At 48.2% G+C, this 143,691-nt stretch overlaps 1 protein-coding gene, 1 long non-coding RNA gene and 1 other non-coding gene across 3 annotated transcripts in view; all 3 read right to left on the bottom strand.

Moving 5' to 3' along the window:
- LOC111775310 (uncharacterized) overlaps positions 1-1,939 on the bottom strand; it is a 4,696-nt gene extending 2,757 nt beyond the window's left edge. Inside the window, exon 1 of the long non-coding RNA XR_002810860.2 lies at positions 1,577-1,939. This is a non-coding gene — a long non-coding RNA (uncharacterized lncRNA). The remainder of the gene's footprint in view (positions 1-1,576) is intronic.
- Positions 1,940-45,288: 43,349 nt separating this feature from the next.
- ST8SIA2 (ST8 alpha-N-acetyl-neuraminide alpha-2,8-sialyltransferase 2) lies at positions 45,289-112,804 on the bottom strand. The gene is made up of 6 exons (XM_023650757.2): positions 112,513-112,804; positions 80,775-80,837; positions 76,851-76,979; positions 72,444-72,701; positions 65,934-66,227; positions 45,289-49,905 (listed from the first exon to the last, which is right to left on the bottom strand). The coding sequence occupies exons 1-6, from the start codon at positions 112,608-112,610 to the stop codon at positions 49,620-49,622; spliced, it is 1,128 nt and encodes a 375-aa protein (XP_023506525.1). The 5' UTR covers positions 112,611-112,804; the 3' UTR covers positions 45,289-49,619.
- Positions 92,291-92,420, bottom strand: LOC111769777 (small nucleolar RNA U109). The gene has a single exon (XR_002802599.1). It is a non-coding gene; the product is annotated as a small nucleolar RNA U109 (small nucleolar RNA).
- Positions 112,805-143,691: the final 30,887 nt, after the last annotated feature.

The raw sequence follows: 143,691 nt of genomic DNA, 5'->3' as shown, positions 1-143,691 counted from the left end.
CTAAAGCTGCGCTGTCCAATATGGCTTGTAAAATTTAAATTAATTAAAGTTAAATAAAATTAAAAAGCCAGTTCCTCAATCGCACCAGCCACATCTCCAGTTCTCGGGAGCCACATGTGTCCATTGGCAGCCACGTTGGAGAGCGCAGAACATTTCCATCACGGCAGGAAATTCTACTGGACAGCACTGCTCCAGACTGTGTTGGTGCTGGGGAGTCCTTTTGTGGCTCCCTGCATCGATTGAATTTGGGTCTTATGAACTGATGGGCCAGCAAGGCTGAGAGGTTAAGGCATGCCTAGTCATATCTCAAATCCTGAATATATCCAGAATTCAATTACTCTTACCACCTGCAACCTGGTCTCGTTACTGTCAGCTCTCATTTGGATTTACTGCAACGGCCTTCTAACTCCTCTCCCAGCATCCCTCCTGGGTTCCCACGATCTCTTTCCCACATAACAGCTGGAGTGATCCTGCTCAGAACCTTCCAGTGGCTTTGTGTCTCCCTCAGAGTAAAAGCCGGTGTCCTTACCACGATCTCCAACATTTCATATTCCCCTCCATGCTTTCCTGACACTTGTCACTACCCATGTACCCACTTACTTATTAGTGCTGTTTATTTTCGAATTCCTCCACTAGAAGGTAAGCTCATTGGGCAGGTTTTGGTCTGTTTTCTTCACTACTGCACCCAGTGCTTGGAACAGGGCCTGGCAGACAGTAGGGGTTCAACAAATACTTGTGGAATCAGTGAATGTTCTTTCCAATTCAAGTGCCCACTGGATGAATGAGGGAAATGGAGAAGCATGGGTTTTAGAATGAGCCAGACTCTGTCTCACTCTAGACGTGAGATTTTAGGCAAGTGACTGACTTTCTTTAAGTGTGTTTCCTTATCTGTAAAACAAAAATTCTAATTCCTGCCAGCAAGGATTGGCCTTAGGTTTAACCAGGACGTTCCCAGCACAGAGTCTGAGCACAATGATGTTATTCCAGGGGCTGTGAAATTCGGCCCAGGGCTCTTTCTTATTCTCCAGTATCTACATGAAAACCATGATAATCTTTCTTTCACTCTACATTTTTAAATGTTGTGCTTTTATTTTAATAATAGAAACAATATACATAATTTTTGGAAAATCTGGATGGTGGTCTTATAACTGAGTTTGGCTGTGAGATCTCAGAGCTCATCTTACGATGGTTTTGAGATGTGCAAACCAGCAATCGATGCTGATATTCATGAGCGGCAGTTCCACAGAAATTCAAACAGAGAAAAGCAGTGGGAGAATCAAGTCATGTCGTATAACATGGGGTGGCAGAGACTGCTGAACTCAGAAAGAAGCCGCACTGTAGTGGATAAACTTAGATTCACATTCCAAAAGGGAATTTAGTTCAGCAAAATAATATAGTCTATATGGTTTATCACTGTGAGTTAATGTTATTTTGAACTTTGTTTTTATAGTTATGTAAGAGCCCTGTGCTTACACAGTTTATACTTGGTTTTATGTTTGCACATATTTAGGAGCGTAGCAGAGTTCCACCAGGAAAATAGAAACCACTCTACATATTTGAAACAAATTCAACTTACCAGAGGGAAGTGGTTTACACAGGGGTGGAGCTGCTGAGACCCAACAGGGTGGTGACGCGTGCGCCCTGGAACCTGGGAACGGCAGGAAGCCCCCACCCGTAGGCTGGAGGGACACAAGGTGGTGGTTTCGGGGCCCAGGGATGGGGCCACCAGGTGGAAGCTGAGATGACGAAGGGCCCGTCTGGGGGAGCTGGAGCCTGGCAGGCGAGGCGGCTGTTTCCAGAGAAGCTGCCCGAGGCCGACAGAGATGGGGAGAAATACTCTGGCTTCTCCCTGCCCTCTTCTCTCCGCTTCTTCAATAACGCTTCCCATTGGCTGAGGCCAGGAGAAGTCAGCGGCCCTGGGAGACGGGGAAACACATCCTCCGGGGACCAGCCCCTCTCCACTGCGGGCATGCGCGCGCATGCGCACACGCACACGCTGACAATACAGAGCAGAGCAGGCCAAGCGGGAAGCAATCCTCCGAGGGCAAACTCACCAAAGACCAACACGTTGTAACGAGACAGACGTGCGTTTGGTTCCCCTCCATCCACATTCTTCCTTTCCACCTGAAGTGGCAGCTAGGTTGGCTGGAGGGGCTCCGTGCACCTCCGGCTCCAGGGGTGGGCCCTGATTGCTTTCATGTCTCAACCAAGCAGGGTAACCCGACTGCCCTTGCTGTAGCGAGTGATCACACAAGGGATGGCCTCAGATGACCAGCTCCAGACGTTCCTCGGGCCTCGGGGGCTGGTTCAGGGCTAGTCAACAGGCTCTGTCTCCTGCGTAGGAACAAAGGAAGCTCCTAACCCCCAAGTGTTCCTAGCGGCCGGCTGTGGCAGGGTCAGGACAATCCTGGAGGGAGAGGCACAGTGCTGAGTCACACGCACGCACACACACTCACACACACACACAAAAGCCCAGCCAGAGACTGACTGCTCAATCCTGGTAGTCATTACACCCCAGGGTTCTTCCCTTTTGTTTGATCCAGATTAGTCCCCTTTCTTGTTCAAGCCAGTTTTAATTGGCTTTTCTGTTGCAACTAACACAATAATAACAATAATTTAAGACAACACTGGGAGTCCAAAAGAAAAAATTGTGTCAATGAAGGTACACACATTATTCAAATTTGAGAAACACTAGCCACTCCCCCACAGCCCCACCCCCTCCGTTTCCCCACTGAAGATGAACGCAAGCACCGCAGGAAGTATCGAGCATGCGGGGGCACGGAAGCCTCCGGAGGCCCAGCTGAGAGCGTGTGAGGCTTCTGCAGCTCCGCGACTCACCCCTGCTTTGGAGCCAGGAGAAGGAGCAGACGCATGCTTGGGGAAGTGAGGATCTTCCGAAAAGCTGTGGGTGCACTGAGCCCAGAGCGTGGACAGGCAGGGCTCTGTGATGTGGGCACAACTGGGGCCAAAGCAGGAGGAAGAGGGGTCGCTGCCATTGTGTCATCATGCTCTCTTTAGGGGGAAAAAGTCAATTGCTTAGAACTTTAATAGATTAAGAAATTGCCTGTTGGGCCGGCCTGGTAGCGTAGCGGTTAAAGTTGGTGCTCTCTGTTCCAGTGGCCCGGGGTTTGAGGGTTTGGATCCCAGGCACATACCTACACACCGCTCATCAAGCCACGCTGTGACAGGTGTCCCACATGTAAAATAGAGGAAGATTGGCACAGATGTTAGATCAGGGCCAGTCTTCCTCACCAAAAAAAGAAAAAAAAAATTGCCTCATTTAAAAGGGGCAATAGTTAGAATTTAAATCTATTGATAGGAATGTCTGATCTGAATTTCCTAAAAGGAAAGTCCTGTTGAAATGACTCCCTCCCTGCAAGAGAGGCAATGGGGCCTGTAATTCCTGTGAAAGCCCCTAGGCTCAGGGCAAGGCTAGGGAAGGCATGTGGGTTTAAGATTTTGAAGCTTCTTCCCTCTGCTGGATTTTGATGGGATAGATTTCTGAACTCCCCTGAAGATTCGGAATAGAGTCCTTTGGGTTTCTGCAGACTGATCTTGAAATAGGAGACTTGATCAGCCAGAGTCCTGTCTCCAGAGGTCAGCGTGGGGCAGGGGGTCTGGAGCGTGCCTTCTCCGCTCCCTCTGGTCCCCTGAGGCTTGTCTGCTAGCGGGAGGAGAGGAAGTGGATTAGAGTTCACTGCTTCACACTGCCCAGGCTGGACCACCGCAGAGTTGCCATTTTTGTCATCTGTCCGCGGTAGCTTGTGGGGGGCCATTTGGCTTTAACTTGGGTCCTCTCTGAATAGTAGGCCCAAGTGTGTCCCTCTCTTTCCTGGTCTGGGTTGCTGTGGGTTTTCTCTGGAGCAGACCAAAGTCTGGCAGGGCAGGAGGAGGGGGTCTGGCAATTCCTTGGGGGGTAGCAGGCCTTCCAGGCAGGGTCTTCAGGAGACACCCACTCCGTTTAACCTTTAGTCTTCATCTTGGGGACCTGGGGTCTCCTGGGCTTTAGGGTAGCATTTATGCCTTGATTTGCCAAAGCAGCTACACTGGGCAGTTTTGCATTTGGAGCTGTCTCCGAAATCACCATCACCCCCAACATCTGACTTTCATTCTTCACAGGGCAGCCTGCGCCCTGCATCCACTGAGTGCAGTATCGACTAAAGCTGGTTTTCTTCTTTCTTTCTGGTGGAGGTGGGGACAGCCAGGGGACATGACTTGAGCAAAGTTGATGGGACATTCAAGCAGCAAGTTTTTCAGTCTCTTCTTTGGCTCCACGTCTGAGTTCCCGATACATTCCCCTGGTGTTTTTGCTTGGATCCTCAAACACTTTCTAGTCCGTCTTGAGCACGGAGTCACGCTCAGGTCTGAGGCTCAGGAGAAAAATCATTGCCTATGTGAAGGGTTCTTCCGACTTCAGAGGTCAGGGGCTGCTCTGTCTTCTGAGTTCATCCAGACTGACCACGGCGCTCCCATCACCCTGAATGAGGTTTTGGACTGACCGTGAGGTCCGGCAGTGGGTCATGAAGTTGGGATGGCCAATGCTTGAGTTTCACTGTTGGCACTGGAGACAAGAGCCTTAGTGGTGCTCTGCCGCCACATGGGGAGTTGCAGGCTTTCCTCCCTGCTGTGTGGTTGGTTTAGGAAAACTGTGCGGTGCGTGAATATTTCAGAACTCTCAATCTGGGATTCTTTTCCCTCCGTATATGTCCTCTTTACTCTCTCCGGCGTTGGGGTGACCAGGCCTTTCGGGGAAGGCAAAGACAGGGTTTAAAGCCAAACAGAGGGGAGTTTCCTGGACTTTAGTCTCCAAAGGGTTATGCCCCAAGGGGAATGGGGGACAGAATGTTTGGGGGGGAGCATGGGAAAGAGAGCAGGGCTTCTGCTTCGTCCAGAGCACATGTGTTTGGTCTGGCAGGAAGAGGCGAGATGAAGGGAATATAGACTGCGTGGAGGGCCCTACCCCCTGCCCTCACTCCCCTTGGGAGGCAGCAAGACCCAGAGGGGGCACGGCTGCATGCAATCCACGCAGATGGGGAGCTCTATGGGGATTGCCATGCTCCACGGGGACAGGGAGGAGCAGAGTGGTTCCAGGGTACCCAAACACGGCACAGAAGGGGCAGAGTAAGTTGCAGGGCACCAGCAAGAGAGTGTCTCCTTGAGGACGTGCATGGACAGTTGCCTGGGAGATAGGCAAAAGGAGGTACAGATCAGTGGATGTCTGCAGGGACAAATGACTTGGGTCCATAGAGGGGACTTTTATCCCTGTCTCCCTGTCTCATCACCCACCTACCAGGTGCCTTGCACAGGAGCCCCACAGTGTTGACTCTGCTCTGGCCCAGGCTGGGGATGCCCTCAGATCACGTTACATTTGTGCTTCTCAGCTGCTAGCACATTCTGTGTGGTTGTGTGAACTACATAAACATGCCTCTTCTAGGAGGTCAAATGTCAAAATGGGACTTCCCCAGCCTGACTCAGCCCTACACCAGGGTGCATGGTGTAGCTCGTGGGGCGCAGGCTGATTTCCACCCCACTGAAGCCTGCAGCTGTGCAGTGCTTAACCTGTGCGACCGAGTGTGCAGGCCCAGTGTGGTGGAGCTTCCGACCTCCCCTGGGTGACTTTGATCACCACTATGTAGAAACGAGCATGTCTCACACCCTACATAAGGGATGAGGGAGTCAGTGGTGTTGGGCAATCCCCGGGACTGGAAACCAGAAGATTCAGCCCTGGAAGTGCCGTTTATTCTCAGGGTGGCTAGAGGCGAGCATTCAGCCTTGGAACCTCAGTCTCCTCGTCTGTGAAATGGAGATGGGGCTCCTCTCTTCCTTGCGCTGCCACAGTTTGGCTTAAATGCAGAGACATCCACGAGCCTGCTTTGGGCCGTGAACCATGGCCGAGCTGCTCAAGTTCACGGAGCTGCCATCCTTTGTGAGCCAGGGGTGAAGGTCAGGAGCCACGGAATCTGTTTTGATGGCAGACTGTGAGACTGGAGCTGGGGAGAAAGAGCAGGAGGAGAGACCGGGGAGTGGGGTGACCTAGAGTGACCTGTGTGACAACTGCCAGGCATTCTTCAGGGCACTGTGAGCAGGAGGTAAGTTTCTGCTGGGGCAGAGGAAGTCTGGAGGCCACTGCTACGTGGACATTAGTATAAAGGGGCCCTATTTGTGCTGGGTGACATGTCATAGGTGACTGCAGCATTGTCGGGGGAGGCCAGGAACCTGATGGTAGCAGTCTGGGTCCGGCGAGGAGAGCAGCACACAGCAGGTTAAACAGGGAAGGTGAATACAGAGGATGATTAACTACGATAACGTATGAAAGAAGAGCTGTAAGGTGTCAGGAAACTACGTGGATCCTTAGGGCTGAGGAAGTCTACCCAAGGAAGGATGAAGCGGGAAGGGGTTCTGATCTTGGTGGAGGGGGGTTTGGCCACTGGGTAGCAGAGAGGTCTACTGGTTCAGCCTGGCTGGTGTGGGTCTGCAGCAGCTGGACAAGCCACAGGCCATTCTTAGGCATGCAGCTGTCACCAACCAACAGCCAGGTGTGCAGGGGGAGACCAGGAACCTTTAGAGCACGTGACCCGCCCATGCATGGGCCCTGGGTTCCATGTCGAGAGGGCTGCAGAAGGGTTATTGCTGGGCCAAGGCTGCAAGGGCCCAGACGGACTGTGTTCTGAGCCATGGCGGGTGAGTAGTTCTGGGGGAGGGGCAGGTTCTTGGATGCCCTCACACCACCTCTGAGTGCCGCCAGAAACCGCAGGGCATCCCCTCCTGCAATGACTCTCCAGCGCCCCCTGCTGAGAGAATTCATATCACATTTACCATAACGGAGCTGGGGCACCTGGCTGCCCTCCCAGACTGAGGTCCACGGGTCCATAAGGATTGGAGAGGCAGTATATAGTTGTTGGGAGGGGAGGCAGACTTAAATGATGGAATTAGGGATGATTTGTACTTTTTTTTTACAGTCTAAATAAAAAATAACAAGCTATCTCTTTCAGGTTAGAATTTATTTCTGTAAAATTCTGTGAGTAATTTTAGAAAAAATAAAAACCTAACATCATGTATGTAAACATACACATATATACATATGTGAATTGACCAGAAAAAGCATTTACATTTACAACATAGGTTAAGGGAGAAAACCAGGCCACAGAACATTGTGATCCCAATTTTGTTAAAAATAAGTCTTTATTGGGGCTGGCCCCGTGGCCGAGTGGTTAAGTTCGCGCACTCCGCAGCAGGCGGCCCAGTGTTTCGTTAGTTCGAATCCCGGGCGCGGACATGGCACTGCTCATCAGACCACGCTGAGGCAGCGTCCCACATGCCACAACTAGAAGAACCCACACCGAAAAATACACAACTATGTACCCGGGGGCTTTGGGGAGAAAAAGGAAAAAATAAAATCTTTAAAAAAAAAAAAAAAAAAAAAAAAAAATAAGTCTTTATTAGTATATATGCATAGAAAAATAACTGGAAAGATAACCAAAGAAATGATAGCATGGTTTTTCTCTAGTGCTGTTATGGATAATTTTTGTTTTTCTTTTAGCTCATCTATGTTTTTCAATTTTCCACAATGAACTTGAATTAAAAATAAAAAAAGAGGGGCTGCCCGGTGGCATAGCAGCTAAGTTTGCACGTTCTGCTGGGCAGCCCGGGGTTCGCCGGTTCGGATCCTGGGTGCGGACCTATGCGCTGCTTGTCAAGCCATGCTGTGGTAGGCATCCTACGTATAAAGTAGAGGAAGATGGGCACAGATGTTAGCTCAGGGCCAGTCTTCCTCAGCAAAAAGAGGAGGATTGGCGGCAGATGTTAGCTCAGGGCTAATCTTCCTCAAAAAAATAAATAAAAAAAATTAAAGAAGAAAGATAGGAAGGAAGGAAGACAGAGAGAGAGAGGTGGGGGAGGGGGAGGGAGGGAGGGATGAAGAACCAGAAAGCAAGCAAGAGAAGAACCCTGAGCTCACTGGACAGGGAAGTACGAAGAGTGGAGGTATCCAGAACAGGGGGTGTCCAGCCCAATCTTAGTTGTTCTATCCTTGCTTTCTTTCCCTGGTGGAGTAGAGGTGACATGATCTCCTTGTTAGGCCCTGTCATCTGTGCCCACAGAGGCACCTTCTGGCCCTCATGTTACTTGCAGGGAAAGCTGTGGCCTTGGACTTGCCTAGGGCTGGAAGCCCTATGGGCGGGGCTATCCTTCCAACCTCCCAGGTCGGCAACTGGGTGGAGAGGAGGATGCTGGAGCTCCATCTCTTTGGCCCGGCAAAGAGGTTACACTTTATTAGACACAAACCCAGATAAAACGCTCAACCTGGGGAAAGATTTTCTATTTAGAGCTGGGAAACTAGGCCACCTCTAAGAGCAGTGACCTACATTTCTTGCTATAGAAATTGAAGCTGAAATATTGTTACTGATGCATGGGGGTGCTGCAACTCCGTCGGAGGGCGGGGAGAAGGAGGGGAGGAAGAAAGGGAGGGAGGGAATTTTAAAGAGCTTCCGTATTTGAAATGTTTTTTAACTGAGCTAACAATATTTAATAACGGAAGAAAAATGAGCACGCCAGCTGTGTGTTTGTTTTCCTGGGAGGGCAATGTTTGCTAACTGGTGGCTCCTTCGGCAGGTAAAACATCCATTTCCACTCTGAGGCCTGTTAGAAAAATGACAGCTTCCCCGGGCGCCTGCCAGACGCCCACAAACACGAGTCTTGGTGTCTCATGTTGGCCGCCAGCCGTCTGCCTTTTGTTATAGACTTCTGAGAAAATGTTTGCTTGATCTCATTGATCCGGGCTCTTTACCGCGGACCCTGTGGAGCGTCTAAGGTTAATAGGTTCTTCGGGCCTGAGTTCCTATGAGTCTTGGTGGTGGGGGTGAATGGTTGTCCAGACGAAGAAAAATAAAATGACAGCCCTATACACTGGTTATTATCTGTAGCTGCCTCACTGTGGAGTCTGGAGGGTCAGGGCCGACATTCGGATGGTAGCAAATAGACGGAAAACACCCAGGCCTGCGGTGGTTCTCTCCATGTCAATTCATACTGGGGTCTCTGTGATTATTAAAATGCGGAGACAAAGTTCACTGAATTCATATCTGTGGTAGATATATAGATATTTCTCATATTCCCCAATACGTACTTGCCCCCTAATTCTGGTTCACTGACCATTGCCGTTTTCCGTGTCAGGGCTTCGAGTCGTTGTAATGGAGCAGAAGTAACTTGACGGGCAGAAGCGTCTAAATGCTGATGGTCAGGCCTCCCTTCCCTGCTGAGGCAAACCAAGCAGCCTCGTGTAGAGATCAGATCAATCTGGGTCCCAAAAAATGCCTCCTCCTTTTTTTGGCTAGAGGCCACATGACATTTGGAAATACAGGGTTGCCTTCTAACAGTGGGGAAACCACTGCTGACCCCTGAGATCCAGAACAGAACGATGGAAAGCAGCTGTGATGTCACCAGCTGTGCCTAGAACGCCCTACCTCTGGACTCCCTGCGAGGCCATCAGCACCTTTATCTGAATCTCGTGCTACCTGCACCAATAGCACACTGCCTGATAGTAAGAATTCACACGACAATTAAGCAACATTTGTTGTACCTAGTCGTATGTGCTGGGAACTTTTCATAGATTATCTCATTTAAATCCCAACAGCAACGCTATGAGACAGGTATTGTTATTATTTCCATTTTATGGATGGGGAAACCAAAGTACAGAGAGGTTAAGTAACATACCCAAGGGCACACAGTAAATATAACAGAGGCAGGATTTGAACTCAGAGCCATGTGCTTAACCCACATGCTAGGCTGACTCTTGGCTGAGTGGGCATCTAAGAATCTTTCCTCTTTCTCTCCTTAGAAAGCCCTATTCTACCGCCTACTCTGCCAATTCTTCCCGCACTGGAAAGGGTAATTCCACTGGGTAGGGACCCTCAGCTTTTAGGACCTTGGGCACAGAACAGATATTTCCTCCCTGGAAAGAGGAACATTCAGAATGCCTTGCTTCTTTTGGAGCGCTGGGTTGAGAAGGATCCTTAAGCTCTGATCGGCTAGTCATGTCTGCAGAGGGCTTGGGCAGGATGAGAGGTATTGTGTGTGCTATGTGTTTGTCATTCGTGCTGTGGTGAATAACAGGACATTAAACCCAGCAGAGAAAAGGACTTTATTGCTAGATTGGGTGGTGGTGGAGGGTGCTACTTTTAAGTTAATTTTGCCTTGGATCTCACCCTGTGGGGTGAAAAAGAGAATGTGTGTTTGGTAGGTATGATATAAATGGCAAGGAGGGAGCGCCTGTGTGAGATGCTTTTCTGTGTCTCTCACCATCCTGAGATGGTGGGACAGAGCAGTGGGGCAGGGCAGCTATAGGCTGAGCATCAGCTTTATAACTTGGCCCAAATCAAAGGGCTACAGACTGATGATGATTTTGATTTAATGGGATTTTATTATCTACTATCTATCTCTATAAATGTTATCTCTTGATGAAGTCATTCTGTATGCAGAGGTTTAAAAGAAAAACTGATAAATAGCTCAGCCCAGCTGTCGCATTTCTATTTCCTCTCCTCTCCTGCCTGTCTTACTGCTCCTGGTTCCTACCAGCACCTTCCTTGATACTGTCCTGTTTTACGAGTCCCGGTCATTGGGTTATCGGCTCCTTTGTTCCCCGGGAAACTGAGCCTCTGGCTCTGGTTGTCGCTGGAGGAATAGCTCCTTGAGAAGCTAGTTTGGGGAAACTCCAAGCATGTGGCCCTGTTCAGTGCCCCGGAAGTGTGTTTTGTGATGGGGTGGTGGGCTGGGGTCGCTGTCGGGGGCCACAACCCTGAGGTTGGTGGTTCTCCCAAGCTTCACAAAATTAGACTCCTAATGACTTAAAGCTGCCCCCCTTTTGTTACCAGCAGGTTCCAGCCTACTTGTCAAAGAAGCACACAGCACGTCCCCAAGGCTTGGCCGGGCCTCTACATTTTTATAAAGCTCCACCCTGTCTATGTCCTTCTTCGGCTCCCTTTCTGCTCAAGGATCTTGGCAAAATTGTGAACTCACAGATGCCTTTCTTTGCAGCCTTTCTTGCTGTGTCCCATTACTCTCTGTGCAAACTCTGTAGACGTCTTCCGGGAGAAGGTTCCCATTTCCGAGCACCTCCCATGAGTGAGGCCTGCCGGGCGACGCATATTCTGTTAACACTTAGTTGAATTATCTCAGTAGATCGCTATGCTGTTTTGAAGAAGAGGAAACTGAGGTTCAGGGAGGTCAAGTAACATCACCAGTTTCCTCCATGATGAGGACATGGTTTCAGCTCTGGTCTGAAGCCTGATCTGGGGAGTGTCCTGTCACGGGCTGCCTCCCATCCTGCCCCGACCCCTGCTTTCTCCTCCTGCCCCTACAGCATCTGCTTCCAGCAGCCTCTGTTTTCCTAGCCATTATCTTTTGTTCCCACTCATTTTCTATCCCATTATCTTCCTCTATGGCAGAATACTGCCTCTTTAAAATACAAATCCCATCACATTTCCCCTTGGCATGAAGTTACTCCTGCTTCCCCGTTGCTCTCTGGACAGAGTCCACGCATGGCCTCCCAGCCTCATCTGGCCTCACTTTCCTGCCACTGCATTCTCTGCTCCTCTCCCACCCACCAATCACGCTCACCCCTGTGCTCCGCACAGAATTGTCGGCAGCACCTAGAACTCCCCAGACTCGCTTTTGCCATCATTCCTCTGCCCGTGATCTTCTCTTCCACCTAAAATGAGGCAGTTTCTGCCCATCCTTGGAGATTCAGCTGAGGAGTCACTCCTCCCGGAAGCCAGCTGCCCTGGCCCATTCTGTTCAGGACCCCTTACAGCAGGACAGCCAGGCCCCTGCCCCGGGTTCAGCGCTCCTCCTCCAGCTGGGCCCTGCCCACCTAGCACCTGTGCCCCTCATCCAGACCACACCCTGGGTCTCAGGACCCAGAATATTCTGCCCAGAGGGCCCCAGCCTGCTCCCAGGGGTCAGAGGGACCGCCAAGGGGAGTCCACCTTTAGGGAGAGGAGTGTCATGAGAACTTCCACTTACAGACTGGGTCGGACACGAATGTGCATGGGAGGCCTTTGTGTGTCCCATGAAGCCAGGATGGGAAGAGAAAAAGTGTAAGCTGGGGCTGGGAGCCCCCTCTCCTGGGCGCTGCAAACACTGCTCATGGCCCGCACCTGCCACTGTGCTCCCTTTTCTTATTCTTTCTTTTTTTTATTGTGGTGAAAAATACACACCATAAATTTACCTTCTTAACTCTTTCTTGTTTTTTTTAGTAAGAAAGGGATGCTAACACTCGAGGTGGAGTTCTTTAATGCAAGCTGCACTTGAGGAATCCTTGAGACCAGACCTGAGCAGCAAAGGCCAAGTTGTTTGGCTTTGATTGAGAAAGAGTTAAGTGTTGGCTGGGAGGCCAGTTCTGGGCAGGTGGATGAGTGGGGTTGGTCAGAACGCAAGGTCAAAAGACAGTGCCTTTGAATTGTCAGCACCTTGAAAAGAGACTGGTAAGTCGGGGTTCAGAAAGGGTCGTGATGAGGGCCAGATCCTTGCTGGGGCCCTGTTGCTGAGCACTAGGCCAGGAAAATCACCTCCTTAGCTGCCTTTCTCACCTCCCAGGCCTGACGGGTAGATCCCTAGTCAATACTCTTCAAGAGACAGTGACAAGCTGGAGATTTCAGGAGTAAGGCCAACAGGGCTCTGGGCGTGCGCCGTAGAAGGAGCTGGAGGTGTTTGCTCTGAGGAGAAGGCTCAGGGGGCCAAGGTAATTGTCTTCAAATCAATGTTATATATAATTCATACGGTTAAAAACTATGTCAATAACTGGAGAAGGAGCCCACGATGCACTGTGAATTGAAAGAAGCTCATGGATGAACAGTGTGGTTAGTGTATGCTCATATTTTGTTGAAAATGTTAACAAAGATATATACATATGCACGCATGTGTGTTCATACAGATGTAAATGTGTTGGATATAATGTTTCAGTCGTAGGGCAGTTTGTAAAACTCAGTTTTTCAGTTTACAAAAATGAATTTTCTTTCATCTCTACCTCCAAACTCAGCTTAGGAGGAGTCCCCACTTCTATGAGGGTAGAAAACCTGTAAACTCGCCACCGCAGGGCACTTATTCATTTCTGGCCTGAACTTTGATCTTTCGGGGGAGATGTCAGTTAATTGAAGGTTGTCACCTTGACTCTCCATGAGGTGGCCTGTGGACATCCTGGTGGCAGGAGTGGGCTGCATGTCTGGTCAAGGAGTTTCTCTGCTAGCTCTGTCCTGGGCCTCCTGCTGCTGGGCTGGGAGGGGAGGCGCCCACCCTCTTGGTCCAAATGGGCCTGGCCATGGTGCCTGTCTCTGTGTGCTGGTCTCTCTAGGCAGAGCACATAGGTTTCCTTGGGCTGCATTGGCTTCACGCTGGTTTCCTGTTGCAGGTGCCTCTCAGACCTGCAGCCTCGGCTCCATTTGGCCTATCACTGTGCTGTATGTGGCACTAGTAGCTGGCTCCCATCTCCCAGCTAACCATTGACCCACTGGGGATGACCAAGAGATGCTGGATCCCTTTCCATGGCCATTGCCCCTCAGATGATAGATGGTTATTGATGATGATAGAGATGGAGTAAGTAATCTACCCTCTCATTCTTACTGGTCATGGGACCCTGCAGTTCAGTGCTTTGCCTTCAGAAATATGAAATCAAGGGGAAGACACAACCCTCTATATTCAGTCACCCCTAATCTCAAGAGAGGGTCTTCTGAGTCATCACTCCAGCAGGGGGAGGGGCATATGGCTTGTACCTTTCTTTTTCCAATTGACGACTCCGTGTTCCCCCACCCTCCTCCAACATCACTGTATATGCTGTATTGCACTGTATGACTTTATCACAATACATTCAAGGACACGTAGGTTGTTTCTTTTTTTTCCCTAATACAAACACTGTTTCTTGAACATTCTTGTACATGTCTCTTGGAGCACAGATGCAAGAGTTTCTCTAGGGTTGCTGTATAATAAAGAATTTGATCTTTGTCCCTAGTTCCTGGCACACAGCTTCAAAAATGCTTAGAAATTCTTGAGTGATAGGAGTGTCTTTGTTGTGCTAATAAGGTGACTCATGGTGGGTCCCCAGATAGCTTCAAGATGGGGGCTGAGAAAACCTGCAAACTTGAAACAGAAGAAGCAAGCATTAGAGAGTTGGGACTTTCAGCCCCCTGACCTCTGGAGATTGAATTCAGTCACATGGCCATGATGTAATCATTCATGCCTATGTACTGAGACTCCAATAAAAACTCTGGACACCAAAGCTCAGTGGAGCTTCCTGGTTGTGGAGCACGTTGATGTGCAGGGAGTGTGCTGTGCCTCGACTCTATGTGGAGTGGTATAGAAGCTCTGAGTCTGGGGCCCTCCCAGACCTTGCCGTTAGCCTGTGGGGTCCACACTAACTCTGGGTGGTTAGCATCAGAAGTGTATTGCAGCACACCCAATTTGGGGGTGAAACAGCACAAGAGTATACACCTAGGAGTGGAACTGCTGCCAAGTCGTTTTCCAAAGTGTTTGAGCAGCTCACACCACCCTCAGTGCAGCATGAGTGTTCTAATTACACAAGACACAGTGACTCCTCACTCTACACAAGTGCTGGACTTTCTGAGTTATGCCAATGTGGTGGGAGTCAATGCTTTCTTATTGGGATTTTAATTTGCATTTCCCTTTTTCCCAAAGAGATAAAACATCTTTTCATGTAGTTATTGGCCATTCAGTTTCCCTCTTTTATAAAGTTCCTGTTTATCAGTTTTGCTCATTTTTTTCCTGTTGAAATCAATAGGATCAAATCTATTATCTTTTTTTGATTATGTATGTATGATATTAATTTCTGCCTTGACTTTCCACTTGCATTTTGATATCTTTTGAAGAATTTTGATATAGTAGTGTTTGTTAACCTTTTTCTTTGTAGTTTGTGTTTTCTAGGTCTGGTATAAGAAGTAAATCTTGACTCTCAAAGTCTTATTTTGTATTGTGTTCTTAGCTCAAAATTTTGATTTTCACATTGAAGTGTTTGATGTACTTGGAATTTATTTTTGTATGTGATGTGAGGTAAGGGCCCAATTTTATTTGTTTCTACATAAATAACCAATTATCGCAGCACCAGTTATTGGCTAGTCTTCTTTTGCTCCTGAGATGCCAGCTCTGTTATAAACCAGTTTTCCGTATATAAGAAGATTGATTTCCTGCCCTCTATAACATTTTTCTGGTCTGTTTGTTCATTTTGTGCCAATGCTATGCTGCCTTCGTTGCTCTTTCTGGTATCTGCTGAGACAAATGACTCCAACTCATTCTAATGTCTTGAATATTCTTGGCCTTTTGTTCTTCCATATATGTATGTATTGGAGTCAGCCTAGCAAGTTCTATTAAAATAAAAACTCTCAGAATTTTGATTATAATTTTATTAAATCCAAAGTTTAATTTGGAGATAATTGACCATTATATGATCTTAAGTCTCTTGATCCATCTACGTAGGTATTCTTTAATAAATTTTGATATAGGTCTTGCACAATTTTAATTAAATTTATTCTTAGATACTGGCTATATGGTGATACGTGCAGTTATAAATTGTGTACTGTTCTAAATTGCATCTTTTAAAATTACATTTTGAACAGTTTTTTGCTAGAAAATGGAAACGAAAAGTATTTTTATATTTTGGTTTCAAATCTGGCAACCTTCTTAAACTCTCTTATTAGTTCTAATTATCGGTAGATGCTTTTGCGCTTTCTATGTACTTAATAGGATAATCTGCAAACAATAGCTTTGTTTCTTCCTTTGCAATCTTTATTTATTTTCTTTCTTGATGGAAAATTTTGTTCTTTTTATTATTCTGTTTTTTTCTTTAGGCCTCAAGAGCAGAGGGTCAAGTTAATTATGCTTCTCAGTTCATAGTGTATTATCATAATTGATTCATGCAAGGCACCTCTCTTGCGTCATTTATTTATTCCCCCTTTCTAACACTCTCCCCTCCCACTACCCTCCCCATACTCCACAGTCAACCACTCCAACATGTTTAATGTATGCATTTTCCTTTGTATGCGTTCTTGGAAGATAGATATTATTGTTTTGTAGGAATAGATTTTTAATTTACACAAATGTGTTGTGTTATATAGATCATTCTGCTTCTTTCTTCTTATATTCAACAATATATGAATACTTAATCCATGGTTTTTAACGACTTCATAGTAAATCTATTGTATTTTACCTCTTCATTCTCTCAGTAATGACCCAGAAAATCTCTTTGCCACACAAACGGAGCTACAACAAACATCTCCTTTTAGATCCCCTTATAGACCTGCCTAAGAGTGTGGTTGGAATCTATCATTGGGAATGGAATTGTGGGTCATAGGGAAGCATATTCTTAATTTGATGAAATGGTCCCCATGGCACTTCAGAACAGCTCTTGCCAACAGTACCTGGTGTTTCTGTGTCTCTACATCTCCTCCAACCCTTGGCATTAGCCGTCTTCCTACTTTTTGCCAATCTACTTAGTCATTTTTAGATACACTTGCTCCTTACTCAACTCTCCTTTGCTTTTAAAAAGCACAGTAAACTTACTTTATATTCTGTGTCTGATAATCCCAGTATCTACCATGTTTTCAGGTCTCCTTCTACTGTTTTTTCAGCTGGCCCTGGTTTATGATTTCTTGTTGTTGACCGTGAGTTTATATTACCTGGAACTTTCTCTGAGGCAGTACTTCGAGGGCTGGGTTGAAGATGACTCCTTCAGAGGGGAAGGTGTTGCTCACTGTCAGATGTCTGGGGAATTACCTGCTCAGGACTATTTGAACTAAATTCTCACCTTGAGCTTTTTCAAATCAACCAAGTAGTTTGAATTCAGCGTGTGAACTTGCATGAGTCTGACTTGAGATTAAAACTCTCAGGGGAATTTTTTTTTCTCCTCTACTCACCACAAAGGTTTGAGACAGGTCATTTTCCTTGCAGTCCTTGAAGGGCTGGGTTTATTTCTAGATCACTCTTACACTGAGGGATAGCATTTAGGGTCTCAGCTTTTTATTGGGGTCTACCGTTACATGCTCTCCTTGGAGGGGGCTCTGGGCTTTGCTTTGCCAGCAGAAAAGCCAGGAATGAAATGGAAGTGGGCAGGCAACCAACCCTCTCCACCATGAACACTATCTTAAATGAAAATCACATTAAAGTAATGAATGTAAACACACCTCAAAGTGAGGAAAAGTGAGGGCAAAGGAGTAGAAACAAAACCCCTATAGGTTTGCCTGAAGACATGGAGTGAATTGTCTCTAAGGCCTTACACATTTCTTCCTGCATTAAGATTCACACATCATTTTCTCATTCTAGAAATGTTCCTTGAGTTCTTTGCAGTGTGCTGGTTGAGGTCAACTGGCAAAGCATTTAATTCTTTTCCTTTTTTTTTTTTTTAATATCACTAGTGTATGATAGAAATAATATGGTGGAAATTAACACACTCCAACTCAGATGTGAAAAAGCATCTGGGAGTGTCAGTTATTGCCAATACTGGCAGTGATCGAGGACTCTTTCACCATAGCAATGCTCCATAAGCATTCTTGTATTTTTTTTCTTTCTTTTTGTCTGATGAACTTGTTAGGATAAATTACTAGAAGCAGAATTGCAGGGTCAAACACATACTGATTTTAAATTTGGAGAAGTATTACCTAATTATTCTTCAATTACTCTCCTTTTTCTTTTTTTTTGAGGAAGATTAGCCCTGAGCTAACTGCTGCCAATCCTCCTTTTTTCGCTGAGGAAGACTGGCCCTGAGCTAATATCCATGCCCGTCTTCCTCTACTTTATATGTGGAACGCATACCACAGCATGGTGTGCCAAGTGGTGCCACGTCTGCACCCGGGATCCGAACCGGCGAACCCGGGGCCACCAAAGCCGAACATGCGCGTTTTACCACTATGCCACCAGGCCAGCCCCTCTTTACTCTCTTATCAGCAGACTGTGAGAGTTCTTTTTCCTCCATATTCTAGTCAACACTGGGTATAATTTTTTTTTTAAGTTTTTCTCCCCAAAGCCCCCCAGTAGATAGTTGTATATATTCTTCATTGTGGGTCCTTCTAGTTGTGGCATATGGGACGCTGCCTCAGCGTGGTTTGATGAGCAGTGCCATGTCCATGCCCAGGATTCAAACCAACAAAACACTGGGCTGCCTGCAGCGGAGAGTGTGAACTTAACCACTCGGCCACGGGGCCAGCCCCAACACTGGGTATAATTTAAAAAAAAAAAATTTATGCAGTCTTTTGTAGTCTTATAACAGTTCTCATAAGTTAGTTTTTTTTTTTTTAGGGTGAGGAAGATTGGCCCTGAGCTAACATCTGTTGCCAGTCTTCCTGTTTTTGCTTGAGGAAGATGGTCCCTGAGCTAACTTCCATGCCAGTCTTCCTCTACTTTGTACATGGGATGCTGCCAAAGTGGTGTGATGAGCAGTGTATAGGTTCGTGCCCAGGATCTGAACCTGTGAACCCCCGGCTACCCAAGTGGAGCACGTGAACTTAACCACTATGCCACTGGGCTGGCCCCTCTCATAAGTTCTAACTCTCATCTACAAATATCCAATAAAATTTAATGTTCAAACTTGTACTGGGCCAGTTTTTCTTCTTTCGAATGCTTTCTCTATTCTCTCCATCTTTTCAAGATGGCGTTTGCATGTAGGTGTAGGTGTATGCGATTTCATGCAGTGGGGAGGGTGGCTGGTTCTGCCCTCCTCTGGATTCTTGACAGCTCCCCTGCAGAGGATCTTTGTCCTGCCTGCTTAGTAGGTATCTGACTGGCATCTGCTACTTTCCTCTGTTGAAGGTGGGGCCCAGTGCTACCCCTACCCCCATTGGCCAGGCCCCACCTAGGCTCTTGTTGGCCTTGCAGATCTTGAGTCCCGCCATATTTTCCATCTGGCCACTGGCTCGGGCCGTCCCTTCTGCAACCTCTGCCTTCCGTGGGCTCCCTTGCCCCTCACCACGGTAGTGTCACTGCAGGCCTGCTGAGTCGCAGCATTCCACTACTTCCTGCATTCCCAGCGGTGAGCCAGTGTGAGGATTCCGACTGCTCTCTCACTATGGAAACATCCTCAAAGCGTCCCAACTTACATATGCCGAGGCAAGGCAGATAAACTGCCCAGCTCAGCAAACGGTAGGTGTACAAAAGACCTCTGCTTTCCTTCCCTTCTCTTTCTGCAGTAGGCAATCACATGTGTGGCTCTGATCCTCTCACTAACCCAACATGCTAGAATAGTGGATTAAAGAAGAAAAGGAAATAGTTCCACTGCTCAGAGATGACCACTCCTCTCATTGTGATAGATATCCACCTCCAGACTTTCTTCTGTGAATATCCATATGTGTCAGGGCTGGGGCAGGGGGATCCTCCTTTCTCCTGTCTTCATGTTTCCAAGTGGTAGGACCTCCGTCAGAGCATCACTCTAGCCTTTCTCTAATGCCTCACTCAATCCTCTGAAGAGGAGGGGCTTGGAGAAGAGGCTGGACCTGAGAAGCTCAGCATCTCTACCTCCCCGAGATGTGCAGAGAGCCCCCACTCTACCTTGGGGCTCCCTGCTGTATTTTACAGGGACAGATCTGGTCCTGTTGAGGGGGCCTGTTTTGCCCAGTGTTACCTGTGATCAAGTAGGCAAGTTGTGGGATTCTGTAGTGGGAAGCCCATAGTGAGCATTTCTCTTTCTTTCTCTCTTTCTCCCTCTCTCTCATATATTGTTTAATCCTCTGTGGATGGTCATTAAGTTGTTCCCATGTTTTCCCATTAAAACATAGGCTTTGTAAACATTCTTGTACATATTTCTTCCCTGCTTGTCTGATGAACTCATTATGATCTATTTCTAGAAGCAGAATTGCAGGGTCAAATGGATGCTGATTTTAAATTTGGAGAGGTATTATCGAATTTTTCCTCAGTTCCTCTTTTATCAGCAGAATGTGGGAGTTCCTTTCCCTCCATACCCTCTGGCCAACCCTGGCTATAATTAATTTTTTAAAAAAATTTGCTCATCTGCTAGCTGAAATATTGTTTTAATTTCCGTTCGTTTTATTACTAGCGAGCTCGAACATCTTTTTCAATTTGTTTTTCTCCTTTAATTTGCTGGTGCATGTTCTTTGCAAATTTTTCCATTAGGGTGGTTTTTTGTTTTCTTCCTCTTCTTTGATTTGTAAGTTATTTTTGTGTTAGGGATCTTAATCCTTTGTTGATGGCAGATTAAAGTAGTGGTTGAGAGCTTGGGTTTTCCAGATATGACTTTGGGCTAAGCTACTTAGACTCTGTTGTCACTTCTTCCTCTCTAGATTAGTTCATATCTCACAGGTATGAAATATCACTCTTTTCCTCTCACACCACCCACCTCAACCACACCCCGCCAGGGATGCGGGGAGAGGCAGGATTGGATGTCTTTACATAATGGTGACGTATCCAGAGAAGGCAGGCATCATAAAGAGAAGAACCAGGAGACATTTTGGAGGACGAATGTAGACAGAGATGATTGAGGGCAGCTGTTGCAGTCTGTGGGATGTGGGGAAGATGGATGGGCCAAACATTTTTTTAAAGGACGTTTTTCTGAGTGTTGTAACCTTTCCTTTGTAGCCTCTGATCCCCTCCCTCCGAGCTATTTATTAAATAAAATTCCTTTTCTGAGCTTTGATTCAGAACTGTATTTCTTTAGTACTTATCTCTGTGTGACATTGGATTTAGAAAGAGCGAGAAGGCTCACTTGACCAGGGTATTAACTGGGATGGGGCACGTGAGGTGCATTTTGCAAATATTTTCCCTAATCTATTATGAGTCTTTGTACTAAGTTTAGGACATTTTGCCATAAAGGAAAAGATTGTTTTAATTTTAAATATCTTAAAGTAATATACCCTAGGCTTGTGTCAGTGGTGATGTATTTGTCTGTAGATAACAGAGAGCAGATGAAACTGATATGAAATGTATTGGCTCCTGTAAAAGGAAGCCTAGCAGCGGAGGGGTCTCGGATCAAGCACTCAGACTTTTCCATCTTTCGGCTCCACCTTTCAGAGTATCAGTGAATTTTAAGGCTGCCTTCTCTTTTTTTTTAAAAAAAATTATTTTATTGAGGTCGTATTGGCTTATAACATTGTGTAAATTTCTGGTGTACATTATTACATATCAGTTTCTGTACAGACTGCATCGTATTCACCGCCAATTGTCTAGTTTTTCTCTGTCACCATACATATGTACCATATGTGCCCTTTATCCCTTTCTGCCTCCTTCACCCCCTTCCCTTCTGGTAACCACTAATCTGTTCTCCTATCCTTGTGTTTGTTTATCTTCTACATATGAGTGAAATCATACGGTGTTTGTCTTTCTCTGTCTGGCTTATTTAACTTAGCCTAATACCCTCAACGTCCAACCATGTTGTTGCAAATTGCACGATTTTGTCTTTTTTATGGCTGAGTAGTATTCCATTGTATATATATATACACCAAATCTTCTTTATCCATTCACTCGTTGACGGGTACTTGGGTTGCTTCCAGGTCTTGGTTATTGTGAATAATGCTGTGATGAATATACGGATGTAGAAATCTCTTTGCATTGTTGATTTCATGTTCCTTGGATAAATATCCAGTAGTGGGATAGGTGGATCCTATACTAGAAATAGTGGATTTCTATTTTTTAATTTTTTGAGAAACCTCCATACTGTTTTCCATAGTGGCTGCGCCAGTTTGCATTCCCACCAGCATTGTATGAGGGTTCCCTTTTCTCCACATCCTCTCCGACATTTGTTATTTCTTGTCCTGTCAATTATAAGGCTGATTTCTCTTGTTATAGGACACCTGCCGGAAACAGTCAAGGCTTCATCCTCCCCTTGCTCATGTTTAGGGGGAAAGAGGAGAGAAAGTCTGGCTTGCTCCGAAGGGGCTTTCTCTTAAGAGGAGGAAATTTTCTTCCAAAAAATCCCCATCAAACATCTCACCATAGCTCAGAAAGTGTAGGCGCCCTATCTCTGAAGCCATCACTGGCAAAAAGGAGGGGTGATATGCACTTGGCTTAAATCAGAGGTTCTCAAAGTGTGGTTTCCAAATAACCACTATCAGCCCTTCTTTGAAATGAAAATTCTCAGGGCCCCACTCTAGATGTAATGAGTCAGAAACTCTGATTTAATAAACCCTCCAGCTGCTTCTGATGCTGCTCAAGTTGGAGACCCACTGGCTCAGAGCCCACCGCTGGAGCTGAGTTGGTTTATGCCCCTTGATCGCACGAGGTAGTTAAGGGAGGATGGACTCCTGAGCAAAGCTGAGGTTCTGTGAGGGAGGAAGGGAGAAATGGATGCTGGGAAGGTACCAACAGTGTCTGCTACACGGGACAAATGGTCCATAATTCAAAGCCCAGGTGACCTTTTAAATCTAATTTTTTAAATTATAAAATTAATATATGCACATAGTAAAATTTTCTAATTGTGGATAGTTATAGGTGAGCACAAGATGCTCATGCTTCTGTACTTGCTTTTCTCATCCCGTGTATCAGGGAGATGGTTTTATGTCTGCACCCATAAATCTCCTTCATTCTTTCGAAAAGCTGTATAGCAAATCATTTCATGAATGGTCCATAGTTTATTCCATCGGTCTCCTACTGATGGACCTTTAAGTTGCTGCTAATCTTTTGCTAAGATAAACAATGGTACATGAACATTTTTGTTCACATATCTTTGCATGAGAGCAGATATGAACAAGCGGAATTTCCAGCTCAAAGGGAGGTCCATTTTAAATTTTGATAGGTGTTTGCAAATTGTCCCTCACTGGAGTGGCACCAATTTAAGCTCCTACCAACAATGTAGGAGACCCATACCTTGTCAACTCTGCGTGTTACCACACTTCTAGATTTTTGCTTATCTGATAAGCAAAAATATTATTACTTGAATGTATGTCTTGTTATTTATCATTTAAATTGGCATTTACTGATTTATGAGAAAGATTGGGTTACTTTTTCACTTTTTCTTACATTTAAAATTCATTTCTATCTCTTTTCCAAAGGGCCAGCCACACAGACATTCATATTTATGGAGTTTCCTCAAAGGTTTCTGGCTTCAGCGTCACACCAAGAAAGGCTTTCTCAATGCCAAGATTTTAAAGTAACGTTCTAATAGAAAAGGCATTAAATAAAGTGTCTCTGGAGTGATAAAGAAGGTCAGTGCGGTTCCATTTGCAAAAATTTGGCTTGTTCAGAACTTTCCAGGGATGCACGTCTTGGGCACAGAGTGGCTCAGGTGTGTTCCTTTACCATCCTGATGCCTGGTTGCGACGGTTGTTACCCTTCCATTGAACAATTAGGAATCGTGGCAAGTCAGAGCTCCCGGTGGAGACCTGAGCTCTCTGTCTGTAGGATGAGGTGTTTGCAGCTCCAGGCTGTAGGGCTCCGGGGGAACCCCCGCAGGATGCCCCCTCTCTCCCTGCTGTTGTTTGCCTCCTGTTCCTAGCACCTAGTCCATCCTCTGTAGGTAGCTTTCAAATACCAGCTCCTCTGGGTCTTGTTAAAATACTTTATCAATGCCCATCCTTCTCGGCAGGGGTGACCTTTAACTCAGCTTTGCTGTCACCACCTGACTTGGATAACCTCCGCCGGAAGGTTGCCATGGCGATCCTGCATTCAGCTCAACCAAATCTGGCTTCTGTATCTTATTAAATGTTCCCTAAAAAGGAAATCACACAGAGACACGGAAGATGAGGGTCATTCACATGGAGCTAGAATGTTCTCTCGCCCCCTCTGCTCCCCGTTTACCAGCCCCTCCACCCCCGCCATGAGTTCAGTCATTGCCCCTCTTCTCCTTTTCCTAATCCCAGATGTCATGGTAAGTGCTTACATTTTAGGGGGCGAAAGGGTGGGGGATGGTTATGGCAAATGTCAATTTGCCTTTCAAAAGACATTTTTACAGCTCAAATCTAACACTACTGGCAAATGTCAGAAGTGGAGCTATAATGAGTTCGTGTTAGAGACACTAATTGGACGGATATTCTTTTCTTTTTTGCTTTTCTTTTTTTTTTTTTATCTTGGGGACCCTGTTTTCCTGGGGACTCTGTTTTCGCAGTGACTCTCATTAAATCTGAAGAGATAATCCCCTTTAAACGACCAACTCCATGCTCCTTGTTCTGGGAGAGGAGCTGGAATGCACAATTGCTGCTGGGGACTTTCAAGAGGTTGTTTTGTATTCATCCCAAGGTTAAAAGAAGCGGGGAGAAGGCAAGAAATATGTGACACACACAGGTCCGCGGGAGGATGGATCAGGCTCTCAATCCTCTGCTAAGAGTCAGTCTGGCAAAAGGGATGACTGGGCATCAAGGAAGATAAAGGCCGCTCTTAGAAAGGGCATGTGCCACCTTCAGTCTCTGAGTCCCTCTTCCTTTAGAAGCAGAGGCCCCATGTCCGCTCCAAGAGGAGGGGAGGCCTGACCCTCTGGCCAGCACACAGAGAAGAGGGGTGGGGGTGCTGGGCAGGCAGAAGAGAGGGCTCTGCTGGGTGGGACTGGGGTCCTCGCCTCCTTCTGAAAGGTCTTTCCCGCTGCTTTCGTCTGCTCAGGCTGCCATAACAACGTATCACCGACTGGGCGGCTGAAACAACAGGTGTTTATTTCCTCTCAGATCCGGAGTCTGGAGGTTTGGGATCAAGATGTGGGCAGAGTTGATTTCTTCTGAGGCCCCTCTCCTTGGCTTGCAGATGGCTGGCTTCCTCCTGTGTCCTCATGGTTTCCCCTCTGTGAGTCTCTATGTTCTAATCTCCTCTTCTTATAAAGATACTAGTCATAATGGACTAAGGCCCAACCGAATCACCCATTTTAGCTTGACCACTTCTTTAAAGGCCCTGCCTCCAAATACAGTCACATTCTGAGGTCCCGGGGCTTGCAACTTCAACATAGGAATTTTGCTGGGACCCAATCCAGCCCGTAATAGCCATCTCCTCCTGACCAGCCCTCTCTTCTGGGCCACTCTTGCTCCCACGCTGTGTTTGGGGGAGAACAGCCAGCATTCTGCTCTAGAAGTATGTCTCAGACGCAGGCCACCAGAAGTGTCTGGAACTTCATTTTTACTAGACGTCAGTTGCGGTTATGATGGAATGCCAATAAAATCTGATGTTTAAATAATACAATAATTTGTGGTTAAAACATAATGAAATATAATGTTCCACTGAAATAATTAAAGTTGCAGGTTAGGTCGCTCCTTAGAGTCCCTCACACCTCTCCTTCTGCTCTTTTGCTATACTCTGTGGAGCCCTAATTAATATATTGCTTGTAGAATTATTAATTTATTATTTATTCATTACCAGTAATGGAGGCTCCATCTGAGCAAGAGCCACCACTGTATTTTTCACCTTGCACAGGGCCTAGGACGTGGTGTGTGCTTAAAAATAAACAGCGAGTAAATGAATTTATATGCATTCTCATTTCTCCCTCTATTAGAAAATCAATGACGGCTGTATCAGATGCTTTTCTGGCAAGGCAGTGTCCAGCTCCCATACACATCTGGAAAATCCACCCACAAGTGCTGGAGGGGGGCCCTCCGCTAGCGAGGGTACCCCTCCTCCAGCTGTCTGCCATGGACCCAGCTTTAAACACTGGTTCTTCCCTTTATTTTCTAAGAGACGAACACAAACATCAATCTGTTTAAAAAACTTTGCCAAGGCTGGAAGGAATTACATTAAAGAAAATAAAACCTTCAGACCTGCCCTGGGGTTCCACTTCCTTCCCAGCGCATCCCCCCTGAGGTCTGGCATGGCTCCGGCCTCTGCCCCCTCTCCCCTCCCCACAGCAAGCTTTTGGCTCTTCTGAGGCCTCTCCTTCCAGCTGAGTCTGTCTGGTGTTCTCATCGCCTCACCCTACTCCCACCTCAGTTCTAGAGGCCCTGGCCTCCCACGTCTGGCCAGGTCAGAGCTAGTGAAAATTAGCTAGTGTCAGAATCCTCTTTGGAGAGATATCCACCAGCTCCTGCAAGATCTCCTCTTACGTTATCAAACCTGGAGATCCACCTCCCAACCGTCACATCTGCCTCTGGCTTGTTCATCAGGCTCAGGACACCCCTTTTCAGGACACTTGAACGGGGACTTGCATCTGCACCTGTAAAAGCACCGCCAGAGTGGTCTTTCCCTGCCCCAAAGAAAACCTGAAGCTTTGGCCCCAAAGCCACTAGAAATGAATGCTCCAGGCTTTGGCTTCTAGCTATCCGAGCATCAGAAATATTGGGGTCAGTGTCAGAGACCCTTGTATTACAGATCCCTTTACACATAAACTAGGAACAAGGTGACACTCTAAGACACTAAGGGACAGTGGGTTGGCCTGGAAAGGCTCAGCTTATAGCAAAAGGCAGCAAGGTTGCCCACTGAAGAGCGGCTGGCACAGACTTAGTCCCCTGATGCTTACATGGGTGACTCAGAACATGTTCCCTGTGCAGAGTGAAGCCTGTTAGGTGAAGTGGAGTGGGAAGAGAGGGTCCCAGAGCCGGCCCCAGGTGGTTGTTACTCCTCCCACCTCCTCTCTTCACTCCACAAATATGGGACAAAATCAGGGCCCACTGGGTCAGGTCATAAAGACAGGGCCTCCGTGGGGACAGGGGCAGTCGAGGCCTCTGCCCTCCTTGGAGGAGGGGAGGGAGCCTTGGAGAACCCCTCCTCTAGGTCTGCCTGCCCAGGAAGAAGGGTGAGGAAGTGGGCTGGGGGTTGTGATGATGGAATTAGCTGAATTCTCCGCATTGTTGGCTCTGCCTGTGTGGCCAACACTGTGCTAAGGATTGTACCCAAATGTTCTCGTTCAACTCTTATAGGCACCTGTGGGTTTACAAACAGATAAATGGGAGCTTCCAGGAGGCCCAGATCACACTGCTAGGTTGAGTCATGGCAAGAATATGAACCGAGACTGCCTAACTTCAAAACTTGTCCTGTCAAGGACCCTGGCCCATGGGTTCACTCACCACACCCTTCTCTAGTGGGAAGGGAGAGAGCTCTCCTGTGCCATTTTGAAAAGCTCACACCTGAGACATGAAAATTGAAAAATAAAAAGGCTTCCTTGCAATAGCAGCCATAACCTCAACTCCCTGAGTTGCTGGGAGGCCCCAGGGGTCTCCGGGCTCCCATCCTGAGCACATGGTGTTTGTGGCATGAGGTGAAGGAAGGTACCAGCTGCAAGGATTCCAAGTTCCTTAGGAGCTCGCTGCACAAATGGCCAGGAGCTCTGGGGAAGGCCAGTCCCCTCTGCATGGGGGACATTCTTTCCAAAAATACCCCACTGCCATTCTGGCTCATATCCTGCTTTCCAGGGAGCGGGTCCCGGGTCATCCCCTCTGTGACCACAGGCTGCCTTATCTCCAACCCTCTCAAGCCTGGATCTCCTTCTAAAGAGGGTGGAAGACAACGCACACCCCAGGGTGCTGCTCGGTGGTCACCTGGGGGGTTGTGTCATATTTTTAAAAGATGTTAACTGTTTTTGTCCCTCCATAATTCCCATCTTTGCCTCCCCTACTCCACTGCAATTATCCTGCATCCCACAGCAACAAGTCTTGTCAAACTCAACAAAACCAATGAGCAGCGAAGCCCACCTGGGCCCACTGCCTGTGGGGTCCCACAGGCAACTGGGCTTCAGCAAAGGTGAGAAGTCCAGGCAGTGACTGTGTTTAGGGAGACACCAAGGGTAGAATCTGGAAGCTGGGTGACCACCCCCAGCCCCACCAGCCCCACCCCGAGGCCCAAAAGAGCAGAATCGTTCCTGGACCTTCCAACAAGCATAGAGGCAGTGGACAGCTGGCCCCAAGGGCATTCAGGAAAGAGGCATGAAGGGGGTGCTGGTAGCTGCCTGAGTTGACAGTTGCTATAGGACCAGATGGCAACCCTACCCCATGCCGTGGCACTACCTAAGTCCCCAGGATTTAGGTGCACTCCCAGGTGATGAGAAAATTCTGAATTGCCTGAGTTAGAGTTTGCCCCAGGCCTATGGAGTGATGGCTCAAAATAGAAATAAACTTGAGTTATGGAAAAATGAGGTGAGTTTTATTACTTGCACACTAACTGGGGACTACAATTCATGTCTGCAACACATGTTGCAAGATTTAAAGGCCTTTTCTTCAGGTGGCAGATCTCTGGGCTTGTTTACAGATTGGATGTTGGAGAAGGAGGGTGGGACGGTCCTGAATTAGGGAGCAGGGGAACACACACTTGTAGGGACAGGCACAGAGTGGGGGCCGGGAGGGGGCATGTGGTGGGGGGATGTTATTTGACTTCTTTGTTCCAGGGAAGCAGGTAAGGAGGAAGGGGCTGATGTCTTGGCTTAATGGAAATTATCCAGGACATGGGCTCCATGACGAATTTGCTTTTAGAAGCAAGAGATGGCTCCGAGACTGAGCAGCCAGGCCCACTTCCCCAGCCTGAGCTCAGCTCAGCTCAGCATCTCCTCCTTCATATCGCTTCTTTACTTTTACAACCATCCCCAGGAAACTCGCCTACGTGGGCACTCGCTGGGTCAGCCGCTGACAAATCATTCTCGGTGAAGAACTCTGGTGGGTGTGCTCTGTGATAGGGAAACCTGCAATAAATTGTGCTAAACCTCATGGTGGGTGTCAAAATAAAGAAAGAGAAGGAAAAAAAAACAGCTTCCATGATTTTACAGCAAAGAAAGTCCCTGATCCACCTTTTTAAGAAACCCACATTATTTTTAGAATAAATTCTTTTAGGATGGACCCTGGAGAACTAAAACCATCTTCTTTTAATTTCCTTGTACCTTCACCCCCATCTTGAAAGGACTAGAAGGAACATAACAAACAGATGCAGCGGCTTCCATGACCCCCGCAAATCAAGCCATAAACAAGGCACGGCCGCCTTGCACGCACTGCGCGGCCTGCTGCAAAAACAAGACCGCTCTTGGCCAAAGGACTCCAATAACACTCTCTTGGAAATGACTCAGGCGGGGGCTCCCTTGAACTCCACCTTCTGTGATCATCTAGGATGGCATAATTCATTTGGTGTGTGCAATTATGAAAATGGCCCCTGTTAACAACAAGCCAGGTTGCCTTCCACAACAACTCTGCTTCCTAGCAAGAAGGTGAGGGATGTATCCATGACTCCGAGTCTGCCAGGACCCTTAAGGTAGAAGGTGAAAAATGGGTCTAAAACCGTGGATTTTCAATGGTGATGCTTGGAACCTTTAAATTCCGTAGACTCTTCAGGAGCAGAAGGAAGGCATGAGCCTCCTACTCTCTCTTCAGATGGAGGGGTTCTGTTTGTCACTTTCATTTGGCGGAAAAAAGGTCTATGTTGCTGAAATAGGTTTGAAAACCATGTGACTAAGACAGCTGAGATTGGACCATAAAGCACAAAGCCTTCACTCTCTAGGGAGAGATGGGTTGTGTGGGGCTTCTGGTGAACTTTGGCCTTGATCAAGAGTGTCTTGACCTGAGTCATATAACAGCATTGAGGAAGCCAGTCCTGTCCAGGTGGGAATGATGCCCTCAAGGTTGCGTGCAGCCTTCTGCCCTGTCCTGCCTTGACTAAGTGGGACTGGGCTGTCCCACTGAGAGATGCAGCAGCTCAAGTGGGTGTTCATAGGGTCAGCAGTGCCACCTCATCCTGTTTAACCTCAGCTTTGGCTTTAGGGCAAGACCACCAGTGTTCTTGGTCGGCCATTCGCAAGGTCTGTAACCTTGGCAACTTACTCTTTGAACATCAGCCTCTTCATCTGAAAAGTGGGGAGGACAGAGCCTACGTCATGAAGTTATTGCAAGAACGGAATCAGATTATTCACATGTCATGTGTGTCATGATGCCTGGCACAGAGCAGGCATTATTCCCATCATCATGATCATGATCATCATCATCTTGGGAGTGGACTGACTTGTAATTCAGTGACTGAGCAGTGCTTGGGTTGCATTTGAGCCCTTTGGGACATTCCAGTGACAAGTGTGACATGGAGGCACACTGCAATCACTCAGGGATAAACTCCAAGTTCTCTCCCTCTGCATTCAGGTAGGGCAAGGTCTGCCGCTCACTGGGTCTGCTGATGACGAGTTGTCCTTGGAGATTTACTGGAGGGGCACGAACAAGAGGACTCTGTTAGGTAGTTTTTAAAAGAGCATCTTCATGAATTCTCCCTCCCAACCTGGTCTTGGGGAGCTGAAGCAGGATCCGCTGTGCCTAGTGTTGTGAACTTTATGAAATCTGGCCTATAATGGAAGCCAATGTGCTTCATGGATTTCCTGGGGGGAAATGGCACAAAATAACTTAACAGAGAGTGGCTTGAGAGAAGGAGAAAAGGCACTTTGTTCCTTCAAGGAGAATGTTGAATACTCAGTCCAAACACCCCCGTAACTAATTCATTACTTTACACCGAGCAGACATATTTTAAATTAGGCGGAATACAAATGCGTCTTGTTTTGTGCCATTAATTTCAATGGTTTTACACAATATTTGAATCACTGGCTTTTCTTCTCCTTTGGAGGCAGACCAAATCAGGCTGAATCTACTTGCATTAAAAGCCATTCATGGGACCCAGCCAGCCCCATCTTGCAGATGGAACACCATATGTTTTGGCTTGCCCCCCCACATGGAATAGTAATATGCAATCCAAGAATAGAATGCACTGTTCCTCTATGTCTGCATTTCCGGTCACCTCAAACCCACAAGCACTTATCATTCTGGACAGAGTTAGGTAAGTTCATCTGGAAAAGATTCAGAAAGATGCTGAGAGTCTGGAGGGATGGTTTTGTTTCCTCTGGCCCCTTCCAGACTCAAGACCTCACATGCAATCAGCTCCAAGAGTTTAGTGCAACCATAATATGGCACTTGGAAGTATTCCATTTTCACTTTTCCAGGAATATGTTAGGCCTTTTAACTTGAAAGCATAACATTTGACTTTTCGTTAAGGTCAGGAGTCTCTAGAAAGAATGAGTTAAGTGAAAAGCACTTGAATTTAATTTGATGCTTCTTGGGGGGATGTCAGGATGGAAGAGCAGCAGTACTGTGGCTCAGGTCAGACTGGTAAATAGGGCATCTGGATCAGATCTACAACTAGAATGAGCCTGGAGTGTTTGGGGAGACGTGATGGGACGGAGGGACCAAAGGTAAGTAAGTGAGAAGAACTCATTTTCCCATTTATCCAGGGTGGGGTGGTTGAAAGAACACTGAACTGGGAGTCTGGTCTTTTCTCTGCTGTTGACTAGCTTTGTGACCTTGAACAAGTGCTAGGACAATGTTCCTCATTTATAAAATAAGGGACGTAGGCAGAACTGGCAATAGCCAATAGAGTTCATCTCTCATGCCAGCTGGCATTCATGGGCACTGGCTGTGGCTGGGCTTAGCGGGCAGGGCAGTGAGATGAATTAGATGTTTGCCGTGAGCCCACGATCTGAGAGTGAGCAAGCTTACCACTTATTTGATTCGGACTCGAAGGTCTCCAAGGTCCCTTCCAGCAATAATGTTTTGCAATTTTGCTTTAGCAACTGACCTTAAGAAGCCTGGGCACCATTTGGAAACCATTTAGTGATTAAAGAAGGACACTTTAGCTTCCAAATCATTCTCTAGCTCCAGGAGAGCCACTGTACACACCCCCATGTCCAGCTGCCCTTTGCTGTGAGGTTTTACTTCCTGGCTAGGGAACAGTTCTAGCCACAGACCATTTGATGTCATGGAAACGCAGATGCAGCTAATCTGGAATTCTGATTTTAATGAGATTGTAAACCAGAAGGAAGGGGAAGATGACAGAATTTCATCTTGTTTCAGATTGCCAAGTTGTGCCCCACATCTTCTTGCAGTTCTTTAAGTTTCAGTCGACCATAATCATGGCCCTTGAGTTACCAAATGTCTATTTTCTGGGTCCTTAGAAATGGAGCCTTTAGAAACCCAGGCCTCTGAGATTGCCGCACCCTGTAGGATGAGCTTTCAAACAAGCTGCCTGAACTGTTACCCATAACAGCATATTAAAATGGGACTTCCAGTCTCTCTTTTAGCTATGACGCCAAAGGCCAAGAACAAAACAGAAGCAGCCAAGCACCCTCACATTCCAAAGCCAGGAGCCAGACATGTATGTAGGACTTGCAAAAAGGGTGACCTGAAACCAGTGTCCTGACCCTTAGCCCATCACCTGTCTCAAGGGGATAAGACCATTGAAACTGGCAATCAGAAAGAGAGGACATTTTAGAGGAGAGTTGTTAGTATGTGATGTGACCCACTCTGTACCCCAATCCACACACCGTAGGGGAGAGGAGGCAGAAGAAGTGAGGGAAGCCATCTGGAGGATCACCTGGAAAGCTATTCTTCCCAGGAACTGGGGGACACAGGGGACTGTGGCCTGACACACATCACTTACATAACTCAGTTAGAGATTAAGGCACCAGAGCTGGGAAGACCAGGCTGCCGGGAGGCAACGTAGTGAATTTCCCATGAGTCAAATGGACGTGAGGAGGAGGTTGTACCCGGAGATTTCTTGAAAGAGACTTCGACCAAGAGGTGCAATTTGAAGGGTGATGGAACAATGTCTGGTGATCCTTGAGAGCTCAGACTTTAGCACTGTGCACCAAAATGGTGTTTGAAAAGTGTGTGTGTGTGTATGGCTTTGTGTTAGTTGGGAGAGACTAGACATGTTTTGAAATGAATAATCTCCAGTTCTCAGTGGCTTAACACGGTAAAGGTTAATTTCTCACACAACATTTTCAGTGAAGGTTCCTAGAGGACTCCGCTCCACACTCAGAGAGCCAGGCTGGTGGGGGTCCCATCATTCTGTAGTTGTTTCATCTGGATCGTGTAGTCTCTTTGGGCACCTCAGTAGGGGAATAGACAGCCAGATAGTTGTGTGCTGGTTCTTACGCGTTTTATTCCAGAAGTACTGTGCCCCTTCTGCATATGGCCAATTGGCCAGATCTAGTTGCAGTTAGGCCCTGCCTAACTGAAAGTGGGTTGGGAAGTGTGGAAGAGCAGATGGAATGCTTGTTGACCATTGCTGCCTTTGCCACAGGCCTTTTGACCATGGGCTTCAGAGTACGGTGATCTGGCTGGCCCCTGGTGTCACTATCTTTATGCTTTTTGTCTTGAGGTTGTCAGATTCTAAAGGAAGTCTCTCCTAATCTCTTACATAGAGAATGAGTCCTAGTAACCAATGCTCTGGAAGGAAGAAGGCTGGACTGGGGGGGGGGGGGGGCGAGCGGGTGTCTCAGCATTCAGTACACTTGAAGTCACTCAGTCCCTCTGTCTTGTCCCTGTGCCTGCTGTCCACAGTTCCTTGGTTTTGTCCTCTCCAGGGTTGGGTGTGTGAGGACCCATCACCCAGTTTCCAGAGAGGAGAGGAAATCAGAAGGTCTAAGCACTTCTTTAAAGTCCTCTAACCAATTTTCCTGCTTTTTGCCTCATCTTCATTCCCACATTCACAGGCACCTGGTGCCACCTTTCCTGCTGCCAGCTTACAACATAGCCAAGTCAGTTCTCATTCATCCATCTGCTTTTCATCCTCCAAATTTCTCATTTTCTCCCCATTCTTTACGTGCCGGAGGACTTGTGTCCCTCTGCCTCATTTTAATAGGGTTTCTGAAGGACGTAGAGGTAAATGGGTGCTTTCACTCCCCATCTTTACGCAGAAGACCTGTTCTCACAAATTTTAGAAAACTCCCTTTCTTGGATGACTGTGCCTAGAATCTCGCATACATCTTATCATTTCAAGTTGTTTTCATTGGAACTTGGGAGAGCTCTGTCCCACTGTCATTCAAGAGGCAAAAAAGGGCGTTTTTACTCACTCTGTTTTCCTCCTCTTTAGCAAGGGTGATAAGTAGATTTCTTAACTTTGGAGCATTTTTTTGGTGACAGACCATTGTTAATTCAAGGAAGCTTGGTAGAGGAAGACCGTTGAGTGTGGAAGGGGAGTTTTATTTCTCATCGGCCAGAACACAAATTCATCTCCCAAATTTGCCCCCAAGACCTAAAACTGTTGTGCTGTGACTCTGGGACCATAAACCTTCAGAGTGTGAAAGAGTAGCATATTGTGGTTTTGTCATGGACTTTTTCAACTTAGAAGAGGCGTAGTGTCTCTTAGTGTTTTAAGAGTTTATTTAATGGTTTCTTTAAAGCTTGATGAGAGACCACTTTGTTCTCTTTACAGGGAGTCGTAAAAGACCTGATTTCCAGAAACACATTGTAATTGATCTTTTTTTTTCCCTTGGAGAATAAGGCAGAATGAAGGGAGGCTGTGATGGAGGGGAGGGTGTATGTGGGACATGGGGACAGTATGTTGAAGCTACAGCCTGGAACAGGCTTTCACAGGCTGCATTCATTCCTGCCATTCATCTATTCCTCTTGTAAGTTGGGGGAGGCTCTGATTTAGGACCTTATGACACATCCTTTACGCCCATGGACAGGGTAAGAATGATGCCCTTGTTCAGCATAAGACACCAAGTCTCCTGGAGATTATGGTGCCTTTAGTGGGATCCTGACTGATGACTTCATTAGGTGATGAGATTCTACGCCTTCTATCCAAGAAAGGTCCTCTTCTCTCCAGAGTGGAAGGAAAAGTGTAGGGTCCTGCTAACCCAGCTGTGTGATCTATGGTGCTGCCACTGCCTTCCTCCTCAACTCCTCTTCTCTGTCCAGTTTGACTCCCGTTAGAAAGTGGCAAGAGACTTCCATTGTCCCTACGAAAGACCAGGAGAAGCTGAGCTGCTCCTGAATGGTCTGTGCAGTTGACTAATCCTGCGAAACTCTGTAGTATTTCCCAAAAGATTGGACTGGAGACTAGCAGACATTCAGAGGCCATCACAGACCTTCTGAAGAGGCATCTAGGAAGCTGGAGTGGAGGCTGGCCGGGACTCCTCCACCATGTACCAGCTTGGAAGTCAATACCGTCAAGTTGAAAGTGGACGATCTGCAGACAACTAGGGATCAGTTGAGGCTGGTAAAAGAGACATGGACAGCCAACAACAGGACCATCTGGGGCGGAATACCACTGGAGAGAGGGAAACAAAGCTGCAGGGCAATGCTATGAAACAAGGACACCCAAACTGGTTGCCCCTGGACTGGAAGAAATTTGTTCCTGGCAAGTTTCTGGAAACGCACTGCGGGAAGGACAATATAGGTTATAAAGGTTTATGTCCTAAACATTGTATGAAGAAGGAGAGTGTTGTGGAAACAGCATGGGCTCAGAAACGAGATCAAATATCACTCGTTGGTTGAATGTCCTTGGACCAGTTACCTAAGTCTGAACACCATTTCCTCATGTGGAAATTGTGGATAATATCTATATATAGAGCCACTAACATAGCACTTAGAGAACTGTGGACACTTGATGTGTTGGATTTGGGAAACTAACATTCATCCCTACTCCTTTCTAAACTCTGTGCTGTATTTGTGGGGTTGGAATTCTTGGAACTACATTTCCCAGCATCCTTTACCAGCAGGATTCTGATTTAGATTCCACCAATGGGAGGTGCTCAGGTATGATTTGGGAGTAGAAGAAAAACAGAAGTCACTATTGCTCCTGAAACTTGGTGGACAATCATAGGAGCTTCAGGAGACAGTAGACATGAAGTTTTGCCCATGGCTTTCAGAGGCTCCTCCTAAAATTTACCCACTTTGGGGCAATGGGTGGCACAGATCACCAGTGTCAGTTTCTGGGGTCCTTGTACCTCTTCGTTTCCTGAAAGTCAGTTGTTTCTTTTCCTGACTTTATCCGCTCAGGTCATCCAATAGTGTTGTAAACCTCCAATTTCCTGAATTAAATCCCTTCCTGTTTGAAATACTTAAAGAGGTTTCTGTTTTCTTGGCTGAATCTTACTAACATATCTGAGCTTTAAAAATACAGAAAAATTGGTGAGAATGGATGGTCTTATGTTTTCTTAGTAAGAAAGAGGAACACTTGCAAATCTGAAAGACAGACTTCGGGGGCTTCAGTTGTAACAACTGGGGTCGATTTGAATTGGGAAAACTTGGCTCAGGTTTATCCATGAGAGCTTGAAGAAGAAAGAATGGAAAGTCAGAGCATCTGGGTAAGAAGTGAGATTTCAAAATTATTTATCTTTCCCTGCCACTGGACAAGGAATTCTTGACAGCAGAATGATCTCGAGCAGAATAAATTGAACAAAGAAAAATGTAACCCAAATGGAAAATCATCTTCCTAATACTGATGCACATGAGACTCTAGGTGGAGAAGAGATGACTGAAATAAAGAGATTTACTCCATGACAGACAGAGGTGCACCCACATAACCTGCGGTGAGTGGAAGAAACCCACAATTGCAGTGAAATGATATCTCCTTAATGTTTTATTGGGCAAACCTCCTGACCTCTTTTAAATGAATATCATCTGCACCCTGTTCAATAGCCCTTTCGGAGTTGGCTAAATGATAAGATTTGTCTTCCTTTTATCTGAGGAGAAGCATGAAGACCCCCCTCCCCAGGAGCCCAGAGGCACTTCTCAGAGCAGGTTTCAGGTTGTATCTTGGTCTAACAGGAAGCCTGTAATTTTGATGCATTCAGCCACGGAGGTGTGGTTGTCAATCTACTTCTCCTCTTGAGTGTTCCCTTCACCCCTCATCCATGCAGGTTTCCAGCAAAAGATAAAGCCTTGTTTTAAACTTGGAGTCTGTTATCTTATTAACCAGAACAAAATCAATCCAGGTAAGTGAGCAAACATAAAGAGAGACAAGTAACAGGGGTGTGTCTCTTCCATTGAGCGGTTCATGGCTACCCACACCAGTTTGGGGCTGAGACAAGCAATGTCAGTGTTATCTGCTGTCCAGATGGTTTCTCCTATCTGAGCTTCTGTTTTCCCCTCAGGCATGAGTGTAGTTCCCTCCTGCGCCTAATACCTGATGGGCTTGGGGTAGAGTGCCTAGGGGTTGGAGTCCAGGAAATTCCTTTCTTTGCCCACCTGGGCTGCCCAAGAGAGATTTCTTTGGAGAGATCTCGAGATGAGCCAGGAGTTGGTCACTCTGGGATCCAATCAGTGTGCTGGGTCAGATGGAAGAGAGCAGTAATGAGTGGCCATGAGCTAGGGGAGGACATGGCAGGTTAAGCCCAACAGGAGCAGGCAAACGGACATGCTACATCCAAAGACTGGGGATGGTGACACCTGTGGCTCCGGACTTGAGAGGGAGTAGTCTCAGAGCCATTTCGCCTTGGACGTAGTCAGAGGAGTTTGTGGTTGCTAGGCTGGGCATCTTTCATGAGTAAACCTGAACTCCCATGTCAGGCCGTGGGTGATGAATTAGGATGTCTGGCTCCCTCTAACTCCAACTTTTTCTACTGTTGGGCAGATTTGATCAAACAATGGATTGTTTTGGAGGAAGCACATATATTATGATAAGGAAAGAACATATTGATAATATATTTGTTTAGAAACTGTTTGGGGGTTTATGGAGGCATATTGGTGTCCTTATATATGTGGAGACATATTCTCTCTGTTATGTTGGTAGAATTAAAAGTGTTGAGTAAATCAAGAGAGCAGGTCTCATACAGTAAGGACTGGGAGAAAGAGACGAGATTAGCAGGAGGGAGCCCCAGAGCATGGCCACAGGGAGGAGGTCCAAGAGCACAGCCGGCTGTGGACCAATTGGAGCGGAGGGTGCTACCAAGAACCCACTCAGCAGCCCCCAACCCACCCCAGTTGCTTAGCGGGTCTCCTGTAGGAAAAAGTGCAAAGTCCTACTCACCCAGCTCAGTGCTCTACGGAGCTGCCACTTCTTTCCTCCTTAGGTCTTCCTTTCCATCCCACTTGACTCCCATTGCTGAGCAGCAAGAGACCTCTATCCTCCCCAGGAAAGATTAAGAGAAAGCACATTTGTGCCTCAATGACCTATGTATTTAACAGCAGTCCTGGGAAACTCTGTGGCACTTCCTCAAGGACTGGACCGGTGATGGTATTGCAAGGAGAAGAGCTGTAAGCAAAGTAAGGAAACTGATTAGAAGTGGAGCACTGAGGTCTTGCTAGCCCCACCTTGGGAAATTGCAGTGGAAAGAAGATGAAGACATGAGGGATGGACTTGGATCAGAAGGAAACAAGCTGACATAGCAGGCTTTGGTGCATACAGAGTGGGCACCTGCCTGTCCTGCCTTTCCTGGCATGGCATAAACCACTACCCACAAATCAAGGGTCTCACTGGGCAGCATCGCGACCTAGGAGGGAGGCTGGACATGTGGCGGTGGGGTTTATTCCCTTGGTGGCTTTTGTAAACCAGCAGCAGTGTGGCAGTCAGCTGCTTGAGCCATCCCTTGTCCCTTGCTGCCACTGAGGCAGGTTGGACATTCCTAGACAGGGCAGTCAAGAGGGTCAATATCCAACCATCAAAATCCCAGTCATCCTCCAAGGCCCGGGTCATCTCTCATCTCCTCTGTGAAGCCTGCTCTGAATCCTCCCTGTTACTTGGATTGGTGTTTCTCTTTCATTTCATTCTGCCATTGGTTGTGTGTAATTGTTCCTCCCATCAGACCTGAGCTCCCAGGGGCAGGGACTAGGTCTCCCACAGTGCCCAGTCTGTGAAGCTGAATGAATGGCTGGAAGCAGACATGCTTAGGCACACACGGAGCCCTCTCCTTGCCCTGTCCTTGTTGGTGAGATTTGTCGGATGGCTTATTGGTGTGGGTTGTGTACCATGCATGTAGACCACACCTCAGAGCCCAGAGCTGGAGGGTCACCAAGTTTTGGGGCTATGGGAGGTAGGGGCCGAAGTGTCCCAGCCTCACTTGTCCTTGTGATCCATGTGTCTGTAGAGGAAAGGAGAGCTGTCTTCACAGGCACAGGGACTCAGTCCCTAGGACTTGTTTCAAGGTTCTTCTTCCCCTCAATAGTAAAGGTAGTCGGAGAGAGAGTGGGCACACTCACGAGGAAGGAGCTGGCATGGGTGAGCTGGAGAACTAGCAGCAAGGAGAACACTCACTCACTGTAGGAATTCGAATGCCCCTCCTCTGTGAAGCACCCCCTGCCCAGTGTCCTTCTCCGTGGTGTATCCTCCTGCAAGCAGAGTTCCTTGCTCCTTTCTGTCACTTTCTCTCTCTCTCTCTGCGGCATCTGCTCATTTCTCCTACCTCAGCCCTTATAGCGCTGTACCACGTGTTCCCTCTCCGTCCCCCACTCCCATCACTGTGCTGTGAGCCTCTCAGGAGCAAGGACAGCATGCTCATGTGTCATGACACTCGGTGCAAACTCCCTGATATTTCTTAAATGGGTGAAGAGATGAAAGAATGAGTCAATAAATGAATGAATGAATGGGCTTCAATTGCTGTGAAGATTAGGGAGGCAGAGACTCATAGAAGGAATTCTTGATCTGGGTTCGATTCCAGCTCTGCCACTTACCAGCCATCTGACAAGCCATGGGCCCTGGCTCCCTCATCCATAAGATGGGGATAAATAAGACTGATGTTAGGGGCCTGGTGGAGAAGGGGGGCGGGCTAGGCAAAGTGCCCGACGCAGTGGCTGCCACTTGATAGACACTCAACAGAGGGAAGGTGCTGGGGCTGCCTGACTCAGGGTGTTGCAGGACACCAAACCATTTGGAAAAAAGTGCCTCTGATGGTATGCAATGGCGGTGGGGGGGGGGGCGACTTAGGGGTGCCAACAGTAAATTAGGGGTGCCGACTGGCATTCAAAACCCATAGCTATCTGCTACATTACTATGATCATAACTGCAGCTCTTAGGGGGAGGCAGAGAAATGTACCTATTTTGTTCAGCTATGGAAACTGAGGCCTGGGGAGCCTGTCTGTTGAGGAACCAGAGAGAAATGGCTTCAGGAAACTGGGAAGCATTCCCTCATTCATTCAACTAGCATTCATTCATCATTGGGCACCGACTGCATGCCAGGCCCTGCCCACTCACTTCTACAACAGCCAAGGAGTCTGGCTGAGCCAGGTGGGAACTGAGCAGAACTCCCCACAAGCTGGTCTTCGCCCCCTTGGCCTGAGAGTGTGGCCGGGAGGAGAAGGCAGTGAGATGCCTTGCATCGAATGCCTTCTGTGGGTGAAGGACTCAAGTCACCCGATCAGGTTGAGTCACAAGAGCCTCTGAGCCAGGCAGGCTTCCTTTTCTCCGTTTGCTGATGAGGAAACAGAGATGGGAGGTGAAGTGGCTGGACCTCCACTGCTCAGGCAGGACTCAGTGGGGGAAAGGTTAGGGCCTGGGTCATCTGGGATCCTCGGTTTCCCTAAGGCTGCACAGGAGGGCTGGAGGCCACCTCTCAGCTATAACCCAGCCTGGTGTGTGGGAACAAGGGTCCTGACTAGGACAGCTGGTGCCACCTTGCAGAGTTCGCAGGAAAGCACGGTGACCCTTCCTACCCTGGATCTGTCGTGCCCTTGCTCTTTCTTCATTTGCTTCTTTCCTCTGCTTCCTTGATTTTACTTCTCCCTTCCAGGCTGGCCTCTGCCAGAGGGCGATTCCACATTTTTCTAGCAGCCTGTGGTTTGGCCGCCCCCCCCCCATCTCAGCCCCAGACACTGGGCCAAGAGGCCCAACGTGTGCAGGAGAATGTCTAGTCCCAGCTTCCCCGCCAAGTTCAAAAGGCAGCAGCTGCATCCACGGGGCCTGAGGCTGTGCAGCCAGAGCCTGTCACTGTCATGGCACTAATGAGCATTTCTACTCTGTGGGCCTGGGGGTGACAGTGGGGGTGGGGAGGGGCTGGCAGCTGAGACTGATGTGGGAACAGCATCCCGGGTACCAGCTGGATCACTCACAGCCAAGGCTAATGTGGCCCCCAGGGCACGGAGGTGTGCTGATCAAGGTGAAGCTTGGGGGCTTCCTGCACCACTTTGGAACCCGAGGACTCGGTTCGAATCTCAGCTCCACCACTTCCTAGCTTTTTGACCTTGGGCAAGTTAATCAACCTCTTTGACCCAGCTTCCTCATCTGTGAAGTGAGGAAAATAATTGCCTCCACCTCAAGGGGGTGGCTGTGAGGATTAAATGAACTAGTCCTTATAAAGCATTTAGTTAGTACTCCGTAAACGTTACCTGCTCTTTTCTGGTCCTCTGCCACTGCCTCCGTTCCCAACCACCCACCTGCCCTTCACTTGTGCCTCACAGCTGCTGTTTAAGGCAATCGTTTCCCGTTACCAGCCCGAGCTGACCGTCCTGAGATGCTTCTCTTTCTTGTGCCTTTCGATGCTTCCACAACTGAGTTTGCAATCTGTACTCACATGAGCTACACACAACATCTGCCCTGGGTTAAGGATGGAAAATAAGAAAGAGGAGAGCCAGCCACTGCTCTAGGCTTTGCTACCACAAAAACACCAATGAGATGAGGCTCCGGTGTCCTGCCCACGGACCAAATGCCCAAATGGCCCTCCCATGCCTGGATTTCTTGCCTGGAGGGTGAAATACTTAACAACTCAGAGGGGACCTAACCAATCAGAATGGACCCTCGCCACAGTGAGAACGGGGCACTTGGGGAGCTCTTGACCAACTGGCAAGGAAGTATTTGAACAACTGACATTGCTGCACAGATGTGTTCTGGGTCTATAGCAGCTCTGCCGATGGGAGGAGCTGGTGCAGGGCCTGTGAGGAGTCTGTGTGGAAGGAAGCCAGTCCTGTTTTCCTCTCTCCATGGCCACATGACAGAGCGTTGAGAGAATTAAGTGGCCTTGAGGGGCTAGAAGTGTGGGCTGGTGCTAACCGTGTCTGCTTTGCATCCAACCATCCACTCCTGAGCTTTGGTATCTTGAACGAGTTTTTAACCTCTGAGAACCTTGGTTATCCAACCTGTGAAATGGGGGCAATAAAACACACTGGGCTGTTGAAAGGGTAAGAGTTATAGGAAGCACCTTGCACAGGGCCGAGAACGCAGGGACTGGCTGAGAAAGTGGGAACAACCCCTGCTTCTCTTGAGGCCACCCTGGTGTTCTTTCCATTAGATGCGACTCCCTCCCACTCTGGGGGTAATGGGGTGCAAGTCTTCCTTTGAAGCACTTGCTCATCCACACAGCCCATGCTCGTTCTTTCATTTGTGCAACAGGAGTTTATGAAATGCCTACTCTGTGCTGGGCACGGTCCCAGCAGCTGGGGATGCCCCAGTGAACACTCCGGACAGGCCCCGTCCTAGTGCTTGTCTTTTGGAAGGGGAGGCAGCATTATGGCGGTCAGGCCTTTCCTCTGCCTGCAAGCACACAGCAGTCCTTGTCCTGGAGGTGACAGATGCAACAGCAGCAACAACAAAACGCACCAGACAAAATGCCAGGGCAGAGGGGCAGGTGTTCACAAACGGGGCCCGGGTCAGCGCTTCCCAGCTGGGGCTGCACCTCAGCGCCACCTGGGGGGCTTCTAGAGATGCGCAGGCCACATCCCAGACCAAGGGCATCAGAGTCCCTGGGGGCAGCGCCCAGGTACTAGTGGGTTGTCGAGCTCCTGGAGTGACTCCAGTGTGCAGCTGAGCTGACCAAGGTCTGTGGGGTGGGGCTGGGGTTCTAATGGCTGCTTGGGCCGGGGATGAGCCCCCCATGCAAGCCTGGAGTCATGAAGTTCTCTGAGTGGGTGAAGGGGAACCAGAAAAACTTGACCCGCCAGCTGGGCTAAAGGGGTAAAACACTGGCCATCTACCTGGGGCTGCAGTGGACAAAGTGTCACCCGTGAGAATTCGAGGCTGGTCTGTATCCCCTGAGAGTGCCAGGACAGCGGTCACACGGCCAGCCTCTTGTCAGTGCCCAGAGCAGAGACGCTGACAATAACGCTGGAGGGTGGCTGCTTCCACAGCCCAGGGCACAGGACACCACTATGGAAACACGTCCCCACTGAACATTCTAGAAGGGGAGGCAGACAACAAACAAGAGAGAAAATACGTCAGTTTTCTCAATCCTGGCTGCGCTCTAGAAGGAGCTTTTAACAGTTTCCAGAACTATTGATTAAACTCACACAGAGTGTGGTCTGGGCATTGGGATCTTTTACGAAGCTTCTCAGGGATGAGAACTACAAAATTAATGAGGTGATTCAGAGACCACCTAGCAGGATGATGTGATACATACTAGAGGGTAATCAGCTGAGGGAGACCGGGGACAGACTCCCCAGGGGGTGACATCCAACTTCAGACTTGAAAGATGAGGAGGAGGCAGCTTGCAAGGAGCTGGGGAAGAACTTTCCAGGCAGAGGGGACAGCAAGTGCAAAGGCCCTGAGACTGAATGAGTCTGGAAGTTTCCAGGAGAGGCAAAAAGGCCTGTGTGGCTGGAATCTAGTGAACCAGAGAGGAGGAGTTTTCAAGACCTTCTAAGCCACGGAAAGATGCTTGGAATTTTCTTCTAAGGGTGAAGGAAAGCCACTGATGGGTTTAAGCAGGGCAATTACTGCAGCAGAATCTGGAAAACACAGCTGCATGCGTTTAATTTGCTCTATAGCCCTGAACCTCTCGCCTTCCCCTGATCCAGCTTCTCTCTCTCTCCCCAACCCTTTCTTTGCATTTTCACAATAACTCTGAAAGAGGTGGCCTTCTTCAGTGTCTTCTCCATTTTACAGATGAGAAAGCACCAGAGTAGAGGGGCTTATCCATGTCTCCCGGGCTCTTGAGTGGCAGGCTTCTGGGTCATCTGTTACCTGTCCCAGAGCTCTTGCCCAGAGATGCTTGCCAGCACAGGAAGCAGCCATGGCTGTTATTTCAGTGGGTTACACTCTCGCCAACCTTGGCCTCTGGAATGGGAAGGCACGATCTTGCCTTTCCTTGAGCAAAACAGCCCGCCCCGGAGTGGTCTTCTTGGCGACATTCAGCTTCCATTAAGCGGTAATTTTTCTCATGAGCCAGTCATCCCTTCACAGACTCTGTCCAGCAGCTCCACTGCGACAACCTCATTTTAGAAAATGAAGATGCTTTGAACCAAACTGAACGGGTTTTGCAGAGCCAACCCCGACTTGACTCACCTCAGTGTTTGGCGCTGGAGTCCCCTCCTCATCTGCTGGGCCTGCCCTGCTAAGGTCCGTGGGCCCCCAGGGCAGTGTCCCCACTGCTTGGCTATCGGTTCCTCATTTTCTGTTAACTCCCCAAGGGCTGGCTGCTCACAGCTGGCACTGGGTCAGTTCTGGAGAAGCCTCTTTAATACTTGAACATGTCATCATGGCTGGTGCATTTGTCTTTCTTGACACAGTTCTTGGAACCCCTTGGGAGCCCCATTTCCACCTCAGGTTCTAGGGAGAGGTGAGGTGGCTGAGGAAGTGGTGAGGAAGACTGAGAAAGGCCACAAGGGACCTTGGGTGTCCTCCTTGGGTGGTTCTATTGGGCTTTTGCTACAGACAACTGGGGTAATTCTAGACGAACTGGTGATCTGGAGCTGGATGGCTCAATGCATTGTGTGTGGAAACTGGCCCCACCACGTGGACTTCTACGATGAAAATGAATCTCCTATCCTCATCACGAAGCTCAAAGGCAACAAAAACATTGCTTCTGGGCAGTAACCATGGAAACTTCCCATTACTGTGGACAGCCCACCACCAGAACAGACCCCCTTGGTTTGTGCTTCCCTGAGGGATGGCAGAGAGTGCTCCCCATCCTCCTCCCTTCCTGCCACCTCATTGCATTGCCCCTGCCCTGCCAGGTCAGGGTTCCCACACCCAAGAGCTACTGGTAGTCAACTCTCGAGGCTCACCCTGCTCTTGGTGGATGCCAAGGGGAAGAGCCCTGGAGAGGGGAAGAGCCCTGGAGAGGGGAAGCAAAAGGATGGGGGTGAAGACAGGCAGAGATGATGACATCCAGCAGCTCCAGTGAGAGACAGGAGCTGGGGCAGGCTGCTGGTGTCATTGGGGATGCTATTAAGGGCATTCATGAGGCAGCATGCACGTCTGGAATCCCATCTGACTGGCATCAAAAAAGTCCCTGTTCCACACATTCTGGAAGGGGAACCTTAATTAGGCATGAAGAGATTTATCAAACAGCAGCCCCTTGGAGCTGTTGGTCTCTTTGCCATCTGGACGGATGGTTTCCTATCCTGTGACAACAGCGGCGGGAATGATTTATGAGGTCTCACAGCTCCACCCCTTGGGCCTGGCAAAACCTGAGTGGCTTTTGTCCTTCCTACAAAGGAGTGAGATTTTGCCTGTGTTGATGGGCACATGAGCTGAGCTTTGCCTGACTCTGTGAAAGTGATGCCCAGGCCATGGCAGCCAGGATGATGCTTAGGGTCTGTTTTCAGTTTACAGTGACCCAACCACAAGGATTAACAGAAAAAGCCCTGGAGCGGGGATGAGAAGATGTGGGTGCAAATTCTGCCCGTGAGCTATGTGGCTTCACGTGGTTTTTTTGCCCCAGTTTTATGACCTATACAATGGGGATAATGATTTCTGTGTCTGCCCGACTCACATGATTTTTTGGGAGGTTCCCGTGATATTATAGATGCAAAACGACTTCATTAATTATACGGCCCATGACAGGTATTAAGGATTTAAACCAACATACATTTATTGAGCAACTGCTGTGTGCTATGCACCATCCCCGGTGCTGTGATGGACACGGATGAAGAAAACACAGTCCCTGCCCTTGGCGAGCTTACAATCTAAAAACGGTCATAGGACAAGTGCACAATAACTATAATACAAGGCAGAATATGGTAAGTGCCATGAGAAAGGGACAAATAAAGTGCTACGGTGGTTCAGCGGAGGGAGAGATCCCAGTGGTTGGTAGATCAGAAAGGGCGTCATGAAAGATGTGGTTTCTGCGGGGCCTTGAAGGAAATAGAAGAGAGTGTTCCGGGAGATGAGAACGGCAAGAGCAAAGGCACAGAGACAGGAAAACTGGGCACCCCTTCCTTCCAGGAATGACACTATTCTAGATGGACTGGCGCAGGAGATAAAGGAAGAATGGGGCCTTATTGGGTGGTCTATAATGTCAGGATGAAGACTTGTACATTAATGTGGGCCAGGGGAACTTTGAAAAGTTAGTGAATGGCTGGAGATAGAAATGCTTATGCATGTTCAGGATGGACTGGAGAATGTGCAAGCACTCCTGAGGAAAGCTTGGGGGAGCGGGGGGAGGAGACAGCTGCTGAAATTGGCCGTACCACAAGAAGGCAAGGGTGGTGCTCGTGGGAATACGTGGAGGAGAGTTGGAAGATGACTTTAGGGTCTCTGAATTGGATGGTTGAGAGGGTCATGGGTCTTCTAACAGAACAAGGAGGAGGAAGGGGAGGCAGAGGCGATAAATTCGGCTTTAGATGTGTTGAGTTTGTGGCGCTGCAGGAGCAGGAGGGGTGAATGTCCAGTGAGCAGCGTGCAGACTGAGCCTGGAACTGGGGAGAGGGGCTGGGCTGCTGGAAGAACGGAGGGTGGATCCCAAGGGAGGCCGTGAGGTTGCTGATGGAGAGGATAGGGATGTAATGAAACAGGCCGAGGAGAGGACACCAATGTGGGCAACGGCTATGCTGTGGGGCAAGGAGGAGAGAGGGAAATGTCAGGTCTACCTCGGCTCCTTTTTGGATCAAGGTGAGAGTGTCAATAAATAAATCATAAATACATAAATAAATAAATATATAAATAAATGACAAATAGTCCTTGGGAAGGGAGGAGAAAGACCATGAAAACATGGCGTCTTGTCCACCAAGGGGACAGGTAGTGTCCAGGAGGGGTCACTGTAGAGCCAGGTGATGCAGAGAGCTGGTGATGAGAAGGGGCTTTTGGACATGGGCACACAGAGAGTCCCAAGTTGCTGGTCCTGGGGGCATGGAGGCTGAGAGGCGGTCAGGAAGTAAGGCAGAGCAAGCCCGGAGACCCCTTCCCAGGTCTGTGGTGAAGGGAAGGTGAGGGAAGAGTCCACAGGAGCCAGGGTGGGTGGAACGAGTGTGCATTGATGGACAGATAGGAGAGAGGGCAGAGGAGTGGCTGAGGGGTAGGAGAAAATGTCTCTGGCAAGAGGACAGACGTTGCTTCCTTCGAAATGGGAGGAAAAAGGTGAAAGAAGAGGGAAGAGATCAAGAGATTCTGAGGAGAGGCCTCATTTCAGAAGCTCCACCTTTTCCGCGAAGGAGGAAGCTGATGGTGGGCGTCGTATGGGGGCTTGAGGCGAATGGAGAACGTCTGAGGGACTTCCGGGTGGGTGATGGTGGGGTGCCTGAGGATTGGCTGAAGGTCAACAGGAGGTGACTGAAAGGGTCACCTGGCTACGGCCTGCTCCTGGGATGCCTGTGACGACTGTAATTACAAGGCAGCAGATCGGGGTACCGGGTGCTGGCTGGGACTCCTCAGGGCAGCCTGAGGCTGGCCGGCCTATGCCGGAGGCGACAGTGGACCCTCACTCAAACAGCTCTAACTCGAGGGAAGGCCAGGCCGCTTCCTGACTGTGCGTGCCCAGATGGAGAAGGACGAGGAGGGAGGGAAGCCGAGGGCCCTGGAGCTCCTGCCATCACATGGCCAAGGCATTGTGGCAGCTCAGGACCCACGAGTTGGGGGATGGTGACGGGTGGATTGACCTGGGTCTCCAGCCTTTCTCCGGAGAGAAATGGAAGGCGGGTTGTAAGGGCTCCTTCCACTTCAACTGCCATCAGTTACCGTTGAAGGAACCAAGATGGGAGAGAAAGCAAACCATGTTTTCCAAAGAGCTCTGGCCCTTAAACTCCTCAGGGAGGGTGCGGGCAGGTGGACGGACCTGACCTCAGGGCTCCCCTCAGAACTCACCACTGGAACGTCCTGGAACCCAAGACCTTGGCTAATCCACTGACGCCCTGTTGACAATTCTGCGTGCTACCCAGGGCACCGCAAGCTTCAGAAATTAAACGTCTTCCAAGGCCTCTGAGATCCTCAACATGAAAGGCTCTGGAGAAGTGTAAAATACGATACTAATTATTTCCGCTTCTTGTGAGGAGTCCAAACCACTTAGTTCCCACAGAGGCGGTTAGGGCTGTTGCTTTTTTAAATATTCATTTTATAATGCAAACCCCAAATCTCAAACTTCCAGCATCCAGAACAACAAGGAAGGAAACACAGAGATGTGTAACTGGTCTGGAGCCGGAGCTCCCGCCTGTGGGGTTAACGGGTCTGAATATCCTTCCGCCCCCTCCACTCGCTTCCCATCAGCCATTAGTTTAGACCAAACGTCCCATTCTGAGTTGCCGTTGATTAATTATGTCCAGTCTCATATGCTTGGGAGCAGATCTTGATTACTTTTCTTAACTCCCTTCACCTTCAAGATAATGGTTTTTTACTTAACTTTCAAATATGTTCTAAAACACTGTTATTTATCAGGCGAGGGAACACATCTAACAAATCAAGCTGGCTCATGCTTGTCTATATGTGACCTGTGATTTCAGCCCCTAAGTTATTGGCACTGAGCCCAGATTTCCCCAGGGAGATTATGTCCAGTATTTGGATACTGCATTTGGCTTTGGGTTAAAAAAAAAAAGTCTTAACTATTAATCTTCACAGGGGAAAAAAAAGACTTTGCAAAATTCTAAAATCATTGCCTCTGTGGGGAGAGGGGGGTGGGGGTGGACACGGGAGCCTCTCCCTGCAGAATTGAAAATCTCAGTGTTGGAGCTCAGTGCCAGCTAGTGTGACCATCAGGATAGAAAAGTGACAAGAAAGTGACGTTGCCACAGCAGTCTGGCTGCAAGGCCCCGTGGAGTGCGCAATGCAGAAAGGAAACAGAGAGCGTGGTTGCAGAGAAATGGAGTGAGATGCTGAACATTCGTTCAAGTCTCATACTCTGGGGTTTTGGCACCCAGAAAGGCAATCATATATATTTTTAAAAGGATGACATTTATCTTTGCAGTGCCCTTTCAAGCTTTTGCTGTGGCTTCCCTGGTGGCAGAAGGAGACGGTACAGTCCCCCATGTGACATTCTAACAGGGCAGGAAGGAGGCTAACTCTGAAGATGAAATCTCAGTGGCCCTTTTTCCTTAGCAGACTCAAGTTGCTTTAAAGGACACCCACCACAACCACCACATTTTGGACACTCTTCTGCCTTATTCTGGGGTGGAGGGCCAAGCCTTAGCAGGAGGTCACGATTTTTCAAAAACACGGATTGGAACACCCCAGCTTGTCAGTGGCATCTGCCCGCTCCATCCCAGGTTCCTGGTGGTTCTTGCTAAGGCAGAAGATGAACCATCCACCGTGTCTTCTCTAGCCTTCTCTCCATAGCTGTGGAGGCCCATCGGGGACAGGTGAGTCAACTGTGATCCATCCTGTGGGCAGTTGAGTTCGTGGGACAAGGTCCTCAGCTGTGACGTGCCCTCTGCTTCTTGGTGTCCCTGTGCTCCTTTGCTGAGCTGAATGCTCCAACCTCCCTCTCCTCCATGAACAGCACCATTTTAGACTTGGCTTAAGTTGTCCCCTCTGGGTCTCGGCTCACCCAGAATCCACATTTCCCAGAGGCTCGGGGCAGCTCCCAACAGGTGGCTCTCCATTCAACCATGAGCCCAAAGATCCCTCCAAGCCAGGAGGCAGTTAGTCATTCAAAGTCATGGGACTGACTTCTTTTCATGTCAAGTCCTTCTGCCCCCAAAGATGGACTGAGTTTCAATCCAGTTCGAGTGGGTTCTCCACACCTTCTTCCTGTGGCTTATCTGCCTAATGCTAGATAAACACCACACAGTTATAAATACTCAGGTCAATATATATATGCAGGTATAGATATATATATTCTGGTCACTGTTTTACACTTGAACAAAGAAAACCACTAGCCTGCTTGTTCTATAGTTTGTGCCACCCCGACTCCCATCTGCCTGTGGTGTAGCTGGCAGGAAATGTGAGCCACTGAGTCTCACGGGACGCCCACCTTACGTGGCCCCATCGCACTGGCCGACAGTCAGTTTCAAAGCCCCCTGCTCGTGCAGGCTCTTGAGGGCCTTGAACTCCAAGGGCATGGTGTGGGGGCTGGCCTGGGAGGTGTAGCCGTACTTGAGGCTGTCGTAATAGTGGTACTTGACGGGGTTCTGGTTCTGATCCAGCGGAAAGGGCCAGAAGCCATAGAGGTAGATCTGATTGCAGAAACGAGTGGCCAGAGTGTACATCAAGAGGCCGGTGGTGGGTCTTTTGATGTGGACTTTGTTGGTCAGCCAATATCTGAAAAAAAAAAAAAAAGAGTGAAGAAAGAAACAAGAAAGAAACATGGGTTTGTGAAATATCCTTTTCCAGGAAGAGGAAAATTTTATCCTGCCTGCCCGCCCCACAGCCCACCTCCTGCCACTCCAGGAACCGTGGAGACCAATCGAGCGACTGATTCCTGGTTCCCTTCACGGAGGACTGACGACCACAGCTCCTTATGCTGTGTGCTTTCACATACATGATTTGATGGAAACAAAATAGGTACGGATGCAGAAATGAGGCTCAGAGACGAATGTGGCTTGTGCAAGGTCACCTAGGTAGAAAGGGTAGGACCTTGACTGGAGCTCAGGCCTGCTGAAATCTAAGGCTGGGGCTGGCACACATTTTCTGTAAATGGCCAGATGGTAAATATTGTTGGCTTTTTAGCCAAACGGTTTCTATTGCAACTCTTGGTCTCTGCTGTTTTACCACAAAAGAGCCACAGACAACACCCATGGGTGTGGCCAGGCTTGGTGCTCTGGCTGCAGTGTGCTGACCCCCAATAAAGGTCTGACTCTCGCATGGTGCCCACTGCCTCGCCTTTGCAGGGGTCCCACTGTGCTTCCCTTTGCATCTGTATCGCTATTCCTGACTCTGGCAGGGACCGACTTTCTTGCCTCTTGGGCATCACTGAATTGCCTTCCCATCCCTGTCTGCAGGACCCCCACCCTCTGATGCAGGTTGCTCATCTCTGACCATGAGTGGCTTCCCTGAAGAGCTGAGAGGGCACCAGACAGTTGTCTGCCCTGCGAGGCTGAGTTCTGCCACATTCTGTCTTCTCAATGCATGTCACTGTGTTTGGCGTAGCCACCTCTGAAATGAGAGTCCCCACTTCCTGCCGCAAGGAATCTGTCAGGGGTAATGAGAGGAGATGCAGAGAAGTGGGAAGAGCATGGCATTAGGCTGAAGGGTCCCTGTGCTGAGAGAGGCGCTGAGCTACCTCTGTACATAGGGGGTCTTGGTTTACCCGAATCAAGAATGCAGTGAGGAGGGAACCATCTCTATTTCCCAGGCTAGAAACAGAGGCCCCGGGGAACTAAGCATCTTATCAGACTTGGGTTTCAGTGACATTCTGTCACCAACTATCAGTGGGACTTTGAGCAAGTCACTTCTCCCAGCTGGACCTAGTTCTTCACAGTTAGGCAATGATGCGCCACAGACAAGGGGACCACCAAGAGATCCTCCAAATTGCAACACAATCTAGAAGTTTCTCCAGGAGTGGGACATCCATTCTCTTTGCCATCATTCCTGCTTTCCATTGTGTTTCTTCTCCTGCTTCGATTCAGAACTCACTGGGATGTGTGGTCCAACCTCTTTGTTCTACTTATCCTATGCTGAACCCCTTTATATGCAATGCATACGCCTTGGTGGAAAGATGTAATTCCTTATCACAAACTCCTTACTACTATGTGTCTACACCACACACTGTCCATGCTCTTCTGTCCTCAAACCCTATGGGCTTCCACCCCATGTGCTGCCATTTGCCACTGTGAAAAACATCCACTCCCCACCAGAGGCGCAGGCCAGCACAGTTCCTGAGGACCCCTCAGCATGGTGATGTGTGTGACTTCATAGTCAAACATACCAATTAAATTCATGCCAGAAGTAAAAGCATGCCAGGCAGAGCACGTACATATTACTGAAAGCAGAGAATCTGTTTCACATTATTCAAAGTTTGGGGGGCAGGCAGCTTTTCTAGAAGCTCAAGTAAGTCCTTCTTTTTGCAAGAGGGTCCTTCTGCAGCTCCAAATGGGAGTCCCAAAACATTTCAGAGAGACAACCTTAAATCCTTTACTTTTTGGAGGAGGCATTATCCTTGGCATCAGACAAGGTCATAGATTCCTAATAACCCATATAATTTCAGTAAACCATGTGATATTTGATATAAGGAAACTTATTTCACAGATCCCTCCCATCCCTACCTGTCTGTCAGGCTGGGGTGATCTGAATCTCCCTGCGACGTTGCTGATGGACACCAGGCTCCCGGAGTGAACGTGAACTCCCTCCGGGTGGCCCCCGGGACAACCGCTGTTTCACAAGTCTATTAGCTGAAAACCCCTTTCCTTGCACCTCCTCCTATTTCATCCTCTTTGGGCCAGAAAACTTCCCTCCAGCTGAATTTTCCAACTCAGAATCAGATGGAGGGGCCAAAGGCAGAGAATATAGAACAATGGTTCCAGTGATGGCAAACACAATAGAAAAATAAAAGGAAAAAGCATCTGTGGACACATTGCAGACCTTTGTCATTTCTTCCCCGCATTGCTGAGGAGCCTAATCACAGCTAATATGTAGGAGGCATCCTGGCAAAGTGCTCATCTACCTTGGCTTAACCACCTCCAATAACGGGGAGCTCACCCCCTCCTGAGCTAGTCCCTTGCATTTTCAGCTCTAGCTCAGTGGTTCTCAACCTTGGCTGCACAACGGAATCATCTGGAGCTTTAAGAGATCCTGGGTCCCACCTCCAGGGGCAGCCTGGCACTGGGATTTTTAAGACCTCACCCAGCGATTCAAATGCAGACAAGGCTATGAACTCCTGCTCTCACTGGTAGCTGGTTCTGCCAAAAGAACCCAAGAATGAGACATATTTAGAGAAAAAGAAGGAAAAAGAGTAAGCGTAAGCAATAGTCGTGGAGTTTTAAAGACGATTGGGCGTGGAGAACTCATTTAGCCCAGAGGCCTGGCAGGGGCTTATAACAGAGCGAGCTGGGAGTTGGGACGTGTGTAAGGAGAACCGACACCTGGCCTCACTGTTGCCAAGGCAATAAGGAGTGGTGGGGACTGTGGCATCTAAAGGAGCAGCCAGTTTTATTGTTGTCCGTTATGATGATGCCAAATTATCTGATTTTTTCAAGGGTATCAGAAATCTGGATTTTTATGCAAATGCGCCAAATTTTTAAATGTTGGCAACTAATTAAAAATTTTTTTTAAAACACCATGTGAGGTCCTATTGAGTGAGTCAAACAGACCATGTCTGTGGGTAACTCATAAGGCTCCTGGATTCAACTGGTCCTTTTTCACTTTACAGAGGAAAACATGGGAGTCCGTGGTGACTTGCCTAAGAAGAGGCAAACTTCTCGTGCAGCTGGTTAGATAGAGCTCGGGGAACATGCTCCTCCCGCTTCTGGATCTGGGGCCTTTTTCACTCCTCGGTGGTTCTGGGAGGGTTGGGGCTAGGAGTGAACTGGCTACAGCTGCTGTTGACACTATCCAGGGACACATGAGACACTGGCAGTGACCCCACACGAGAGCATCTCAGTTCATTCCCTGAGCAAATTCAAGCCCTAATGCCGGCCACATGCCATATAACGGATTTGTGGTTTGTTTCTTTTCTGAGAGTAAGACTTTAGCAGCGTTTCAGAAATGACTCTCTCTTCAGGCCAGCAATGCTAGGCCCAGAGACAGGGAGGGAAGAGCTTCATCAGTGGTAGAAATAGCTCATGGGTGGGTCTGAGGTTACAGACACGTGCTGTGCCCTCCCTGGAGACGTGTCTTTCCCCAACATGTCCTCTTGGTGAACTCTTTTTTTCTCCCCTCAAACTAAGCACATGAATCACATCTTCCTGGAAATATTCCCTTTGTTCCACCCTCTTCCCAGCTCAGACTGAGTTCATCCCTTCCACCTACGGTCATGAGCTTTGTTTCTACTTCTCCTATTGTGCTTATCAACTGGGGCTGATAACTCAGTAGGGTAGCGGTTGGTCTCCCACGTGGCAGGGGTCCTGCCTTGCACTCCTTTGTAGAGGGTTCAAAGGCACCTGGTTCCGGTGTGTGGTGCAGCCAAGGCCCTGTGGCAGAGACAGCAGCACTCAACAAATACTCCATGTGTTCTCCCACATCTCCCAGCATCCTTTGTTATTGCACTGGGGTCATGTGACCAGTTCTGGCCAATAGGTTGCAACAGGAGATGTATCTCTTCTGGGCCAACATTCCTTAAGATCAGGCCCTCTGGCTTCCTCTTCCCCTGCCTCGGAGAACTTCAAAGCCTCCTGTAAGATGGCATCAGCCTGAGACGGAAGAATCCTCGATCCCTGAATCACTGGTTGGAAGAGAGCCCCTGCCAACCTCCATCACGCTTTGCAAGAACCGGAAATACACTTCTGTGGTGCTAACCCATGAGGGGTTGGGCTTTGTTAGTGTAGCATGGTCTAGAATTGATTATCCTGGCTTCTGTTGCACTCAGCAAATGTTTGACTCAAATTGGATTGAAAAATGGCAAGAAGTAGAGAGGAAAGGAGGAAGCTAGCAGCATGCACAGCTTTGTCACTGTGGCAGCTGGACCAGAAACAGACACGCCCAACCTCTCAGATCTGGCGCCAGGCTTTTCACCCAGAATCGCCCCCTGGGAAAGGTGTAAACAGCCAACGAGGCTCCAGAACGAACTGAGAGCTTGGTGGCATGGAGGGACCCACTTATTTCCTCTTCTGTCTCCACGGGTAAACAAGAACTCCTGAGCGATGTCTGACAGCGACACGGGGGCACTGTTTAATGAGCAGCTTGTGATAGAAGCTGACTGAGTTATGCAGGAACAAATCACTCTGGATTTCTTTTGTATCTCCTCCGTCGCTCTGGCCAATTTACAGACTGTGTGCGTGGCTGACTTGTAGACTATTTCTTTCCTTAGGATAACAGCTGGGTGTTAAAACACAAACTAATTAATTTTGCCTTCCCAAATGAGGTTAGCTGGGTGCATCCGGGACGTTGTATTGACAATGAACCTTTAATATCCCAGTCTTGAGATTTTAATTAGGAGGCAAAGTAATCTCAAAGAAGGCAGTAATTATTTTTCAAATTGGTTACCCCCATTGCCGAGATGATTAGGCGCTGTATTTTATGAGCATGGACAGCAATAAATGAGGATTGCCAAAATCATCTCAAAAAGCACATTTGTCCTTCTTCCTGGATTCCTGGGCTCGGTATGTGGCAAGAATGGTGGCAGCCACTTCTGGAACAAGGGACCAAAAGGGCTTTCTCCAGTAAAAGCACTTTGTGGGACAGAGCTCATATGTCCTTAGGCGCAGGAATGCCTCACAGGTGGTTGTCAGGGGACACTTGGTGACACTTTGTGCAAGCTCAGCAGCAAAGCCGGGAGCAGGACTCTCTGACTCCTGGTCTCATCATCCACATCAGTGGCTTGGGTGATCTGGGGGCTCCACAGCCCAGTGCTGTCCTTTCCTTGGGAGCACCGTTTAGGGCTCTGGCATCCTGGGGGACACCTCAGGACAAGGCTGCCCAGCTTTGTGGTAATGGAGCACTGGGGGTTTTGTCTCAGACTTTGGGGCTGGAGAGCAGAGCTGGTCAAGCCCTGGTGATACTCCTGGCTGATTGCTGGTACCTAGGCCTCCATGCTTACCCAAGCCAGTGCTCTCACTCAAGTGAGCCAGCTAACCTCAAGTATGACCGTGCCACCAAAAACCTCCCCTGTGACTCCCGGAGTCCACAGGATAACATCCAGGGGCCTCAGCCAGGCTTGTAGAGCCCTTGAGATCTGGACTAAAATCGCTCCTACCACCTGGTGTGCACAGCCACACTGCCATGAAGAACTTTTTGGTTTCTCCCAGGACACCACTGCCTCCCATGTCTCCTGGCTGACAACCCCTTCTTATAGTTTTAGTTTCGGTGTCACTTCCTGCAGAAAGTCTTCCTGGACCTCCCCGGATGGTTTAGTGTCCCATATGTTGTCCTTTTCCTATCATAGCGTTTATCGTGCTACATTATAATTACTGGTTTACTTGTCTCTCACCTCCCCGACAATTTTAAATTCTGTGAGCAAATGGATTGACTTGCTTCTAGATAGCTCCAGATTCTAGCATAGTGCATGCACGAAGTGGGTGCTTCACAAGTCTTTATTTAATGAAGCAATGAATAAAAACGAGCAAGCAGAGGCTAGTGGCTCCATTTGTGGGCACTGGCAGGAGACGGGAAGGAGGCCGGCCTCACTCTAAACCCTCCTAGGCAGCCACCAGGTCTGCGCATGTGAGAGGCAGGCTAACAGCATCCTAGATAGTGTGTTGCCAGACAAAGGCGGAAAAAACATGATGCTGGTTACTTGAGGGGCTCCAGAGACCCCTGCTCGCGCACAGGTATCACCTCCGTCCAGCATGGACCTAGTAAGACCATTTCATGGAGACTTAAACCCTCTGGCTGGATTCTGGAAATTAAACTGATGCTACTCCACACAGAAAAAAAAATTATATTCAACCTCATCCATAATTAAAGAAATCTAATTTCAAACAACAATCAGATGCCGTTTTTCACTGGATTGGCAAAGACAACGAATGTTGATAATACATCACGTTGGTGAGGTTATGGGGAAACAGGTGTTTTCAATAATCAGCGTGGGAGTGTAAATTGGTACCTACCTCGAAGGAGGGCAACTTGGCAATATAGATAAAAATTAACAATGCATATATCCATCTCTTTTTAGCAATGATGCTTCTAAAAAGCAACGATATAGATGCACATACGTGTGCAGCTGTCAGTACAAGATGGGTACTGTAGCACTGATTACACCAGCGAAAGATTGGGAACACCCACATGCCCACCAATGGCTTCTGCTTACACTAATTATGGTCCAGACACAGTGGAACGCCAGGCAGCTGTGAAGGAGAGCGAGGTGGTGTGTGTCGATATGGAATAATTTCCAGAAGTTAGCAAGGTGCAGTGTTTAAAACATGCTCCCTTACGTGTAAAAGGAAATATTTCTGGAAGGATACACACAGAAAACCAGTTTAACACGCTGCCTCTGTGAAGGAGGGCTCGCTTGTCACTTTAAATCCTTTTATACAATTTGGAGCTTCTTTTTACTATGTGCATTGTTATTAAAAAAAAATAGACAATCCATTAAAAATCACCTGATGCCATTTGTGCCTCAGTGTCGCAACACTCCCTCTTCTTTTCCATGTAACACTACCACGGAACACACTTCCACATGCCATGTCCACTGGAGGAGACTGGCCCACGGCTCCTTCGACTGGCCCTAGGGACATGCTCTTTGGATCGTGATGGGCATGTCTGGGAGGGGGAGCTCCAGCCTGCGCTGGCCTCTCGCCTTATTCTCTGTACCATGCTTCTTCTCTCATCCCCGGGCCTGCCCTCCGGCCCTCAGCTTTCTGATCCCCACTGACGTGCAGTAGGGTGTGCTTTGCTGATCTGCTGCTCCAGCCCTGGCAGGGACACCTGCTGGATGAGTGCCGTCCTAGGGCTGAGGCTCAGCGCTCCTGGTGCCTAATTAAGCACCAATTCACTGGCCACCTCTGCACCAGGCCCGTGGGCTGGGAGGCTGAATGGGCCAGTCTGCTTTTCTGTGGGTCACAGCCTTCCCCTTGTAATTGAATTAGAACCATTTACTACCAGCTGCCAACCAGTTTCCCACTTCCCGTGGCCATATTCAATTGCCTGGGTTTCCTTCCTCTCGGTTGCTCACCTCCCTTGCCAACAGCCAGCCCGGGCGCTGTGCCACTCTACAGGCAGGCAGGGCCAGAAGCTCCCTGGAAGAGCTGTTCAGGCTGGGACGGGGCAGGGGGCAGGGAGAGTTGAAGGGCAGGCCTTCTATTCAGGTTCTCTGCACCACGCTGTCCCCTCCCTGCAATGCCCAGCCCCACAACAGTCTCAGAGGGGCAAGGATCTCGAGAGTGCGCAGTGGTTAGAGATGCTCCTAGCACAGCTGTGCTGAATCAAAGAATCGCTGAGTGGGAAAGACGGCTATCTAGCCCAAATGTTATGGGTTGAATTGTGTCCCCTCAAATTCATATATATATATGTGTGTATATATATATATATATATATTTTATTACTGTAACATTGGTTTATAACATTATATAAATTTCAGGTGTACATTGTTATATATTTTGATTTCTGTGTAGATTACATCATGTTCACCCAAAGAATTACAATCCATCACCACACACGTGTCTAATCACCTCTTTCATCCTCCTCCCTTCCCCCTTCCCCTCTGGTACCCACCAATCCAATTTCTGTTTCTATGTGTTTGTTTGTCATTGTTTTTATCTTCTATTTATGAGTGAGTTCATACAGTATTTGACATTCTCCTTCTGATTTATTTCGCTTAGCATAATACCCTCAAGGTCCATCCATGTTGTCACAAATGACCAGATTTCATCATTTCTTATGGCTGAGTAGTATTCCATTGTGTATATATACCACATCTTTATCCATTTGTCCCTTGATGGGCACCTAGGTAGCTTCCAAGTCTTGGCTATTGTGAATAATGCTGCAATGAACATCGGGATGCATCTACCTTTATGCATTTGTGTTTTCATGTTCTTTGGATAAATACCCAGCAGTGGGATAGCTGGATCATATGGTAGATCTATTCTTAATTTTCTGAGGATACTCCATACTGTTTTCCATAGTGGCTGCACCAGTTTGTACTCCCACCAGCAGTGTACGAGGGTTCCCTTCTTTCTACATCCTCTCCAACACTTATTGTTTCGTGTCTTGTTAATTATAGCCATTCTGATGGGAGCGACGTGATATCTCATTGTAGTTTTGATTTGCATTTCCCTGATAGTTAATGATGTTGAACATCCTTTCATGTGCCTGTTGGCCATCTGTATATCTCTTTGGAGAAATATATGTTCAGATCTTTTGCCCATTTTTTAATTGGGTTGTTCTTTTGTTGTTGAGCTATATGAGTTCTTTGTATATTTTGGATATTAACCCCTTATCTGATAAATGGTTTGCAAATATCTTCTCCCACAAATTCATATTTTGAAGTCATAACCTCCAGTACCTCAGAATGTGACCTTATTTGGAGATCAGGATCTTTACAGAGGTAATCAAGTTAAAATTAGGTCACTAGGGGGGCCCCTAATCTAGTATGACTGATGTCCTTAAAAACCAGGGAAATTTGGTGACGGAACAAGCATACAGGGAGAATGCCATGTGAACATGAAGACGGCTGTCTACAAGCCAGAGATAGAGGCCTGGGACAGATTCTCCCCTCAGAGCCCTCAGAAGGAACCAGCCCCGCCAACGCTTTGATCTTGAACTTCCAGCCTCCAGAACTGAGAGACAAATTTCAGATGATCTCTATTCGTTGGAATGTTCTTCCCAGTGTCCGGATGAAACCTGACTCCATGTAGATCCTCTCCCAACCCTAGGTCTACACCTGGAAGCTCGCAGGCCAAATCCGTGAGCCCCTCAAGGGCAGGAGTCTTGTTTTATTGGTTTTTGGATTCCCCCAGCACCGGCCTGGAGCCCTCTAGGTGCCTACATGTATTTGCTGAATGAAGAAAGATTCCTCTCATACTTCTTGGAGGCTTCTTTGCCCAAACCTTTCAACTTTCGAATTTCTCTGCCACTGTGGCCCCTTTCCAGCCTGGTACCCCAAACTGAATGTGAGTCTCTAAGAGGTACTTGACCAAGGTCATTGCTGACCTCCTTGACTCTCCAACATGATATATGTCCATTGCTGCAACCTAAGGTCATGTTACCCCTTTGAGGAACCACACACAGGCTGACGGTCAGTACCGTTCATCCCTCTGTACCTGTGCAATTGTTTAGAACCTAAGGACAGAATCTTGCATTTGCCCATATTAAATTTCTTCCTCTTAGATTGGCTCATTGTGTCAGCCTGTCAAAAGAAATGTGGATTCAACTCTGAAACCTCTAATACTGGGAATCCCCCAAAAGTTATGTCAGCTGTGAATTTGCTAAGCAGACAATTGATGCCCTCATTTAAGGCATTGGTAAAAATAGGGACAGTTGGCAGGATAGGAGGTGGGTGGCAGGTTCCTAGAGATCTCCATCAAGTCAACATTAATGGAATTAATTGGCATCCTTTGGGTGTCAGTGATCAAAAGACAGTGGTCAGTCTATCTGTGGTCAGTCTATCTGTCAAGGATATGGGAAGAGGGGTGGCGGTGGGAAGAGTAGAGACTTTTGAAGCCTGTTCACGTGGATTCCAATCCCCCTTCTCCTCATCTGAGTGATCTTGAGCAATTTACTTAACATTTCTGAGCCTCAGTTTCCTTATGAGTAAAATAGCATCTGTCTTATAAGGTTCTGAAAAGAAAGTTAATGTTTGCTAACTTTCATTCCCTGAATTGTCAATCAGATCACAGTTCTCCATGTTGTTCAAGAAATACCTTGTCAAAGTAGCTGACTTAAATCAAGGTAGAAAATGACCATGGGCATCCCTGGGCTACCTGTCTACAACCTCCCTCGGAGAAGCAAACCAGGACAATGTGTCCTGGGATTTTCCACTGAGCTAATCCCTGATGTTCACTTCTCCATCTTTAGGTGTTCATGAGCCACGGGAATGAAAACCTTTTTCAAGCTCTGGCTTAGGGTTGACATCAAGCTCACTGGTATCCATCGTCTCCCCATATTTAGAAAATCAGGGCAAAGATGGCCTGTTCCAGATTGCCCTTCTCCAATTTTGCATGATTTGGAGAAGATCATGACCAGCTGCTTGGTGATCTTTCTGCACATTTTCTCTGGGGATGTTAATTGGTCTTGATTTTGTTGAGAGCAGAGGTTCTCAAACTTACACTGTGCATCTGAATCACCTGGAAGGCTTCTTAAAACAGGGTGCTGGGCCCCACCCCGAGGCTTTCTGATTCAGCACGTCTGGGTTGGACCTTAGACTCTGAATTTCTAACAAGTACCAGGTGACGTTAATGTTGCTGGTCCGGGGACCATGCTGAGAACCGCTAGTTTAGAGCAGTGAAGTAGGACTTAAGATATCACAGTCCTCGTTACCCTAACCAGGTAAAAGACTGATCTTTGCTGAGAGGAGAGGTGTAGGACAGGAGCAAGGACTCCGTTTGCCATCTGTCTTTTTGCAGCCTCTACACCACCTGCCCTTATCGTTTTGGCTCTTCTTACTTGAATCACAAAAAGCCCTTTTTGTTTTTCTTAATATTTTCATAAGCTCAAACTCATGCTGGTTTGGCCTTCCTGACATTATTCTTCTAGGAGCTCTCTATTTCCTGATGCTGTGTAATAGAGGCAAATGGGTGGTGATCAGGAGCAAGGGAGGAATCCTGGATGTGTCCCTGACCGGCCACTGACTGTGTACAAGTTACTTATTCCCTGAGGCTCAATTCTCTTATCGTTCAAGTGGCATAATGGTAGTAGATCTCTCATTACATGAGATAATGCTTAGCATGGTGTCTGGCACAGAAGTGTTAGCTACGTTATTTGTGCCCCTTGTCTATTTTCCTACATGTCCTTTTAAATCTGAGTTCACTGGGGAGCCCCCGGCCAGTCATCAGATGCCTTCATGTCTCAGGCACTATGCAAGGGACAGTATGCAGCCTGAAGTGGCATCGTCCCTGCCACATGGCACTTAGGATTACAACAGTTAGTAATAAGGAGTAGGTTAACAACCACAGCTGTGTGCTGGGAGATGGTTCATTCAGGCGCACTGACACCATCGTCACCTAGGTCTCGTGACATGAAGCCTGGCTCTGCCATATGCTAGGTGGACTCAATATGACCAGCACTGGGGTCCAGGAGAGGTGATTGATACAATCAATTTCTTTTCATCTTCACAACCAGCCTATTTGCCGTTAATAGAATATCTCAGTGTCCTCCCCATGAATGGATGGCTTTGGGACACTAAACCAGCCCTAGGGGCACACTGACTTGTATATGGACATGTCTAGGGCGTTTCCAGCCACCATAGCAGCATTCAGGACAGGTAGCACTCAGCACGGGTGCTGTCTGAGGGTGGCTGCTTTTCTTCTGAAAGATGGCTTGGATGTGAAGGCACAGTCAGGAAAATCAGGGAGGGCAAAGGCGAGGTCAAGGGGCAAATGACATTGAGAACCTCAAGTGGGATTTCAACGGGACTGTTGAAACAAGCCCTAGGTGCCAGCAGGCGTCTAGGGGGCCCCTGAGGTGTTCTGACCTTTCAGCTTGTTCTGCCTGGTGGGACAGCTGCCCCGTGCTCAGAGTGACTGTGTGCGCACATGGAGTCCTGGTGTGCTGCTAACACTGTAGCACTGTGGTCTCCTGATGCCACTTCTCCACTGTGGCATCTCCCAGCCCACTGAGCTCATTGGGCCCCCAAATCCAGTACCGGATGGGTGCGAATTTCTGCTGCATCTGGTGCATTGCCTTAGACTTAGATGATGTGGTTCAGCTCCTGGTTGCGCCACTTACCGGCTGGGTGACTCATGCGTACCACCCATCATGTCTGGGCATCAAATTCCTCATTTGCAAAATGAAGACACTAGGGTGTCTCAAAATTGATTCCCACTTGACATTCCCACCAGCAAGCACAATGATTCCAGTTTCTCCACATCCTCACCAACACTTATTTTCCTTTTTTTTTTTTAATTGATAATAGCCATCCTAGTGGGTATGCAGTTGTATCTCATTGTGGTTTTGATTAGCATTTCCCTAATGATTAGTGATGCTGAGCATCTTTTCATGTGCTTATTGGCCATTTGTGTGCCTCTTTTGGAGAAATGTCTATTCAAGTCCTTTGAATTGGGTTGTTTGATTTTTTTGTTGTTGAGCTGGAGTGCTTTATATATTCTGGATATTCATCCCTTATCAGACATATGATTTGCAAATATTTTCTTCCATTCTATGCATGGTTTTTTTTCACTGTCTTGATATATTGTCTTTTTGGTGCGTAAAAAGTTTTAATTTCGACGAAGTCCATTTTACCTATTTTTTCTTTTGTTGCCTGTGGTTTTGGTGTCATACTTAAGAAATCATTGCCAAACCCAGGTCATAAAGATTTTCCTCTAAGAGTGAATTTCTTCTAAGTGAATTTTACACTTAAAAATGGTTAAAGTCGGGGGGCTGGCCCCGTGGCCCAGTGGTTAAGTTCATGCGCTCTGCTTCAGCGGCCTGGGGTTTCGCTGGGTCGGATCCTGGACGCAGACATGACACCATTTGTCAGGCCATGCTGATGCGGTGTCCCACATAGCACAACCAGAGGCACTCACAACCAGCATATACAACTTCGTACTGGGGCGCTTTGGGGAGCAAAAGAAGAAGAAGAAAAAGAAGATTGGCAACAGTTGTTAGCACAGGTGCCAATCTTTAAAAAAAAAGGGGGTTAAAGTGGGCTACTATAGAAAAAAACGAAAATAAGTGTTGGCAGGGATGTGAAGAAATTGAATAACAAGTGTCGGTGAGGATGTGGAGAAATTGGAAAGCTTGTGCACTGTTGGTGGGTTGTAAAATGGTGCAGCCATTATGGAAAACAGTATGGAGTGTCCTTAAAAAATTAAAAATAGAACTACCATATGATCCAGCAATTCCACTTGAGTATATACCCAAAAGAATTGAAAGCAGGTCTCTGAGAGATATTCGCACACCAATGTTCATAACAGCGCTATTCACAATAGTCAAGAGGTGAAAGCAGCCCAAACGTGTGTAGATGGATGAATAGACAAACGAAATGTGGCATAGCCATACTATTCATATTATTCAGCCTTCAAAAGGAAGGAAAGTCTGAAACACGCTACAACACGGATGAACTGTGAGGACGTTATGTTAAGTGAAATAAGCCCGTAGCAAAAAAAGGCAAATACTATACGACTCTACTTATATTTGGTATCTAAAGTAGCCAAATTCATGGAAACAGAAGTAGAATGGCGGTCACCAGGAGCTAGAGGCATGGGGAAAAGGGGATTTGTTGTTTCATGGGTATAGAGTTTCAGATTGGCAAGATGACAAAATTCCGGAGACCTGTTTCACAGCGATGTGAATATACTTAACACTACTGACCTATATAGAAAGCATCAACACGGTAAATTTTATGTTGTGTATATTTTACTACAATAAAAAAGGTTCATCCCCTCCCACCCTACAAACAGGGGGTTTACTGGACAATAGATTTTTAAATAAGGAAACAAGGTGATTCTGCAAACTACAGTCCGCATTGGAACTTTGAGGTGAAGAACTCCCGACAGGTGAATTGGACTTAGTCCACGGCTCTGACTTCTACAGAATCGTTTATCAAATTGAGCCTAAATGTACTTTCCTCCTATGGTTCCACCCTCTGGCTTTACTTCTAAATCTTGAGTCTTAGGACAAGTCTGCTCCCTTGGTTGGCAGTTGGAGGCAGCCGCCATGACTCCAGTAGCCATAGCTGACTGATCGGAAGTCTCTCCTGTGTCAGCACAGGATGTAGGTAGTGTTCCCCAGAGTAGAGACAGAGAAAGCAGGGCTCAGGGAGTCAAGTGACCTGTTCAAGGTTGTCACACAACCAAGTAACAGAGCTGGGCTTTGAACCCAGGTATCTACCCCCAAAGCCCATGTTTTTGATGCTAGGCTAGACTGCCTCTTGGCCAGGTCCCTTCTCAGCCTTCCTCTCCACGAGCCCTTGGTCTTTTCTCATGTGGCTTTGCTCTGCATCCCTCACCAGCCCATTCCTCCTCTTGCAGTAAACACCAGCTAAGTTCCCACCAAGACAGAGACAAGCCCTTCCTCTCACTACAAATGCTGCCCACCTTTTCAGCAATGCCCTACTGGACCTCACACCCTACAAGGCCCATTGGCTCCACAGAGGGAGAGGGCCGTTGGCAGAAATCCATTCCAAGGCCCCTGAAGCCACCCTCCCCGCTTGCTAAAATCAGAGGCCCGCCCGTCCGTCTCTCCTGCAGTATTTCCTCCCGGGAGTTCCTGTGAAGGAGGATGATGCGATCTCAGGATTAACAGCCTGTTTGTTTAAAGGGCTTATTACTGGCGCTTAATGCTATTTTGACAGATGAAAGTGAGTCAATTATAGCTGGAAATAGCTCTGGCTGCATACGTTTTTTCCAGGTGGTTGCCCATTCCCCATCAAAGGGACTTTTTCTCGTTACCAAAGGGCAGTGCTTCTCCTTCTCTTATGCCCTCTGACCCCTAAGCCACTTTCCTCCTTCCAGGAAGAAACAACATTGGAGGCATGGGGCCTAAATCTATGAGATGGAAGTTGCTGAGGCAGACCCACTCTGTGACGGGGTGAAACAGATGCTGAAGACAGTCAACCTCCAGGATAAGGGATGTGGCCCACTGAGCCCTGTGCCCATACAGGCATCGCTCTGCTCCATCAGCCACAAACGTGGCTGCCTCTTATCGAACGTCTTTCTGGGTCTTTCTTGGGGCCTGTGGGTTTCTGTGTTGACACTCACCCTAATGAGACCAGTGCCGGTCACAGGCTTGGGTTCCTCGGGGGTCACCTTTATGAGGACAGCAAGAGTTCTTTGTGGGTGACTCAGAGGGCTTCCCACAGTCACACGGAGTTATGCTAAGGCATCAGTGGAGAGCATTCCAATTTCCCCCAGTCACTGGGGATCTGGACAGAGAGCTCTCCTGCGTCAGTAGAACAGGACTGTGAACGGCCATGTGGTTGGATAGGCAGCTGGATGCAGGGCCTGACCCCAAGCTGAGAGGTCAGGAGTGAGTGGACTATATGTGTAAGAGGCATCTTAAAGTCAATCTGCCTAGGAGAGACCTCTCTTCCTCAACAATTCCCGACGTGCATGGGCTTCCGCCAGGCTCTGCTATCACAGAAACTGGCACACTGTCCGCTCATTTGTCCAGGCTGTAATCCTGACAGTCACCCTGGATTTTTCTTTCTCTCACCCCTTGAGGTCCTTAAATAGAATCTATCAGCAAATCCTGCTGCCCCTACTCCAAATTTTATAGCAAATCTGACCGAACTGTGGCCTTTCCACGACCACTGCCCTAGTCTAAGCCACAATTATTCCCGACCTCCTATTCCAACAGCTTCTCAACAAATGCTCCTGCTCCCATCCTTGTCGCCTTATGGCTTATTCTCCACACAGCAGCAGTTGGAGGAACATTCTCCACAGAGCTCCCCAGGCAGGTACTACCAATCCTCAGATGAAGCCCACTTGCCAACACCCTCGTTTCTCCAGAAAGGGAGGCTCAGAGAGGTCAGGTGACTTGCTGAGGTCACACAACTAGTGAGTGGCAGAGCTGGGATGCAAACGCATCTGGGCAAGGCATTGCCTACCAAGCACCTCCCACACTCAGTGATGGCCCCCCTTCCCCGTGGAGGGGCCGCTCACCCGCGGACGGCGTGCAGCAGGCGCAGAGAGGGGTATGCGGTACGCACGTTGACGCGGTGTTTCAGGATGAGCTCGTTGACCCACTCAACGCGCTCCTTGCCACCCCTGGCCATGAAGGCGGGGATCCACAGGATGCTGCCATTGAGGCTGTGCAGCCGCTGCAGTAGCTTCTCCCGCCATGTGGCGTTGACCAGGTCCTCGAAGGCCCGCTGGATGACGGAGGGGTTCATGGTCACCAGGTCTGTCTTGAGCCCCACATCCCGGGCGTACTCCTGCACCGGGGCCAAGTTGCACCTGCCGGAGAAAAAGGCAACATGGTCCTTTTGGGAAAGCTGAGACACTGCTGCTTGTATTCAACTTTACCCATCCTTTGCCTCTCCTCGCTTCCTCCTCATCACAAAACGAGGTCCCAGAACATCTTCCCGCACTCCCAAGTCCCTCCTGTCATCCTTGTGCCTTTTCGTCCTGCTGCACATATTTACCAGGCTCTTAGTACATATGTAGAACTTAGCTTGGCCCTGGGGTGTAAAATGCCTGTCTTCTGGAGTTCAGGATCTAGTAGAGGAGGAAGGGAGCAAGCAGGCCAGCCCTTGGCCCACAAGATGACCGTCGTGTAGGCAGGTGTGACCTGGCCACATCAGGCACTCTCCTGGGTTCAGAGTTCAGCTCGACTATTTCCTATCTGTGTGATTCTGGACAATCCGCTCAACCTCTCTGTGCTTTCTGAGAGCTTACTTCTGGCTAAGGAATATCCACAACAGTTTCTTTAGCCAAGATGGAACAGCACCTCCTCCCAGGGCCTAAAGGGGTCACCACACACCCGTACTTAGCACACTGCTGGATCACATAAGAGTTCGATAAATGTTAACTATTGTCATCACTGATATGGGAAGGAAGAGCTTCAGGTGGTCTTCTTGGAGGTGGTGACCATTGAGGGACGTCTAGAAGGATGGATAAGCAGAAGTGCATCCATGGATAAGGCACATTAGGAGAATGTTTCTCCAGCTTGCCGGAGCAGAAGAATTGCCTGAGGCAGTAGCCTAGGAATTGATATTTATTTTTCCAAACTCTTCAGGTAAGTTTTATAACTAGGCAGTTTAGGAAACATCATGCTAAGGCATTTTTGGCACAAGAAAGGTAACCAAGGGCATACTGCTGTGAAACAGTGTGGGTATTTAGAGGAATGCAAGTGAATTGGGCTGACTAGGGCATATTCTGTGGAGGAGATGGGCTGGAGAGGCAAGCAGGGTGACCTATCAAAGGGTCTGTATGTTGAGGACTTGGTTCCAAGGGCAATAGGGAGTCACTGAAGGTTCTTGAGCAGGAGAGTAACATAGACAGATTTGCATTTTAGGCAACAATAAGATGAAGTTGTAGTAGGTACTGGAGTGGAGAGAACTGGGTTTGGGAGGGCAAATTAAAAGGCCATGGCAATCTCTTGCTGAACCAGCCAGGGGCCCTGGGTGGACAGCCTCTGTTATGTCACCAGAGGTCTGCTTTGTGCGGGACCTTCATGGGTCCAGCCTGGGTGTGCACACTTTGGCTTCCGGCCCATGCTGAAAGCTGACGGGACTGAGATGGCAACAGGGACACTCTGGGGAGACCTGGCTGTTGCTTGGCTTGGAGGACTGGATGGCAGAAAAGCTCTTTGCCCAATGGAATGAAGCCTGAGAAATTAGAATAAGCATCTGTAGAACAGAGCTGGAGACATGAGGACCAGGGCCACAGGTCATCGTCACATGATGACATCCCCAAAGACTCCGCTTACTCCTCCTTTTAAGGAAGGAGTTTCTTCCTTCAACAACTGGGGAGAAAAAGTAAGATAATGAGAATGAAAACTAATCATTGAGCCCATGGTGTGTGCCAGCCGTGGCTGGTTCTTTACAGAGGTCAGCGCCTCTTATTCTGGTCCCATATTTAATCGCTCTCATTTTACAGATGAGGAAACCAAGGCCCAAGTTCCAGAGACCCACCAGGACGCAATCTCAGGCGTGTCTGCCTCGAAAGCCTATCTACTCTGTCAGCCTGGACCCCCTAAAACATCCTCTCTTGCCATTCCCACCCCGGCCTTTCTATCTGATTGTGGCTAAACATGCAAAGGGGTGGAATTGCCCTGGGACACCCTCGGGAGCCCATCACAGACCTCCGAGGAACACAGTGTCCTTGTTGTCATGTCGGCCAGTTTGGGACCACCCAGGTCTCAGCTACCCGTGTTGCCCTGCAGCCCGGCTCAGCCAGGCTTCCCAGACCTTCCTGAGGACGTGGGGCCCCTCCTTGGCCAGCCTCCAGGTCCTGAGCGCAGAGGGAGGTGGAGTCAGTGCGGTTCAGATATACTGAGTCTATCAGGGGCCAGGAGGGGCTGCGGGAGAGAAAGAGGTGGAGCCACTCCCAGGGGCTTCCAGGGGGGTCCAGGTAGCGGAAGCCGGGGAGTCCATGCCCCACTACAATACTGGCCAGTTGGGGCGTCGTCCACAGGGGTGTTCCAGGCAGGGACGGGCTGTGAGGGCCAGGCTTTTCCCATGCCACGTCTCGGGCCACTTTTTGAGGGAGGATGTTGGAGGGCAGCTCTGCCCTGAGTGGATGCTCTAGACATGCCCCTCCCTCCCCGTGTGTGAATTTCTTCATTTAGGGGGCGGTGGGGGGATTCAGGATGGGGCAAGCCTGATCTAAGCTCCCTCTTTTCCAACAGTAGGTCAGGCCTCCCAAAGCAAATTCTGGGTGGGCTATGGGTGGGCTGCGTTGCTTGGATGGGCTTGGCTCTGGGCTGGAAAAGAGTCAGTCCTTTCTAGAAACAGGCACGTCCACAGGGACACGGGGAGAAGCAAGCCCGCAGGTGAGAGAGGCAGCTTGCGTGGACTCTGAGCCAGACTGCCTGACAGGCTGTGGTTCTGGCTTGAACCAGCTGCTCGACCTCTGGCTGTCGCATTGCAAAAGCCAGGACAAAAGACAAAATTCCTGACAGGGCTGTTGTGAGAATTAAATAAGTGAATAAACATGCAGAGCGCAGAATCCCACCTGGAGCATGCTAATCGCGAATGCATGTGAAGTGATGATGATAATGATGATGACTTATCTGTGAAGGGGCATTTGTTCATAGGATGCTCCCTAAGAAAAGAGTGTGTGTATATGCGGGTGTGTGCATGAGTGTGTGTGTGTGTGTACAATGAAGTTTTGAGCCCCAAACATCTGGGAATTTACTCTGCACACACGTGACCCTGAGTTAGGCAGTCCACTCGCCCTGGCATCGCAGGCTCGTGGGGACCAGCCCTCCCGTCTGGCCTCAATTCCCAGCAACACCTATGCAACCTCTGCTCGGTCAAGCACTGGCCTCCCTGGTCTGTGAACCTACCCTCTGGCTTCCGTGCCTTTCCTCGGGTGTGTCCTCCTCCTGGGACACAAAGTCAGCCAACTCAGAGTGTGGCTTCTTGAAGCCTGCTCTGCGCTCCCCCAGAAGGCTGCACGTTTTGCAAGCTCATGCATTTTGCATGCAGTGTGTCCTCCCACGATTCACGTGCCGAGTCTTCTGAGATGGGATGAGGTCTTAGTGTTTCCCCCGCGGCGGAGGGGCCCCATAAGCACGGAGCTGGCAGACCTGATTAAGGTCTCAGGTTGACAGAGGCTGAGAACACACCATCAGGACCTCCTCCATGTCTGTTATCTCAGCGATGCCACGGAGCCCCACCTCTGTGCCAGGCACAGGCTTGGACTGGAGTCCGGAGATGGACACAACCACTCTGCTTTGGAGGAGCCCACAGTTGGCGTGAGGCGCTGGGGTGGGGACACAGGGCTCACGGAGAGTGACTGTTCAGAGAGGCAAAAGCTACAGGAGAGGTGGTGTGGAATCGTGGGGTGACCTCCACGGACCCCAAAGAAAGGCGGGGGAATGAACACTTAATGTGCCCTGTTGTGGGCGAGCCCTGGGCGCCGTCTCCTGCAGCGCTCCCAGCGCCACACTCTGTCTGCTCTCTGTTCGGGAGCTCTCCAGGTGGACGGCACAGCAATCCCCTACGTGGGAAGGACCCAGAGCATTGGTCCCGGTGGGCTAGGGGAGCCAGTGCTGCCACTTGGCATCAAACCTGGGGTCTATACATACTGGGGTCGTGTAGTATTGTCCTAAAACACCACTCTGTCTACCCCACAGACACACAGATCTGTGAGAGCCACGTGCATAAGCCTAAAGGTCAGAGGGCATTTGCGCATTGTTTCGAGTAGCTCTCTCCTTGGCGTTTTAGGTCTCTCTTTTCTAAGTAGATGCGGACTGGACTCCCAGGGGAGAGGCAAAGCATGCTGTGGTCGTGCCTCACAAAGTGCTGTCCCCACACCTGCAGCCAGGGCGTTAGAAATGCAGGGTCTTGAGGGGCTGGCCCCATGGCTGAGTGGTTAAAGTTCTGTGTGCTCCACTTTGGCAGCCTGAGGTTCACCGGTTCGGATCCCAGGTGTGGACCTACTCCACTCATCAGCCATGCTGCGGAGGCATCTCACATACAAAGTGGAGGAAGATTGGCATGGATGTTAGCTCAGGGCTAGTCTTCCTCACAAAAAAAAAAAAGAAAGAAATGCAGAGTCTCGGGCCCCATCCCAGACCTGAGAACTCTGCATTTTAATAAGCTCAGGTGCTTTGTATGCTCGTTAGAGTTCGACAGGCACTGGACTAAAGAATGGGTGGTATTCACAGCGGACAGACCTCGAAGACACAGTCCAACCAGCCCATTTTACAGATGACGACACTGAGGCCCAGAAAAAGGAATGACACACATCAAGTCACATGACAAATGGGGGCAGCAGAGCCAAGACCGGACTCCAGACACTGCAGTGCCTGCCTTGCTGTGTACGTGTCGACAAAGGGACCTGTGGCCAGAATCTGCCGCTGCCTCTGGACCTTCCTGACGCAGGGCCGGGTAGAGCCTGGAAAGCTCATGGTGGGAACTCGTGAAAAAGGCAGCAGCATGGCTTCCACGTGCGACACCAGATCAGAAAGGCTGCCCTCCATGCTGCCCAGCATCCGGGAGGCGATCCAACCCCACCCAGAGGAGGACTCCACCCCCACTCACCCTTCTCTGACTTCCAGTCGGACAAGCCCGCCACACTTCAGACCGGAGGCCTTTGAGAAATAGGGGCTGAGCCACTGGCTATGACAGGCACAGACAGAAGCTGGCAAAGCATGTCAGAACTAAAATGACTTTGGCTGCTAGGCTGCAGCAGCAGTTCCATCACATGGAGGTGGGAGTACACACACCGTCCACCCCCACGTCTGGAGGTTCCGGGAGCTCTAGGAGAAGGCCGCGCCCCAAGGGACAAGGCTCTCTGCATCGGGACAGTCCTGACAGAAGCGTGAGACGCGGCATGCATTCTGCCATGGCTGGGGCGCTGCTTGGGATGAAACCCAAGGCTCCATGTGCCCTACTTTTGACCAGGAGACAGCAAGGCCTTGTTTCCGAGTCTGTCTGGGTTGGGGTTCAAGTGTCAGGGCCAGGGGTAATTGTGTACCAGCCGACTGAAAAATGAGAGCTGATATTTCAGCAAAAACGATGGTCAAGCACAAAATCCAAGTTGCTCTGTGGCCCCCAACTTCCCCGATTTTGACTACAGGATACTAAAGTGACTAGTAAAATACCACCTTCCAGAACACTTAAAAGAGTTTTGCAAACTTGGACCAACAACTGGCCAGCCCAGGAGATTTTTTACCAACATTTTATACCAGGCTCTAGGCAGGAGTCGGCAAATGTGTGTAAACGGCCAGACAATAAATATTTTCAGCTTGTGGGCTATATGCTCTCTCTGTTGCAACTCTTCCCTCTGCCCAATTCAACTCTACCCTGGTGAGAAAGCAGCCCCTGAGGGTATCAAAACGAATGGGCGTGGCTCTGTTCCAATAAAGCTTTATTGATAAAAGCAGGCTGTGGGCCACAGTCTGCCCACCTCTGTGCTAGACCAGTGGTTCTCACCCTTGGCTGTACGTCAGAAACACCTGGGCTCCCTGGGCCACTTGCCCCCAAGCCTTCAGATTGGTTTAATTGATCTGGGGTGCAGTCTGGGCATTGGGACCTTTAAAGGCTCCCCAAGCGATTGTAACATGTAGTCAAGATTTAGAGGTGGCGGGGCTGTGGGGGAGAGTGGGGGGGGGGTGCTGTCTGCCCTGTGGCCAAGTAGTTAAGTTTGCATGCTCCATTTCGGTAGCTCAGGGTTCACTGGATCGGATCCTGGGCACGGACCTATGCGCTGCTCATCAAGCCATGTTGTGGCAGCATCCCACATAGAAGAACTAGAATGACCTACAGCTAAGATATACAACTATGTACTGGGGCTTTGGGGAGGAAAAAAAAAAAAGAGGAAGATTGGCAACAGATGTTGGCTCAGGGCCAATCTTCCTCACCAAAAAAAGCAGGAAAAAAAAAAATTAGAGCAGGGAACAACCCAACCAGTGTATCTTATTTCAACCTCTTGGGACAACTGGCAATGCTTAACTTAAATTGCCTGTTGCTCTGGGCCCAGAGGCCCTGCTGTGGTTACCTTATGACAAAGCTGTGAGTGTCAATCTCCTGCCCGCAGCCGCTGTTCAGCAAGACCCCAGAGTTGCCCACGATGGCACAAGTCCGGAAGTGCTTGTTCTTCAGTGGAGAGGTTCTGGGGAGGAGCTCGTAGAGGTTCTGGGACACGTTCATCGTGCTGTCTCGGTCGAAGATGTAATGAATAATGTCTCCAGGCTTCAGGGTCCCCTTGAGGACAGAAATGTCCTTTTCAGCATCCAAGAACTTTAAGATTTGCTTCCTACAAAAAGCAAACACACATGAGGAAAAAGTCTTCCTGCTGCCAGCTGCTGTTTGCCAACCCAGCCCTTCCCATCCTCTGTCACCCTGCAGGGCGGCTGCAGCCAGCGCACAGGTGGGGCTAAGAGCTCAAATGCCCTCTGAGAACGGGTTTCAGATGCGGATTGTCAGGAACGGCCCAGAGATGACGACGGTGGGGGCCAATCTGGTTGCTGTGGTTATGCCCTCTTCCTCTGAGATGTGACAACTGCCCTGGGAAATGACTCCATTAGGACACAATGTGAGCCCATCACAGAAGGTCCTAGAAGGAAGGGTGACCCACCGTCCTGGCTTGCCCAGGACAGTCTGGTTTTCACACAGAAAGCTCTGTGTTCCAGGGAACCGCTCAGTCTTGGGCAAACCCAGACAGGGGTCACCCTACATCACACTCCCCTCTATTAGTGGGATTCAGGGCCATCATCTGGCAGGCAGTTCTGAACTAGGAACAGGAAACCAAGAGGACACGTGCCCCTCATTCCTCAGTGGCCTATTGTCTTCCATGGAAGGCTTCTCTGGCCAAAAGGGCCTCTAGGGGGTGGATGGGAGTGTGGACACTGTGAGGCGCGTCAACCACCCTACTTTCGAGAGGCTGAGAACACGCCTCCCATCCGTGAGCTGGTCTGTTTCGGGGGAACGTGCTCCCCCATCCTCCTCACTGCTGTCCAGCTTTGTAAATATTGATACCTCTCTGGTCCCACAGAGCAGAGTTCCTTTGCGTTTCAGAACAAAGGTGAGCAAAGGACAGCTCTCTGGGCTCTAGGGTTACTTTGATTTGGGGGAACATTCTAGAATCATCTAGCAAAGTGCACAGATGGGATGGAGTGTGGTCAGAAAAAGGATGGATGCCCTGGGAATCACCAGGGAAGTTTTACTCAAACCATGAGAGCCTACCCCCAGGAATCTGAGGATCCTGGCTGGAGGTTTTACTTAAAGAACTGTCTAAATTGCCCAAAAGATCTTTAGAAATGATTCAGGTCATACAGAGAAAAATAAATCTGGTACGCAGATCAGCTGAAATGGATTTCATTTCCTGCAGAAAGCTCCTATCTAGAACAGATACAATGATGCCAGTCTGCTTCTCCTCAGAGCCCTGGAGGGACACAATCTTCACATACTTTACAAAGGTGAGAATTTGCAAAATGGTTGCCCATTGCACAGATAGTAACACTGATGCCTGAGAGCCTGGGGGATCCGAGATGCTCACAGCCTGTGGCATATCCCAGTAGGATACACATTCGATCACTTGGGGGAACTATAAAGAATTCCGAAGCTCCGGGCTGACCCCTGAGAAATGCTGATTCTGAGAATGGCCCAGTCTCCGCATGCTTTCAAAAGCTCTGCAGGTGACTGATGTGTAACCAGGTTTGGGAGCCCAGAGCGTAGCCACAGGCAGCTGGACCGTTTGGCAGGGCTCCACACGCTTCTTCCACTCGCCTTTCCTTACTCCTGATCTGGATCTCTTTTAGCACGCCCGGGAAGTCCCCCTTGCTGAGTGATTTGTATCTCTTGATGGAAACCATACACATTGTTTTTACCCACTGTGTTTCACCAGAGATTATACAACTTGACAAACTAATATAGTTTGGAAATGGCTAAAATCTTTGCATTTACTTACCCCAAAGTACGTACAAGCAACGAGAGCCCCCATCAATAAACACCTCTGTGAGGGGATGAATTTCTAACTCATTATGAGAAATTACTATCAATTATTAAACATCATTCCAAATCACTCACAGAATCTTTTATTATGAATCATTTTGGTGATTCATCGAAGAGAGTTGAAGGAAATTCTTTTTCCCCCTGGGTGCAGGCACGCTGTTCCTGCCGAGGTGGCTGTGTGTCTATGGCTCCCCATGAAGGTCACAGTCCGGTCTTCTCTGAAAGGGGTGTGTGTGTTCATTTCTCCACCCAAGGGCGGGAGAAAGGCCCAGTGGGAGCTGTGGGTGGACGTGTGCTGGGGAGAATAGTGGCCCCCCAAAATGTCTACCTCCTAACCCTTGGAGTCTGTTATGTGACTTTATTTGGATCTTTGCAGATGTAATTAAATTAAGCATCTTGAGGGGCGGGCCCGGCGGTATAGCAGTTAAGTTTGTGCGCTCAGCTTTGGCAGCCCGGGGTTCGCCGGTTCGGACCCCCATGCAGACCTAGCACCGCTCATCAAGCCGTGCTGTGGCAGGCATCCCACATATAAAATAGAGGAGGACAGGCACAGATGTTAGCTCAAGGCCAATCTTCCTCAGCAAAAAGAGGAGGATTGGCGGTGGATGTTAGCTCAGGGCTAATCTTCCTCAAAAAAAAAAGAAAAAAAAATTAAGGATCTTGAGATGAGATCATCCTGGAATACCCTGGTGGGCCCTACATCCCATGTGAAGGGTTCTTATAGGAGACAGGAGAGCAGAAGACACACACACAGAAGAGAAGCCATGTGAAGATGGAGGCAGAGATGGGAGCGATGTGGTCACAAGACAAGGAAAGCCTGGAGCCACCAGAGGCTGGAAGAGGCAAGGGAGGATTTCCCCTGGAGCCTTCAGGGCGAGCGCTCGGAACTCCGGCCCCCAGAACTGTGGGAGAACACATTTCTGCCGTTTTAAGCTGCCACGTTGGTGGAATTTGTTCTGGCAGCCCCAGGAAACGAATGCAGTGTTCTCACTGATGCCACGGGGCTGTGACCCCAGGGTGAGTACTGCAGGCCTGCAGCTGTTGGAGCAGCAGGAGGGGGAGGGTGCGCCCAGGGGGTGCAGAAGAGGCGCTGAGTGAGGGCCGGCAGAACAGGGGCAGGACGAGTGAGGTTTTCCAGCTGGTTTCTCAGCTGCCAGGTCCCAGATCTCATGCCCCTCTATTCCCCACACCCCATGTTCCAACACGAGGCCTTGAGACCCAGGGGCTGGGGGCATTTCCATTTTGACAGTGAGCCTGCCTGGAGGGGACAGCTCCCTGCTCTGTGTGGTGACACATTTAGTAGCTGTGGGCAAGGTTGTCCTTCGTGCCCCAGGCCCCTGTTCTCTGCACCCCTCCCCATGGTGATGGCCTGGGAAGGTTGGCTGTGATAGTCAAGGTTTTCTCCATCTGGTCCTGGCTACCGTGCCAACCACATCCTTTCATTCCCTACCCGTGTCTTCATGTCCCAGCAGCCCTGAGCATAAACACCAGACTTCTGACTCTGCACATGTGGGACGCAGCTTCGCACGTCTGGCAAACTCCTACTTATTCTCCAAAACCCATTGCTCCTGGCAAGCTTTTCCTGGTCAGCCATCTTATCACCTTAAAAAACAGAGTACTGGCTCCTCACTAGGACCTCTCTATTTGCACTTATTTATAAGATGCAATCTCGCACTGTGCCGTCCTATCTCTGCCTATATTCGTGTCTTCCCGCTAGTGTGTCTGATTCATGTCAGCAGCCCTGGCCCCCAGCACAACGCCTGGAAACAAATCGTTAGATTATACTGCCCAGCCTTTGCTGGGTCAATCACTGTTATAGCGAAGTCAAGCGGCCAAAGTGCTGATGTGGTAATGCCTTCCCCATTCCCACCACGCAACAACGACCGCGGAGCTCTGCAACATCACCCTGCAGAGAGCAGGACAAGACCTCTCTCTCGGCAGCCAGGCATCACATCGGCTCCTGGGTCACCGGATGCCCAGCACTGGTTTTTCATTTTCACGTTGTCAGGGAGGGGCAGCCTACTGCAGCCACAGGGACTGTGGGAGGGGGCCACTTTCCAAAGACAAATGGGATGACTGTCACCATAGAAAAGGGGCATGGACGCCAGGCAGGCCCAACCAGGAGATGTCACCTTAGGCCAGAGACGGATGCTGAGAGAGGACCAGGCTCTCGTTGCTGCTGATCCAGGAGCCTTACTCCTTCCGAACCCGGGACCTCAGCCAGGTGCTCCTGCCACCAGCCCAGCCTGAGTCGCCACCCACGTGTGCTGGGCTGCTGCGCTGGCCCTGGGTTTTCATTTCCAACTGATCGCTTACAGACGAAACCGGCCTCGGCGGGAAGTAAACATTTTATTTCTATCCTGACTTCTTTAGATGATGGAGAGCGGCAATTTGCCGGCTCGTGCGGCAGAAGGCCGGGTCTGTTTCTTGCCCTATAGGTAATTACCACTACCTGATCCTCAGCGAGAGCGTCTGGTTGTGCCTCCATTTGGCCGAGGCTGGCTGGATGTTGTGCTTAATGCTTTCATTACTTCTGTCAACAACAGCTGGCGATGAGGAGCCATTTATTACAACTTCAGCTCTGGAAGGAGAAAAAAAAAGAGGAAGAGGGTAGACATGATCTGTTAGCATGCCAACGACAAGTCTAATAGTTTTGTTTTTGCTCGGGCTTGAATGTAAACTTGAGAAGAGCGAAATTGCTGTTATTACCTGAGAAGGGAAGGAAGTCTATTTATCTTCTAGAATGCACAAACTCTCTCCCTCAGGGATAACCTACATACATTCTCGGAGACAGGAAGGGGGTGATAAACTCCTCTTCTCCCCACCCCCACCCCCGATGTTTCCTCCCAGTGGGACCTAGCAGTCACTGTCAGAAGAGTAAGACTTCTTTAAGCTCCCTTTGCAAAACGCCAAATAGCAGTTGCATTAGCAGCCAATTATCATAAGACAGTTTAGAAACTTAATAAAGAGAAAACAAAAACTCATACTGGAGCAAGTGATGTAGCCTGTGGCTTCTCCCTCCTCCCCCATATCCTGTCACTCTCTTGTTGGTGACTCTGAGATGCCACCTCAAACATCTGCCTGCTGCCAGAGTTATCGGGGCCGTGTCTCTCTCTCTCACTAGATCGTAAGCAGGGAGCTCCCTCACTCATTTCTATATTCCTCAACGGTCTAAAGTAGCAGGTGCTCAATAAATGTTTATTGCATTTGAATTTGATTTTGCCCCGGGGGAGGCTGGAGTGGATGAAGTAGCTGGCTGGCTCTGTGTGCCGGGGGCAAATCACAATTCTGGTGCATACCATCTTTCTGCCCGACTCAGGGACATCAGACATTACAGGACCCACTTAAAATTCCAAGCCTTGAAATCTATGCCAGTAGGTTTCTAAGAAACTAGGTTACAATTCCATCTCTTAAGGCGGTGCAGGAGGCAGCCCGCCTCTGCTGGCTGCACACAGATGTATGTGGGTCATATCAGAAGTCCCTTTTGTCTGTGTGGCAGCAGATTCTCCCCGTTGGGATGATAAGTGATGCCAAATTCTGAGCTTTCAAGAATTCAAATCAAACATCCATGTCCTCCGCATTTATCTCGGAACAGCCCAGTTAAAAAACATGAAATGCTTTTAACGAGGTCTAAACCTAATGCCCTCTCTTGCTTTTTGTAGGTACAGAAGAACTCCATTTGGGGGTACACATTGTCTCCTCACATTCTCTCCACATGCCTCCGTTCCTCGATATTCCTGACTCCTCTGGCTGATATCACTTGTCTTGGATTGAAATCTGTGTAACTTTTGCAGAGGATAGGAAATGAAAGGGTTTTCAGTAAGGCAGATGGACTCAAGATGCAGGCTTAAGGGAGCCTTTGAGAGGAAACAGAAGACCCGAGCCTTTGTAATTTTTGCTGTTTTCATGAAAAGAAGCAGAGGGTATAGTAGAAAGATTTCACAAGCTGTGTGACTCTGGGTAAGTCACTTGGCCTCTTTGAGCCTCAGTTTCCCCACTTATAACAAAAAGGATAGAAGAGGAAGATATCCAGCTCTAAGGTTCTAGAATTCCATAAGGACTGCCACTGTCTCCTGCTCCTACCACTGGCAGCTACCTCATGAGGCTCCTGGAGGAGCTGGTTGTGGCCGCAACTCTTTGGTACCCCCTACTTCTGTGTAGGTCACAGGCAGGAGCAATGGTCCTCAGGACCACAGATTTAGCTGCCACACCCCAAGACCCCAAGCTTCCCTGAAGCTCACATCAGTAGGTGTCTGCCATAGAAACGCTGTAACATTTGTGATGAGGAGCTGTCTTCCTGAGAGGCCAGCTGACGTTCTCATCAGTAAGCAGTGACTGGGGCCTGGCATCTTATGGCTTAAGGTGGACTCAGTCTAGGGTGATCCTCCTCAGAACCTGGGGCACCCTGGGCGACCCCAGGCTCTCTCAGGAAAGAAGGGTCTGAGAGGTATTCTATCATGGATGCCTGCAGAGGCTTAGTGGGAAACCTCCAGAAGGGGTTTCTGGGCTTCTCTGGGACACACGGTGGTGGAGGTAGGAAAGGGAAGGAGATGAACACTGGCATGGATAGCGATGAAATTCCATTTCTGTCTCCACTTCCTAGTGAAACCCTGGACGGGATCCTGCACGGCCAGCCATGGTCCTACTGGACTTTAACCTGGCTCTGTACTATCTAGCCAGGGGACTTGGGAAGGTCACTTTGGGTCTCTGGCCTCTCCTTTCTTATCAATAAAACCAAAGGACTCAATTAGATAACCCCAGGGACCACCTGAGAGCACTGGATTTACACGCTCTGTGTTGCACCAACATGGCTGGATTGGTGAGTTGAAATATTCCTCTTCGGTGAATGTGTCCTCCTGTCTCCAGCATCTCCTCCACTCCAATGACACCAGAGTCTCATTTCAGGCTTGTTTCTTTGCCTGCCGCAGTGGCCATCTCCTGATGCCATGGACACATCCACAGTGATGTTAATGAGCATCAGTTCAGTGCCTTTAACCGATCAGGCACTAGGCACTGATATTCAGTAGTTCTAACCTTTGAAACACCTCTCGAAAAAGGCGTTGCATTGTTGTTCTAATTGAATGACGCAACTGAGGCTCAGAGGGGTGAAATCACTTGCCCAAGGCTCCAGCTGACAAGCACAGGGTCTGAATCCAGGTCTGCCTGGCTCCCAAGACTGTTCTTCCCACTTCTCATACTCTATCCCAACAAGACAGTGCCCTCCCGCCCCCAAGTTACCACAGGGCACCAGGATCCTGCTCAAGGGGCAGGATCTTCTTTCTCCAAAAGGGGGCACCTTTCCACTAGAAGAGAGAGGAGCTTGGGGCCACATGGCTTCCTCTCTTACTTCTGCCATATCTATCTGCATTTCACCAGGCACACCGCAAGCTTCATTTGTAGTTCCAAGGTGGTTAAGAGGTCATTGGAGATCATGCCCTCTCATGATGTCAAAAACAGAGGAGGGAGCCAGTCATGACTGAGTCAGTCATGTAGGGTCAGGAATGGACATACATGACAGGTCTCATATGGTCAAGAGACCTAAAAAAAAATATAGAAGGGCAAATAACAGACCCTACTCTGAATAATTTGGACCTCTCCTTCCCAGACTGACCAAAATAGGATATTAAGAAAGTGAAACAAGACCTTCATTTTGAGTAGTAGCCTTTGTTTATGTCAAACAACTTGGCATTCTCTTCTCCCTTCCATTGCTCCTTAAACTCCGGCCTATAAGACTAGGTCAGAGATATGGGGTGGTTGTCACTGGTGGACTCAGAGGCATGGTCCAACCACAGCCAGTGGTCAGCCTGGATCTGCTGACTTGCAAAGAATTTGTTCCCTCCCCAGCATCGAGCTGTCCTTGGCCAAGGACTGTTATGGAGGAAGCATTCTTTCAGAATTTAGAGTGTGCATTCAATAGTCAAGTTTAACATTGCTGAGTTGACTCCCTAAATATTTTTATGAGGTATCAGTGAAGTTCCTGAGTTATTTTCCATCTTAACCTGGACAAGCTTAGATCTACCACAACAAAATTGGGTGCATGTCCTGATTCCCTTCAGAGTCTCCATCGCTCAGCAAAAATACAAGTTGTGAATAAATTCATTGGTGGCCCAAGCATTTCAAAGTGGGTGGGCTGTTTTCTGAAAAGCGCTGCCACCCATCTGAGTTTTCCGTCTCTGCAGGCTCCAGACCTCGGGCCATCTCATGGACTCTCATATGGACAGCTCCTCCCCAAAAGTGATTAGGGAAATGCAAAGCCAAAGTGAAACGAAACAGATCTATTTGCTAAGTAAGAAGGGCACCATCCAGGAAAGGGGAGAAGCAGATTAATAGCTGCCTTACAGCAAAAACAAATGAACACAAAATCTAATTTACAAACCTATTAGATTTGCTATGTAAGCTGTTCACAGCCGATCTGATTGTACCTCTGCCTCCAGAATTCCTGCAAGACAAAGGAAATGTATTATTTATAAACCCAGCTCTTCTTCGCAAAGCCCTTTTCAATCACCAGGAGATCCTGAAGCCCGCCTGGAGAACTACAGAGGGAGGATGAGATCTCATTCTGGCCTTTCCAGAATGGGCAACATCCCAGCCCAGCCACAAATCCAAGCATTTTGCAGGGAGGTAGATCCTCTCTGATCCTCCCAGATCCTCCTCTGCCTCCCACATGAACATTGTTTCAATTCGCACCAAGGTTTCCACTTGAGACTCTCATTTGAGTCTTGAGACAAATCCCTTTGGGATTAATCTCCCCTGGTTAATCCCACAGGATAGCTTGCCTCAGCATGACTCAGCATCTGCTCTGCCATGACTCAGCATTTACTCTAGCATGACTCATGACTCAGCATCTGCCCCTGGTCTTCTCTTGCTTTCACTCCCATGTGGTAAGATGTTGTCCATCACACTTTCTCCAAACTTGAGACACCAGAAGTTCAACAGAGGCAGCAAGATTGACTCAACACTGCCTCCAGCCAAATGTGACAAGAATTTGCTTTTTGGTGGCAGGAAAAATAACATTAAGTGGTGTCACTTTGAGGGGGAGCAGGAGATGGGTAATAGGGTCCTTTGCTTCTTCCTCTGGAGGACAAGTTTTTGGAGTAAAAGGATCCTAAGGCCCTTTCCACACCCCCCTCCCCACCCCCCATTCAGTTCTGTCAAATTCCATTCCGGATGGGGCTGTCAGGCCAGGAAGTTTCAGCCTGCTTTGCTATCACACGGGGACAGGGGACAGTCGAATCGATCTGCCCCTGATACCCAGCTCACTTTGTGCCCTGTGTGTTTTTAAAAAGTTGTATGTGTGAGGCTCTAATTATTTTTATTAAATAATTTTTTTCCACTGATTTATAGGATGTGTGGCTTGAGGAGATATTTCTTCGTATTTTTCTCACTTTTTTAAGTTCCATCTAGCCTTTCAGTGCAGGTGTGGGTGAACTCCAGAGAAACAATGACAATCACTGAGAAAGCTGTGTATGTAAGGGAATCCTGGGATATAATGAGAACTCTCTGGGGGAAATCAATGCCTATCTCCACACTGGTTTTAAGTCTGGATTTTTCTATCTGCTTTCTTTAACATTAGTATGATTTGGATATAAAATTGTGTGTGTGTAAACATATATACATGTCTTTTTTATGATCGATTGAAATGTCTTTTCAACATTATTTGACAATAGGCGGTATTCTCCCACCTCGCAGCCGGACGACCAGACAGCAGGAAGCGCGCTCCGCCCCGGGGACCAGTCACAGGTCTCCCTTCGGGTCTCAGATTTCATCACTCCCAGTCTAGTTCTTAATAACACAGAGTATCGGGGCTGGCCCCGTGGCCTAGTGGTTAAGTTCGCGCGCTCCGCAGCAGGCGGCCCAGTGTTTCGTTGGTTCGAATCCTGGCCGCAGACATGGCACTGCTCATCAGACCACGCTGAGGCGTCTCACATGCCACAACTAGAAGGACCCACAACGAAGAATACACAACTATGTACCGGGGGGCTTTGGGGAGAAAAAGGAAAAAATAAAATCTTAAAAAAAAAAAAATAACACAGAGTATCATTGGTTCTTCCCAGTTGAAACCAATGCCTAACATTTCCTTTTCGTCCCTCCTCGTCTCCCCTTGGGATGGCGGAGCTCTGGCACTTTGAACTCAGGAGTCTGGGAATATCTGGCCAGCTCTGGCCCTGGAACCATAATCCACTCCAGTCAGACCCCCAAGGGCTTTCCTGGGCGTGCTGCTGTCCACATGTCACTGACCTTTTACAACCCCCCAGCCTGACCTCAGTCCTCAAAATCAGTACTCCTGGGGGAGAAGGAAGACCTGTGGGGCTGGATAGTAAGTCAAGTACAGTAATTAAATGTGTGGTAATAGCTCAAGACTAATGAAAGGTTAATGGCACAAAAAAGATCGTCTAGCAATGCTGCATAGAAGAATTGATTTTTAAAAATCATTATCAATGAGAAATTCAATAAACAGTCCGGAGTAGTTGGTTAACATTTGGAGGTGAGTCGGAGACAAATCAGCTGAGCGTGACCCTACTCTAGACAGCAAAATGAATTTCAAGCGGATTTAATGTTTCCCAAACTTCAGTAATTCTCATATTGCTATCACCAGCTGGCCGTATTTTGTTTACCACCCATTCTGTTATCTGTATAAGTTTTAAAATTGCCTCATCTTTAAAAACTTCTTATCCTAAGCAATGCCATCGGTGAAAATACAGGTTTGATATCATGATTATATACTCATTTGAAAAGAACACGAAGCCATTAACACCAAAATCTTTATCAATGGAATTTCTAAAATCATATTATCACCAAGAATACTTCCAGCATCCTCTGGGAAAGACTGAATTAAACGGTTAAATATTTAAAGAAGGCAACCCATGAGAAATTGATAAGAAAATGGAAGAGAATATTTATCAAATCTTCGATGAGGTATGAGGAATGTATGTGAAGAACTTTTTAAATTCAGAAGTGTAAGAGGTAATCATGAGAGAAAATGTAGACAGATTTGACTGCATAAAAATTTAAAACTCTGCTTACACAAAAAGCAAACCTCAACAAACTCTGCTCAGTGTCATTTGTGAAATCCAAGAGGGCTCCGGGTAAGAAGAGTGCTACATCTGTGCATCTATCTGGTTTAATGTAACCTGGGGCTTGGAGAAGACCAAATCCTGGCAACAAACTGTCTCCCACTGTCTGTTTCTTCTCCTGCCTCCTGGCCAGGTCCTGGGGAGCATCACGTCCTGCCAACTTGGGCACCACAAATCCATGTACTTTTTCCTACCAATCCTTCCTCTAACTCAGGGTTTCCAGGCCTCAGCCCTATTGACATTTTGGGCAGGATATTCCTTTCCTGTCTGGGGGAGGCTGTCTGGGCACTGTAGGATCTTTAGCAGCATCCTTGGTCTCTACCCACTTTGTGCCAGCAGCAGCCCGCCCCAGCCCCCAAGGTGTGACAGTCAAAAATGTCTTGAGACATTGCCAAATGTCCCCTTGGGCAGAGGAGCGCAAGTGTCTCCATTTCAGACCTCTGCTCTCTCTCTTGTTTTCTGCCTGGTGCCTCTGGGGAGCTGAATCATCCACCAACCAGCCCACTTGCATCACCTTTCCATGCCAAACCCCAACCCCAACACCTGTGCCTCCCTTCAAAACCATCCGGATTTTCAAGACTCACCACCTTTTCCTTCTCCTTTCCTTGACAGCACTCAGTTCTGTTATAGCATTTGTCACCTCCTTTTCATATTGAATTATTTCATGGGATCACAGACGGGAGTCTCCAAGGAAACCTTGTCATTTACATAGTCTAAACTCCTCCTCTTATAGTTGAAGAAACTAAGGCTTAGGGATTTATTTGGTCCTGGTTTCAGTTTCCTTGGCTGCTCGCCACCCTAGAATGGAAGCCCCTGGAGACTGTGTATGACCCATGTCTTTTATCCTCTGTATGCTGATGCTTTGACATCTGGGGCCTTGCTGACCCTGGAGGGACTGCCCCTTCCAGACTCAGCCAACTCCTAGAGACAGTAAACAACTGGCCTGGGAGTCTGCCTTTTGAATGCAAACCAACCAATCCAGAGCCTATGTGCCTGCCACCTCTTTTACTGGAGTCTCACACTCTGGGCCACTATCACCTGGGGCCAAGGACCGGACAACCAGGGACAGCTCCTATGCCCCAGAACCTGCTGAAATTATTCAAACTAGGGAACCCTAAGGCTGCCTGCCTTGCCTCACCCTTCCTTCCCATACAAACCACAATAAAGGCACTTGCCCACAGTTCCCTCCTCCCCTGCTGCCTCCTGAAGGACCTGGTGCTTCTCCACGTGGCCCTGCGTGCGGTGGCAGGGAGTATAACAATCTTTACAGTGGCAGCCGTCTCCTGATCTGCTGGCCTGATTATACCTAAATAATAATAAAATATATATTAAAATGGGGTGGGGATCCTGTCTGTTCACCTTCTTAGCCTTGCACAGTGCCTTGCCCAACTGGGGCTCAGTGAATCAAAGCCAACCTCAATGTTACATGGGACTTCTTTAAAGTCTTCCTTGCCATTTGCACGCTGTGTTCCTACATATTATTTACACGAGTACAAGACAGTTTCACCCCTCAGACATCCATAGAATGGGGCAGACGGTCATTCAAAGAAATTCAGATGGCAGACGTCTGGCTCAAAATGAATCATGTGAATTGACAAGGGATTTTTTTTTTCTGTTTAGGTTTTACCTCCAGTGTTGTTAAAATAAGCTTATACTCCTTGTGATGGTGGATGGGGACACCTGCTAGGTTGAGTGACAGAAGAGGACGACCAGGTGAAAAATATTTGCTAGAGATAATTCGCAGCATGCTGAAATCATAGAAACATAGATGCTTAGGTCATCCAAGTGAGAAAAGATATGGGAAAGCAGTTTGCACACTATAAAGAACTCTATAGAACAAGATATAATACTAGTAATAACCACCGTCCATTTGACCCTAAGTATTCTCAGCCACAGTGACGACAGAGGTTGACAACTTTAAAGCTCTGCATTTGAGGATGTCAATCTCCTTTCCACCACTGACATGATATTCCCTCCAAATCAAGTGTGCACAGTAAACTAAAACAATAAAGAAAAATGCTATGTTAAAAATAATAACACCATGCACTATTGGGTTCGTCTTTAGTGAAAAGCAATTAGCGAGCCTGAAAACTGCATTTCTGTTTGGCCTCTTCACCCAAGCCCAGCTGTTCATAGGTAAGGTAATGTCCACATACTGGGATCTCAAGAGTTATGTTACAACCTCCCATGTCCTCTGTTTTTCACTAGAGAGTCAGGCTCAGTAAACGAACTTTCAGGAGCTGACAGCTTGAATTAAGAGTCTGGATCCAACTGAAACAGTTGATTAGTCCTGAGAATAGAAGATTAAACTAAAGGACAATTCATGAATTTGCAGATGGCTCTTCCTTCACAGTTTTGGGAGGATGCTGAATGTTTGTTTTTAATTTGTGCATAAAAGCTGCTGGGGTTCCTGCCTGCTGACACCCCAGGGACACACCGTAAATATATGGCCTGACAGACACACGGTGGGGAAAAAAGCAAGGAGAAGGATGATTTGGGGTCAGTCACATGAACACAGCTAGGGCTTCCAACAGGGTTCAAGGGTATTTTTGTTTTGTTTTATGTTTTGTGATAAAATATACATAACATTTCCATTTTATCCCCTTTTAAGTATACAATTCAGCAGCATCAAGTATATTCACAAGGTTGTGTAGCCATTACCACTATTTATGTCCAGGACTTTTCATCACCCCAACAGCAACTCTATTCTCATTAACCAACAACTCCCCAATCCCTCCTCCCTCCAGCCCCTGATACCCTCTATTCTACTTTCTATGTCTATGAATTTGCCTATTCTAGGTATTTTATGTAAGTGGAATCATACAATATTTGTCCTTTTGTGTCTGGCTTCTTTCATTTAGTATAATGTTTTGGAGGTTAATCCATGTACCTAGAAGAAGCCTGGTTTTGGATGTGGCAGCTCTAAGGAGGCGGAACACCACAGAGATGGGGGAAGGACGGGCCCCGCCCACGTGTTTGTGTGGAGCCCTGAGCACCTGTGATCAGAACAGGAGCAGAGGTCTCACCAGCTCCTCTGTCTGAACAGCTCAGGGGCTCTCCTGCCCAGAGCTTACTTGATTAGGAACTTCTCACATTTGTTGCTGGCAATTGAGATTTGCTGCCCATCTCCTCCTCCATCTGAGGAGCTAGTTGCACTTGGCCAAGTGCTCAGACGGGCAAGGGGGCCCCGGCCCAGACTGATCCAGTGCAGATAGATCCTCCCCACGAGGCTGGCATTGAAAGTAGCTTCAGTCGCCCTAGCACCGTGGGAAATATGGACCCCATCCTTTGGACTGGGCCAGTTTCAACTCCTCAAGAGACTCCATCACAGGGTCTCTCTGATTCACTCTGAGCAGAAGGCAGTTGCAGGAGTCATTGTCCATAGGCCTGGTAATTCGTTTCAGGTTGGTCACTGTGAGACCATGCCCTACCACCTGGAAACTAGTGGAGAACTTCTTCCAAGATTCCAGTCATCCTGGTCTAAGGCGTCTTCAGCAGATGCCACTGGATAGTCCCTGATGAATTATTTGTACCCATTCACCAGATGGTTAGGAGTGATGTAACGGCTGGGGTCATCAGGAGACCCAAAAGTCAAGGTCATCCCTTCCAAGCTCTAAGAACTAGAGGCTACTGCATCCGTGCCACTCACCACCTTATAAGTGTAGCCAGCCTTCCCAATCACCTTCCACAGCAACTCCAAGGTTCTGTATCCTTATGAGTTGGCAAACTTTTCTTTTAAAGGGCCAGACAGCAAATATTTTAGGCTTTGTGGGCCAAGAGGAGAAATTAAAGGTCTTATGCAGATGAAGCTACTTAAGCCACAAGAGAGAAAAGAAATTTCCACAAATTTCTTATTGGCGAAATTAAAAATATAATATAATGATCAAGTACAATTTTTTGGTACTAGGTCTACTAATGAGAAGAATGTAATTCCTTTCGGGGCATAAGATTTTACTTAAGTGAGGTTCAAAGTTAGTGTTCCTGTCATCATGATAGAAAGGTGGCCTCATTCTTCTACAAAGCCTTCCCTTCCTTCTCTGAAACACTATCTTCCCTCTGATGGACTCACTGGGACGTGTTCCCTGAATCTGTCTTTTGGACTCATGCTCTATCTACCCTTACAGCGTTCGAGAACTTTCATATGGGGAAGCAAGTTAACAGCACAAGCTCCGAGATTAGAGTCCCTGGGTCTGAATTCTAGCTGAACTAATCATTAGTTGTGTGATCTTTGACTACTACTTAACCTATCTAGAAGCTTCCTTTTGTTTCCTCACCTATGAAATGAGTAATAGCACCTACTTCATGGAGTTGTTGTAAAGATTCCATGAGTTAAGGAAAGCAAAGATTGAGAACAGTGCATAACATATCGTAAAGCACTTAATGTTATACTTCTTTCGATTTTTTTTCCCAACCGTTTAAAAATGCAAAATCATCTTGGTTTGAGGGCCACACGAGCACAGGTAGCTGGCCAGATTGAACCCGTGAGCCATACTTCGATGACCCCTGCTCTAGGATGTTAGGAGCAAAGCACCCATCATCCTCCACATGGGAGGCATCTTTGCCATATTTCTGCTTGATGGCATCCTTCTGGCTGAGGCAGGCTTCTGCTCCCATGAGCATAGCTTTCCTGAAGCCAGAGATCCAACGGCCAGGACCGTGAACTCCTGTGCTGCCAGCTCACTATGAGCGTGAGAACTTCCGTGGGTCACAGTGAAAGCTGGAGCTGGCCAGTCACCTCTGGATTGCAGTCAGGAGTCAGTGTGGCCGTGCAGAGGGCCCCCTTTCAGCACCTTCAGCTTTACAGGCAGCAAGCGGAACTTCTAGCACACTGCACCAAGTTTAGATTTATCCCTAGTGCCACCCAGGCCCGTCACCAGTTTGTTACTCTCCTCCCATTCCACCCACTCAACTTCTTGCTCATCAGCTCAGGCCTAATAGCTTTACCGATGTGCTCAGTCTCTGAGACACCTTTTGCTATAGGGCAAGTCTTATTGTTGTACCGAAGCTCTTGAAAGCCACAGATTCTGAAGCACTGCTGGGCACAGAGCTCTGAAGAGACCAGTGTGGGTTTCAGCCTTGACCATGGTGTTTCCACGACAATTGCAATCTCCACTCTTGGGCTTCCGCCGGTGCTGTTGGTGCCAACGAGGAGGGTTAAGTCAGCAAGCTCATGAGCATCTCTTTTCTTCGGGCCCCCAGCTCTCCTCATCGACTGCTCAGCTCCTTTCTCTGCCATCCTCTCTTCCTTCACATTAAATATTAGCTTGATTTGGTTTACCTTTTGCTTTGATTTCAGCAAACGTTTGCTTGTTAGTCAGCTTCCATCGGTAGATGAAAAGGAACCAGCTCACTCTTGGCTCTTCCGTTTGCTCAACTTCAGAAAACATCCGTGAGAACTTAGGGCTTTGATTATGTTCCAGCCAATTTCCCCAGTCTTCATAGACAAGGACTTAGAGGCACCTGCACATCACGACGCAAGTAATCGAGTCACTGGGATGCCCAGCATTTCCCATCACGCTCATTCCTGATCCTTTCTCATCATGAAACTGTCACCCATAAGCAGGGGGGACCACGCAATTTATCGTCCAAACCACACACTCTCTGAGTAAACGGAGGCACCGACCAGAGAAGACCCATGAACTGCGGTTATGAATTCATGTGGGACGCCTCCAATCCACACCCTTCTTATAAAGGAGACAGACTTTATAATACAGAGACTTCTAAGAGAGTGCTGCATTCCAAAATCCCAACCACTCAAAAACCCAGAAACCAAAGGACTTAAAACTCAGAGGCGATAGATATTCGTGCTGTTGGCTGAGCTGGACGTGGTGAAAGCTGTCAGTACAGAAGATGTCTTCTGTAAGGTGTTCATGGCAATAGAGCCTTTTCTGAGTCCCCTCACCCCATTCTGAAGGTCCTCCTTTACAGTGAGCCAGTGCCCCCTGTCCTGCCTCAGTGTCCTTGTCACACTTGCAGCAAGATGCTCCCTCACTCAGCTGCCATTGCAGCTTCCCCACCAGCCCCCCAGATGGGGAACTAGCATAGGATTGGGGTCATGCTCATCTCTGTATTGCCCTGGGGGGGGGGGGAAGCGTATCATCTGTTCATCAAATGTGCTCTAGAGAAGATTGCTGAATGAATAGACGACTCAAAAAAGCTGAAGGCGTCCCTCTGCTGTAGAGAAGAGGAGCCCGCCTCCTGGAAGCATGGCTTGGGGAGGAAAGAGAGAAACCCCAGCCTCATCCCCACCACTCCTACCAGTACCCGCCAGGCGAACTCCAGGCCCAGGGCCTTTGCACTGGCTGTTCCCTCTCCCTGGAATGTTTTTCCTATGGATATTCCCATGGTTCACTCCCCTCTCCTTCAAATCTTGGCTCCAATGTCACCCTCTCAGAGTGGCATCCCCTAATGATTCCATTTGAAACAGCATCTGCTCGCTATTCCCCGCACTGTGGCCCTCCCTACTCCCCACCCTCTGGGACCCCCATCTCCTTTCATCTTCCTATTACCATCCTCAAGCATTAAATGCCTGGCCTGACTCTGCCCTGGAATGTGAGCTCCCTGATGGAGCGGCTGTGGGCCTTGCTGACTGCTGTGCCCAGTGCCAGGACCGTGCCTGGACATCAGAAGGGGTCAATGAATACCTGTAATAGAAGGAATCTGCCTTTTCCTGTCCTTTGTCACAACAGAGGGGTCAGCATCCTCTGATCCAAACCCAGTACCTCCAGCTGTGCTCTGAATTGCACCCCTTCCTGCCTTTCGAGACCCTTCTTCCATTAACTATTTCTTCTCCTTTCCAGATACTCAGCAGCTTCCTTTCACCTGTGTAATAATTCTGATGCTCACTTTGGACCTAGTATATGCCAGGCTCTCTTCTACAAATTTGATGTCACTTCATTTAAGCCTTGCAATAGCCCTCTGAGGCAGAAATGATTATCTATTTCTACATAAGAGACTGAGGCACAGGGAAGGTGACAAACTTGCCCAGGGACACATAACTACTAAGTAGGGACACCGGGATTTTAACTCAGCAGACTGGCTTGGGAGCCCAGCTCCTAATTACTCTGCCACGTTGCTGGCTCACACTCACCAGCATTTATATATATATTTGCTTTTCTCATCTTATTTAAACAACCCAACCTTAATTCCGTATTCCCCTCAGCTACTTCCCTCTCTCCCCAGCACTTTGCAAACATTTTTGAAGTCTCGTCTACACTAACGGTCTCTGTTTCCTCATTCCTCATCCTCTCCTGGTACCACTCCAGTCTGCTTTCTGTCCCCATCACTCCATCAAAAGAGCTCTCGTGTGAACACCGTGCAATGGACATTTCTCAGTCCTCATCTTATTCCAGCCCCATCAACGTCTGACGCTGGCATCACCTACTCCTTCCTGGATAGGGACAGCCGGGGCTTCCTGGTTCTGGCCCAGGGTGGCCCTGGACAGACCTTCTCCCTCTGGAGGAACTATGCTACTGGGAAGTGACATGATGAACGATCCCAAATGAAGAGATGGGTTAGCGTGCTCAAGGCATCTTTAAGATTCCTTCCGGCTCAGAAAATCCGTTATTTTAAATCATCTTCTCTCAACACTCTAAGGTCCCATTTGCAACGGCATCAATTCCCTCCTTGATCCTTGTTGTTCTTCTGGCAGACGGTACCCCCAATTAGAAATCTCGATTTTCCTCTGTATTCACACCCAACAATACTTTTTAGTTTCTCTTACAAAATACTAGTTTTATAAAATTTCCAAATACAAAATATTGCTGAATATACTTTTCCCCCAAATGAAACATCCTCCCTCCCTCCCATAAAAATTACTCCTTAAGAATGATACCTTCATCCCAGGTGACAATGCTTGTCCCTGACGGATGTGTTGACAGAACTCATCCCGAGGAAGGGGATGCAGATTCGAAGACCAGTGAAAAATATTAACAACTTCATTTGTTTGAGGCCCATCTTGTGCCAGGCACTGTACCGGCTGCATTTTAATTTTCGTATTTCTTACTCAGTTTTAGAAATAGGGCCCTCAGGCCCAAAATGGTTAAGTGATTTGCCCCAGGGCACCCAGTGAACAAACTGGCAGAGGGTGGTCTGTGTGTAGCCAAACCTCGTGCGTCTGCAGACAGCTGACCCCTGGCACCCCGTCCTTCGCCCGCTGCATGTAAGGATTTAACATACAGTCAAGGTGGCGCCAGAGAATTAAGAGAAAGCAAAGGCTACTCGACACGCAGTTGTGAGATAGTTGGTGAGCTAACGGGGAAAATATTCTAGTTAGATCCTGCACTTGCACCACATCGATAAGGATAAATGTGATCCTGCCATTAAAAGCTATGCTTAGGAGCAGTTTTATATGAAAATTCACCCAATCCTCCTGTCTTAGTCTGTTCGGGCTGTTGGAACACAATACCACAGCCTGGGTGGCTTAATCAACAGAAATTTATTGCTCACCGTTCTGGAGGCTGCAAGTCCGAGATCAGGATGCCCACATGGTCGGGCGACGGCCCTCTTGGGAGCTGCAGACTTTTCACTGTGACCTCACCTGGTGGAAAGGGCCAGGGATTTCTGTGGGGCCTCTTTTATGAGGGCGCTAATCCCATTCATGAGGGCTCCACCCTCATGACCTGATCACTTCCTAAAGGCCCCACCACCAATTACCATCTCATTGGGCAGTAGGGCTCCAACATGTGAATCTGGGGGGACACAAGCATTCAAACCATAGTGCCTCCATGGGCCAGTTACTTAGTGTCCACTTTTGACAGTCACTGGGCCTCCTGCTGCAGACACAGTGTTAACCTTGGCTGTCGTTTTTCCCTTTTTTTATTGTATTAGAAATATACTGCCGCAAAACCTTAACTGAGAGGTTGTCAGCCCTGAAAACTCATTTCATTCATGCCGCATGGTCTGGATAAATCCGTGTTCTTTAAAGAGACGGAGCACCGCCCATCCAACGGACCGCGCTCTGCTCTTGACTCACCTCGCCGGGACTTGAAAGGCCTCTCTGGCTTAAGCCAGCCTTTCTTCCCTTTCTTTCATTCACTTCTTGATAGACCCACGTTCAGACACAGCGTCCCATTAACGTCAGCTGCAGCCTTTTCCCAAGAAAACTCCTGGAGGGCACCCTGGTGGGGGAGGACTTTGAAGTCGTCTTTCTTCCGGGGGTTTGATGTGTCCCTTCTCCACCCTGCCCAATCCTGGATGAACACCCGCTCCCTCCGCCCAGCGGTCACTGGTCGTGGAGCGTCCGCGTCATCTGGAAGGATGGCTGGACCATCAGTTAGAGGACCGGAGTTCTGGCTCCTGATGGGTTCTAGCTTTGCAGCCCAAGGCCTCTCCTGGTCTTGATGTCCTTCTCTGCAAAGCGGGTGCTGCTGTGGGACTACAGTGAGAAGCACAGACAGACATGATGTCAGCTGCGGCATTGTTAGTTACGGTGATGGCTACGGCCCTCCGGATCAGAACAAACCACTGCTGGGTGTGGACTCTGCTGAGCCCCTTGGAACAGCTGTCCTGGGGAAGTTCCCTTTCAACAGCACAGTCCATTAGGGAGAGGTCAGGAGCAGTGGATGGAAGAAAACGGATTGTGTTAATCCTGGCAGAAGCATGATCCTCGCTGCTGCTGCTCTCACTGATGGTGTGCCAGGGGCCGTCCGGAGCAGAGGGCCAGGAGAAATGGGACTCTCGTGTGGACGCTGGACCCTCGCAGTATGGCCTGGTCCTTGAGCAGGTCGGTTCTCTCTGCTCTGCCGATGAACTGAGTAAGACCTCAAAATAGCCCTTAGACCGTGGACTCCTTCCTCCTCCATCAGTGGCAACACTTCTCCAGGTTTTCTTTGAACCTTTCCCCTACCTCCTCCCAGCCCTTCCTCATTTGTCCTCCCCATAGATGCTGGGGCTGCTCAGAGCCCACCCTGAGCCCTCGTGAAACTTCAACTTCCATTGTTCATCTCTATGCCGATGATGCCCTGATGTACCTTCAGACACACCTCACTTCTGGCTCCAGAACCATAGAACATCCTGGATCCCTCCACACAGACCTCAAACCTGACCAGAACTCACTCTCCGTCCCACTCGTTCCCAGTGTTCTCTCTGGGAACGGCACCCCACCACGCTATTCAGAATCAGGGTGGTGTCAACACTCCCCACTCCCTCTCACCAGGGTCTCCCTTCCAAGACCACCCAGCCCTCAGATTTTACCACCTGAGGAGAGCAGGAGCCTTCACTCTGGAGCACTGCTGGGACCTCTGCCTTATCTCCCGTCAGCCAACCCCTCCCACGTGGGACCCAGCTTTCTGAAATGCCAAGTGGAATGGGGCACAGCCTCCTTGAGACTCTCCGGGGTTCCCACACAGGTCCCCATAGCTTTCAAAATAAAGTGCGGACACCTCAACACAGCACAAAGGACCCTTTCTGAGCTGGCCCTCTCTGTCCTCTTCCACCTTCCTACACATCCACCAGCTAACTCACCAAGCAAAGGGTGGTTTCTGGAATGTGAGTCAGATCACAACAAGACTGTCTTTGAACATGATGCTCTCTTTCAGGAATCCCTGATTCTACTTTTCATTTCCTTAATTCAGAGTTTATGAACTGCCAGCCCCAGGTCAAATCTGGCCCGAATATGTATTTGGTGGGCTTGCATATGCTCAACTTTTTTAGAATCAGAGGCCAATATTTAAAAATGATAAAATATTCGAATTTCTGGCTTCTTTTGAATAGTCGGAAGAACTGGCAACACTGAATCATTGTAACTGGTGGAGTTGCTAAGTGGCCGTGCCTCATATTTTGGGGGATATACGCTACATTTTCCCACAGTCCACACCGCTCCCTATTGTCTTACACTGGGCTGTTTCATTTATTTTGTGACCTGCTCCGACCCTGAAGGCATTTGAGTTTGAGATCACTAGACTCACTCCTACTCAGGCAGCAAAACTCAGCTCACGTCACCTTCTCCATGAACTTCCCTGACTCAGAAGCCCCTCTTATGCCAGGTACAGCAAGCCAGCAGGACCTGAGGGTATGCAAGGAGTGGTGGGGGCACTAGCTTCTTGCTCCTTCTCAGTGACAACTGACAAGATGCTTATGGATAAAGTCAACCACAAGCAGAAGAGGAACATACAGGAGCACAGTTCTTTCCCCCGGCAATGCTGAGAAGATGAAAGTGCTGGCAAAGGAAATTTGAGAGGTGACACCTATGACACGATGTGAGGCTGCTGTCTAGGGCTTGCTGATTGAATCACCAACTGATAGAATAGATTGATAGGATGAAGCCAGCCCTGCCTCTGGAAGGATACTCAGCCCCAGTGTCTTCGGGTGTCAGTGGTGGCCTCTATCCCCAAGCCCCACTCCGTGTTCTGTAGGAGTTCAAGGTTCTGGGGAGAAATCGGGGATGGAGGCTGGGTCCTCCCGTGAGCCAACTCCTGATTGCCTCGGAGAAAATCCCAGAGATGGTGCTCAGGGTGGAAGAAAATGAACCCCAGCCCTGTTGATTTAGGGCATGGAAAATGACTTCACTCAACAAATGTCACTGTAGCTTGTAGTAGGTGGAGGGTAGAGTGGGGATGGGCATAGGGAGGATGGCGGCTCCCAATGCTGTGTGCAGGTGGATGCTAGAATCGAGTGCCTGAAAGGGGACTTGGGAGGGACTGCTGGGATGGACAGAGCCAAGAGGAGTGCTCATCACCACAGTTAACACTGCCTGGGTACTCAGCACACGGCAATCACGGGGCAAGCCCTTGCTGCGGATTTTCTCCTTTCACCTCCATCACAACCCTATGAGGTTGGCGTTTTTTATTATTTCCATCTTGCTTAGAGAGTAAAGCATCATATCCAAGAATGTACAGCGAGGAGGGGGCTGGAGGCTGGGTTTGAGCCAGGCTCTATCTGACAGATTGTCTCCAAATTGGGAACTTGGGGCAAGGGGTGGGGTAGGGGTCAGAGCCTGAGCTGAGCCAAAACTGGAGCTTAGTGTAACAGGAGCCAACCCAGAAGAGAAGCAAAGAGCAGGGCCAGATGGTCATCGTACCTGGGACACTACACCTGACTCCAGACAGACACCCGAAACGTCACCTGGCAGAGCTAAGAGAAGGAGGTACGAAGCCAAGTCAGGACAAAGGGAATGTGCACAGGGGCCTGGGGTTGTCCCATCTGACTTGATTCTTACCCTCTCATTCTAGGAGGGTTTGGCCCTAATGCTTTGAATGTTTCCAGAAGCTTTTCAGGAAGTTCAGGTTGTGCAGAAGGCTGGGAGCCTGGTTTCTGCTGGAAACACGCACAAGTGAGAGGTGCGAAGATAGACTTAACAGACAGCCTCTCCTTTGCTTTCCCTCCTGCTCTGAGCCTCAGTCCAGGGCCCCAGGGTGGGCTGGGGCCTGAGGGGGCACCATACTCACAGGCCTGTCTGCCTCCAGGGTCTCGGCTGGTAGCTCTGGGGACAATGGCTCAAGGTGTCACTGTGGGCTTTGTATCGGGGCAGCCTCAGAGCCTCACCTTCTCCCCACTTCTCCCGCCATTGAGTTCCTGCAGAAAATGCCAGGAAAGAAGCTAGGGGTAAGTGGGGAGAGCCTGCCTCTCCTTGGGGTTTCGAATAATCCAGAGGCGAAGAGAATTCTTTACCTGCCGTCTTCTCCACATGACCAGAGTGGACTGACAAGTGAATGGGAAATTTAGTCATTTCCCTAGACATCTCCTCTTGTAAAATACCCTGGCATATGCAGGGCTCCACACAGCCACGTCCAGAATGGGGAAATTCGGGCAGGAGTGGGGAGAGGATGTGCAGAACCTACCCACCACTTGGCAGAGGGGGTGGGAGAAACGGATCTAGCCTCTCTGTTTTCTTGCCAGAAATGCCTCTTTGATCTAATACTGTCAAAAAATGAGATAGCGAAAAAGAACACAGGCTTTGGTGTGATCCCTAGTTCCACCTTCGCTAGTGGAGTATTTATAACCGAGCTTCCTCACTCCATAGAATGAGTGAACTGTGGAGAGTAATAGAGATCGTGAACACATCTCAACAGCCCGGCAGACGCTATTCTTATTTTATTTTCATTATTGTTCTTATTAAAACTCTTCTGAGAAGACGGAGTAGGTCACAGATGCATTCCTCTGCCTTCCCGTCATTTTCTTCCAATTAACATGCATTTATTGAGCACCTATGGCGTGACAGTACCTGAGCTGGGCTCTGGGGTGACAGTGGGGATGGAGACAGATGGTCCTCAGTCTGAAGGTGCTTAGAATCTAAACTTGGAGACAGGAAACACTCACACACATACGCAAACAAGAAAGATGATACCCCAGCAAAGGAACAGAGTCATAAACACCTATCCATGCATCGGGAGGCACCAAGAAGAAAACAGAGAAGAAGCGGCGATAGAGGATTACAGACGGAGGGGACCCTCGAGGGTGGACAGGGGGGAGCTGTTTAACCTAAAATACGACGGAGGGCCAGCCTCGCAAAGGGCTGTGGGAAGAGTGTCAGGAAGAGAAGTCGGCTCAGGCCAGGCCCTGAAGGAAGGAAGATGGGCTAACGGATGCCTGTCTTTCCTCCTTTAAAATTGATGTTTCTCGGCCCTCCTCACCCCAGAAGATGGTCTCTGAGTCTTCATCCCTCCTCTTCCCCTCCCCACCTCTGTTTATTGGTCCCATTTCCACCTCAAGATTGTGGCTTTCTCACATAACCGCCTCCCCCTTTCCTCCCTCCCCTCATTGTTTCTTTATCTTATTTTGATAAATACACTCTTTTATTGGTAAAAACGTTCTCCTCTTGCCTGGTCTCCAACCCTAAGCTGCTTCTCTTTCCTTCTCAAACCTCTAGCAAGACCAAGTTGTAACTGTGGCCCCCTTTCATCGGTGATCTCTCTGAAATCTCGCATCACCTCCTGGCTCTAAGGGAAGAGGTCTCTCACAGGTCACCAGGAACCCACTGATGCCCCAGCCCAGTAGGCTTGAGCATCCTCATCCCTATGGTCCTTCCGCCAGGAGCACTTGCCTCTCTTGCTCACGGCTTTGGTCCCTCGGTTCTCCTCTCACCTCCTTGACCGTCCTTCTCTGTGGCCTTTGCTACCTTGGTTTCTCCTTCCAACTCTCTAAATAAGGGGAAAGACCAAGGCTTGCTCCTGGGGTCTCTGCTACTTTAGGGGTTCCATCTACACTCATGGCTTCAACTACCCTCTCCCCACAAATGGCTTCCTATCTCCGTCTCCAGCCCCGACCTCCCTCCTAAATATCATTCTCGTATGAATTGGTCCATGGTTGTCCACCATCTAGGTTACCATGGGTAAGTCCCTTCCCATTTCAGGGCCCTCACTGCTGTACCTGGAAAATAAAGGCGAATAGGCAGGCTGGCCTCCTATTTCCCTACCCTCCAATAATCGGTGATTCAGTGATATTCAAATGCCTTCATTCCCACATAGTTGAACTCCATCCTCTCAAAATCATCACGCTTAAAACCAAACTCATCATCAGACCATAAGACACAGCTTCTCCTAAGGATTCCTACACCCACAGTGGGTTCAGCCGTTGTCCCTGGCATCACTGACAGTCCCCAGAGTGCCATCTTTTCTTCTCTGTAACCAAGACTCTAACTCCCTCCTCCTTTCCACTGATGCCACCCCAGCCCAGACCCTCAGTGCTGCTCCTGGAGATGACCTGAGTGGTCTCCCCAGCTCCTGCCCCACTCTGAGCAACTTACAAATTGTCTGCACATTCCTGTTCAAAACACTTCGAAGGTCCCAACTATCCATCTCAGTTCCTCTTCAGCTTTGTGGATCCCTTTGAGAATCTTTAAAAATGTATGGATCCTTTGCCCAGAAAAATGCTTAACATTTCAATAGGTTCGTGGATCTCCTGAAACTCATCACAGACTCTTTAGAGGTCATTGGACCCCAGGTTAAACCAAAGCAATCCACCTCCAAATCAAGCGTGAGTTCCTCGGTGACTGGCAGGCTGACTCTGAGCCCTTTGTCCTGCCTCATTTTCCTCCACCTCCAGGTGCTCCTGGAGCCTCCACTCCAGCTGAGCCATGAAGGCAGGAACAGCTGCTTGTTGAGCACTCGGACCTTCTTTGGCTCCAGCCATTCTCCCCATCTGGATCACCAACTTCATTCTTTGTCCAGCTAAGTCCTCGCACCCTTCCTTCAAGTCCCACCCTGATCTGCCCTCCTCCAGAAAAAGTCTCCCTTGTCCCCAGCCCTTCGTGGGGACTCCCTCTTTGGACCTCCTACAGTATGAACCATCAGTACCATTAACACGATATTGTCATTTTTGTTTTTATTACATGGCAGGGCTCACCACTGAGGACAAGGACTGGCAGTACGCTGATACACTGCACACACAAGACGTTTGTTGGTGATAATAAATCCTTCCAATAACTGATGGAAGAAGGCTCCCCAAATCCCCCAATTTAGCTGCGTCTGATAATAGCTTTTCTATGTTTTATTACACACACTCACGTGCTTTTCTACAACATGATATATTGAGTATAATTTATCTGCAACACCAATCCTGCTGTAATATGATGGTTTTACAAGTGGTGCTGAGAGGTGGGGGGAGAACGATGCTATTGAACCTATCGTGCAAGTTTATCAAGAGGTTTCACAGAGACGTGAAAGTGTCTCCTGCAATGCCTGGCACAGAGCAGATGCTCAGCATGTTAGTTGCCTTCCTCTTCTCTTTCTTCTTTAGAATGTAGAGCAGGTGGTAGGTGAAAATAGATCAGCACCTATTTACTGCCCTGCTCTAAAATTTCAGGGCAAGGAATTTAGAGGCATAGCAAAAGCATTAGCTATTTCCAGTGAGTCTGGACTCCATTCAACAGGGGAACTCATTGAGGGAGGCACCCAGTTGTGACACTTTAGAACCAGAGAAGACCTTTGGGTTCGTCCAACCCTCATTTCACAGATGGGGAAACTGAGGCCCAGAGAGCTTAGGGATGGCTTGCTGGGGTCTGATCTACAACCAAAGCCCAGATCTCCGAACTCTCACTCTCTCCAGACACGTTTCTCATGATCACACGAGAACTCTCCCCCCGATCGGACCACAAGCTCCTCCAGCACTTTTTCTGTGCTGGGTTCATCTTTGCAAGTCACCAGCATCTAGCAGTTCCCAGAGTGACAGTCCCTGGTGTGCTGTCTTTTCTTCTCTGTAACCACGACTCTAACTCGCTCTTCCTTTCCACTTGTAAGCACCTGTGTCTAGTGAATCAGATGCATTTTGCTCACACAGCTTTGTGATGTCTGCACAAAGATCACGGTGACCGTCACAGAACCCAGGGCCCAGGGAGGCATCCTGAGGCTTTTCTCCGGGGGCATTCTGAGTGCCTCATAAGGCTGCTGTTTCTAATCGGCAACAGCCTGACTCTTCCAGCAGACAGGCCCATGGCAGACAGTGTGTGCTGGTTATGCATTTGAGAAATAGTTATCGAGCATTTAGCAGGTACCACGCACTGGGTGTGCAGAGACGAACAGAACGGAAATGGGTCCTCACCTCATGAAGATGAAAAAATAAGACCAAAAGTAAATATACTACAACCTTCTCCAGGCCCAACAACCCTCTCCAGTGGCTAATCTCAGCCTATTTCCAAGACAGAAAATAAAAACAACACTACACAATGGGACTCTGATGAAGGCTGAAAATCCAGAAGTCAACACACTTTACTTTATTTTATCTCACTTGATCTCAACTCCCAAATGTTCCAGCTTCAAAAGGTAAGATTAGGTACCATTAAGCCAGCCAGACCGGCAGTGATGTTAAAAACCCTTCTCGATGCTTCACGATGGAGGAGGTTGCAGACTCTTATTAATCTCTTTATCAGGTTGATCTCAGCCTGCCAGGAGCCAGCTGGCCTGATTCCCGATTCTGGCCACATCTCTCCAGTGCTCTGGCTTCTGTGTACCAGGTCATGGAGCCTGTAGAGAACCATGAATTACCTGGCTGGGAAAAATTACTTTAACAGTGCTCTGGTCTTTCTCCATGGAATCAGGAAAAAGGAAAGTGGGCTTCATCTATAAATATGATGGAACTCAGTGTATTCCAAATCAGACAATTATGCAGGGGGCTCACATAACCCACCACATTTTCTCTCCTTTGGCCACGGAGAGAAATACATAAATGATTGCAGAATGTAGGTAGCAGAGGCCTTTCTGAGCCTCCTCAAGGAACCAACTTCCCCCCTCCTGCCCTCCCAGCTTTCCTTCCTTCATTCTCCAAAACGGCACTTACTCTCTGCCAAGGACTGTGCAAGGAGCTAGAAGCACAATGCAGCCCAGATCTGAAATGGTCCTGGCCCTCCTAGGGCTACAATCCAGCAGGCAGGAAAGGCGCCACGCAAGAAACACACGGAGCGTGAGGAGTGGTGGGTGCAAAAGAGAAGCAGAGAGCGCCAGCAGACTATAAGATGGGGTCCAACCTAGTGTGTTGCTGGGGGTGAAGGGTGGCATGGGCCTAAATCATCCTTGTCTTTTGAGTCACCCACAAGCTTGTTTCATTGGAGGAGTCTTTTTTTGGGTACTGGGCAATTTCCCAGGTTCAGGGAGAAATAATATCTGTTACCAGGTACTTTTTGGGAAGATTACCTCACTCTCTACAGAAGTTTTGCAAGGAGTTGCAACAGCCTTGCTGCCATGGGGGCAGACCATGGCCATGGGGAGGGAGCAAGGCTAGCACGCCGTCACTGCACAGACGTCAGGGGGATTTCTGGGTCTACCTTTGTGTATTACGCTAACTCCATGTTATGGACAACACTTTCCTTTAAATCAATTCACTTAAAAACTTCAGTGAATTTATCATAAAAGGAATCTTTATATCACTACCATAAATGGAATACCAACATCCCTTGCCCTAAAAAGAAAGTAATGGCAAAAATAAACACAATTCAGTTCTTGGCTTCCAGCTTGCCCGGAGGCTGTCTTTATCTGAGGAGTAGACTAGTTCCCAAAGCTTCCCCTATCCTTGCCTTCGATCGCCGCTACAGGCACCCCTCCTCAATTCCTCCACTTCTGACAACTGAGAGTGGAGACTGGTATTGGAATGCAGGCTGGGCAAGCCACCAAAACCACTCAGGAACCCCCAGAACTCTGGGGAACCATTACTGCACGTGCCAACCGTGAAGTGGGGCCATTGACTGTATGAATGGTCGCATCCTAGCCAAGTTCATGAGAGAGCTTAATGACACAGCCAAGCAGTACTTTGCTGGCCAGCTTCTCTGGAAATTTCTATTATGTGTTCCAGCCCTGGGTCAAGGTCTTTCTGGTAGAGACATACTGCAGCCTCCATAGACTCATTTAAAGAATCAATTCAACCCTTGGTTAAGATTTCCCCTTGCTTTGCCTCATGCTTTGGGCCTCAATTGGGAAAGGGACCAAGGGAGGGAAGCAGCTAATCCACAGGGCTATTCCCCCAGCACCCAGGGAACAGCCAGCTGGACTTTGATAAAAGTCAGTTCTGTTTCCTCTGTTTATTGAGCAGTGCCTTTACCCAAGTCTCAGTTGACTTGTCCATAAAATGGGTTGTCCAGGGGTTTTATAATACATGTGTGCTCTCTCAGCAGTCCTCAGCCCGGCAGGAGCTGGACCTCTGGGGATCAGCATTTTGGGAGTCTCTTCTCTTTTCAGATTCACCCTTGAGCCAAAAACACCAAACGAGGCTACCGTGATACAGGTGGTAAGGAAAGGGCAGCTGGGAACCTGGGTCTGTGTTGGGGGCGGTCTGGGTTGTCTGCGTGCTTGGCCTCCCACCTCCTTCTCGTGCCTCCTCCCGGACTGCTCCGTCCCTTCCCTGTGGTTTAGGCTTTAATGAGAGTTGATGGGCTCCTCCACCGAATTTAGACAGGCAGGCAGGCCAACAATTATTTACAGAGTGCCCACAAGCAAAGTCTGTGTTTGCACTTCTCACCATCCTAACTCCCAGGCGTTGGTATGGGGGCCACCTCCAGCAGTGTCCAAATACAGTCATAACAAGGATATGGTTTGTATTTCTCTAATTCCAGTTCTATGTCCTTTCCTCTTTTTCTCCCTCTGCTCCCTCCTCACCATGCTTTTTGGCACTATATTATTTTTTGAATTGAATAATACTCACATTGATGTTGCTTTGTTAAGACCACAACTACGCTCTTGAAATAAATCAACGTGGCTTGAGCACCTGCCAGGCACTCTTCTGGCTGTTTTCATCTGTGTGTGTTTGTGTGTGTGTTTAATTGTGGTAAAACATACATAATATAAAATTTACCATCGTCATCAGTCATCATTTTTAACCCCGCAGTTCAGCAGTGTTACGCACATTCACAAGGTCATGCAACCAATCTCCAGAATCCTTCTCATCTTGTAAAACTGAAACTCCATACCCATTAAACACAAATTCCCTGTTCCCCCAACTCCTGGCAACCACCCTTCTACTTTCTGTCTCTACAAGTTTGACACTCTAGGGACCTCATATAAGTGGAATCATACAGGATTTGTCCTCTGGTGACTGGCTTATTTCACTCAGCATCATGTCCTCAAGGTTCATCCATGTTGTGGCCTGTGTCAGAATCACCTTCCTTTTTAAGGCAGAGTAACGTTCCACTGTATGGATACGCCACACGTTGCTTATCCACTCATCCATTGCTAGACATCTTTTGGCTATTGCAGATAATCCTGCTATCAACATGGGCGCACAAATATCTGTTCGAGTCCTGCTTTCAGTTCTTTGGGGTACATACACAGAAGTGGAAGTGCTGGATCAGATGGTAATTCCATTTTTAATTTTTTGAGGAACAACCAGACTGTTTTCCTCAGGGGCTACACCACTGTACATTCCCATCATTTGCATTTTATTTAAGCCTCAGAAAGGTGTGGCCCAGAGTCTGGAGGCATGAGCAGTGAGTCTGGTCCTTAGGGAGGATGTGTCAGTCTCTATAGATAGGGGAAAAGGCAGCCCCAGGATGAGGGCTGTACATTGAAGACCTAAGTGAGTCAGCCTCTGCTGGGGCTTAGAGCTCTGGGGGGCAGCACCGGGCAGGCTGGGGAAGGGGCTGTGGAGCCCTGGCTGGCTCCACCCCCCAGGCTGTACTGTCCCACTTGTCAGCACCCTGACAGAGGCCTACGAGGCTCCCCGCCCAGGCCAGGATGGACGCAACCATTGGGGGCTCTCCCTTGCCCTTCTCATTGCTTCTCCTGGGAACCAAGCGTATTGATTAGGGTACAGTTCAGACATCACGCCAAGTCCACTTAAAGTCAATTCTCAAGTTCGAGAACCTCAGAGGTGCAGTGGGTGGGGCTTTGCCGCTTCCAGGAGAACAGCAAGTGCAAGTCACCGGCCCTATCAACTTACCAGCTCATTCTCTCAGGACATCTTATCCTCCTCCCCCTGCATTATTTAAGCTACGCTGGCATTCACCGAGAAAGAAGGTGAGAATTAGTCCTGGTATCGCTCCTCTCAGTGCAGCCAATATTCTTGTTCTTGAAACTGGAGATGGGAAACCTAACAACAAGCTCCCAACCAACCCTGGGCAGAGGCCAACCATGGCTGTGCCTCCCTGACATCCCCCAAAATGTTGTGTCTGAGGGTGATGGCTGCCACTGTGTTTGGGGGGCTCATCCGACCTGCCATTGAGTCTTTGCTAATGTCTCAAGTGTTTGCAGCTTCCCTGCACAAACTATCTGTGTGGTACAGAAAATGGCACCGAGAGCTTAGGAGGCCCAGGGCAGGAGGCGGGAGGCAGGAGGCATAGGAATGGGTAGCCCGGTCATTCTAGCACACAGAAGAAGCAAGAGCAGTGTGGGCCGCGGAGCCAGGCAAACCTGGTTGCAATCCCAGCTCCTTGTTACTAGCTGTGTGACCTTAGCAAGTTGTGGAACCTCTCTGAGCCTCTGTTTCCTCATCTGCAAATGGGCAAACAGAGTGGTTGTGAGGGTTAAGTGAGTGACCCATGGGGCTCTCAGCAGAACGGTGGGCACAGCGTCAGCCCCTGGGAAACGGGGCTCTCTGGGCAGTACGATCTCCCTGCAGAAGCCCATGCCCCCCACTTGCTTCCTTTCCACTCGGCCTGAGGAAGCTGCCGGAGCTAGCCCTCTCTCTTTCCCCAAACGAGAATTCTCCTGGCCTTAATCATTTGTGCTGTTTTTCTCTTCCTTCAGTGTGTACCTCTCTCTCACTGGTAATGAGATGGTCAAACAAATGCCCCGCTCCAGAACCATTCTGATGAGTCTCAGTGGGACAAAGAGGTGGCTGGAGGAGAGGGAAAGAGGACAGAGTAGGGGGCGCCATCCACAACAAGGGGACTCCAAGCTGGCAACCCTAAGTCGTATGGCTCTTTCGGGCTGCCATAGTCCACTGCGGCCTCTGCTCTAGCATGCTGGCCCTGAGGACTCTTTCAGCATCTCTGCTTCCCAGCTTTCTCTCTCCCACAGACCTTTGTGTTTCCAACTTCATCCTTCGGGAATATGAGCATGCATATTTTCCCCACCGGATGCCATTTAGTACATCATTTTTGAATAGTTCTCCTCATTCCCTGGAACCTGGGTTCAAATCCTAGCTCTGCAACTTACTAGCTGTGTGACTTTGGCCGAGTTATTTAACTGCTCTGTGCCTCAGTTTCCTCATCTGCAAAATGGACATGACAATAACATAGACCTCATAGGACTGTTGGGAAGGTTACAGGTGTGAATATAACTAAAGTGCTTAGGATAGCACATGGCACACAGCAGACACGCCAAAATGACTGTTGTTATCCTCTGCTGGCGTCAGCCTCCGTGCAGGAGAGATGCGTGAGGAGTGGGGCTATGTTTCCAGAAGCGATCCCCTCTGTCTACTCTTCAGGGTAAACTCAGACCACAGACTATTACATTTCAGTGATCTGTAACTTTTCCAGAAAATTGGGGTTGGGGAGTCATAGGGTTACCAACCTCTTCAGATGCGGAAGACCATCACAATTCTATCCACCATCACCCTCTTTCAGGAAAGAAAGGGCCCCCAGGAAAAAAAGAACATCACCCCACAATACAGAAGAGTTGTTCTCAAGAAATGACAGATGGCAACTTGAAACGACCAAAACGGTGATGGCTACATTGTGCTTTTCCTTTCCTTTTTCCTCCTGGATCACTAGGATGGGCATTTGGGAACCCCCGACCGAAGGGTCCTTTCGACCTCCAGTAGTCAACTGAGAGTCTATAGGAGGAGGAGAGACGGTGGCCCTGAGCCTTCAAAAGGGCCCAGGGAGCAGAGCTGAGGCCCTCTGTGTCCCTAATAATAACCAGGAAGTGCTTGGGGAACTCTCTGACAGAACTGAGAGCCACATTCTGGAAGAGCGAGCTCAGAACTCAAACACACACCCACACAGCAAGCAAGGCGGCCGCTGCATTTCCAAGAGTGGTGGATCCGGAATCCAAGTTCTGGAAACGCCGCAGGAGCCGCTGCCGGCCGACGTGGGATACGGATCCTCATCTACAGGACGCTTGCTCTCTCCCCAGGTGAAGCAGTTCCCTTCGACATCATGAAGTCTGTGACAGCTGAAGCTGAGAAAACGCTGGGACAAACAGGTCCTGTCAGGACACCGGGCGGCTTCCTAGCCGAGTGACGAATTGCAGGCGACTGGGGAGAATTTAAAACAAGCCCAGCTGCCACCCAGGAGAGTGACTAATCTTAACACTTAAGGACAAGCCCCAGACAGGCAGTCATTCAGACACAGGGGACGGCTCCCTGGGCCCGATGGCACCTAAGCTCTCAGCCTCGGGGAGATGAGCCTTTCTCCATCCCCTGGCAGGAGACACCCACCTGATGCACCCGGCTGGTGGCGTTCATGTTCCTGCCCCTCCCTCAGTCATTTTCACTGTATCTTCCCACCTGTCTCTCTAACTCGCTCTTGCTGGAGACAGCCGAGAGATATGAATCTCCGGAGCTTTATCTAGGGGCCAAGCAGCTGCCATAGGTCTAGACCAATCCATCACGATTCCCTGGTTTGACCAATGTTTGAAAATCAGACCACCACTTAAAAGAGCTTAATAAAGAAAATCTTGGAGTTGACACACAACTGATCTGAACTCACACTTCTTACTCCCTCAATATTCTAAACACACAACTTCCAGTACCCTTTTTGGGGACCAGACCTTGGAAGGAAACAGTTGGCCCCAAGTTAAGCCTGCTCTTAATGCCCAAATGGAAGCTGTTCAGGTGATAAAGACAGGCAGAGCTGGCACCTCCTCTCCAGGCAGTGGGTGGGGCAGTGGCACTATTGGCAGTGGCAGGTCTAGAAGGGGCTGTCTGGGGAATAAAAGTCTGGACAGAGGCTTGGAAGGGGGGTTCTACATCCTCGCCTTCTATCTGAGCTGGCAGTGGGAAACACACCACTGGATCCTCCTCTTTTACAAACTAGAAAGGGCCTTTCATTCCCTTTCACCAGCCCCCCACTCCAACATTCTAAGATGATGAGCAACGCCCTTAAGTGGACTGTGTCCACCATGTTGGATACACACGTTGGGAAAAGCAGTGGGCTTTCTGAATAAGTGCAGGGTGTTAATGGATATTAGAATAATATAGACCTTTGGGGGCAGAAAAGCTGAATGCTTATTTTTGCCATATCCTAGACCTGAGTTTGTTCACTTGAAAAATATTTTGTATGCTCCATGTACTAAACCACATACTTATCACTGGGGCTGGGGATAAGGGCAAAAATAAAATATAATTGTCGAGCCCATCTCCATAGGCTACTGGCATGATGGGATGCTAACAGTACACACAGGAGGGGCAGCCACTCCAGACTGTCTGAAAAGGGTCTGGGGTCTGGGAATGCTTTGCAAAGGATACCAGCCGTTAGCATTGAAGGAGGAATCACTGGAAGGAAGAATGGTGTGGGGTAGGAGTCAGGAAGGATAAGTGTGTGCAAGGAGGTTGTTCTAGAAAGGAGGAGGAACACGTGCAAAGGCACGGAGGCATGAAGTCATAGTACCTTCCAGGGAACTGTGAGCAATACAGAATGGCTGGAGCCCAGGAAGGCTGATGTGGGATGCAGGGGCCAGATTATGTATTACCTTGGACGCTGTGCTAAAAGCAATGGGAGCCTTCACGGAATTCAACTCTCTCTGAGAAGTATTTATAATTTGCAATTTACAACATCTCCAATTTTAAAAACCTAAACAATTTTAAAACCTAGCAACCCTGCTCAACAAGGGGGAAGAGGCCCTGGGTGGTGAATTGGTTTCTAAGATGGATATCTATTTACAATTCAAATTTGATGCTAGGAACAGTTGGCAACAAGGACTTGGAGCGAGTGAGTTAAAAACCAGACCCTCTTTCTGTCCTATTTTATCCTCAATTATGTTTATACTTGAGTGAGGTACACCAGGACTGGGGAGAAGAATGGGCTTTTCCAACAAAAACGTTGCATCATCTTGAGCAAACGTGTGCTCCTTAGAGAGTGCCTGGACTGCAACTGCTCAAGGTCATTTTCTTTCACATCCACCTGGACTCCTCCGCTAAAAGGTGCACCTCACCCGACTCTCGCCTGATGGCAGTAGTGCTGCCTGCTCAGAGATCTAGTCACTGCTGATGATCAGAACCAGGGCCCGATGTTCGGCTGGGATGAACCAGGACCCCTGGCTATGGTGTAATGGACAGTGTCAGTTCTGACCAGTTGGATATCCATTCTAACAAGTCAGTGCCTAGAGGGACCAGTTGTTAAATATCTTGATGATCACCTCTGGTCCAGATGCCCTGATGCCCAACCACGTGGCACGTAGAAGCGAGGAAGGCCCATTCAGCTGAGAGCAGAACCAGGTTTACAATAGAATGGGAGTCTTCCTTCCTCAAGAAGCTTTAGCCCAAGGCCCCACCTGTGAGTCTGGGATGCCCATGCCCAGGGCAGGTGAGCTTGTCTGGCTAGCCAGGGGACAGTGCTGTTCTGTCCTCTAGTGTCACCCTGAACTTGACCGGACCAGAGGAGCATTTCAGGGAGATGATCTCTGAGTCCTTCTCCAGTCCTCATCATTCACCTTCCTTCTTTCTAAACTACTGAGGGAAAAACTACTGAGGCCAGACCAGGTTCTTAGGAAAATGCTGGGCCTTTGAAAGAACCCTGGAGAATGAGTTAGGAAGGCTAGTTCTGAGACCTATTCTGTAACATTACTGCAGGGGGGAAAAGAATTCAGAGACAGGGCAGTCTAGCAGGGTGGCCAAGAGCACAGGCTTCAGCTTCTCGTAGAACGAGGTTCACTTGCTTCATCTCGAGCAGGTTACACAAACTCTCTGAGCCTCAGTTTCCTCACTGATAAACTGGAGAGTGCCACAGTACCTAACTGAGAGAGGTTCAAGGATTGAGTGGACTAGTGCTCTAAAGCAGTAGGCACAGTGTCTGGCACACAGAGCTCAACAAACAGTAGCTCTTGGTGCCATGGGTAGGTGACGACTAGGATGTCATGAAGATGACATGTGTTATGTCTATAAAGCTCTTGGCTCACAGCAAGTGCTCAATAAATGCTAACGAGCTTCATCCTCTTCATCTCCACCACTGTCTTGATTACTATTATTATGACTAGTTACCTCCTCTCTAACCAGAGTTCTGTAGCTCTGTCATGATTAGAGGAGCTCATCTGGGGATTAGGCCATTGGGTTACAGACGAGGTGACCTGTGCAAGCCCACCCTTCCTTAAGCAGCCAGGGTGTGATCTTGGATAAGTGATGTTGCTTCTCACAATCAAATTTACCCTGATGGTAAAAAGAGAGGAGGAGTCTTAGGGGGAGCTCTGCACTTCCTTCCCCTCCTAAGGCTCTGTGATTATCAGCCCTGCTCAAGGATGTTGTGTGTGCCCATCACTGGACCAGATCCAACAGATGTTTATTGAATGTCTTCCGAATGCCAGGTTGTGCAGACACCAAGGTGGGCAAGACAGCCATGCCCCATATCCCCCTCATGGGGGTTACACTCAAAACTAAACCCCAGGGGACAGTCAGAAAAACATGTTAGCTTATAACTTGGTCCAATTGACCCTAAAACTTGGGATGTTGCATGAGTTGACCAGGAGCTATGTTACCAAAGCCCCATGCAACCTCTGATTTAGAATTTCAACTTACTCCTTGTTTGGGTGCTTAGCAGAGAACTCATCTTTCTACATTTCTTTTTCTCATTCAGCCCGAGGGAGGTATTTCCACAAGTGAGCGAGTTAGAAATGGAACTTTGAAAATCATCACTTAGGAAAAGAGACATGTCTCTAGAAAAAGATCCTGGAAGAAAGCCCTGCCCCTCACCACCCGTTATGAGATTCCTCGGGCAGGACGGGACCTCTGAGACCGCCACATAAAAAAGCCTCATTTTATAAGAAAGGGAATTAAGAGCTTAAGAAAAGTTATTTCAGTTTTGTTCCTCCAGACAATACAGGTGTAATTCTCTTTCCTCTTTCACTTCTCATTCCTTAATCCTTGGAAAATTTACTCCAGAAAGGTTTCTTCCTTCTCTCCTAACAGATCACAGGGTCCCATTGTTCACTGCCTTCCAGAAACAGCCATCCTTCTCCACAACCATTGTTTTCTCCCAGGGACTGACACTGGCAGGTAATTTGCAATCTTCCCTCGCACAGGTGGAGACCAAGTTGGGGAAGTGTGAGCAGGGTTGGTACAAGAGCACCATGGTCTCAAGTCTGATTCCAGTTCTCCTGGAAGAATCTATGGTGAGGAAGACAGATCCCCACACCTGGAGCTCCTCCCTAGTCACTGTGCCAGGGCACTTACCACACTGCGCCCCTGCTGGCCGCTCAAAGTTGGGGGGTTCCAAGGATTAAATAACTGACCGTGAAACCTTGCTTGTAAGCAGATACAGGGGCTGCTGGGGTTCCCATCCTCTGCCGCATCTCCTTCCTCCCCCAACCACAGCAAATCCCAGATCTGCCTGCACTCCTCTGAGTCAAACATGGGTACTGGGGGAGACAGGTGTCTCACATCAGGACTGGTCAAGCCACAGGGCAGCCAGAGGACAGCCAGAGTGAAGGACAATGCCATGAAAGATAAACCATTTCGCCTGTTTGACAATTTTTCCCAGGGTCAGCCCAGGCAGAGACCCCCCCCCCCCCACCCCAGAGAAACATGTCCCAGGGGGCACATCCATAGCAGAAGAGCCCTGGGTTTTAAATATATATGTACGTGCCCTTCTCAGCTCAGGCCTTGGAGCTTATGCCCGGACACCCTGTTGGAACAACCAGATGTGGGGAGTGGAGGCTTTACAATGCATTTGGCAGGAAAGCGCAGCATTATGTGCAAAGTGATTTCCTGATTACATTTTAAAGATCAAACGTCCCTGGTCTGTAGAAGGTATTCGGTAAAAGTTCGGTGCATGGAGAAGTGAAGGATGCCTGAATGACCGCAGCTCACCTTACGTTTTTAAAGCAGAACAATGGGCAGCCGCTGGTCCTTTCCTCTCACATGTCAAGGTCAGCAAGTGGTCTATGCCAAGCAGAACCCACCTTTGGGAGGAGAGGGGGGAGCCAAGAGGAAGGCTCTTCCCACTGTGTCGTCCATCACCCCAAGACTTGGCTTGCCCGATTTCCTTTCCGATCCATGTTTTTGAGGAGAACAGCTACGGAAAGTAGCGCGTTTCTCTATCTCCCCATGGGAGCTGGTGGCATGTCTCGTCGTAACCGACAGGGATTTGTGAAAGTTTTCGGAGCTCTTAGGGAAACCGAGGAGGAGGAGGAGGAAGAGGCAGAGAGAGGGGTTCTTGAAGTGCAGTGGAGTTCACAGAAAGAATTCTGGGGTGGCGGAGATGGGAAGGGGCAGGGAGAAAAGGAGAGAGCAGGAAGTGAAGCCTGCCTCAGGTTTGGGTCCATAGGGCCCTGGCATCCTGGACCCTGGACTGGCATTTTCCTTTGGAGGGATCTGTCAGCGTAGCGGGCCCTCAACTCGCGCTGACAATGAATGAAATAACAAATGGGACAAAGGAGGGGCGCACGCGGCGCGGACTCGCGTAGGGCGCCCAGCTGGCTTGGCACTAGCCTCACGGAGGAAAGGACCTACTGCCCACTCTGCGACCTCACCTTCTCCCTGCCCGGGGCCTGGAAGCTCTCCCGGGGCCCCTCAGAACCCTGGCTGCCTCCCCACCTGCCCACCGCTGTTGGAGGCTCTGTGTGGGGCCGAAGCGGAAAGGGGCCGGGCCGGCTTGCGGGAGACTGCCCGGCGGGGCGCGAGTCTCAGCCTCAGGGACCCACGGCGGAGGCGTCCTGCGCCGCAAGTGCGCGCTCCTGAAGTCCCGCGCCAGGGCAAGGACTCGCGGTCCCGCCCCACCTCAAGAGATCAGAGAAAAGAGAGGGCGAGCCCGTGCTCTTGGGGGCCCAAAGACCACCGGGCGGCGGTACAGACTTTCCTGAAAGGGCTCCGTCTCCGCGTTGAGAGCGCACGGGAACCTGGGGGGCGCAGGGGGCGCCGCGCCGTTAGCTGAGCTTCCAAAGCCCGGCGAGGGCGGGGGTCTCAGCCCAGCCCCGCGCGCTCTGCCTCTAGCGGTACCAGCCCGCGACCCAACGCCGGGCTCCCGGGCCGGCGGGAGGCGCGTGTGTGTGTCTGTACGTACTGGGGACACTCCCCTTCCTGGGAGCTCGTGCAGAGCCCCTACCCTCAGCTCAGGCCCGGGGATCCCCTCCCCCAGCTCAGAGATCCCCGCGCGCCCCCTGCCCACTTTGCCAAGGCGAGAAAACGGCCGAGCCGGAGACAAAGAAACTCCTGCCTCCTCCACTCTCAGCCCCTCCACCCGCCCCAGACACTCCCCGGCGCCCTCCCTCGACCCCGGCGACATCGCGCGTGGACAAGCCGGGGAAGGGGGGGCAGGGTGGGCGAGACTGATCGCTGACGCCGGTCAGCTGGAGGGTGCCCATGCTCCCCGCCCGGGGACACCCTACGACAGCCGCGTCCCCACCCTCCGCTTCCCAAACCGTCCCGTGCCCCCGGCACCGCCACCCGAGGCCAAAACCGTCCCCCCCTCTCCAGTAGAGCGATAGGGGGGCGCGGCGCACACAAAGCGACTGTGGGGTGAGGTGGGAGAGTCCTGGGGTGGGAGAGATCCCGCCAGGGCTCGCCACGGGCCCGGGCGCAGCTATTTACCCGATTTCTTCTTCGATCTCCGAGATGTCTGCGAAGATGAGGAAGACCACGAGCAGCGTGAGCGCAGCCAGCATCCAGCTCCGGAACTGCAGCTGCATGGTGGGTTCGCGCCCGCCGGGACCCGCGCGGGCCGGCGCGAGGAGCGGGGGCTGGAGGGCGCAGCGCCAGGCGCCGGAGCCTCCGCGCGCTGTGCGCTGCTGGGCAGACACCCTGCGCTCCGGAGGAGTCCGGGCCAGCGGCGGCGGAGGCGACAGCGGCAGGCAGGGGTTGCTCAGGCGCGGCGAGCCCGCTCGCTCCCTCTCGGCTCCTGCCCGCCCCTCCTCTCCCCACCCCGCCTCTCCCCTCCCCTTTCCTCCCCTCTCTTCCCCCGCCCGGCGCGGGGCTCCGCGCGCAGTTTGACAGCTTTGCTCCGCGCCTCAGCTCGCCTCCTCCCGCCCTAGTCAACTCCACTGTCCAGCCGCCCGCCTTTGCTTCTCCCGCCGGGCTTCTTTTAGCTCCCGTGGGCTCTGGGATGTGGCCGGAGCCTGCCACTGCCCTCCTAGGGAGGCTGGGCTCCGGGCACCGCGTGCGTCCGGATGCCGAGCTGAGCCCGGGGAAGAGCGCGCACTGCCCGGCTACCCCGCCGGCTGGTAAACGCCCTCCCTCGCCCGCTCTTTGTCCAGCGCCCTCGCTTTCTCGCAAAGTTTTCCCGACACAAAGACCAACACCTGGGGACAGCCCCCAGCGCGCGGCGAGGAGGCGGTTTCAGCCAGGCAGATGTTTCAGCAGTTGACGAATTAGGAGAGGATGTGAGGAGAAGGGGAGGGGGGAAGAAATATCCACGACAGGCCAACTTCGGCGGAGATGCTGATTGCAATTTGTGGGCGAGGTGCTCGGCCCGCGAGAAACTACCCGCTCCCGAAGGTCACCTAGCTCTCCATTGATAGACCCGAGACTGGGTCCCGAGAGGCTCCCTGAGTCGCCTGAGGTCAGGCAGTCCTGGCTGGAACCCTCGGCTTCTGCTGAAGTGGCTGCTCTTCCCACAATGGCAGACTCAGCGCCCGCCCTGCCTTGGCCCTTGCGGTGCTCACTACAGGCTGGGCATCACCTCCCCAGCTCTTGCCCTTTCCTCGCAGAATTAGTAGCCCCGGGAGTCCTGTTTTGATCCAAAGGCCTGCTAGAAAATGTGGCTCCCACAAGGGGCAATGCCCCCCATGCCGAATATTTTACGCCTCCCCAGCATTAGACAGTTTAACTCAAATTACATTTTGCACCAACCATCAGCCTGGGGTGGGAAGGGTTCCATTAAGTTTTACTGGAATTAGATAATTACCTAAATTTCTTGTTCTTGCACTAATTGGAACAATCTTGAAATCAGGAATTGTAAATTCCTAGAAATGATCATGTAGTTGATGAAAGGGTCCTTGGGGGTTGAGTTTGGGGAAGAGTCTTGTTCTAGAAGCTACATGGAATGTCCTAACTTCCTGGAGAGGAAATGAATGGGAGGGGCAGATTGACTATGCCCCCAGGGCTACCCTTACCAGAGCCAGGCCTCAGAGGAGCTCTGGTAGGGCCTGGCAGTGGCTAAATCCTTTCAGGGGGACCCTGGAGAGGTAAGAAGCCTTTTGGGATTTCCCCACCAAAGCACTGCCTGTGCGGAGTTCTCCTGCCTCTTTGTGTGTCAGAAAGAGGGGCAGAGGTGGGGCTTCCAACCAGGGGGCTGCTGCACCCCTGTTGTTGACCCTGGGAGCCAGGACAAGCTCTCCCCTGCGGGAGGAGTTCCTGTCACCCTGCCTGGAGAGCAGGAAAGAGAAGCGGCACAGAGAAGTGGGGAAAGCTCTGCATGTGGGGAGCAGATATCTTTCCCCCAGAGGAGGAATGTCCTGATTCCCATGACAGAGCTTCGGTTCCTTACCAACTCTTGCAAGATTTGTGCGCCTCCACTCCTTTGCCAGTATCTTCCTCCAGAATAACACATTTTGGGGGGGCGAGACTTTCTGATGTTGAGTACCATGTTGGGTGTCACTCTCCCTGTCCCTTACTGGTGGTAATAGACATCAAAAGAGTGTTTCCCTTCAGCTCAGCTGGCCTCGTGGTCTAACTGTCCTGTCTCCAACTTTTCCAAGCTCACAGATCTTTCCCTAGGTCTTGCTCGATGGGTGGTTTGGGAGTTGTGGAGCCATGTTTGTTATGTTTTGTCTTTTTTTTCTGAGATGAGTGGTTGGGACATCGGAATAGGGAGAGGTAAGAGCAGGGTGCACCTGTTAGGCTGCTCAATGTTTCAATTACTCATTCATTCGCTTCATGACTCAGTGATATTTACTGAGCACCTACCCTGGGCCCGACTCTGTCTGGGGGCTAGAGAAACCAAGAGAGGGCGACACACGTTTCCTGCCCTCTAGTGGCTCAGGGTTCAGGAGGAAGACAGACATACAACTGCATAATTATGGTATGGGATGTGAGCTACAATACAGCTATGGTCTCCTGTGTAGCTTATAACTGATTAACAAGATCACGCAAGAGAGCAGGAAGAAACTGGCCGGCCTCTCTGCTCTCTGCTTCTCTGCCAACTACACTGTTACTGTGCAGATCATCATGGAGAGACTGTGTGATCCTCAATCCGTCCCAGGACAGGTAAACCTCATTGCTACAAGCACTGTTACAACAGAGTCTATTTCCGTTTTCTATTAGGTGACCTAAGCTATCATTCCAGGCTCAGAGTCTTCCTTCTTTGGATCCACTTGAGAAGAGTCATTATGAGTGGCCAGGAAAAGTGGAAACTTGTTGAACAGTTCCACTCCTTACAGAGGAATCCTTGTCACCAGACCCACAGAGCAACATCCCTCAAGTACATCTGCTGGGAAATAGAGCGAGCTTTGTAATGTAGAGGATGTCTTTGCACTGAGAGTCATTGAGACGGGATTTTACTCGGAGAGTGCTGGGGAACCCTCATGACAGTTGACCATGAAATGCTGTCTGTATGCATTTCAGTTTGAATCTGTGTGGACCAGCTTCTTTTACCATGATCTGTGCACATTCATGGCCACTTGCAGCTGTCTCTGAAAACTGAGTTTGTCCTGCGGATCTGGAAAGAGGAAGAATGATCCGATTGGCAGCAAGTGTCATGCCTGCTGATGCTGGGTAAACTGCCATATGGCACATGCTTGGCTTGGCCACCCTGACCCCTGCCTCCCTGCGATCCCTCTGTTTAAGCAAGTCCCTTTCCTTGCCTTGGTTTAGGCTAAGTCATTGACTGTTTGGGTTAAGATACAGGAGTTATATGGGAGTGGCAGCAAATTAAAAGTCATTACCACTTATTAACATTTTAACTCAAACTAATAGAATGTATTAGCTATTCTGGCACCTAATAAGGCCCTGAGAAGTGCATATTCATGAGGGATACCGGAGCAGGAAGCTCTGGAGAACCCTGAAGGGGCCCAATGGAGTGACAGCCAGCAGTCCTGTCTCTGACACTGGCTAAGAGCGTGCGTCTCCTTCCAGATGCCAGCTCCCACCCAGAGCAGAGATTCACGGAAACCCCAAGACTATCTACTATTTGCACATCTAACTAAACTCCCCCCTACTTCTCGCTCCCCGATGTGTAGAGTTTTCACCTGAACCACTTCTTGGGAGTCATAAAGAATCGTCCTGGCAATCCTTTCATATAGGTACCATCACCTCCATTTTACATCTGAGGAAACTGAGGTTCAAAAGAGACTATGTTGCCCGTGATGGCTTAGGTCACAGAGAGGGAATTTTAATTCAGTTGCCTTCCCTGGGCCTCAGCGATGTCTGGGATCATGGGATTGCCAAGGCCCCCCAGCGCTTCGGGCAGTTCTAAATGGATTTGTGAGCTGGCACTGCCTTTGAGTCTTACTGTATCCCCTTAGTTCTGGTATGCCAGGATTCAGGGAACAAATTGATCTTTGCTCATTGCACACCCTTCATCACTGCTAAGACTGTAATCATAAATCTCAATTTTCATCTTTCCACATGGAAGAGATTAGTCCTTTCAATCAATCCAAACTTTTTTTTTAACTCAATAATAAGTAACAATTTTCCTATCCGAAATTCTGACCTAGTACCAAACACTCTTGAACTTGCTCAGAAAGCAGTTTAGGATGTTATAAAACTACACAGTGGTACTTGCTTTTTCATCATCTCTGAAGGAGGAGCTGTGAACGGCTATCTGCAGGGAAAGTAAAGAGGTAAGATATCACAATTGGAATAGAATTATAGGCTATTGTGTTTTTGCACCTCCAATAACTGAGAGAACCTGCCTTCGCTTTTGAAATTGACACTAAATTTGAATGTTCTCACAAATGTGGCATTTCCTCCCTCAAAATCAGAATTCAAGTGGTGACAATATGGAAAAGTGTAAGAGCACATTTGCATTCCATTTGTAGCTTTTGCAAATGGCAAAATTGTATATTAGCCAACGAAAGAAAAGAAATACACCCAGGCAATTGCTGTAAATGTTTCTGGGATTATCAGCAAAAGATCCTGGGAGGGACGTGGGCATGAGCTCCCCAGTGAGTTGGAAGTGATAGCAGAGGAGTGGGGAGATGGTTTGATATTTTGCTGGGATTTTTCCAGTCTTTTCAGTTGGGATTAAAGGTGGTTTTGGACCAAAGCATGAAGTCAGGTACCAGATGACAGAGATAAATGAAACAGAGTGTCCTCTCATGATTGTCACAGTGCTTCAGTGAAATTATCACTGTGATCTCTGATTCAGATTTTTCTGAATCAGCTCTCCCAACTTTGCCCAGAGTCCAGCACGACGCACCTCCCTATAAAGCATCTTAGGAAGCTGGCCTGTGTCAACTGTCCCTGACTCTCAGTCTTGTGTCACTTCCATTAGCCTCTCTTGGACCACAGACCTCCACATTCTGAGAGCTGGAAAGATGGGTAGAGATAGTATGCTCCTGTCCATTCATTCACTTAACCAGGGTTGCTTCCTCACCTATCGTGTCTGGAACAATGCCACAGGGCTGGGATGTAGTGAACTGGAGGAGCCCTTGTGGAGCTTGGAGTCGAGTGGATTTTACAGATGGGAAACCCGGGGACCCAGAGACCAAGAGACCTCCCATAGGTCTACGGCTAGTTTCAGGGCTGAGAACAGATTCTAGCTTGCCCGTCTCCTAGTTGAGTTCAGTGCAACTCCCAAGGGGTAAGGACCTTTATTCCCTTCTGGTCCCACATTATCTAGCATGGTGGAAACCCAATGAATACCTGTCCTCACCATGGCCAATTTCAGGCCACTACCATCATGTCGCCGAATGCAACATTGGGAAGAGGTTGCACTGGCATGCCATGATATAGTATTTCTAACTATGTATATGCAATAAATGAAATTATCTCAAGATCATAGATCATAGTAAAAGGCAGAAAATAAAATTAGGAAGTGATGAATTCTGAGTATGTATTGCCTTTGTTTTAAATATAATTTACTTAATTGTAAGTTTTTTATACTTTAATTTTTAATAATGGCCCTATTTAACGATCAGCATGAGCCATTTCTAGCACAACATCAGTGATCAGTGGCAACGGGAAGTTGCCACAGTCAGAATCAACTTGGTGAACATACTTAGTGAAACACCATCTCTAGAGTAAACTCCCAATGGGGTGGTCCCCAAAGGCATGGCAGAATTTACTAGAATCTTGAGCTGCTGGGATCTTAACACAAAGTACTGGTTAAAGGAGAGTGACCCTGGGCCCCAAGTGGTTTCCTGTAAAATGTCCCTTGGGGAATCCTCTTCTACCTCGAGGTCCCCTGGCTCAATGGAGTCTTTGTGGTTGTGCATCCTCTCTTCCCAGTTCCTCCAGTCCAACTTGACAAAGCAGACTGGGAAAACTGTGGGAGAATCAAGAGACAGTGGTTTTGGCTGCATGAGTGTATCATTTGGATTTGGTTTAGCTACAAGCAACAGTGACCCCCAAATGCCAAAGGCTTATTTAAAACAGAAGCTTATTTCTCTATCATGTGCAAGTCCCCAAGCAGGCAGCCAGGGCTGGTTTGGCCGTGGTGCTCCCTAACGTCCTTAGGGATTCAAGTCCTTCCAGCTTACCTCTCCACCAGCCCTATGGTGAGGCCCTTTCCTCATGGCCCATCACATCCAGGTTCCAAGCAATAGGTTGGAGAAAGAGATAAAGAAGAAAGGAGAGTTCCTGAAACCTGCCACAGAATGGTTCTCCTTACAGCCCTTTGTCCAGAATACCGTCACATGACCACACCTAGCTGCAAGGGAAGCATGAACCAAATCTTTATTGTGGCCTTCTGTGTGCTCAGCTAAGAAGTCTTACAGTAGAAGGGAAGGGCAGATGTATAGTGAACTGCCAGGCTTTGCCACAATGGGAGTGGAAAAGACCATCTCAGGTTTTTCTCTCCCATCTCCAGCTCTGCACATGAGTCTTCATTAGCCCTGCATGAAAGCAAGGAGTTGCCAAAGTTACTGACCAGAAATGACTGAGTCTGTGGGCAACAGAGCTGAGTTTCAGATTATCGCAACTTTCTGTTTCTTAGCAGCCTACTTTGCTGCATTTCTTTCATTGTTACCGCCCTAGGGAGGCAGTGTAGTGGTTTGTATCTTTATTCTAACGCTTTGACATCTGCGGCCTTTGCTGACCCTGGGAGGGATAGCCAATTCCCAGGGATGGGAAAGGACTTGCCTGGGAGTGTGCCTTTCCTGTGCAAGCCAACCAATCCAGAGCCCACAGCCCCCCCACCTCCTTTATGGGGTCTCACACTCTGGACCACTATCCCTATGCCTTAACCACCCTAAGGCCAGGTAGCAGACAAGTAGGGAGAAACCATACACCCCAGAGCCTGCTGACATCATGCAAACCAGCCAATTCTAAGCCTGCTCACTCTGCCTTGCCTGTTTCTTCTCATGGAAGCCACAATAAAGGCTCTTGCCCACACTTCTTCCCACTCCCTCTGCCTCCTGAGTGACCCTGGGACTTCTCCATGTGGCCCTGCATGGCACAGTGTGCCCCTCCTCTTGGGAACTGTAAGAGACTGTCTTTTCAATGGCAGTCGGCTCCTGATCCATTGGCCTCACCATAGCTGAATAAGAATAATACTTATATTTAAAAACTTGGTTTGGAGCAGTGCTTCTCAAACTATTTGTGGTGCAGGACCGAGGTTACTATTTGTTTTTAAATTTCACATCAATTGCAGACCAATACATGTCCTACTTACTGCAATGACTAGTATGCAGTTCACACCATGCGTTACTCACTGCGTGTGTCAGGCACTCCCAAACTCCATCAAGGGGGGCCACTGATCGCAAACATAGATGTCGAAAAATGTGAATTTCTATGAAAGTTTCTAAATGCCCATCTTCAGCTTCCGTACAGTCATGTGTTGCTTAATGACGGGGATATGTTCTGAGAAATGTGTCGTTAGGCGATTTCGTCGTTGTGTGAACATCATAGAGTGCACTTACACACACATAGGTGGTATAGCCTACCACACACCTAGGCTGTGTGGTGCTAATCTTATGGGATGACCGTGGTACATGCAATCCATCATTGACCAAAATACTGTTATGCGGCACGTGACTGCTTATCTCAGCGTGGACCAGTAACATACAGTTCACATACCACCCTTGTCCATGGAGCACACTTTGAGTAGTTCTGGCTTGGAGTTGATTTGAGACCACACAGCACTGTTCAGAACTTAGCTTTCTGTGTGATCTTGATCTAAGTTTCCGTTTCCTTGATATTAAATAGAGAAGATAATAATTCTTAATTCGCAAGTTTCAGTAAAAATGAACTAAGATAATGTATCTCAAGTACTTAGTAGAATGCTAGCATAAAGTAAGTGTTCATTACATATGGACCTTTAACCGTATTTATTATTTAGGTTACTGCAAAAATAGAAAGGATCTATATAAAACACAAACAATGGTTATCTCTGGATGGTGAAATTTGGGTTGCTCTTTATTTTTCTCCGTGCTTTTCTCCACTTTGTAAATTTTCTACAATGATCATAAATTACTCTGTAATCAGGAAAAAAGTCATTAAAATTTGTTGTGCCTATTTTCTCTGCACTGAATTTTTTTTCTGCCAGAGTTTAATATTCTTTCTCAAACCAATGTAAACACACATATTTAGTAAAGAAAATTGGTTTTGCAAACAATTTCCAGCCTTTCTTTGATGTTTTGCAAGCATCTACCTAATACTCACATTGCAATTTCTGATAAAGGAAAACACAGTCTACAAAACTTTGCCCCGCTGGCACTGGAGATCCTTCCGTTTCACTTCCTTCTCACCTGATGCTGCCGGATTGTCACCTAACCTGGACTTCTTTGTTGATGGCTCTGCGACACAGCTAAGTCCTGGCTTCTGGAGCAACAGGGTGATTCAGAGAGCTGCGTGCAGGGAGAGGAGGCAGTGACTTCCCGCCCACATAGTGCCCCAAATGCCGCCATCTCCCAGGGGCTGGGCGCCTGCTTCCCCTCGCTGCCTTACCATGGCTCAGATCCTGCTGCCAATGGTTTTGTGCAGGCAACAGTACCAAGGATATGTTAACGTGAGGGGCAGAGGGGGAAAGATACACATGAGGATCATAATCAAGACATCCTTCCCTTTCAAATCTTCACAAATAAGGTCCTTGGCCAGGGGTTCAAGTCATCCCACTGTGCGCAGCCCTCATTGAGAACGATAATCCCCACCTTGAATGCAGCTGTGCAATCACTACGTATTTTGGAATATCCTCTTCATTTTGCTATAAGGAAATTTATTGAGATTAAAAAAAGGCAGTAATTTAAGTTTCCCTGGACAGCTTTTGGTTTTTTTAGACATCTGTAAAACGCAAACTGTCTCAAACTCTTCCAAATTCTGAGGGTATTACCACTACTTAACATGTATTATAGTTAACATTTTCTGGAAAGACTATCTTTATGACCTAGTAGTGTTGCAACCATTTATTATAGTTAACATTTTTTTGAAAGACTATCTTTATGACCTAGTTTTGTGTTACAAATATTCTTTATAGTACAGTGGAATCCCAAGTATAACTGAAGCTTAGAGTAAATGTTTACCCACAGGGAGATAATTTTGACCATTTTAAATGATTATAGAGATTTGTAGCTGTGTACCTGCCTTTATGTCAACATACTATTGGTAATAGCTATGATTTATTTCTTTCGAAGTCTTTGGTCAGTAACAGAACCCTAATTATAGCCTTGATCCAAAGGAGAAAATACAGTCCATTTTGCAGGTTTCTGGAAATTCATTGAGATGACAAATGAGTGCTGAGTCACTCTTTTGGTCTGAAAGCAGTTTAGTAAATTTTCCTGAGTGGCCCTGGGAGCAGCCGTGGCCTCCAGCCATCTGACATCACTGCAAGGTAGAGTGGGCACATTGCAGCAACTCCCGGAGCATGTGAGTTACTCACATACTGAGTCAGAGAAAGGCCGGTGATTTTTCCAGTATGGCAGCACCTGGGTCCCAGAAAGATCAGGAAGGCCGGCTTGATCTTTCAGTTTTCTTCCAAAGGGAAAAGCTGGGGTCTCAGATCCAGAAAGGCCCCATTGTGGGCTATTATACGTCTCAAAGAGCCCCTAAGATCCTTGGCCAGACTCTCTCAATCTTGCCAGAGGGACCCATGGGCTCACGTCCACTGATTCAGCTGTTTGTGTGGATTGTGGTTCTCGAGTCACAGGGAAGCTCTGAAAGGCAGAAGAACCGGTGACAGCCGAGCTGGAAGACTTTCTTTAGCACGTCCTTCTTTTTAGCTCTTCCTCTGTGGGAGTAATCCCCATTGGGACCATTTGGGATATGCCTTGTAACATGTATTTTGTAGTTCATAAGGTCTAAGTGACTTCGTTGTGCCTTTTATAAGGGCCTCCCACATTTCTAGCGTTGGCATTCTACCTTTCCACCTGGATTGCTGACTTCTGGCTCTCATGTATTTCCTAAAGTTTTAATTTTCTGCAGTGCAGCTCATTTCAAAGGATAGTTTCTCTCTGGTTCCAGGCCTAGCAAAGGGGAACGCGTGTTCCTGTCTGCCAGCCTTCCTTCTGCTCGCCAGCTGCTGGGAGGGCAGGCGCCTTCCTGCAAGACAGTGCCCCGTGGCCTTGACCACAGCTGGCCCCTGGTAGAGGTGTGCCCACAAGGGAAGAAACAGGCGCCAGGCTGCATGCATTTCAGGCTCCATTAGGGGCACGTGTGGTGCGAGGAACCAATGGGAAAGATGAAGCTGGCAGGAAAATAGCTTCTTTTTCTCCATTTCTAGGATGGAATTGACCACAAATAATGATGGGGCGGAAATCGCTAAGCAGCACCCACTTGAAAAAAATAGAGAAATTTAAAAATCACGTCCAGCAAACATTTTTGCTGTCTCTAAAGTACAGTTAAAAAAAGATAACTGCTAAAAAAGACAACTGCCACTTTGTTCTTTTTTTTTTTATTTCCTCATGGCAAAATACCAGCCGGGACCCGGGGGTACAGTCGGCAGCTACTGCAGCAAGAGCGAGACGCTTTGTATGAGGCAGGAATGATGGTCCCAGGGTTGCTGCTGCCGTTTGAAAGGATAAACTCTTAGGTATCAATAATATTGATGATTCATCATAATTTGCTAGATAATAGAAAACCATTTTACAGTTTTGCTTTCAGAAGCCGGTAAAGACAGGGTCTCTGTAGGGAGTGGTTAACTGCTCAAAAGTCACCCTCAACCACTGACAAAATACAATATAAAAGATATTTTCAGAGGAGATGTGGTTAGGAATATAGTTTTGATGTTTGTAAAATAGGCTTGGCTGAATCAATCCTTACTCTGTTCTTATAGAACTTGTGAATTCATGGGCCATTCCACAAAAGGAGGAACTTTTTTCTCTATCAGTCTTTTGATTTCTTTTTTGCGCTCAATCGGGATGTTTTCGTTTCCACTCATTTGATAAGCTTTTTCCTGCTGCTTTTGTTATCCTGCTGTAATAGTGGAATGGAGCCACCAGGTGGCACTGTGTGAGACGAGGGGCCGGGAAATGAAGTGGAATTGCTGGGAGGGCCAGGGAGGGCCAGGAGAGTCCCGGGCAGGGAGGTTCAAAAGAGAAATCCAGACAATGAGGCTAGAGGGAGGACACAATGCTGGAAGGGCAAGAATCTTGCATTTTGCTTACTGACCTGTGTGAAACTCAGACAAGTCAGTTTCAATCACCACATAACTGGAATTGAGATCGAAAGTAGACAGTATCTCTGAAAATCAGTATTCAAGGCCAACAAATCGAGGGGAGATGGACATGGATCCTCAAAACCCGGTTGGAAAATCCAGCTCATCTCTGCAGAAGGGTCTTTTTCTTAATGCCTCTTCTAGCCTTGTGAAGAAATTAAATTTGAGCAGTTCTTCAAATAATCAATAATGGAAATCAATAGTAGATTGACACCTTGCACTATCAATGAAAATCAATGGTAGATCCACACCTTGCTCTCTCCCTGATTTGGGTGCAACCAGAGTAGATGTGCATCTCTAGCTGTTGCAATTGAAAAGTTAAAAAATATGCAACGCCCCCCTTTCCTCAGTTATCCTGACATATAATTAGACCAAGAATCAGGGTCTTACTCTTGACGCCCCTCTCCTCCTCTAGGGAAAGTATATAAAACAGCAAATCTGCTTCCTCGGGGAAGGAGGAAGAGGGGATCGTCCAGCATTGGCGTCCTCACGGCTCACACACCAGCCATGAGGTCTTTATTAAATACCTTCCCCTTATGTGTCCAACACTCTGATAGTTAAGAAATAGAAGCCAGAGCTTTTCCCCAAGAGTCTTTGCAAAAGATCCCTGATTCAGTTACCGGGTGATGCTTGTCACATGTTGCACAGATATAGCTGCACCCAAGCCCTCATTAACTAGCCGGATTCCTGTAGTCCCCCAGGGATGTGGAGTTGAAGCTACTGAGATTCATGGTAAGTGCGGGTGTATTTATAAATGCATCCGCCGTTACGCCCAGGTTCTGAAAGCAAGAATGCTGTGCTCCTGCAGCAGGTGAGGAGACGAGAACACAGCACACAGAAGCTGGCATCATTTGTTCATTCATTTATGCTTTTTATGACACCTCGTTTTGCTTCCCAGGAAGAGAAAGCTTATTATTTTTGTGTACTTTGTCCATCTTGGAGTTCCTGCTGGCCCATTTCACACGACTTCTTTTGAGGCAAAGACTTACTGTTTTCAGGTCACTGTGTGAGGCAGCTGGCTTTGCTTAGGGAATGCTTTTCTCCCATGTTCAGAAGCAATTTTTCACCAACTGTCTCTCAAGTATAGATCATGGATCTTACACTCATAGCCCAAGTTTAATCCAAGCCCCCAAAATATTTTCTCAGGCCAGCAAAGTGTTTAAAAATGTTTTTGAGTCTGAAGGCCTCTAGTCGGCCACAGACTTTCCAGCTCTCAACAGGGTCCACCACTCCCTATTATTTCACATCCAGTCTGATTCGCACACTTTTGATCTCCGCCTGGCTCCGGGGGCATCTAAGAAATGGATTGACATGAAACCCACATTGTTGTTAGGAAAAAGAACTCAGAATGTGTGTACTTCATTGAAGATGGATCAGCACCTTCACATGTAACAGATTTTAAATAAATGGAGATAAATCCCGTATACTGTTCACAGGAGGGTAAATTGGAACAACTTCTCTGGAAGGCAATTTAGCGATATAATGGAAGCCCAGGCACCTGGGGCACCTGTTCTATAGGGGGAGTTGATGGTCAGTGAGAACAGAAGTGTGCAGACCCACCAGAAGGAAGCCTGTTCCTCCTGCACAGCCAGCATCTCCTGGGAGGAGCAGTATAATTTACAGAGACGAGTGGAGGCCTCTCGTTAACCTAACTAGTCCATTAAATAGAGATCAGTTAAAAACATCTCATGACATAACAAAAGTCTTCAAAAAGAGCATGCCTTCAACCTAACAATTCCACCCATCTCTAGAAGTGTTTTGCTAAGGAAATATATAAGTGAGCGGAAATGTTTAAATACAAGGATGTTCATAACAATGTCATTTATAGCAATGAAAAATCAAAAACAACCTAATGTCTAGCATTAGGGCTTCATGAATAAATCAGGCGACAACTATTCAGTGGAATACTATACAGTCATTAACAACCATAAATAGGTGACATTTATGTATATAGAATTTGGTTTGGATTTTAGTAAGTTGAAGGTTATACAACAAAACAATCTCACTTTTGCAAACATGTACATATTTCCATGGTGTGGTGGACATCCTCCAAGATGGCGCCCAGTGATGTCTACCTTCTGGTATTCATGGGCTTGTATAATCCTCTTCCTGTGAGTAACTTTTTTCTAACCAATAGAATACAGCAATGTTGAGGGCATGTCAATTCTGTGATTAGGTTACAAAAGATTGTGACTTCTGTCTTGCTATCAGACTCTGTTGCCTTCTTGCCTTGCTCATTTTGATGCAGCCAACCACCAAGTTGGAAAGCCCCAGATGGGAAGGAACTGAGGGCAGCCAACAGCCATTGGGGAACTGAGGCCCTCAGTCCAATATCCCAGAGGGAACTGAATCTTGCCAACAACTATTGAGTGAGCTCCCCAGTTGAGCCTTCAGATGAGACGCCAGCCCTGGTCAACATCTTGATTGCAGCCTGTAGGAGACTAAAAAAGAGGAGCCCGCTAACCTGTGCCCAGATTCCTGACCCACCAAAGCTGTGAAATGATAAATGTGTGTTGTTTTAAGCTGCTAAGTTTGTGGTAATTTGTTATTCAGTAATAGATAACTAATACCCAGGGTAAGAGGTCTGGAGGTAGACACTGGAAAATATTGGACATCGGTACGTCTGAATGGCACAAATGTAGCATTCTTAAAAAGTTTGGGGGCTACAGATCACTTAGATACGGTACTTGCAAGCTTCTACATTTTATTCTGATGAAAAAATTGAGATTTTGACACGCTGAATAAACACCGAATAAACAGCAGGGTGACTTAACAGTTTACAATTTATTTGACTGATTTCATATACTTATGACAGAGTTCTCACGTCTCTGAGACAAGCTTTATATTTATGGTGGTGGTTGTGATTTGGGGTGACTTTAACTCACATTTTTTCCCCTTCTCTTGGTTTCAGTTTGGGTTCTCTGCAAGCAGGCACTGAAACAGAGTTTAGGTTACAAGATACTAGGGATCAACACCTGTGAAAGCAGGGGGAGGGAGAGGATTGGGAGAAGGAGAAGTTGAACTGCAGTGCAGGCCCAATGGAGAGCCTCATTCAACCCACAGGGGAACTGTGGCAAATGTTATCCATCAGAGGTTCTTGCAGGGGGCTGAAATGGCTGGGCCTCTATAGCCCTACTTGCTCAGTTACTGGATACAGGCTGCCCCCAGGAAGAGAGACTCCTGACTAGGCAGCTGTCTACCCCTGAGACAGACTCAGAAAGAGCTGACAGCTAAAGGCTGTCTGTTGCCTGCATCTCCTGCACTGGACAGCATGTCTTTCCTTGAATGGGGCTCTGGGCAGCTCATTTCTGTATTGACCACAGTGGAAAGAGGGAAAGGAAGTAAGCCAGGACTGAGCGAGGAGTTGAACTGCTATGCAGACCTAACAAGTTTTGCTCAATCGCACAGGGAAGTCTTGACCATATTTGGCCCACCGGATTCTTCCCCCACTGTGTGGAAAAGGCCAGATTTTTCTACCCTCCTCCAACAATAGGTTATGGATGTGTTACCCTTGGAAAGGCGTGCCCTGAGGGAGATCATTCTCTGCAGCTGAGGCAAACCCTGAAAGAGCTGACAGCTGGAGGTTGTCTACTCAGCATGCCCGGCAGCTGTGGCAACAAGTCCTTTCTTCCATAGAAATCTCAGTGGACATCTCTGTGTCCACAATCCACTATTTGCACCGTTTAGACCCACTTCTTCATATACGTTCTTGAACAGCTTCTCCAAGATCCTAGTGAGCTCCTCCTTTCCTGTGGGAATCTTAGAAGACCAGTAGAAGGAGCTACAGCAGCTGGTTTTGGGACCCTACCTGGAACTTGTTCTCTCCTCCACCACCCAGTCTGGATTCCCCTCACCTTCAGCCAGCACCTCTGCTGGTCTTGGTGGCTTACCTGCTAAAATGACCCAGAGATCTGAGTCCCTGGTCACCACGTCTTTCTCAAGCCAGAATTGCTGCACTTGTCTATTTATCTTCACAATTGGCAGGGAGGACCCAGAGTGACCCAGTTGATCACCTGGAGCTCCGGCTTCTCTTCACATTCAGGGGGAGACAAGTGGATGATTCCTTGCTTCACCTGTTTGTCCCTGGACCTAAGGAGCTGGAAGTGCCCAAGTGGCAGCCATAGCTTGTAATTCAATGGGACTGTTGCTCTGCCCTTGGAAAAGGGGTGCCTCCGTTGGGAAACAGGACATCTAACTCCAAAGAACCCAGAGTTATAGGGATGGGAAGCACAAAGTTCTCCAGTGGGTCACTGGTAGGTATGTTAAGGCCATTTCTGCTTCCATCTGTTGGTTCCCAGACCCATGCATTCCTCCTATTGGGCACACAGTACCATATAAAGATCTTTAATTCAATGTGTATTCTGCACACTGGAGGATGGCACCCCATCCTCATCCTGAGCCTTCAGCAAGCCATTCTATTGGTCTATGAGCCTGGCAGCTTCTGGGTGGTACGTTATTTGCTATGACCGGTGGATTCTATGTGGGCCAACTTCCACATCTCCTTTGTTGCATGGTGTGTCCTCTATGATACAATGTTATGTAAGATCCCATGTTGGTGGATAAAATATTTTAAGCCCTTGGATAATGGTGCTGGCCAAGGCCATGTGGGCAAATCCATACTTGGAATAATTGTCTATTTCTGTGATGGAAGGATTGAAGTGTCCAGTTGTTGTCCTTGAGGTATGTTGCCATATGGGGCACTCAGGTTTACCTCTGTGGCTGGCAGATGGACATTCAGTAGCAGCAGTAGCTAAACTGGCTTTGTTAAGTGGGATCCCATGCTGTTGCGACCATGCATAGCCTCTACCCCTCCCTCTGCGGCCAATTCATTCACGTACCCATTGTGTTAGCACTGGGGTGGCCAGTGACCTAGGGTGGCTGATTTAACTGGCTGAGTCATCTTGTCCTGTTGGTTGTTTAGTGTCTTCCATGGTGGATGCTCTCAGGGAGAAGTTAACATGTGATATAAAGGTCTTCACATCTGTGTGCACTGCCATATGTCCATCCACATGCAAGCACCCAAGATCTCTTTGTTCTCAATCTCCAAATCTTTCTCTGTTCAGGCTCCTGACCACCCAGCCAGACTATTCACATTACCCATGAGCCATATGTATTCTTACTTCTGGCCACTTCTTTTTCCATATAAAGTGAATGACGAGGTGCACTGCCTGAAAAACTGCACATTGGAGAGATTTTCCTCACCACTGTCTTTCAAGGCGACCCCCGAGTGAGACTTTAGTGCAACCATCATCCATTTTTGGCTCACACTCACATACCAAGCTGATTATCTTAGTCAGCTCAGGCTACGATAACAAAGTGCCAGAGACTGTGTGGCTTAAAGGACAGACATTTATTTCTCACAGTTCTGGAGGCAGGGAAGTCTAAGATGAAGGTGCTGGCACATTCAGTTCTTTGTGAAGACTCTCTTTCTAGCTTGCAGATGGCTGCCTTCTCTTTGTATCCTCACATGACAGAGAGAGGAAGCTTTTGTGTTTCTTCCTCTTCTTAGAAGGACGCTAAACCCATCATGAGGATCCCACCCTCGTGAACTCATCTAAACCTAATTAGCTCCCAAAGGCCCCACCTCCTAATACCATCCCATTAGAGGTTAGAACATCAACATATGAATTTTGGTGGCACATAAACATTCACCCCATAACAGTGACTCATCTATAAACCAAGCTTGAGTGTCTTCCTCCTTCCGCTGGTCATACAGCCGTAGGCATGAGCTAAGGGAGAAGTCATGGGCATCTGGGCTGTCTGTTCATGCAGCTTGCTTGTGTTCTCTGGGCCTATCGTCATGCAGTCTCATCCCACTCCATTTTATGATGGACTGCTGCTGGGCCAACCCAACTTTAGGACATGGTGGGTCCGACAGACTTAGATCATAATGGAAAGTTCTGGACTCAAAATCACCTGGTGTTCCACGTTCAGGATCTCCATCTCTACTATGAGCTATTTTCAAAAGTTGTATAATTCTCCACTGCAGATACTATGGCTTTGCCAGAACCCTAGGGGCCTGCATTGTGGTTGTTTCATTGGAACTTACCATTTGTTTCACATAGCATCTTTTCCCACCACAAATAATTCAATATCACAGGTTCTGCTGGGTCATATGGTTAAAGTAGCAAGGCTGCTTGCACTACAGCCTAGACCAGCTGCAAAGTCTTTTCTGGCTCTGGGCTCCACTCCAAGTATGTAGTGTTTCAATTCACTCATCTGTGGGCTGGAACAGTACTGCAAGGTGTGGAATATGATATCTTCAGAACTTGATGAAGCCTACCAGGCACTGTGTTTCCTTCCTTCTTCGTGGGGGGAGATATAGGATGCAATATTTTACCTTTTACCTGGGAGAAGATGTCCTGGCAGGCCCCTGACCACTGCACCCCTAAAAATTGTATTGATGTGGCAGAACCTACCTTCCACCATCAAGAGCATATGTGTCATACCAAAGCATCCAGTGCATTAACCAATTTTTTCTTATCTGGCCCAATGATCATAATATAATCAATGTAGATGATGGATGTAATGTTCTGTGGGATGTCCAAATCATTCCTATCATTTTTATCAGGAGAGTTCATATTTCCCCGGGACAAAACTATGAATGTATATTGTTGCCCATTCCATGTGAATGCAAACTGTTTCAGATCCTCTTTTCTGATGGTTATAAAAAATTTTATTTACCAAATCAATGGCTATATACCATGTATCTGAGGCCATGTTAATTTGAGCTAACAAAGTCAACACATCAGGCGTGATGGCTGCAGTTAGGATGACCACTTGGTTGAGCTTGTCTTAGTTTATTGTCATCTTTCAGGGTCCATCTGGTTCTGCCAGGGACCGGACTGATGAATTGATTTGAGATATAATGGAGATTGCATACCCTGCAACCTTTAGATCAGGGTTAGCAAAACTTTAAGTGCCAGATAATAAATATTTGAGGCTTTGTGGCCATACAGTCTCTGTTATTACTGCTTAATGCTTCTACTGCAGTGCAGAAACAGCCATAAACAATATATAAACAAATGAGCATGGCTGTGTTCTAATAAAACTTTATTTAGAGAAACACGTGGTGGGCCAGGTTTGGCCTGTGTGCTGTAATTTGCCAATTCCTGCTTTAGGTCTTTAAAAGTGTCACTAATTCCTGCCATCCTCCCCAGGATGTGGTACTGTTTTTGATTTACTATCTTGATTTGGAGGGGGAGAATGTGTCAGTTCAAGCAGTCAAGCAGTTGCTAACGTTTGCTTTCCACATTTCTGTAAATTTGGTAAGAGAACAATGAGGCAAAATGAATTTAGACAGTCTTTTGGCCATGGATTCCCATTGCCCCCCCACCCAGTTTCCGTGGAGTGATGTGGAGTGGACCTAGTAGATGCTGCACACACAAATCTGGGTCACAGCCAAGAAACATTGAGCTTAGGAAATGCTAAATCTTATAAGGGGCTGCTGGCAAACACGCCCATCCTCCTCTCCAGAGAAAGATTAGTCTTATTACTCTGGAAGATAAGAGACTCTACTCCTGGGAAGAAGGAGATTTTATTATCCTGGAATGTCTCTGAGGGTATCTATCTTTAGGGAGATGCTATTTCTAGCTTCTGAGGCTATCTGTTATAGAAACATTCTTGCAGGGCCCTTGGCTCAGAAGAGGGGCAGAAATGCTAGAATTATGGAGAATTACCTCTAAACAAGGATACAGTCGCAGAGGCTTCCACTCATTCTTTCCCACTCTGATAGTTCTTGCCCCACAGATCAAGAACCCAGTATAAGGGTTGAACCAACTACCAAGTATGTTAATGCCAAATATAAATTTGGGGCCCCCAGAAGTGACCACTAGGTGGGTCCATGGACCTAGCGGATCCACTGTAAGCCAGAACTTGGCCAGGACTCCACTTATTATCTGGCCCCCATGTGCCTCCCCACCCTAACAGAGAGGGAGGGAAGACAGTGGTGCTTTAGGTTTATGAGTATGAGTGTTAACTCAGACCTGTGTCCAATAGTCCTCCAAACATCTGAGGACCCTTTTTTCCCCAGTGTACAGCTACCCAAGTAAATGGCTGTAGGTCCTTTTGAGAAACGCCCTTGGGAGTCATTACTGTGTGTACTTGCCATGCTGTTGTAGGTCCTTCCTCCTGGGACTCAGCCAACTCTTCAAATGTCTGAGTCTGAAAACTGGCTCAAACCAAGAATATGGGTAAGGAGGTAGCATTTTTTGTTGGGGTGATTCTCCTCAGCCTTCTGCTCATCCATCCTGGATTTTTTCCGGTTGTACATGCTTAGTAGAGCCCTTGTTGGATACCCATGCATTTACCTCTGGCAACATTGTCTCCATAACTTCCTGAATTTTCTGTGGGTCAAATCTCCTTGGATGCCACTCCTACTCCAGTACTCATCATGATAATGTGTCCGCCTGGCCTTTATTGTTCCAGTGTCCTATCATCTCCATTGCCCTCAGTGTGCCCACCTCTGTGACAGTGTCTCCTACCATCAGCCTGGCTTATGGAGGAGAGCCACTACGGGACTTTTTAGTGATGCTGACATCCCCTAACCATTGGCTTTAGACAATGGTATCTTCTTCGAGACTTCCTTATAATAACAGTTGAATCTTCTGGCTTTAGATGGTATATCCACCTCAGTATGCCCACTTCTCTGAGCATCTGCCGTGGCAGCTCTGGCATTTCAACTTCGCTTAGCATGAGCCATCATTTGCTCCATCCAATCTTATGTTCTTCCCCCTTGTTCAAGCACCTATGAATACTTGCCCAGCTCCTGCTGGTATGTGCTCGTTAGGGCTTACAGCTCCTTTGGGGTATAGTTCTTTTCCTCTTTCATCAGGCCTAGCAGGTCCACAGCTGGGTTATGTTGTAACTTAATCCTGCTTATGGGCCTAAAAGACAGGAAAAAAGAGGGGGACAGATCCTGAAGGGGGTTTGTGTTGTCTTGTGGGCAAGTGATTTCTGGGTTGGGGAGCGCTAGATCTTACTAGGGAGAGTTAGGACTCTCCTGCAGGCTCAGAGGGTTCAGGAGAATCTGGGAATTCAAAATTCCAGAGGCATCTGCCTGATTTCTCTTCCCCAAAACCAAGGTCTCATGTTTCCCCTCCAGGACCCTAACCTTGACATAACAGAGCTGCCTCGGTTGGGGTTTCCCTTCTATGGAGCTCTTATATGAAGTCCCGAGTCTGGGCCACAGTTTTCTTTGTCCTGGTGCTGCAGGAGATGAAAGCCTCTTTGTTAACTACCAGGAAAGACCACTGGCTTTCACACTTGACTTCTAATTGTCAACTTTTCATGAACTCTTTCTAAGGTATCAGTGGTGCTTAATAACAGCCATACAATACACTGTCTTGATAGTTACTATCCCCCCACTTCCATGCCAGTACACACTTCTGATAAATTGTACCAGCTAATGCATTCCCTTCAGCTGGTTCCTCATCCCACTTCATCACAGAAGAGAATTTTGACAACTGAACTGCCTACAATCTACCTACCGCCAGTGATGGGGTCCTCATTGCGAACCAGGCCCCCAGTGGTCCTCCTCCAAAACTCCATCTTATTGCCTGCTTTCTTGGAGCACTCCCAGTACCAAGAATCCCAGGTTGGGCTTTCTGGAAGCAGATGTTGAGATGGAAGTTTTTATGGGGCCCAATACCTGTAAGAGGCTGCATGACTGGGCAAAGGGAAGAGTAAATCTAGGATGCAGGGTTGATGAAGGCCTGGCCAAAGGCCCGGAGAGCTCTGAAACATGTAAGGCCCATCAGAGTTGTCCCCTACTGGGCCAAAGTGGCCTGGCATCAGTGGTGAGTCACTAGACGTGGACTCCCCTGGGAAAGGAGTGTTCCTAGGAAAGGCAGCTCTTAGAGGCCGAGGCAAATGCTGAAGCATCTGACATCTGGAGCCGTCTACTGACTGCAACCCCAGCAGCTGGAGTAACAAGTCTTTCCTTTAATGGGAGTCAGGGTGGGGCATCTTCATGTCCACCACACTGCTGAAGTGTAATCCCTCATTTTTTCTTGCAATGTTCATGTATTATTTTTCTAACAATTAACAAAGAAAATAAGACAACATTTATTTTTTGTTTCAGGGTGAAATTCAAATCAGGTCACCTTTTCCTAATTTGTTTCATGATTATTTGATTATGTTTCATTAATTTGATTATTTGTTTCAGCTAATAGGTTATAATTTCTAGGGTGTAAAGTGGCATGTATGATCAAGATTCTAAACATCTGGTTAGAAAGGGGTAAAATCAATCAAACCAGTTGATCAGTAAATAACTTTAACAGCTTTGTAGAACCCACTGCTGGCTCTCAGCCTCTCTTGGGTTGACTAAACCAAGTGCATTTTGCATCCACACAGGATGAATTCAGATTTAATGGACTTCTGATGGCCCATTCCCTGGGAGGTAAGGCCATCTGATGTCCTTAGGAGGACAGTGCACGACAGGCAGATCATGACCCCATCCCAGTGTGACATTGACTCATCTGTGTTGTGCTCATTTTTGGAGTTCTTTTTTGGCTGGCTCAGATTTATGTAGCCATAAGAGTCAATCCACTTGCACAAATACTGGTTTATTAACCTGAAATGATCAAAGGGAGGGAGTGTCGCTCTTTCTTTTCCCTGTTACTTCTCTGAATGTTCTCCTTCTGTGAGAGTGCTTCTGGGAGAGAATTAGTAGAAGGCCTTTGCTTTTGAAGATACAAAGACCTGCCTGGGGCCTCACCCCTGCTCCTGTCTCATAAGATCTCTTTTCTAAGAAGAAAAGTCACCTCCTGACAAGAGGCTTTGAGGAGTAATGAGGGAATTTAGTTTCTTTCCAATAACTATGGGAAAACACACCCAGAGAAAAAAACCACCCGAAAAATTGTGGAGGGTCTGTCTCGGGGAGGGAAGGGATTTTGTGACAATTGGTCTCAGGGGTAAATGGGTTTAAATGCCACCTATTTGTATGAGACTGTGGTGAAGTCATATAAACCCTCTGAAATTCAGTTTCTTCCTAAATACCAAGATTCTGGCAGTGGCCCATTTCTCTGTCCCCTTTCACAGCAAAATGTCCTTGAATGGGCTCTCAATTCTCTATCTCCATTTCCTTAATGCTCATTCCCTCCCCCCAATTCCAGACAAAATCTTGCCCCACCATTCCTCTGAAGTGGTTCTTACCTACCTTGCCAGTGGCCTCCATCTTGCCAATCAAGGGGTCCATTTTCTATCTCCATCTTACCTGACCTCCCGGGAGCATCTGACTTGGTCAGCCCCTCCTTCGTTTTCAAAGACTTCCACCTCTAGGCTTCTAGACAGAGCACTCTCTTGGGTGGCCCTTTCTTGTTTTTGACTATTTCTTCCTCTGGACAACCGGGGCTCACTTCTGAGTCTTAATATCTTCTGTAGCAACACACTTTCTCTGATGATGTCATCTTGGGGATCCAAGACTGTAAATACCATCCACATGCTGAGGACTTTCACACTTAGATCTCCATCTCTGACTTGCCCCTGAATTCCAGTCTAGACATCCAGCTGCTTACTTCACATTTCCACTTGGATGGCTCATCAGCACCTCAAATGGACTCTTGTTTTTCCCCCCTGGGCCACTGGCATCAGTGGGGAACCCAACGTCATTCTCTCCTTTTTATTCTGGCCCCTATCACAGGGGCTAAGAATCTGACAATTCCATTTCCCCAAATTTCTGCCTATGGGTTTCCAGTTTAGATTCCACGAATAAGAAGCATTTGCGTGAGATTTGGAGGAAAGAAGAGAAACAGAAACCAAATAATTGTTCCTCCTGAACTCCCGCAAATAAAAGATTTTGCAGTGGCCTCCAGCATTTTTCTATGAATCATCTACCTCTGCAGAAGAAATTATTGCAAGCGGTTTCCTAAACTTCTGCAACTTCCTAGCTCTCTGTAAGCTGGAGGTAAACCAAGCTGGCAGGGGTGTTCTTCTCTGACCTGTGCTCCTTCTCCCTTTCAGGAGTTTTGTAAGCATCTACTCCCTTAAATCCTTTCCTACTTAAAATACCTCAAATTGTTTCGTTTATGATATATCCTCTAAATCATTGGTCCTCATGTATTAACATGCATCTGAAATACCCGGAAGTCTTGTTAAAACAGACTGGTGGGTCCACCACAGAGTTTCCCATTCGGTAGGTCTGGGGTAGGGGTGAAGTGATGCTCATGCTGCTGGCCCAGGGACCACACTTTGAGAACCATTGATCTAAACCTTCACCATCTCAGTTAACGGTACCACCGTCCGTACAGTTGCTTAGGCCAAAAACCTAGGAGTCATTCTTGATTCTTCTCTTTCCTTCATGGCCATGACCAGGATCTTGGTTATTTTGATGAAGAAATTGAACTTCAGAGAGTTTATATGACTTGACCAAAGTCTCATGCTAATATGTGGCATTTAAACCCGTTTACCTCTGAGACTGACTTTTGCCAAATCCTCTGCTATCTTCCATATCTATGACAGACCCACCACAACTTTTTAATTGGGAAAACAATTTTGTGTCAGCATCTCTTTATCCATGAACACTGAGGAGGGGTCTCCAGCTGAGAGAAGTTGGATGCTTAAGAAGTGAGGGGCCCATATGACATGGTCATCTATAAGAGCAGGAAGTCATTTGACTAGGGAAGAATAGTGGACTAGCTGAGCAGAGTCAGGGGGCCTGTTTGAGATTTGAAGTTTAAATTTAAAGTGAGTCCAGCTGTACAGACGTGGGATTTTCTCCAGCAGTGTTCACATGGACCACTGTAGCTTTGTGATAGAGTGCCAGGAATGGAATTGCTGAATCAGGGATCAGAAGCACTTTACATTTTGGTGGCCATTGCCAAAAAGCAATGCAAATGTACTCTCCCATCAAAATATTTCTCCACACCTGCTAATACAGCCTTGTATCAAACTTGTTGATCTTTGCCATCTGCTGGGTGGAAAAAAATTGGTATTTTGTTGTTTTAAATGCAAATTATTTCATTATATGTAAGAGTGAACATCTTTTCTTAGGCTTTTTCTGTAAACTTCCTAATCATTATGGGGACTACTTACAAATTTTAGGATAGTCAGATTAAAGGGAAAATACATTGTTGTCCAATCTACTGAGCGAAAATACAAAATATTAAGGAGGAGGTCCCAATACTCTTGGGCTAAGGTTTGAACACTGGCATCAGTTTTGTGGCTTTTTCTGGAAAGTAAGGCTTCCTCTCTCCTGGCTAGAAACATTTTGTCTGGGGCCACAACCCTCCTCAAAAACAGCCTCATCTCATCCAGGTGTAGGTATCAGCCAAACGAAGACTTGTACCCAGATTCCCGACTCCACTACGGTAATCCCATATCTAATCACAGCAGAAATTTGGCCCATGACACAGTCCTAGGGAAACACTGAAAGGGAAGGAGAAACAATCATAAAGTGAAGTGATAAAATAAATCCTCTTGCTTATAGGTTCAGTGGGAACTGTGAGTCAGAATTATGCATTTGGCAGCACAGAAATGATACTAATGGATGCAAAACTTGTGAATCATACAATTTCTAACCTGCTGTACAACTCCTTAAGAGAAAACAAGATTCCTAAATCTAGTAAGTTTGTCTAAACTGAGACCCATGGCGCATACACGGCTGTGCTGTTCCAGATTTTTAAAGTAGAGTGTGAAAGAAAGAAATCTTTTGGATTCCTTCTCCTTTTTTATCGGGGGAGGGTTATATACAAGTTCTTTTGAAAGGGGACTTCTAATTGCTCTAAGCCCCTGCTTAGAGATGCTGGCATGGTACTGACATCAAAGAAAGAACATGGGGTATTGGATACGATGCTGATGCAGAGTAGAAACCAGTCCTGAGGGTGTGAAGGTGGCCCCAGCAGTCCAGGCTTGCCGGAGCTATGACAGTGTCTTCACACGAATGTGTGTTTTATACTGAGGACCCCTGCCAGTGAGGGTAGGATCACCACCCAGCAGGTTTGGTGGAGTTGTCCCAGATGAAATGTTTTAAAATGATGTTCTGTGAAATCCCGGGTCCTAGTGTGTGACTCCAGAGGTAAGTGACACCCCAGTGGAAGGGCTGGCTTAACAGAAGCAGGTCTGCTCTTATTATCTGTTTACATCCTGCTTCTGTCTATGAAGAAAGTGTTCTGCTGCCAATAACAGATCTGGGATGCTTCTAATGCCCCTCTTATGTGCCATGAACTATATTGAGGTTTCCATGGACTTTAGCTCACTTAATTTTTTTTTTTTAAAGATTTTATTTTATTTTTTTTTTCCTTTTTCTCCCCAAAGCCCCCCAGTACATAGTTGTATATTCTTCGTTGTGGGTCCTTCTAGTTGTGGCATGTGGGACGCTGCCTCAGCGTGGTTTGATGAGCAGTGCCATGTCCATGCCCAGGATTCGAACCAACAAAACACTGGGCCGCCTGCAACGGAGCACTCAGACTTAACCACTCGGCCACGGGGCCAGCCCCTAGCTCACTTAATTTTGATGGCTGCCCAACAAGTCTCCCAGTTTTGCAGATGACAAAATTGAGACTTGGAAAGGTCATATGACCTGCCCAAGGCCCCCCAGCTAGTGAGTGGTGAGGCTGGATATTAGGGGCTGAATGTTTGTGTTCCCCCCCAGATTCCTAGGTTGAAATCCCAACCTCCAATCTAATGGTATTTGGAGATGAGGCCTTTGGAAGGTAAGTAGGTTTAGATGAAGTCAGGAGGGTAGAGCTCTCATGATGGGCTTAGTGCCCTTCTCAGAAGAGATGTCAGAGAGCTTGCTCTTTCCTCCATGTGAGGACACAGCAAGAAGGCAGCCATCTGCAAGCCAGGAAGAGAGCTCTCACCAGAACCCAGCTGTGATCTCAGACTTCTAGCTTCCAGAACTGTGAGAAAATAAATTTCTATTGTTTAAGGCACTCAGTCTATAGTATTTTGTTATGGCAGCCTGAGCTGTCTAAGAAACTGAGTTTCAACCCACATCTATCTGACTTCAGCACCCATGTTTGTTCCAGCGTACCCTGCCACCTCTCCAGGATAATCTATGATTCCATTATGCTGTTCTGTTAAAATATCACACAATAACGGTAAAATAACTCATGACAAAGCACATGCAAATTGCCTTGAGAAATCTATAAGTTTTTTTGCGATAGATTCTGTTGTTTAAACTTGTCATAAGGATGCTGTTCAAAGAGAGACATTTAATTCCCTTCCTTTCAAAGAGAGGAGTCTATAATCAATAATTCCATTATCCACAGAAGTCCACTTAGCACACATGGTCCTGGGTTCCATAAAACTCTATTTCATAGGAATGATCTCAAAATCCTAAACAATGGAATTTTCTCTTACAGAGAAGTCCATCTTTATTGCCCATTTTTGCCTTTGAAAAACAGACTTGGTTGAAAATGCACACAAGACTTGTTCAGGGTTGATTGCACCTTTGTCAAAACACTAAAGGCTGAGCCATATTGAGAGCTGCTCAGGGAACTCGTCCGATCCAAAACACCTATGAAAGAAGAAAATTGCTCCTGCTTTTTCCCCTGTAAGTGAACGGGGGCTGAGCACCAAGCTCATTCTCCACCTTCCCTCTGGGATGATCTTGGTTTGAGGCCCTCGCCTGGCCAAGGCCCTGTCCATGGGCATTAACTTATGGTAGTCTGACCACAGGGGTCTTCAGCCCTTGTCAGTGAAACCCCACCTTGTTTTTGATAGCAGCCAAGACGTTGTCCAACCCCATCAACCTTTCCCGGCTCCATCTCCATCTTCTTGCTTGAATGACCCCTTCTCTTCTCCACCCTCACTCTCACCCTCCAGCCATTGAAGAACCAAATGAAGTGTAGATCTGACATCTCAGGACCTCTCCTCCCACTTCATCAAAGGTAAACAAGGTATTGCAACTTTCCCTTTGAATAAACACATCAATTTTTAGAAAAAGTACCACCTATTTGGAAAATATTTTAAAAATTACCTGAAATTCTATCACTCAATGCAACCACTAAATCATTTTGATTTAGATTAATACTTTTTCCTACATAAAAATTTTTAAATGTAAATATTAAGAAAGACTATATACACATTCGTATCCTAATTTTTTATGAAACATTACAACATAGCATTTTACAGGTTATTATGGAAACGTCCTACTATACTTTTAAATTCCTGCATGGCTAGTGAAACAAGGAGGTGATTTGGTATTGCAAGGAGACTAAAGGCTTTAGAGTCAGACAGACTTGTCTTCAAATATCTGCTGCCACTTGCCAGTTGATGTGAGTTCCTTGCTCTCCCTGTGCCTTGGTTTCCTCATTTCTAAAGGGAGGTAATATCATCTACCTTTTACAGAAGAATGAGAATTAAATGAAGAAAAGTATCATAATGGATGGCACTCTATATCTGGTTGCCATTTTCATGACGATTAAAGAGTGGCTGTGTGATCCTGAGCTATTCTCTGAATCTTGGGCATAGTATGACTCTTCTCTTCAAATCTGTGTTTAGCAGGTCCCATGTTTCTCCATGAAACTTTGCTTGCAGGCTTAAGCTAATGGAATTCTGTTGCTGCCTTGGCCATTGCATCTCTGGGCAGCTTGTGCTGTTGTTCAACAAGTGATATGAGCAAAGTCCAAACTATTGGGACTCAGGGACCAGTTGGCATCCTAAAACGTTCCAGGAGAGTGTGATGTGGAAACCGATGCCTCTGGACTCCACTCTGTGATGAGAGAACAACAGACATCAACTCAGTTACCTAAAATCAGTCCAACAGAAAATACTTACAGAATGCCTTCTACAGGCCAGAATTTCCTCTAAATAGGGAACAAGACTAGATCCCTGATCTCTATATAGAGGGAACAGACAGACAATAAATAAATTTCAGTCAAGTTCAGCACGTGGTAAGTGATGAAAAGTTGAAAAGAAGTTGGGGTGGGCCATTTTGTAACAGTGGTCAGAGAAAAAGACCTCTGTAAGGACGTAACATTGGAGCAGAGACTGAAGGAAATGAAAGAGCCAGCCATGTGAATATTTAAGACAGTAGGGTGGCCAATCCCCCCATTTGCCCAAGACTGAGGGGTTTCCTGGAAAGCGAGACTTTCTGTGCTAAAACAAGGACAGTTTCAGGCAAAATGGGATGGTTGGTCACCCCAGTAAGGGTGTCGCTGGCAGAGGAAACAGCAGGTGCCAAGGCTGGTGAGAAAGAAGGAACTTGGTGTGTTTGGGCGATGTTCAGAAGGCCAGTGTGATGGGCATATGGTAGCTGGGAGAGAGAAGGGGATGAGCACAGAGAGGGAGGCAGGGCCAGGCCTCACAGGGCCTTGCTGGTCAGGGTAAGGGCAGTTGGATGAATGGTCTCCACGTTGCTCTCCCGAGTCTTCAGGTACAGGGAGATGATGAAGGCAGGAAGTTCTAAGAAGTACCTACAAAGGCAGACTTTACTGCCAAAGGGCATGAGGCCTGCCAGCTCTCCTAATGCTGCCGCAGGTGGCACACAGCCACAGCAATTGCATCCAAGACAGTCCAGGGGACCAGGCTGTGTGAAAGCTCTTCCTTTCCCACCTGGGTGACTGGGAGCCCAGTCATTGCACAGGTGGGAGAATGTGGTGAGTGGGTTGTTCCATTAGCAGCAACAAAGGAATTAATTTTTCTGGAGCTGCAAGAGCCTTTGCCTGAGCGTTTCACAAGTGTGCTGTTGGGAAATAACCCCAGGAAGTGTCCGAGCTTCCTTCAGTTCTCCTGACCATAACAGTGCTTCTCAGAGGGCCATTCTCATGCTTGCATAATCCCCTACCTGCAACAGTCAGAGCGGAAGGGTATGGCCAACTCCAGAATCCTCTTTTTCCAGATGAGACACTGGGACCAAAAGAGGAGGAAGCAACTTGTCCAAGGAAACTCTGGGAGTCAGAGGCAGAGTTGAGAGTAGACCCCAAAGCAACTGGCTGAGAAATTGGTCTTGATGGTGAGCCAGGGTCTTTGCATCTGCATTACCTGTACTGTGCTGTATCACCTGACCGGGATGGGACGGTGCTGCCCTCTCCCTGGCAGTTTCACTTGGGCTGAGTTAATGGAAATTTGGTCTCGAGGACAAGGGGAGAGACTGTCTGATTTTATTCCTCTCAAGTCAAGGTCACAGCAGGAGCCCTGAGGGACCCCTGATTTAAGGGGTGCACATAGAATATATAGCATGCATTCAGAGAAGACTGAGCCCAGGTGGTGAGGGGAAGTGAAAGCATGGCATGTGGACAGTGATTGGTGGAACTGACAGCATAAAGGTCAGAGATGGAGCTGGGGGTCGGTGGTGTAGAATGTGATGAGTCCAAATGTATAAAGGGCTGACACAAACAAATAACGTACAGTCGTGCATCTCTTAACAAGGGGGATACGCTCTGAGAAATGCATCTATAGGCAATTTCACCATTGTGCGAACGTCATGGTGTGTACTTATACAAACCTAGGTAGTAAAGCCTGCTACACACTAAGCTATATGGTACTAATCTTATGGGACCACTGTCATTGACCAAAATGTCATTATGTGGTGCATGACTGTATTTTGCTTGATTTTTATTATCTTCACTATCATTTAATTAGTAATCTTATTGCCACAGTGCTACTTATGTTTTATTCCAAATGTATACCATCATAACTCCTTCATACAGGGTTAACTGCCTGTAGGGTTGGCCTGGGACCTCAATCATCATTTAGAAGGAAGAGCTGCAACCCTAGCTGCACATTTTAGGGGGCTTTGTCATTGCCCATACCCCACCCCAGACCTTTGGATTTAATTGCTCGGGGATGGATCCTTGTGGTCTTTTGGACCATTGAGCAGAGTATTTTTTCCCATCCTATTGATATTGGGCTTCGCCATTGGACTTGCTTTGGCCAATGGGATGTTGCTGGACATGACATGAGCAGAAGCCCTAAATGTGCTTAGTTTAGCTTGTCTCTCACACTCCAGTGCTCCACCCAAGAACATTCCCTAGACAGCCACTCATTGAATGAAACATACAGGAAACTGACCTGAACACAACTTGCAGTCTCCAGCATTTGCCCAGCAGAGCCCAGCTTAGATCAGCCAAGCTGTGAGCGAGAAATAAATGCTTGTTGTTTGAAGCCCTGAGTTTTTGAGATATTTGTTACACAGCATTATTATAGCTGTGTCTAACTAATACATGGCCTCAGCCCTGAGAGATTCTGATTCAATTGCTTCAAGTTGAGGCCCAGGCATTAGTATTTTTCAAAATGCTGCCCAGGTGATTCTAATGTGCAGCCAGGATTGATAACTGCCAATTTGGAGTATTGCTCTTCTGCCTAGGAGTTGAGATAATATCACCGCTTGGACTGGTATTTCCTAAAACATGGCTCTGGAACCAGTGACCTCAGAATCCCTGGGGTAGTAGGGCCTCTCATGTGTTAAGAATGCAGATTCCTGGGCCCCGCCCCAGACCTACTGAATCAGACTCTCTGCAGTGGGCCCAGAACTTTGCTCTTTTTTTTTTTTTTTTGAGGAAGATTAGCCCTGAGCTAACGTCTGCTGCCAATCCTCCTCTTTTTGCAAAGGAAGACTAGCCCTGAGCTAACCTCCATGCCCATCTTCCTCCACTTTATATGTGGGATGCCTACCACAGCATGGCTTGCCAAGCGGTGCCATGTCCGCATCCAGGATATGAACTGGCGAACCCCGGGGTTCTGAAGTGGAACATGCGAACCGCTGTGCCACCAGGCCGGCCCCAGGACTTTGCATTTTTAACATGTTCCCCTCAGGTACTTTTCAAGCACACTGAAGTTTGGGAAAGGCTGATTTGGGGATTCTCTCCCATCTCCCACCACTCTGCAATTACAGAGTTGACAATAATTGGAACTTTCTTACTAAAATTTCAAACCATTTCTGCTTGCCTCTATGAACATCTGACTTTAGTCTTGTAAGTCTTTATAGTGGAGATCTCGGGGAGGAAAGACAGGCCCCGATCTGACTTTGAAGTAAGTCAGAACCTTGAACCTCTTTAGAAGAGGTTGGACTACATTATTTCTTCTACTCTAACACTTTGTAATTTTACACACATGATATTTGTCATTATAATCTGTGT

This window comes from Equus caballus, chromosome 1 (assembly GCF_041296265.1).
Source record: "Equus caballus isolate H_3958 breed thoroughbred chromosome 1, TB-T2T, whole genome shotgun sequence".
In the NCBI taxonomy this organism is placed as follows: domain Eukaryota; kingdom Metazoa; phylum Chordata; class Mammalia; order Perissodactyla; family Equidae; genus Equus; species Equus caballus.
Note: the sequence above shows the minus strand (reverse complement) of the source record. Positions and strands in the feature narration are given on the sequence as shown.

Excerpts from the sequence above, each read along its gene's own strand:
- ST8SIA2 (XM_023650757.2), bottom strand. The coding sequence starts at position 112,610 with ATGCAGCTGCAGTTCCGGAGCTGGATGCTGGCTGCGCTCACGCTGCTC. Across the intron at positions 80,838-112,512 it reads GAGATCGAAGAAGAAATCGG|GAATTCTGGAGGCAGAGGTA; the intron begins GTAAATAGCTGC and ends TTTGTCTTGCAG. Across the intron at positions 76,980-80,774 it reads TTACATAGCAAATCTAATAG|AGCTGAAGTTGTAATAAATG; the intron begins GTTTGTAAATTA and ends TTCTCCTTCCAG.